General features: G+C 32.2%; 1 long non-coding RNA gene across 1 annotated transcript; it reads right to left on the bottom strand.

Moving 5' to 3' along the window:
* Positions 1 to 1,713: 1,713 nt before the first annotated feature.
* On the bottom strand, positions 1,714 to 79,041 carry LOC149073498 (uncharacterized). The gene is made up of 6 exons (XR_016194517.1): positions 78,981 to 79,041; positions 53,179 to 53,327; positions 31,326 to 31,392; positions 23,287 to 23,361; positions 17,702 to 17,818; positions 1,714 to 1,901 (listed from the first exon to the last, which is right to left on the bottom strand). It is a non-coding gene; the product is annotated as an uncharacterized LOC149073498 (long non-coding RNA).
* Positions 79,042 to 121,896: the final 42,855 nt, after the last annotated feature.

The following is a 121,896-nucleotide window of genomic DNA, read 5'->3' as shown; positions in this document are numbered from 1 at the left end:
TTTATTCGTCATCGAAAACCATTTAAAATATATAGGGCCATTATTCCGAAATGCATACATGAAAGGAAAACATTTTTTGGACAATGGAAAATCTTATTTATTATCGATATAAAACGATACAATAATCTAACTCAGCTGAATTATACTTAAAAAAGGCGCATGTCTAAATTTGAATTCCAAATATATATATTTTTTCAAAGAAAACTTTTATGTTAATTTTAGTATTCTGAATTACAGCAAATGTAAATTACAACCACCAACTATCATGAAACTTCAGAATTGAAAATTCAATATTTATGTCTTAATTTCTGAGAAGACATTGGTAGAATCAAGGCAAAATAAATCATATATTTTAGGAATTCGACGAATTTGTTCAAGGCCGGCATTACACAATGAAATATTTAGAAAAATTATTTTATACAACTTGAGAGAAAAACAATTCACCCAATAAAACCGTATCGGTTACATTCGAGCGAATATAACCAACAAGCTTAGTGGTTGTTTTTTCCATTAAGAACGTTTATCTAACTTTTATAATGTATGCCCTGCCTAATAGAATTTATAGTAGGAGCGCATTGGATATTTATCATAAAAAATGAATTTGCACACAATTTGTGATCATTAATGCAATTTAAATCTTGTTGGTCACATGTTTTAATTAAAAATAAGTACAAAAAGTTATGTAGGCCTGTTGCATTGTGTTTCTTAATTAATTTTACTCACAACGCACCTTATTGGTCATCGAAAAATATTTAAAATATATAGGACTATCATTACTCCAAAATGGAAGAAAAATATTTTTTGACAATAGAAATATTATTTTTCTCAATATGAAAACGAAACAATGTCACACAGCAGAATTGAGAAAAATTTTGAAATTCAAATCCTGCAAATATTTCTTCATACCCAATTTTATGTTTACTTCATTATCATGCCCTTTGGCTTATCATAAAGTTTCAATTATAGTAAATAAAGCAAGCCAGTATCGTAAGATATTAAAAAATTGTAGAATCTAAATATCAATAATTATGTCATAATTTCTGAGGCTGCATCGGTATCATCAAGGCAAAATAAATCCTACGTTTTCTGAATTTTAACGATTTTGTTTTAATAGGATATTCATAGTTGGAACGCATTAGATATTTATCATATAAAATACAGCAAAAGGAAATTTGCGTATATTTTGTCGCCTATATTAATGCAATTAAAAGCAGTATTAGAGCGATGGGTTGAAATGAAAAACAATCGCAAAAAATTATACACGCCTGCTGCATTGCGTTTGCTAATTAATTCTTTAGCATTAATCAATTCTTTGTTACTCACAATGCATTTTATTCAATGCAAACCATTTGAATTATGCAGTGTCACCATTCTAAATTGCCTTACATGCGAGGAAAATATTTTTTTTAAACAACAGAATATGCTATTATTATCAATGTAAAGACGAAACAAAATCTCACAGCTAAATTGTTCAACATTTTGAAATCGAAATCAAACGTAAATATGTCTTCGAACACTAAAGTCTACGTTATCCTTATTATTAATGGACTTCTGTTTATCGTAGATTTCCAATTAAAAGAAATATAATTGTGCATCATTAAGTATTGTCCGAAAGTTTCAGCATTGAAAATATAATTTATTCTAAATTTTTCGGAATATATTGATAGAAATTAAGGCAAAATGAAAGCCAATTGATTGCAATGAAACCTGATGTCTAAGGAATTTTACCCTTTAGCTTTTAATGTAGGAGCGTTATTTATCATAGAAATTACAAAAAATGAAATTTAAAAATGTATGTTCTGCATTAATACAATTTAAAATTGTGTCAGTGATGTTTTTGTACAAAAACGAATGAGAAAAATTGCTAGTTTTTTACCATCTTGAATGATCACCTCTTCATCCTGAAAAATAAAGAAGCAAAAATTATAAGAAACTACGTCCAAAAAAGTTCATAGGCCATTTAATGAGTTTAAGTTGTGAAATTTTCAATGCAAATTGAACTCGACTATCGCAGTGGACAGCCATGGCTGCGAGGAAAATACAGTATTTCTTGCTCAAAGGAATTTTTTATTATAGGCCTATATAAAAACGAAACAATCAAAACAGCTGTCAACTGCACATTTCAAATTCAAATCTACAAACAATGTAGATTCAAATAACCTGGCTTTTTTTCCGGAATTAAATCCCTCAGATTTTACTGTAGGAATGCAGTGGATATTTATAGTAAGAAATTTACAACGAAGAAAATTTCCACTTCGAGATATGGAAATCATTTAATAATGTATTTCCATCATTGATTCAATTTAAAACAGTCTAAGGCCGGGATTACACTATAAAAGTGTTACAAAAATTCTTTCATAAAACTTGAAAAATACAACCACTAAACGTATCGGTTACATTCTAGCGAATGTAAAAGGCTTATTGACTGTTTTGTAAAACATCTTTTATCAATCTTTTATAGTGTAATCCCGGCCTAAGTTATATGCTTGAATTTTTTCACGTACTGATAATCTCGTGATATTTAAGATTTAAATTTCATCTACGATGCAAGGAATAAAAAATCATTATCGCGTATTCGTGTTTTTTACCATCTCCATCCTGAAAAAAGAATAAAAAATTAAGGAATTCCGGAAAAAAAGTGCATCGGCCATTTAATGAAATCAAGTTGAAATTCGAAATAACAAAAAAAGTAAAACGAAGAGAAATAATGACTTTTGTGCATCATCCAAGAATTTTTTTTTTTTTAATGTGATTTCTGAATTACCCTACTTAGAATAAGAAATCATGTGACTCAAACAGACAATCATCAACAACATTCCAGAGTCATTATCGAACGGATTTTAATGACGCTCTAACAAGCGAAACATAAAACAAATCGTTTTAGAGAGAGGAAAAAGACGATGATTGTTACTGGATCTAATTGATCAAAGCTGTCCCTGAAAAGGTTGTTTTCAATGCTTATTGTCTCTGAACTATTTTATATAAAAGATGCATGCTCGAATGTTTTGACATGTCCAAATCGAATCTGCAAAGAGAATTAATTGATTAAATTTCAACAGCGCAAAATCCAATATTTTTTTTTTCAAATATGTTATATTAACTATTATGCATTCTGAAATCGGTAAGAAATACGAAAATTTTATGAATATCTATGTCGTCTATTTAATTAATAAATTAAACTTATTTAAAGTTCTTTACTCAGCTATTCCAGGGACTCGTTTGGTTCACTTGTAGGGCTCATTGGCGTACGCAAGGGGATGGGGGACCCCTCAATCCGAGATTATAGTGTTAGTATTATATATAACTCTTAGTGTTATATATACACACGTAGTTGCAGGAAAAAACGTAACTCCCCCTTGAGAAGGAAAAAAAAAACGTTAATAATTTTCGGTTCAGACTGATTTACTTGGAGCAGCGTTTCCTAACCTATGGTTCACGACGATGGCATAGTTGGTCCGCAGGCTGATTTGATAAAATTATTCACCCGTTGCAATAATAGTAATATCCATATGTGGGTTCAAATACAATTATACCTTCATATTTAGATTCACCACATATCATCGAGGAGAATGCAGGAAAGTGCGATGTTAAATACGGCATATCACTAAATTTTATCAAAAATTGCAATTTAGTGCTTCAAATGGAATTTGTTAATTGCTGCTAAAATTGATGAAGGATGTGGAAATAAAGGACTGCTACAAATCGCAGTTAACAAAAACGAACAGTATTTCACGAAAAAATATTCAAATGATCTGATGATCATTTATTGCATAGAGGTAAACTGGGATCTTAAATATTAATCCGTAAAATACGGGACATCACCAATTATCTATCAAAAGAAATTGAAAAAAATAGGAACAATCAACAATCGTAATTAAAATTGATGAAAAATTGGGGGAAAAAAACGTTAAAACCAGCAAATGTAAGATAAATATTTATAATTTTTCCATAATTATCATAATATTGGCTAATTTATATTATGAAAACGCTATGTGTTTGTGTACGACTTCAGTAATTATTAGAAATTCAAATGAGTATCGCGCGCGTGGAAAAAAACGGGAAAAATGAAAAACTATCGGAACAACAAAATCACAGGTGTCTCCTAATACGGGAAACGAGTGCTCCGTGAAATTGCTTCAGACATTTTACTGGTCCTTGTTTTCAGAAAGGTTGAAACACTGAATTACATGAATACTGTTATGTTGTCAATAGATATGTTGTCAATAAATAGTAAAAAATTAAATAAGAAGGCGTAACTTTTTTTTCTCAAGTTCTCAGTTAAACTATCGTACCACGAAACCCCACAAAAATATTTTTATTTTACTATCACCTTTGTTTATTATCATTATTATGTGGCATTCTTTAACCCTATTGCTCCATTTAAAAATTGATTTTAAAAATATTAATTTCTTTCACCACTTGGAAAAAAAAAATTGGCAGATAAGACACACAGTATAGATCTACAGTATCAATAAATTCCGATGGTTTTCAACCTTTTAAATGGCACTGACGAGATATCTCGCCTACTTTAAAGCCTTCTACACCAGCAGACACGTCCAAGCATTTTGTAAAGCTGATTTATCAATAAAACGTATTTTTTTATTCTTTTTACTTTGCACCGGCTGTATCAGATGAAAAGGCCGTATCAAGATCTTTGCACTAAATCAGATGAAAGCTTACTATATTTAAAAATATGACATTTTGAATGGAGTTCGGTGATTTTTCTGCTGGGCCGGTTATATAAAGGGTTAATATATAATCCGCGGATTATAGTAAAAAATCGGTTTTATATAGAACTGGTTCTGAACCAATTTTGTTTTTTATTCAAGGGAAAAAAAGTTTTAATAAAAACAATTATTTTAATTATAAGAATAAAATTTGAATTTCTAAAGTATAGTGAATTTCATACTGATTAAACCCATTTTTATACATAAAAAACCCCTTTCGTAATTTTTTGTATGACTCCCTAAAACATCTCAAAATCATTCAATTTTAACGGGGGGGGGGGGTACAACAAAAAATTGAATAATCATCTCATGTTTACTCATATCGCGCCACATATTGGCTGTTTTTTAGTTTTTTTTTCCTTCTTAAAAAAATTCCCGTGGTGACCTCGCGATGCTAACCCTGCAAACCGTTTCTTATTTCGGTTATTTTCCGGTTTTTATGAATTTCTAAAGTTTCTACGGACTTTTTTGCTCACCCTATATTATCAGTGTTTTATTTTTTAACCCCATTGCCTGAACTGGCACTTAAAAAGTGTTCAATGACTAGACCATTTACAAATAGATTTTAAAAGTATTTATTCATATTCTAACCTCATAGAAAGAAAAAGTGGCTAATAACTCACGGTACATAATCCACATTAACAAATCCTGATGTTTTTCGCGGATTAAATGAAGGAAATTACGGGGCCTAATGTACAAAACTTGTTCTGGCCTGTTTTTTTTGTTTTCGACTTGAGAAAAATATTTAAAATAAAAAAAATATTTTCATTAAATAAATAAAATTTGAATCCTAATACGGATGTATACTTTATAAATTTCATATTTTTCACGATTATAGTCGTCAATAAAAATTGATACGCAAAAAACGCCTTCGTAATTTTGTGTATGACTCCCATGAAAACAGCTCGAAATCATCAAAAAGGGAGGAAACAACACAAAAAAATTAAATAATCATCCCTTGTTTACTCAAAGTTCATAAAAATACACAGTGGCGTTCCGCCTTTAGATTCATTTACTTGGATTACATGATTGCTGTTTATGTTGTCAATAAAAAAAAAAAAAAAGCAAATTATCTCTCAAGTTCTCAGTAAAATTATCGTACCACGAACCCTCAAGAATATTTTTATTATTATTATTATCAACTTTTTTTTCTTATTATTATATCAGTGTTGTTGTATTCTTTAACCCCATTGCCTGAACGGGCATTTGGAAAGTGCTTAATGACTAGGCCATTTTTCACCTTTCTGGGCGCACACACGCACGTGCATCGAAGAGAAGATTGCTTTGTTTTGGGTGGAACATCCACTAATGCGTATGTCAATTCGAACATCCTCTCTCCCTTACATTACACCACGAGTTCTTGCTCCGCCACATACTACTACACATACACATACTCTTCTCTTTTCTCACACTCTGTCTCTCTCTTTTCTCATTGCCTTCAAGCGAGTAAGTTCCCTTTTGTCCCAACATTTATCACCTTCAATGATCTCGCCATTTATGGGAATTAGCAGGGAATGTCTCGGAAACTGCCAGCAATTACCGCCACGTTTATCTCTCCAACTAACCATTGATCCCCCCTTTTCAACGTATTCCCTAAAATTTTGTGCCTATTCAGTCAAAAATTTAAATAGAGCGGATGCAATGTAATTGAAAATTTTGGGTATATACATACAAGTCTCCTTTCCCCTTAACACCTACGCATCTCGTTATTGTAATAATAATAGTACACTATCTGTGTGACTCGCATGTTCTTTCGATCAGCGTCCCCTATAGTGAATGATTGGGGTTTTTCTTTTTCAAATCACGAATTAATAAATATTTTGATAACACATACTGTACAATGTAATTTTGATAGTATTATCTGATTCTGATACATAATAAAGATAGAAGATAAAGATAAATATTTTATTGCTTGAGAGCATGGATCATAATACAGAGGTTGCAATCTTTTTCTAGTCGCTAGCACTGCCTGAAGAGTACTATTACGGCAAAGTGTGACATACGAACGTATGCCTTGAGTGCGATTTGTATAAGATGTTTAATTGGAACGAGCGTTGAACAAGTGCTCGCGAGAACAAAACCGGACACGAGCATTGAACACTCCAGGTGCTGCAGGGAGCACCGTGGTGCTCGCGAGCAACAGGTTGAAGATGCCAGCTATAATACCCCACCGTCACCGCAGTGGTGGTCGGCTGAAGTTGGTTTCCTGTGGTTCCCAACTTCGCGGCGCAAATGCGAGCCGATCTCCCCCATTAAAAAGCCACAGAGAGCAACAGGCCTACAACGATAAATTATTCAATCATTACACTTCACTCATAGTTAGAAAAACTGGTCGCAGATGGCAGCACTACACATAACAAGCATTACACAGAAACAAACTTCACCTCAGGTTTCACTATACGTACACGCACATTCCCGCATGTACCAATTCGTTAGAGGTTCCGCAGAGGAATATGGACGAGGTGCATGTGTGGTTTAGTAGTAGCTATAATACATCAATAAAAATAATATTAATTCATATTAGTGACAACGCTGATAGTAAATTCAACAAATAAAACAAATATTAAGTATATATATGGTGATTCTATTATTCCCTTTGCCGCATTTTACTGGTGAACTGCTGATCCTAGAGGCATACTTCTAATTAGAAAAAAAATCCAATTAACATGTGAAACTCAGATAAGCCAGTCATGTTGCAAGCGGCTGTATAGTTATTAAAATAAAAAAAAATAACTTTTTATACCGTCCCCGTGTACCCAAAAAACCCCGTTAGAAAGTTGTTTTTCCCTGTTTCTCCTGATTAAAACTAAAAGCATTCCGCGTTTTGAAGTTAAATATTCACTGGGATATTCGAATGCGAAAATCACAGAAAAGTTGGGAAAAAAACAGCGTTAAGAGTGAGTATACGGATATAACTGTTTCCCCCACAATTTTTTCCCGAATTTCTCGATTTTTTGGATATTTCTGGAATTTTCGGGTGTTTTTCGAATGCTCGGATATTTCTCAGTTTTTATACATTTTTCGATTTTTTGGAATCTAAATTTTTCGGGCATTTTTTGAATTTTCCGATATTTCTTGAATTTTCGGATGTTTCTAAAAATTTTTGGACGCATAGTATCTTCAATTTTTTGATGTTTCTAAAGTTTTTGGAGATTTCTTAAATTTTCATCATTTCTTAAATGCTTCATTTTTTTCAATCAATTAAAAAAAATTGGGTGTTTTTCAAGTTTATCCCCCTTGAATTTTTTATCCCTAGAAAAAATTGAATCTGATGCGCATTGGCAACAGAGACTCTCTCAAACAATTTCCCCTTCATTTCTCTAATTTAATTTTTGGATATTACTAAAAATTTTAAGATGGTTCTCAATTTTTTATATATATATATATAGGCCCCTATTTCTTAATTTTTTTTATCATTTCTTAAGTTTTTGATACGCTAATATTGGCTACATATGAGCACTAGGGTGTAGAACCACCATTTGCATGTCCAGAAACATTTCAAAATTTTTTTATAGACTTAGAGCATGAACTTCATCTTATAGACAGTGATACATACCCACCCAAAAACACGAAATCCATTTCAAGATCATGTTAACGTTAGATAGCAGTACGGTATGTGCCTAGTAGTATCCATTCTTATATAAGTAACCATTACATAATATTTTCGTGAATAACAACAATGGACATTTCATTATTCCCGGAGATTAATGTCTATATATCGACAAAACTACCATTTCCTTATACACAAATGAGAGTACCTGAAGCTGTTATTCATCTTACGATGATTGAATAAGACATTTCAAGGTATGCCATATCACGCAAACGGTGTTCAACAATCAATTTTGGCTTGTTTTAAAATTATATAACGCTTAGAAACAGTCTCTCTATCTTGTTTCGCGAACCTCCTATTCTCTCCCTATTACAGGAAATAACATAACTGAAAATGCATTATTTGTCGTTGCGTTTTCAGTTTCAGCTTCCTGGCTTTTGTTCACACGTTTTTGGGTGTTAATGACACTCCCTGCCATGGAATATCCCGTGGAATAGATGACTTCATTATCGGTGACGTTACGCAACACCATAATTTCTATACACACAGACACTAATAATATACTATTCTGTTTTTTTTGAATGAAAATCCTTGGAAATTGATGAGTGACAGGAACTAGGAGAAATAGATTTTATGATCATTTGTTGTTGTCACGTAAAAGATACTAGACGATATATATAAGTTTTGTTTTGGTATTTTATATGAATTCGCTAAATGGCTGACACATGCGTAATTTTATGGATACGAAGTGCAGTAGAATCTTGATTATTCAGGGCGACTAAGAGGTCTCATAAATTTTAACATGTTCAAAGAGCCTCAAAAAATATTCTCTAGTAGAAATAATAAATAAAATTGATTTCATAATCATTGATTTATTTTAAATTTTGTACGCCTCTTTTTGCTTGCATATGTTATGCTAATTTGATGCTTTACGTATCTCCAGTACTTACGCTTTTGCAAATTTTCAAACATAAAGAAAAAGGTTTAAAAAATCAATGGATCAAAAAACTTAAAAAATCACGTTCTAGTAAAAATACCATTAAAAATAAAATCTAAATATCGATTTATCTCAAATTTTTAACAAATGTTTCCGATCGCATATGCTATTCTTGTGCATAAATACATTTTACATATATTTTCAAAATTTATTTAAAAAAATTTTAGACATTACGAAAAAAAGTTAATACCTTACGCGCGTGATAAAATAGTGTGACATCAATGTACAAATATACAAATACAAATACAACGTCACAACAGGCAAAATGCCCAACGAGGTGGCTGATAAAAAGATGCCCATAAAAATATGGATGTCACATATTTCAAAAATACAGCAACCCAATTAAAAATGCAATTAACACAAATTATAAACAATATATATACATGATAAAATATTATACAATGCCCATAAAGAATACTTATGGTTGTCTTATTCTAAGTATGGATAGCTTCTCGATTTACCCCAACATGCTTATCGTATTTCTTTTTAAACGTGTCAATTGTGTTACAATTTACTACCTCCGGGGGTAAGCTATTCCATTTATTAACAACCCTATTAGAGAAAAATTCCCTGCGACACCATAACCTTGCATTGTCCCTCACCAATCGATACTGGTGTCTCCTTGTAAAAGCAGTCGATTGGCGGTGTACTAAAAGTTCATGGTCCATGCTATCCATCCCATTGAAAATTTTGAACACTTCGATCATATCTCCTCGTCACCTGCGTTCATCCAATGTAAACATATTCAAAAAATGATTGGATATAATTATTGTAATAATTAAGATAATGTAATGTAAGATAATGTAATGTAAGATAATGTAATGTAAGATAATGTAATGTAAGATAATGTAATGTAAGATAATGTAATGTAAGATAATGTAATGTAAGATAATGTAATGTAAGATAATGTAATTGGATATAAATTAATTTAAAATGAAGAAAACAGTTTAGTGTTCATAAAATGGGCAAAATAAATGAGATTCATTCATAAATATTCCACAAATTCTTTGATTTTTTTAATACAGTAAAACCGGTCTTCAACGGAATCGCGAAGGGGGGGGGGCGAAATTTTTTCCCATTGAATACAGGTTTCCGATAGAGGTTCGATTGACATAATGTGTGAAATTTCGTTATGATCTCGTATAAAATTGAAATAAAACAAAAAAAAATTAAATGGAAATAAAGTAAATTTAAAAATAATTAATTACTAAGTAATAATTAATTGTTAAATATTTATCACTCCGTATGTGATATATTATTTATTAAAAATACATACACACTGCATCTACTTGAACATTGCACTATATATACAGTCTATCACATACATTAACTATTCGCATCACCAAACAGTGAATAAAAAATTAAAAACTGTTACTGTAAATAATTTTTTTCCTCCAGTGATCAATGAGTTTTCTGTATGCTGCCTGACTTATGAGTAAAAAGTTTTGTTTCAGAAGAGTCATACACAAAATGCCCGATTCATTATTTTGCTATAAGGCAAAAAATTCTGTAGTGCTCTGAAGGTTTTGACAGCATCTGTATCAAACTGCACCCGCTACACTATTTTTTCTTTTGAAAATGATGAATTCATCTCATCTCTTCTTTTTGACTTTCTCTAAAATTTTCAACGAGAGTGTCGATTTGTCGTGTAATGTTTAGTTTGTACGTTATCGTCTACATGTTTATGCTCACTGTGATCATGGAAAGCAGCTTGCTTTATACAGTGCTCCTGCATATATCATTTGGAAATTCAACCTTTGCACTGATTTCTCCCGCAAGAAAAGCTTGTTTATTTTAAAGATTTTGTAACAATATCAAGAAGCCTTATTACATATAGCTTATTAAAATCACAGCATTAAGTACGGAAACGGTTTTTGCTAATGTAAGGGTGGATGATGCAGAACTCACATTGACAAGCAGAGATTGCACAAAACAATTCGGTAGAGCACTTCAACATTTTGCGTAATTCCCTTGGCCTATTGGTTTGGAAAACATTCGTAGTGTTTGTATGAAATTTTCCGTTAAGAGCATACAATTTTCCTTTCCGTTTCCGCGTTAGACAGGTTCCGTTCAATCCAGGTTTTTTAATGAGTATTTCAGCATCGAAATCATGGGACTTTTTTTTCGTTGAAGACAGGGCTCCGCTTAATACATGTTCCGTTATAAAGACAGGTTTTACTGTATTTTTAAAATTTTGAATTTTATATAAGGTTGAGCCAATGAAATCTCAATCAAAAATTAGTTCAAAATTTTGAAATTTGAACTCTAAATGATATTCCCTTATAATGTAATTTCAAAATTTCGCCTCATTGGATGAACTGAACAGATTTCTTCCTTTTGAAATAATTTATATCGATGCTATGCTATTCTGTTATGCGTTCAAGGTACTAATATTAATAGGTTTTTCTTATTCCTTGAAAATTTTCAAAAAAGTAAGTACTGAAGATATGTAAGTAATTGTGGTGGTTTACATTGCATATGCAATCGAAAAAATGTGTAGCGAATTTTAATTAGTTTTTCAGGGTTTTCAACCATTTCAAAAGGTATGAAACCCCTTAACACATAATAAGGTTTCAAAGAGATGAAGACAAACATACAAGGTACGAAATCAGTAGGCGTATAGTTCAAAAATATCTCAAACGAGAGCCTTTGTGAATCTGTTTGAGCATTTGGAGGGGCAGTGAGTGTTTTTTTTTCTCCAAAGTAAAAATACACAAAGTGAGATTTTTGAAAAATAAATTCATTTAAGTATAATAAGTATGCACTATATTTTTCTACTACAGCTGTTGATTTTCTCTAGGTAAGAGTCTTGGCATCTAATAATCCGTTCCCAAGTTTGGCTCATTAACTCGTGGGTTTTAAATAACGCTAATGAGACATAACAATTAGGAACATTAGGAATGGCAACACCTGTATCTCTTATAGCCGAGTTCCTGAAAAGAAGACCTTTACCCCATCTCCCTCTAAACCAGAACGCATGCACGACTACAGACACACACACACACTACCTATCAGTACGTGTGTCCGTACACCCACACCCACATACACATATATACGTACTGTACCTATAACAGTGCAAAGCCGAGTTTGCTGGCTGAGCTTGGCTGAGCTGGCTGCTGCTGCTGCAGTTCTCTTTTCTAGAACCCAAAATCCCCTCCTTCTCCTCACGCTTATTAATGGTTCTTGCGCTGATGGGAAAAAGTGGAAAATAACTGGGCTCTGGCGGATCGATAATCAATTTAAGGCTGTAGAGAAAACTCATCAATTTTAGCGCACAACATGGTCCGACCTTCGTACGAAAATTTTGGTAAACATTAAAATGAATTTGAATAATGAGACCAGGGAAATGGGAAAGCAATGCACTCGGTATTCTTGAAGAAATTTGCGTAAGAAGTCCACCGTGTATTATATATATATATACACACACACACACACACATTTTTTTCTCTCTTTACTTTCTCCGGCTACCTTTATGCTCGTGTGAAAATGCCGTGGATGCAGAAAAATGGTAAAAAAAACAAGAAAAAATGTATAAAAATACATAAATAAAAAAGTTCAGTGGGGAAAAGTTTTGAAACAGTTAAAAAACTGCCGTTCAAAAATATGCGCGGATGAAAGTTATCTGAATATATTAAAGCCACATTTCTTTTAAGGGTATGAGGTGGAAAAATCCGGATAAAAAAAAAAACGTTTTTCTAAGCATTTCCAAGACTATACCACAGCTATTAATATCGGAGTCAAGAACTGGATCATTAACATATATAATATCGTACAGTCTTGCGAAGAAGCTGCTCTTGTAAAGTGTTTGGAATGTGGATAGCCGCAATATGATTGATACGATCTAAAAAAACACTTAAGACTGAAATGTAGTCAGGTGTTTAAACTTGAAATTATCAGTTTCTCTGAAGCGAAAACTTGCAATTTATCCAGAAGAAGCATCAGTAAATATAATATTCGGGCAATGATCTTGTTTTCATGGATATCTTGTACTGAAAAATGAAGCCAAATTCTACGTATTTCGTGATTGCTATCGCAGAAATCTGTGCTCAGATTGAATTTTTTTTACGAATTGCCATATTCGCATTTAGGAAGGTTTTGAAACTTATATTTGGGCCACTTTTTTTCTGGTAATTTTTCTCCATAGATTTATGTTTTTTTGCTCCTCATTGAAGGGCCGGGACACTCATATCCAGCCTCCTCTGTTATAAGGGCCACCCTTATATGAGAGAAAAGATACATTTACTTTAATTTTATACTTGATTTTATACTTGTTTGGTAGAAGCAAAACATAATAACATAAATATGAGGGAGCTCTTGAGATATAGTATAAATTTTTAGAAGTTCAGGATGAAAAATTTGCCTAAAATATCTATTAAACCGGATATGTATTATCTTCAGATAATCTTCTGTGGTTCATCCCTATAAAAACGCATTAAAATTTCTTTCTTTTGCAAAAACGGATGTGAATTGGTGCTGTTAGCACATTTTTTATTGACACAATATATGAACATAGTGACAAATCGGCAATCATATTTTTATGGGCATCTTATTTCAGCCAACTCGTTGGACATTTATTTTGTTGTGGCGTTTGTATTTGTATCTGCATTTTATTAATTCACGTGGATTTCTAAATCAGTTTTAATGGCCGAATAAAGGTAAGATAAATATTTTTCCGGTATTATACTGTGTTATCAATAAACGGATAAAATCTTGCTCAGAAAAGTTGAATAGTTGTTACTTAAATATAAATATATATATTATGATGTCCAGTTATGTCAATTCGGTGTGATTTCAAAAATCTTCAAATACGCAGCAGCTCTCAAAAAATAATATCAACAAGGAATCAACACTTTAAAATTTTGTACTAAAACCGCACTAAAAGATGTACTTTCTTAAATACTAAAACAATTGAGAAAATAAATTGGTGTAATGAGACTTTTTGACTATGTATTTGCCATGTATATTCAAACGTATATAGGACCATAGAGGGTTATAATCATAGGGTTTGAAAAAGATTCACATGAATATTTGTGATCTGTAATAACTCATATATTATTATTTGTTAACAGAGTATATTCACTTGTGTGCCATAGACATGAATTCCATTTCCCTCTATGAAACACTTTATTTATTTTTTTTAACTCTATAAACAAACATATGGCATGAAATGATGAAAATAATTTTCGTCTCTACATTTTATAAGGCTGAAAAATTATTTTTCTATCGTGTACCTCCCCTTAAAGGCCGGTTTTCAGAGATACGAAGAAACCATAGAACTTGTTAAAGAAGTCTTACAGAATTAAAAAAAAGTTAAAATCATAAAATTTGGGTGTCTATCAAATCAAATGGATCATTAATTTTTCGATATGCAATCCAAGCTACATGAAATGAAAGACTTCTAAAGATTTGGACAATATTTTAGAAATTGAGAATAAAGAAATTGTCAAAAAATATCTATATTCAACTATGGATTGAATATCTATAGTTAGGATCATAGAATCGAATGAGTGTGTATAATTTTTAATAACTGTGAAACTCGATGATACGTAGTAACAATTATATTCACACATTAATTACAGCAGGCGAATTGCATTTCATACAAAGACACTTTTTTAGTGATTTTTTTAAATACTGTATAAACTTAAAATATGGCATGAAATGATCGAAAGAATTTTCTTTTGCCCCATTTTATAGGCCAAAGTGGTTCTCAAACTTTTGTCACTCTTGGATCCGTAGCCCTATTCATGGTTCCACTACGGCTCCCCACATTAGTTTAGTAGAGTATTTATTCATAAAATAGCCACTTCAAAGCATAAATAATCACACACGTCAATATTTCCAGCTAGTCAAAACGCCCCTGACAAAATGTTGGCAAAGCTTCTAGGAGCCGCGAAGCACACTTTGTGAAAAACACTGGCCTAAACAATTATTTTTCTATCGTCTACCTCTTCGAAGGGCCTTTTTCATAACCCCTTAGGCCTACCAGTCTCGCCCGAACTGGGTTCAGGCAACTGAAAAGTACAATGTTTGTAATTAGAATTTTTGGGGAGAAATTTGTTTTTTTCTTTTCACCATGAAAAAAGCAAAGGCCAAATTGAATTCGCCCATCCTTTTTATTGATACATCGTATGAAATTAAACAGAAAAAAAAAAAAAAAAAAAAAAAAAAAAAAACCTTCCATATTTGATGAATTTTTCTGAAAAATTTTCCGAACATATTTCGCTGTTAAGGGGTTAAAGAAACGAAGTAACCGGGTAACTTGTTAAAAAGTCTTACTGAATTTGAAAAAAAAAAAATTAAAACCATAAAATTTGGGTGTCTTTGATATTGAAAGAGTCATTAATTTTTAGCCATCCATAAATTTTTAAATAAGTTTATAAGAAACCTGGTTTCTATATAGATAAAAAACGTAAACACATATATATTATACATATATGAATTTTTCGCCCCTCCCTTTCATTTTCTAATACATAAAAAAAAAAAATTTCTGGCGACTCGTGTCATTAATTATGAACAAAAGAAAAATACTACTAAAAAAAATAGTAAAAAAATACCACAGAGAGAGAACGGATAGCGAAAAAAAGGGTCTTTCGTTTCTCGACAAAGGAAACTAGGAAAAAGAGAGAAACCGAAAATGGGTAAGAAAATGGCGCAAGGGAAAAAGGGTTCGTGATAAATGATTTAGGACTCTTAGACAGGAATGAACAGAGAGAGATGACGCAGGTGTAGGGAAAGCATGGTAAAGGGGTAACCCAGTGGAGCCCCCACCGCCCCCCCCTAACTCATACGCTATTGCTTCTTCTACTTCTTCTTGAGGCCACCCCAGCCCCCCCCCCCTAATGAACCATGCACGCAAGCGAACTACTGCTCTTCCAAGACGTAATCAATTACTCCAATGTGCGCTCAACTGCGTGTTTTCATAGACTTGCGTTGACAGAATGCGCGAAGACCCCCAAATCCCACACTTTTAAATTCCATACCTATTTTTTTTTTTTGTTTTGTTTTTGTTTTACTGTATTTTGTTTTATTATTCCCCCCGGCAAAAGATGGAAACTGTCACAAGAGACACAGACCCAATCTCCTAAATGAGTACATGGTCATATATATAAATCATTCTGCGAAAATTCCCATGCTTGTAGGCAAAAACAATTGTCTTTTGCTCGATGCAATTAATGCTTCTGAAATTCAAGTTTAAATTATAATCGACAAAAACCAATTTTTTTGGCCTCGTTGAAAAAACACAAATTTTGGAAATATTAAAAAAATATGTTGCATAATAAGCAATAAAACGTTTCTCAACATCTCTGAACTCAAGGACCATTAAAATGTCTGCAACTATTCTACGGACCCACTAATTTACATTAATCTATCTATCCTAATTTTTTGATTTGAACCCTAGTGAAAAAAATATCAATACTAAGTTAACAATCTAGTTGCATACGGGTAATTTTAATTTATATTGAATTAAATTTGCAAGTGCAGACCATTTGTTTCATCTTCATGTACCAAAGGTACTATTGCAATACAAAACAAAGTTATGAAATACAGCCAAAAAAGCTAAGTGGTTCTAAAATTTTTAGGAATTCTAATTCAAAATGCGAAATAATTAGATAAACATAAATATATTTTTTATTAATAATCATTTTTCGAACATTTACTTTTTCATGAATATAATTCGAAAATTTGTAAACATAAATAATGTTTTTACATGGCTGTAGCAAACCAGGGGTCTGCCAAGACATTTTATAGGGCACTGTTTTTGTCAAAATGATACATAATTTTGTGAAAAGTGAGTGATTTTGCGGGTAGCGAAACAATTTAGTTAATTCTGTACAAATGAAATGAAATTTCAAACTTATATGTTTCGTTTATTTGTGCATTTTTCGAAAAGAATCTGGAAAACGCAGCAGAATTTCTGCTGCACAGACCCCTGAAAATGCAGGTTCACTTCTTCATTTTAAGGGAATGAATATTCTCTTGAATATTCATTCCCTAAGTTGTAGAATTTACCTTATTAATTTATTCGTTGAAGTCAATATTTTATGATTCTAGAATATTGGAATGAGCTATAATATGAGGAATAATATTTTTTAAATAAAATTTCATTATTTTAATAAAATTTCATTATTTTAATAAAATTCTACATGATTTAGTGTTTTTAAGTTCTTGAAATCATATTGATGGCAAAAATATTTTGCTTCATTATTTTAATAAAATTCTACATGATTTAGTGTTTTTAAGTTCTTGAAATCATATTGATGGCAAAAATATTTTGCTTCATTTTTCTATTTAAAATATTGTAAGAAAAAAGCATGGCAATTCACATTGTGACAATTTTGTTTTGGCGCTGCCAATTTGAAATAAACTATGACAATTTGAAAAATATTAAGCATGTGAATAATTTGAAAATACCAAATGCCTGATTACCTGTGAGTGATCATCGGATTATTGATTGGCACGTCTGTATATTAAACATCTGAGTGATATTAAAATGAAAAACGCTTGATTTTCTGAGAGATCTTTATTAACATATCTAATTTTTACCTATAAAAGTAAGCATAAGGTTTGAATTCAAAATATTATAATCATGAATGAAAAAATAATCTAGAATTTAGTAAAATGTTTTTGTCAAAAATGTTGCAATATTTTTAATAATTTTTTGTTAAAAATATTTAGAACGTGAAATTATAATTTAATAAAAATTATGCTCTTATTTTTGATTATTTCGTTGATGCTTCATAAATTTTATTACATTAAAAAAGACATGTTATATATACAGGGTGATTCATAAAAGATGGGGAAAACTTTAAGACGTGGTAGTACACATAAAAGCAAAAATAAATAAAAATTGTTTTTGTGTGTACTACCTCTTAAAGTTTTTCCCATCTTTTCTAAATCACCCTGTAATATATATATAATCATCAACGAAATTAACAAAAATATGATGATTTTTATAAAATTTTAATATCATATTCTACATTTTTTTAGCAAAAAAATTGTAAACATTGCCACATTTTTGACAAAAATATTTTACTAAATTCTGATTCTCTATGTCGATGACAGTGTAACAAATTTTACTTTATTTGAACGAGCTTCAAATATGAGTATACTGAATATTTCCCATAAATATTGGAAATTTCGTCATGGTGAATTATGGTAATTTAAGAAATGTCAAGCTCATTTCTTATGCAACATTTTTATTAGCCATCGGCGATAATTTTTTTGAAACTACAGTCAACGCCGCTAATTAGAATCATAGGTAATGTTATTATTCGGTATTGTTATCACTTTTGCTACGTACGGAACAAACCAATATCATAACATGGAAAGGAATCGTTTATAGCTATCGGGGCTTCGGTTTACGTCATTTTTGTCGAAAGTTCTTTCTTTTTTCATATTTTGAAGCTAAAGTTGAACCAGGCTCATTCCTTCCCCATTAGTTACCATTATCAGTCTGCGAGACTATGTAAGAGGTCAGAAGGCTATTTAATGACCAAAATTTCTATACTCAGTTCACTATATCTTGGGCCGTAATAGCCGCTATGATCCATGTACAAAAGTAACGTTTCTTTTGCAATTTTCTTTCCTATAGTGAATGATGGATAAGGCAAAAAAGTTCCTTTATTCAGTTCATGGTCAGTTTCTTTTGACTGACCACATTAACAATTCCTTGTCCAACAGACTTTCACAAAGGAATCTATAGAACGTACATTATAAAAAGCATCCTAATTCGTAATACATATTAAACAGCTCCATAATAACACTCCTCACATTTTTTTTTACAATGAAAGTTTTTTGTAGCTTAAAAGGGGGAAAAATCCCGTGAAAAAGGCCTGTGAAAAAAATAATGTGAGAAAGAAAAACTGACTTTTCCAGTTTCTATACGTCCCGTACGCTCAAACGGGACATCTGGTCATCGTACTTGGAACCGGGACTCTTTCCGGATATACTTATCAATTAAGTATTGTTATCAGTAGAGCCCAGATAATATGCAAACGCATAAGTGCATATGCAATTGCAAATTTTAGCATTTTTGCAAATTTGTTACTGCATATAAGTGCATAAAATTATCGAAATTTTAGAATAAGTGCATATTTTAAGCATTTTTTTTGTAAATTTCATTATACTAATGTGTTTAAGATTATAATTTCAATCCATTATTATTATCTATTGTTATTATTACCTATATTTATTCTTCAAATTTAATCAAATTTCTTTAATTTTTTCAAGAAAATATTTCACCATTTGGAACTGTTCACTTTAGCCCTTCAAGATCGGGAAATTTTTGAAAACGTGAATGTTTGTTAAGTATTTCACCCGTACGATCGATCGAGCTCGGGCTTAAAGGGTTAGGGCACATTTTACGCATTTTTAAATGCACATATTTTCTCCTTTTTTATACTTGTTTTCTCATTTTTTGAGCATATTTTCAGTTTTACTGCATATTTTTCTTTTCCTCTTAGTTCCGTTTTTGTGCATATTTTGTTTCGTTTTTGTGTATGTGTTTTTCATTTTTCTGAATTTTTTGCAGATTATTAAATTTTTAGGTCAAATTTCTGCATTTTCAAAAATTCACTTTTTTGCCCACATTTTCCCTTTTTAGGGAAGCTTCAGCATTTTGAAGTCTATTTTCTTTTTCATTTAACGTAGCCTACATTTTTCAACATTCCCATGGGACACATTGACGAATTTTTAGAACATATTTTGATTTTATGCATATTTCGGTATTTTTAAAGTCATATTTCAGCATTTTTTAATTTTAAAACTTTTTTTAATTTTTTGGCGCTTTTAAATGCATATTATTTTCCTTTTTGCGTATATTTTTCATTTTCAGTAGCATACTTTAGCATTATTAGATGAATAACAAAAATGTATCAATTTGTCGCACATATTTCTTATTTCGGCATTTTAGTCTCATCATTTTTAAATGAATATTTATCTCAATTTTAGTGCGTGTTCCAGATTTTTGAGTGCATATTTCCGCTTTTCTTAGTGCATATTTCAGGGTTTTTAGTGCATATTGCAGCGCTATTTCGCGCACATAATCCGGGCTCTAGTTATCAGAAACCCCGAGTGCCGATTTCATCACATTAACTGGCGTGGACTGTAGTAACATATTCGATTCTTACCAATGGCATTTAAGCATGATTTTGGAATTTCCAAATAACTAATTATGAATGAAACAAGTATTTAAAAAAAAACTATGAATTAAGTAAAAAAATACTAGACAACAAATGCAACTTTTTTAACTGCCTACAATATAAAATACCAAAAAAAAAAAAGAAAAAAAAAAGAATCGGTACTGCTATGCAGGTATTGATACAAAGTGATAGTTCGCGTGATTCCCGTAGGAAGAGCCATTGACTTGTTAGTTGTTGAACGACGGGCTTTTCTCGTGTCCGGATGGGAACTACAGGACAAATTTTGTCCAAGGAATTAATTTGGAGTCACGAATACACCGGAAGATTCCTATTCCTTTATCTGTATCAAATATTAAAAAAAGTATTATTAATAGATGAAGTATTATACAAGATAGACATCGTCTCTCGAAGAAATCAAATTGATTATTACATAAATCCGTTAGCAAGGACATTACAGTTCACGCAAGCAATAGAAGGTCTTTTGCTTTTACCTAAAATGAGAAAAATAATAAAAAAAATATTTTTCTTAGAAATCAATGTAATCGAAATATTTGAAATTAGGGCTGGCCCGATTAATCGGGTCAGTTAATCGATCAATTGTTAGTCGCAGTGAAAAATTTTAGTTGAGTTAATCAAGTCGATCATAATTCGATTAAAATTTTTATTAAAAGTTTGTGAATTAACTTGATATTTGTTAGAAAAATTTAGAAAAAGCCGATTAGATGTCTTACAAATTCTGTTCCTATACATAATATTTTGGATAATTGACCATATTTAAAAATATTTGAATCAATATTTTAATCAAATTTTTCGACTAGTCGATTCAACGAAAACATGATTTCAATTTCAAATTGAGTTTAATGAGAATATTAGAAGACAAGATCAAAATTTATTGTCTCCACTAAGAGCAGTAGCTTTTTTACATTTTCTTGGAAAAAAAAGCATCAGCTCCTCTTCTCTCATTACCATTTGGCAGGAGTTTCTAGGAAAACAAGCAACATTATGATCGAAATCAGTGAGTTACCTAAAATAACCGATTTAAAGAAAAACACGACAAGATTCATGTGAAGAAATTACATGTTTTGACAAAATTAGTTTTACGATATTAAATTGCTTCAAGCGGGCAGCATTAGTTTATTCCTATATTTGTTTACATCTGCAAAATAGGCGTGAGAGAGAAATTAATAAAATATATATTTATGGTATCTATTAATATGATATGGTCACAAAAAATATTCGATAAAAATTCGATTAAAAAGTTTTTATTAAGCAATTAAAAAATTTAATCGATTCCCAGCCCTATTTGAAATACAATACATTAACCTCTTTTGATAGTTTCGTATATAGTCCCTAAATACTCTAGATTGCAAAAAAGAGAAATATATTCCAATAATTCTTTCAGATCAAAGAAATAAGGGAACAAAAAATCTCACATAAATGGAAATGGGTGAAACGGTTTGTAATAAGAAACCAAAAATCAATTAAGTTTTTTTTTTTTTGGAAATGAAGCAAAAAAGAAAAAAAAAATCAGGAAAATCCGAGAAAAGCAAATTAAGATTTGATTCAGAAAAAAATTATTTTCCGATAATTTAAAAAAAAATTAAACGCAAATTAAAATGTATAAAACCTCGAAATTTTTCGAAATCCTAATTCAAAGTGTAAAATAATGAGTTTAAGAGAAATCAATTTTAGATATGAATAATTTCTTACAATAGCAATTCTCTTAAACATAAATAATAGTTTTATATCCTTACTAAAAAATATGTTCATGAAATAATATTTAAATATACCTTTAATAAAATATGTTTATAAAAAATAACATTTTAATATACTTTTTAATAAAATATGTTTAGAAAATTATATTTTACTACAAAATATATATGTTACGGTAAATATGATAAATGGTTTATTACATATAGTACTCAGTAATTATGCATACTTACCAATCATTATGACAAGTTTGATAAAATTGTCACTTTTACCGGTGAATAAGCAATGGCCTAAGCGTCGTTGATAAATTTGATAAATATTTACCGGCAATTATGCATAATACCCAAGTGTCGTTGGTAAAGTCAATAAAACTTGAAATGTATCGCTTTCATCTGTGATTATTCATAACACCCTAGTCCCGTTAGTGTAATTGGTGAATTTGAAAAGTACGAGAAGTTTTCCAAATGAATCTGGTATGTCTGATAGATATATTATCAGACCCCGATATAATGATAATAAATTTTACGATCGTACCCCGATATAATTATAATAAATTTTACGATCGTACCCCGATATAATTATAATAAATTTTACGATCGTACCCCGATATAATTATAACAAATTTTACGATCGCATCCCAATATAATGATACATGTATGAATTATCATGTATAGTATATCATATATTACGATTTATCATGTTTGCAAACAGCGCTACGCTTGGGTATTATGCATAATCGATGGTAAAAGTGATATTTTTTTTTGTATAAAAAATATTACTTATTAAATTTACGAACGAAACTAGGTTAGCCTACTATGCATAATCGGCAGTAAAAGTGATTAGTTTAGAGAAATTTATCAAATTCATCAAAGACGCTTGGGTACTATGCATAACTACCGGTAAAAGTGATAAAAATTTAGTGAAATTTATCAAACTTACCAAAATGCTCGGCGATTATGCATTCATCACAATTACCGTAACATATACTGTATATCAAGAATAATAATAGTGTTTCCAGTTAGTAAGGGTGAAACAAAATCTTAACTCTGAAAAAAAAAATTATCAATTTTTTTAATGTATATAATTAGGTAATTATTAGCGTTCATGAAGAATATGCCGAAGCGTCGGAAATTCATTAAATGTTGTCAATAAGCCATTTACCTGAAGTATGCTAATGTCCTGGCTTTCTTTTAGGTTCTAGTGGAAGGGAGAAAGCAATGTTGAGAAAAGAGGGTTCTGTAAAAGATAATAATAATATTATTATATTAAAAAAAAAATGTGAATTTTTTTTCACAGTAATTTACGAAACGCGTTTAGGCCATCAATGACTTAATGAAATTTTAATGACTGTTATAAAGAATAATTAGTAACTTAAGGGGTATCCTCTCCTTGTTTTGGTACTTTAATCATATACGAGCATTTTTTTTTTCCTTTTCTAGCGTCGTCTTTACTGTCTGTCACGACAACATTTTTTTACTTTTTCTCACAAATTTTCCTTAAAATTCCTTGGTGTAAGACATTAAAACTCTACGGCAGATGTTTAGGGGATTGAACTTTGTTTCTCCTCTCGCTCTATGGACTTATCTTTTTTTTAGACTTTCTAGATGGATTGCTGATAATTAATTAATTACGGTGTGAAAGAAGCTAACAGTAAAGTATGTGTGTAAAAATTACTTAGTTCTTTGGTAAAAATCTATAGAAGTTTTATTTCTTGTTCAGAGTATCACTTTGTGAAAATCTGTAAATAATGACTTTGAAATATCTAAATTTTGTCAATATTTTGGTTAAGATTCAGAATTTCAGTATTTCTCTGTATATAGGTGTCATGTTGTTTGCTTTTGAAAGTTTAGTGATAAGCACCATAATTCAGAAATTTTTCGGTAGACGCAGATGCATGCATGATTCCTCTGTTTTATCCTTTGAAAAGACAAAGGGAAAAAAATTGAAGACTAAGTTTGTTTAGTCTTTATTTGTTAGAAAATTTAATAACTTAAAATATATATTCAAATTTCTCAACATTTTTCTTGCATGTTCGATAATCTGATAGCTCTACTTTTCAATCGTATTATGCTATTCTTATATTGGCCAGTAATTCAGCACCGCAAATAAAATCACATTCAAAAAATGTTTTGGAAATATTATTTTGTATTTTCTCAAAAAGTTGTACGAGAGAGCTCCGTTCAAATAACTCTCATTTATATGGTTTTCACATTAATACGATGTTCGAGTTCAGTCATTTTCATACATCTACATTTTAATACTAAAATATTTCATTTTGAGGCCTTTATTTCACCTTGATACCTGAACTATATGATTTCTATCAATTGAATCAGAAATTTTGTCTTGTTGGTGGCATAAACACATCACTGAAATCAACTTTCCATGGATATTGTCACCTCAAAAAGCCATTAATTTCAGGATGAAAATGAGTACTGGGTAGACTGATAGCCACTTTAGAGTTTATTGCCTCTTTCTGAAAATTCTGGAAATGTGACGAGTCTTTAACAATAAAATTTTAGTTCTAGAGAATGCGACCACAATAGGCAAAAGTGGAATTTGCGAAAGAATTAACATATCCCGAGATGGTTTTATGAAAGTTCTATAAATAATATCTATTGCTGGAGGAAAACCTTCAAAAAAATTTATGCTTCTTTCAATCATGTTAAAAAATATGTCATTAGAATCTTCGAAATTCAAGCAAAAGTAATGCTATCCTAATTATGATTTTTTTAATTGATAATAATACGATATTTAAAAATTCAATTTCATGATTTTCTTCCAAGTATTTTGTATATTCAGGTTATTAACCCACAAATTGAATGAAACACTGAATTTTGAGTGGTGAGACAAATGTTTACTGTCATATATATGAAAGGCGTTTCGATGAGGCTTCTTGAACGCCTTATGAAATCACTGTTTCAAACATTTTACTCCAAAATCACCCCATGTAAGAATAAAGTATACTGAAAATGGTTGAACAATGCATGATCCTACTTTAGTAAGAAGCCTTTTTTGTATTTTACTAAAGAGAGACGATGGACAGGTGCCAGTCAGAATGAATTCATAGACTAGAAAATGAACACAACAAACGTTTAGCGTATGTCATATTTCATACAGAACAGTCAGTCGGTCACAAAGAACGCATTTAGCTGGATAAATAGCTTGCGAACAGTACTACCATAAAATCTAAAGATACTATTTGACAGTTGAAACGAGTTGAAGAAACAAAGATTTTCTTTGTTCAAGCCTTTCATCAAAACGGCGGAAAAGTCATAAACACCCAAAAATCTATCTGACTTTTTCTTTTACTAGTCCATGACAACGGTAATGGGCAAAGCCTGCGGGGGAAAAGCATCTCTCAAGCAATAAAATTAAAAGGGCTGTTTTGTCAATATGTCTTTCCGTACGTGACAGAGAGTGAGAGAAGGGGTTTGGTAGCAGCAGGATTACTCAGTAAAGTGCCTGTGGGAAGTAAAGGAGTACCAAAAATGATTTTATGATACCACCGAAGGTATGTGCCTAGGAACGGAAGGGCTCTGCGGTCATTAAGCAATGAATCAATATATATGCGTTGGAGGAGTAATGGGCGATATGACGCCTTAGATAAGGATCTTTGACAAAGGAAATCAATAAGGAATGTTTCCGTCAGCTTAGAACTATTCCCAGAACTAAGAAAGTTCTCAAAGCGAAAAAAAAAGTCTAAAATCTTTCGCTTCCTTCCGACCACTGATGGTCATTGATTAGGCCATAATCCACTATATTTTTTTTTTCTGTGTATAAAAGTCAATTTCAGTCTCTGGATAGATATTTAATTAATAAATAAGACTAGTCTCACAACAAGTCAGCGAAGAAACTGGAAATCCAAGTTTTGAAATCTGCTTAATTTGCGGTTGTTTATGAGTTGTTTTGTTTTTAAGACTATTAATCTCGGCAGAGCCACACTTAAACACTTAAGGGTGTGCGACAGGTGCGGTGGCACCGGGCCCAGCGATTTGGGGGGCGGGGGGGGGGCGTAAATAGCAATAGAAATAAAAAAATATACATATATCAAATACATTTTTTTTGTAGTAAACGAGGTTTGAGCTTCAACTGATTTTATTACGAAATTTCATCAATTCTGGAATTATTTCGTTCATCAATTATGGAATTATTTCTTTCATCAATTATGAAATTATTTCTTTCATCAATTATGGAATTATTTCTTTCATCAATTATGAAATTATTTCTTTCATCAATTATGGAATTATTTCTTTCATCAATTATGAAATTATTTCTTTCATCAATTATGGAATTATTTCTTTCATCAATTATGCAATTATTTCTTTCATCAATTATGCAATTATTTCTTTCATCAATTATGCAATTATTTCTTTCATCAATTCTGCAATTATTTCTCTTATTAATTCTGAACATAATTGGTTTTCAGATCATTAGGCCCTAATTTCCATTAATTTTGAAATTATTTCTTTCATCAGTTTGAAATTTTCTTGGGACTCCTTAGCCCCGAAATTATTTCTGCACCGAGTCCAGTATGTGTGTGATAGGAGCAGCCCTTATTAATTTCGATTTGTCTTTAAATCTGGCTGCTTTAACTCTTGAGACGACATGCAATGTGATTTCATGTCGTCTCAAGAGTTTAAATATCTATAGAGATTTTTTTAATCATGTCATGCCTTTGAGAATGTTCCTATCCTAATTATTTCGTATCAAGCAATACATTAATTTTAAGAAACTTTCAACATAGTCAAAAACCTCAAAAACAATGCTCTAGTAAAAATATCATTAAAAACATTATTTATATAACTACTGATTTATTTCAAATTTGAATTCGTTACGCATATTTTAAGTTGTACATATGCTATATCAACACAATGTTCTTCGTATCTCTAATAGGCCTACTTATTTTTTTTGCAAATTTTCAAATATTAAGAAAAAATAAATTAACACACCTTGCGCACATAATAAAATAGCACGTCAAATGTAGTTGACAAAATTCAATTCAACATAAAAAAAAACAGTTGATTTCATGAAACACAGTAGTTTAGTTTGCAAAATGTACAGAATATAGAGCTCAAATTCATTTATAAATATTTTATTTTGAATTTAAAATTCAATTTCAAATATGATTCAATTAAATTTCAATATTTTGAGTTACGATTGTTATTAATGTTATTAATTGTTGTCATGCTATTTTATCGTGCGCGCATGGTGGTAGCAATACTTTTTTTTAATGTTTGAGAAATTACAAAAAAAAGTATTAAAGATATGGAGATATGTAGTTATTAAAATACAGTAGGTCTAAGCAGAGGCAATCAAAAATACGCATAGTGTACTAAATTTGAAATAAGTGAACGGTTAATAATATTTTTAATGAAATTTCCACTGGAGCACGATTTGCTTATAAACTTGGGAAAAATTGGTTTATACCACCCCGGTTCGACTCCCGGAGGAGACAAATCACTTTTCTTTCCAAATATTAGTTTCGGCATAACATCCAGAAAATTCTTTTGGATCATTTTTCTGAAAATTTCTCAGTATATTTCGGGCCAAAAAAACACCATCTCTTAATTCTAAAATTACTTTTTTCAATAATTCTAAAATTATGTCTTTCACTAAGGTGATTTTTTCGCATTTCTGTGTAAATTCTATAATTATGTATAGGCCTACCTTTCGGATGCCGATTTCGGCCTCTTGAAATATGTAGCCTATATAAAATCATAGGCCTCAAAACTGTTTGGCTTCGGGTCCCACTTATTTGTTACGACAGCTCTTTTAATGTATCAAATGCACGGCATTACTGTTCAACTTTACTGTGTAAATACAGCAGTAGGTTACAATCTACAAATTTCCATCGGCTTGAGCTCTTTAACGATAATTTTTCTTTTTTTGGAACATGAAGAAAATATTTTCATATTAAATTTCATAATTAGTTTTTCTATGTGAAGTAGCTATTTTCTAAAAATGGTTCGCGGGAAACAGCAAAAATCCCGGAGGGCCGCATTTGGCCCGTGGGTCATCAGCTGAACACCCCTCGTATAAACCGATATTTTGGTACATGCATTCCGATATTTTGCCTGACTTTTTCTATGAAAATGTTTTAGAATGGATGCTCAGAACTCAGGAATGAAAATAATCTGCATAATTTATATTGAATCTGATTTTAAATATATTCATCTCACATATTTGCGTCTGCAACTTTTTTTTTCGCGAATACATATTAATTCACTATTGATTTACAGAAGTATTTCTTGCCAAGGGTTATTTATAAGCAACCATTGGCAATTTCAAAAAAACTGGTAACGGCGAGAATTGACAATATCCCAAATTTATGATTCGAATTCTCGTATTTTCTCGCTGAAACATGTTGATCCGAAATAACAACCTCATTTATACTGTAAGTATTGTATTTTATGACGTCTAATAATATTCTTTATACTAAAATGTGTTGTAAACGTCAAGCCGGTTATAAGAACGAAATCTGGAGGAAACCTGCATATTTTTTCCATGAAATCTGAACGCATGCATTTTATTAAATTACCTGAATTTCAACGTCGAAGGATGCAGTTTCGAAAAATATCGAAAAATAATTTAGAGGAGTGTGTGATAACATGGGGGTTTTTTTCTCCATTTCTCTATTCACAACAATGACCGGAGATACGGCTGTTGGAAATGTATCGTATTTATGTATTTCTTATATATTTTTTTGTATTTTTTTTTTTCTCTGTCGATTCTTCTTTTTCCACCAAGAAAAGTTGAGGAACTAGTTGTCTACATCTTGTAGTACAGGTTCTCTTCTTTTCTTATTCCTCTCGAAGATGCCCCAGGGGGTCTTACCTGCCCTAACCAATCACTAAGCTCTGAAAATCCGTTGGAAGCCCTTTTCAGGAACCGTTGCAAATCGTTCTACCTGTTTACCTGATTCTAAATTATTATACTGTATATATATGAGACTACAATTTTCGATATGAAACTAACGTGTTTGTTAGACGATCTCGATTGTTTTTGTTGTTTTTATAATTCCAATTTCTTTCTTTTATGTATTTGATGGACCATAATGACGTATAATATTGAGGACGTCGCTCAAAAAAGACTGCGTGTAGTTTGAATTTGGTGAAATAATCAATTTGTTTTTATGCGGTTATTTTAGTTTGAATCAAATCTGAGACTTTTGGACGAATTTTTAACGTCGCAAGGCCTATAACGTCATTTTTATAGGTCTCCTTGCCAGCGTAATTAGTGAATTGGGATTACTCGTTATCAAGTCATCCCACTTATGAAGTCATTTTTATTCGGTTCCTATGGGTAACATTATACACAGTTCTGATTTTTCTCTCTACAGTTTATATGCACAAAAATGAAGGTGAAAATAATGCATCCTATTTCAACATACAAAAATGTAAATTTGAAAATTATATGATATCGTATGCACAAAAAATGTTTAAATTGAAAAATTACAACTGAACTACAGTGAATTCCGCTTATAACGTTCCCACTTAGAACATTTTCCCGCTTAATACGACTTATGTTCGTAACCCTAACATTTGCTTACACTCAGGTTTCCCGTTTAAAGAATTTTTCTGCATACAATGTTTTTTTTTTTTCATGAAAGCTTTTTGAAAAACGTTAAAAGCGGGATCCACTGTATAAAACTGAATATTTCGTGAAATTTACTACATAAAAAATGCTTGATATATCTAAAATTAATTACAAATACACAAAAATACGGTCACTTACACTCTTATTATGATAGAAATTTTATAAATAACTTATCTGTATGAAAATGAGTTTGCATGCATTGATATTTGTGATTTATTTATCTTAGTGATGGAATTCGTATTATAACCAATATTTTACAATTTCCATCAAAAAGCGACACAACCAATAAATTTCAATTCAACGTAACGATAGCATGTACTGGGTTTCAATATAAAACCACTTACGACTATTATAGACATGTAAGAATGTACATGTACGAATCTCATCGATGAAAACCCATTGAATAAATTCCAGCTTAGCCCATGTCAGATTATTTTACGTTGTACCATAATTTAACAACATTGACGACATTCATTTTTCAAGTGAAATTGCATAATATAATGACCATCTCCAGCAATCGGTGTTCCGAATCATTGAATCATTGAAGAACATATATGATCAAATTATCACTAGCATGCTTCCCAGAAATTTGACTGATGGGATCGGCAACAAACCCCTTCAATTACAATGTATTTTTCCATTCTATAGAAAACAATCAGGTATAAATAAATGAATAAATTCACCGAAATTGGATACCGAATAACTACAACAGCACCTGCTGAAGAAGAACAACACAACAATGAAAAAACACCTGCTAGGGCATGCTGATACAAAAAAAAAATCAATTTATATCGACCAAAAAATAATACTTATGTATATTTCGATTAGAAACAAAACCAGCGTAATGGACATGCAATATAATAATAATAAAAACAGAGGGGTATGTCAAACAATTCAGCAGTATATAGGGTCGTGTTTACATACGTATTTTTAGAATCAGTGAGGCCAACGAACGTGTAGCAATCATAGAAAACTCTCGGGTCATATCCACACGTAAAAAAAAAGTATTCGACCTTCATAAAACTTCTTGCCATTTCCTATGACCCCTCAGTTCTTTTTAACGCCAAAGTACGTAGCAGCAAAGCCGCCTGGCTTAATGATATATATAATTGCGGGCCGGCGCTTATATATGCTTCTCTTGTTGTCGAGATGCGTCGACCCTTTCCATGGTCATCATCAGGCGGTTGGGCTCCTCATATAGACATTCCTGCGGAGGGCTGAACAACTACAGAGAACGCGTCATTCATCACTCTACACGTTTATTGAGTGTCATGGAGGCCGCAAAATTTGAATTTCATCAATTCCCGCCTTAGAATTTCATCTTCTCTCTCTCTCTCTCTTTCTTTTATATTATATATATGATATACGATGAGAAAAAAAGTCGAGAAAGTAGGGGGTAAATGAATTGAACATGGGATGGATCTTCCTATTTTATTTTTGTCCTTGGACATGTTGGGCAAAACAATCATTTCCACACCTTCTTGTCCTGAACTTTTGACCTTTAATAAGACATAGTTGTAGGGGTGGGTGGCTACAATATCGTTGTTTCTAGATCTTCCGTGATATGAGATTATATAAGACATTTTTTTAAATAATAAATGTACCTTGATGCTCTCCTAGATACAAATTTTGATTCGTTCTTTGTGAGTAAAATTGTTTGCTGTAATTTACCTGAAAGAAATAAAAGTTTGATTAAGTCATTACAATTTTTTTTATTATGAGGGATCTCGATGCATTCATAGCATGAAAACTGAAATGATATTTAAAATGCATGAATATCTAAACAATGTTTGCGGTACATGAATCATATTAAATTCAGATGTAATTGATTATTCTGAGGGAAGACATGTACACGAAAATATGCACAAATTAAAACGAAAATAACCCGGAAAGAAAATGCAATCAGCTCAATATTATAAAGATCAACGACCAAAAAATAATTCAAAATTTATGAAATAAATTATACCTATATCCAAAAAATCTTTTGTACATATGATGACTTCGTCAGCTTTTTCATGAATGAAACCAGCACTTAATTCAACAAGGAGAAATAACTAACTGAATATGATGAATTCATAATTGTTATACATATATTGATTCAATCACGTCATTGAAACTGCCATAATATTTAACACGTCTAAATAGGCAAATGATTTTTGCCATATACAAATTAAGCATTCATTTTTAAATTTGTATTTAACTGGTTTTTTGAATAGACGAATAGGTAGCCGAAAATATACACAAATTGAAAATGTTTTTATAAAATCCCTTTATGATATTTTTCTTAAAAGTTTCACAGCATAATAAAAATATACAGTGTATTTGCACGAGCAATATATATATATATATATATATATATATATATAAACAGTTGAATTTTATAAAGATCAATATGGATAAAAAATAATCCAAAATTTTTGAAATAGCTTATACAGATATCCGATACGCAAAAGCTGTGATACTTTTAATAATAACCTTATCAGCTTTTTTTATGAATGGAATCAGCAATTAAGTCAAAAAAGAAGAATGATCTATTGATTATAGTAAATTAATATTTATTACGAGGTATCTTGATTCATTTATGACATCCAAACGGACGTGATATGTATGAATATGTAAATAATTTTCCCCGTACACGAATCTTTAAATTCAGATGTAACTGAGTTTCTTAAATAGAGAGTCGTGTACCCGAAATTACACACAAATTCGAATTGCACACAAATTTATTACTAAAAACGCCTCTATGACATTTTTTTAAATAGCAAAACAATAACAGTGCATTTGCATGAGAAAAATTAAGGAAGAAATACAATTAATATTGCATAAGATCGATGACTAAAAAATAATTCTCTATTTTGGAATAATTTATGTTGATATGGAATTATCCAAACTTTGATACATTCAATAATTTCATTAGCTTTCTTACGTATGAAATCAGCTTTTAATTCAACAACGAAAAATAATCAAATGAATATGATGAATAATGATGATATTATTTATTACGAAGTATCTTGATTCATTCATGTCATCCAAATTTAAATTTTATTTAACATGTCTAAATATCCATATTTATAGCCATACATAAATCATGCATTAAATTTTAAAATTTGTATGTAACTGATTTTCTTGAATAGGCAATGTACTCAAATTCAAAAATTATTATTAAAAGCACCATTTTTTGTAGAAAAAAATTCTTAGCATAGCGAAAAAATACAGTGCATTTGCACGAGGAAAATTGTAATCTAGTTGAATATTATAAAGATTGATCACCAAAAAATAATCAAAAATTTTCAAATAAGTTATGCAGATAGGCCTACCCATAATCTTTGATACATGGAATTACAATAGTAACTTCGACAGACCTTTTTATGAATATAATCAGCAGTAAATTCAACAAGGAAAAGTAATCAACTGAATATGATTAAATTATATTTTTACGAGATACCTCATTTGATTGTATGATTCATTCATGTCATCCAAATTGACATATCTGAAGATGTCTAAATATACAAATGATTCTTGCCATATACAAATCATGCATTAAATTTTAAATTTATATTTAAGCGATTTCCTTGAATAGTCAAGTATCCAAAAATATAAACAAAGTCAAAAACTATTATTAAATTTAAATATTTTTTTATTTTTTAAATTTATATCACTGATTTTTTAATAGTACCTGAAAACATGCACAAATTTGAAAATTATCATAAAAAAATTCTTAAAAATTTCATAGCACAGTAAAAAATTGCAGTGTATTTGCACAGCAAAATTAAAAAAAAAAACACACACACAGCCAGTTGAATATTACAAATACCAATGAAAAAAATATTCAAAATTTTGGAAAAAAAATTATTCGGATCACAATAAACATTGTCAGCGCATTCAATGAATAAAATCAGCAATTAATTCAACAAAGAAAATTAAATAACTGAAGATTATGAATTCATATTAATATAAAATCAATTATATTCACCTTTATAATAAACAGAAAAAAACCAAAATTCAACAACCAGATTGAAAAAAGAAAACAAACTTGCATAAAATTATAATTAGTTATAGCTATATATCAGAGATCAAAATATGGAAATCGCGTAGATAATCGATTCGTTTTACCGAAGTGTTAAAAAGAAAAATGTATAAACACTTCTCTTCTAATCAATAGACGAAAGAATATTTAAAAAATAATCTCAAAAATATTCATAAAAACATACAGAGCGTTTTTCATGATATTTCCTTAAAAAGCAACAAAGCAACCTCATTTTATTTTGTTAAAAGAAATTGGGGTAAAAATATTTTATTTTTTTGAGAAAGGAGCGTTAAATATATATGATCTATGTGTGCTGTGACATGAAAACGCACATAATGTTAAAGAGATATGGTTGTTCTTTTGCGGAAGATCCCAAAAAATAGCCACCTGTTAGTAACCCTTATACACAAATTTGAAAATAATCACTAAAATATTTAGAAAATTTCATAGCACAGTAAAAAATTACGTTCTATTTGCACTGCAAAATTAAAAAATACCACAGCCAATTGAATATTACAAAGGTCAATGAAAAAAAAATAAATTTAAAACTATAAAAAAAAAAATTATGCAGATACCCAAAAAGCATCGCCAGCACGTTTAACGAATAAAATCAACAATTAATTCAACAACAAAAACTAATCAACTGAATATTAGGAATTCATATTGATATAAAAACATTTATATTCACCTTTTTAATAAACAGATAAAAAACAAAATCCAATACAACCAGAATGAAAAAAGAAAAAAAACAAACTTGCATAAAATTATGATTAGTTATACCAATCAGCGATCAACAATATGCAAATCGCGTACAAAATCGATTCATTTTACCGGAGTGTTAAAAAGAAAAATGTATAAACACTTCTCTTCTAATCAATAGCTGAAAGAATATTTGGGAAATAATCTTTAAAAAAAAAATTTCATAAAAACACATATAGAACGTTTTTCCATGATATTTCCTTAAAAAGCATCAAACTAACCTCATTTTATTTTGTTGAGAAAAAAATTGGGGTAAAAATATTTTATTTTTATTTATTTATTTTTTTTGAGGAAGAGAGTTCTGAAAGGAGCGTTAAATATGATCTATGCTGTGACATGAAAACGCTCATAATTTTCCAGAGATATGGTTGTTCTTTTGCGGAAGATCCCGAAAAATAGCCACCTGTTTAGTAACCCACGGTATAGGAAGAACGGGAAAAGTACCATGACGAATGAATGGAAGTGGTTTCGATGCAAAGCTTCTTCCATCCACTCTTTAATCATCTACATTCCCCCCTCCCTTAGCAAAAGAAGAAGAAGTAAAAAAATATATATACAGAAAAATACTGGACTTAGAAATATCGTTTTCTCGTTCTTTCCAATTTCTTATGCCTCCTATACTTTTTCCTATTGCTTTTCTTTTGATTCTCTACCACCGCCTTCGAGAATATTTTCGTTCCCGTATTTTTCTTCATCTTATTTCGGAGAATTCGTGTACTCTATGATATATCTAGAAGTAGTTAGTTAACGGATATCATATATATATGCTTCTGTGAATGTAATAAATGCGGTTATTATACATAATACACGGTTATTATATGCATACTTACTAAGCATTTTGTAAGTTCGATGAATTTCCCTAAATTTATCACTTCTACCGGCGATTACGTATAATACCCAAGCGTCGCGGCGTTGGTAAACATGATAAATCGTAATATGTGATATACTATACATGGTAATTCATACACATGCATTGTATCATTATATCGGGGTACGATCATAAAATTTGTTATTTCATTGGGGTCCGACTATACTCACCACACATTGTTTTCTTCATATTTATCAAATTCACCAATTACACACTTTGAAAAACCTTTATCTGTGGTTATGTATAATACCCACAGATAAAGACAATAAATTTCAAGTATTTATCAAATTTATCAGCGACACTTGGTAACTATGCGTAAAAGTTATTTAGTGCGTAAACCTATGCGTAAAAAGTAACCTGTAAAAGTTATGTTTTCAGTATTTATCAAATTTTTAGCCAACAACGCTTGAACATATTTGCAGGTAAAAAGTGATGAATTTATCAACCTTACCAAGACGATTGATAAATATGCATAATAACCAATTTATTACATATATACTATTATACGGATATCTGACTCATTTATACAAGTTTTATCGAATATTTATTAAGGGACCCGAAAATTTTGAAATAAATATCGTAGTTATAATTAGAGCCGGGAATATATGCGGGGCAAAGTATGCACTAAAAAACGCTGAAATATGCACGAAAAATAGAGATAAATCTGCATGTAAAAATGCCGAGATATGCCATGAAATCAAAAATATGTGTGAGAAATGAAAACAAACCTATCTAAGAATACCGCATATAACACACAAAATAAGGAAAAATATACTCTAAAATGAAAAAAACAAAATGCATTTGAAAGAGTCGAAAAAGGGGAAAAAAATCGCAGAAATTGTGAAAATAACTATTTAAAAATCCCGAAATTTGCATCAAATAAAAAATATACCTTAAAATCTCTTCAATCTACTCTAAAGGGCATATATGGGGTGATTATAAAAAAACTATCCCGACATATGGGCCCCTAACTATCATACCATTCACAGAAACTGAATGAAATTTTGGCATAAGGTATTTTGAGGTATGCGTTCAAGAATGATATGGAAAACAACAGTGTCACTCTAACAGTTACGGTTACAGTGAGAAAATTTCGAAAATATCAAATGGCAACACCAAGTTTTTTGTATTGGAATGCGATCTCCATACTGAAAAACACTAAATAGCGTTGGAATGGCACCTGTAGCACGAAAATCCCCGGAGCTAGGCAAGGAAAAAGTAAAAAGGACTTTGCCGTGCACCAGAGCATTAATGTTCGTTTCATTCGTCACACCGTTTCTTCGGCTGAGATCCCAGCCTGATTAGTCCTCCACAAGGTCATGTGGAAAATTTGTGAAACACAATAAAATGCTTTATTTTATGCTGCTTCTCTGTCCTTATTGGTTGTCCTCACTTTTAGCCTATCTACCGCCGGTGATTTTCATGCTACAGTTGCCGTTCGAACGCTATTTAGGGTTTTTCACAATGGAGATCACACTCCAATACAAAAAAACTTGGTGTTGCCATTTGATATTTTCGAAATTTTCTCACTGTAACCGTAACTGTTGGAGTGACACTGTTGTTTTCCATATCATTCTTGAGCGCATACATCAAAATACCTTATGCCAAAATTTCATTCAGTTTCTGTGAATGGTATGATAGTTAGGGGCCCATATGTCGGGATAGTTTTTTTATAATCACCCTGTACATTACACGTATATTGAAAGATATACATGCAATAAAAAAAAATATTATCACAAAATGTATAAAATAAAAATAAAATATATATATATATATATATTATTACAAAATGAGAAAAATGAGAAACTTTGCCTGGCCTTTGTATAAATATATATATATATATATACACATACATTTAAAAATGCGGAAGCTTCTCTAAAATGAAAAACATGCCCAAAAATAAAATATGTATATATGTATTTACAAAAATTAAAAAATAAATAAATATGCATTTAAAAAAGCCTAAAAATATGCATTTTAAACTGCCTAAAATATACATTTAAAAAAGCCTAAAAATATGCATTTTAAACTGCCTAAAATATACATTTAAAAATGCTTAAAATATTAATTTAAATTGGCTAAAAATATGCATTTAAAATGCCTCAAAATATGCATTTAAAATGCCTCAAAATATGCATTTAAAATGCCTCAAAATATGCTTTTAAAATGCCTCAAAATATGCATTTAAAATGCCTCAAAATATGCATTTAACCCTGTTGCACTGCTCGAGTCTATTTGACCCGAAACGAAGTTTGCTTCGTTTACTAGGTAACTGTCTATGGATTTTTATAATTTTTTTCTGACTTTATCAGTTATTACTTCAAGTTTATAAACACAACTTTTTTTTTTAATTTTTGTTTTGTACTTTTATTACGTTCAGGTCAATATGACCAGAAGAAGAATTTTTTTTTTCAAATTCCCTAAAAGTTGTTTTTATACGCTAATCTGAATGTGAATTTTTTTATTGAGACTGGTGCATCTCTGAAATTTCTTTTAACATCATTGAAGCACGGTGTTTCCCGATGTGTTTGCGAAACCCTACGGAGTCCAATGACTTCACTAGTGGTTCAACGAGAAAAAGTAATGAACAGCAGATAACGCTTTAGACCATGTTCTATCTTCACACAGGGATTCCCTTATTTTCCTACACACTTTGGCTCTCCCTGGACCACAAATTTCATTTGAGATATTCCCTCCAAAAGAAAATGTTGAAAAACACTTCCAAGTCTTCTAATAAATGGGTGCGAGAGGAAACAGCAGAGAAAAAGCTTTCGGTTTACTCTGATTTCCTGTGAAAACCTCTCTGTAATCACAGGGAGTTATAGAAAATCGTCCGGGCTAGTTCACGTTGTTTATTGCTATAATGGTGATTCTTGAATTCAATTCAATTGAATGTTAGTGCAGGCCATTTTTTTTCTCTTTTATTTATTTGCGCACGGTTTTCGAACTAACATTCTACAGTCGAGTGCAATTATAACTAGAGCCCGGATTATATGCACTAAAGGAGTGGCAAAATTTGCACTAAAAAGCGCTGAAATATGTACTAAAAATGCTGAAATATGTACTAAAAACGCTGAAATATGTACTAAAAATGCTGAAATATGTACTAAAAATGCTGAAATATGTACTAAAAATGCTGAAATATGTACTAAAAACGCTGGAATGTATTTAAATATGCCGAGATATGCCATGAAATAAGAAAACATATCCATTTAATAATGCTGAAGTATGTCACTAAAAATGAAAAATTTACGTAAAAATGAAAAAAAAAGTGCATTTGAAAGTGCCAAAAAAAGTTGTGAAAATTTGCATTCAAAAGTACCGAGATATGAATTAAACAAAAAATATGCATGAAACAAAAAGTATGCCTTAAAATTCTTCAATATGTCCTAAAGAGTATAAGTATATTGTAAAATAAAAAAAATATTAAAAAAAAAAGTTTTCACTAAAAAGGGAAAATATGAGCAAAAGTAAAAAAAAATATGCACCAAAAAAAAAAAATGCATATATGACGTATGACCTAACCTAAGAGAAAAAAAATTGCAGTGAAAAACTAAAAAATATACTCAAAAAATGAACTCAATGCTGAAATATTTTCTTGGAAAAAATTAAAGAAATTTTATTAAATTCAAAGAATCAAACGATAAAAAAACGATCTTGCAAACTTTAGTAAATTACGATTAATGGAAAACATATTAATGATATGCACTCATTCAAAAATTTCGGTGACTTTATGCATTTATATGCACTTGCTATAAAAAGTGCTAAAATATGCAATTGCACATAATTCGATCTCTATATATATCGATGCCTAAAAAAGCCAGGTACTGAATCAAAGCAAAATCATGGAGTAATTGAATCAAGACTGGCTGCAGCTGTTGAATATTCCTGGGCACCAGAGTACCCGTGAGCACCAGGTTACGGACCATTGATGTAAAACAGTGGTTCGCAACCTTTGCGAGCCTCATTTCATTTACTTTTGTGAGTGGAAGGCCCGGTCAAACCCACGACCAATGGAAAATGAATGAGAAAAATGAAACACTTGATCACTCGTGGCCCGGTATGAATGATGTCAGGGCCCGGTACCGGACCGCGGCCCGCGGTTGAGAAACACTGATGTAAAGTATGAAATATAGTATAATTCTGACACAATTTGGAATACAAAACACTAATTTTTTGTCATTTTTTTGCACTTCTAAATTTTCTTGAATTTTTCTTTTTTTAATTTTGCAAATATATTTTGAATTGAATCGAATCTTTGGTTTAATTGTTTGTTTTTATGATTCATTTTTTGAAATAAACCTGCAATGAAATATGTTTTGTTTTTCTTATGAAGCATAATTATCTGAGTATGGACCCAGAATATTAATTGAAACCAAACTAAGGATTAAGTCGGTGCATATTGATTACTTGGCGCTTTAAAACAAAAATCCCCTTCCCGCTATTTGCCCCGACTACTTTATTAATGGTTTTTGTCACATAGAATTATTTACCTAATTTACATTAAATGTTTTTCCGGTAAACTGAATTCAGGAATTTTTCTACATTTTTTTTCTTAATTCTTTCTGGCCGTTTCCTTATAATATTTGTTGCATGTCTTTCATATCATAATCAAATTTTTAATTTTCGAAGAAACCATTAATATTCCTTATATCGTATCTTTGTTGTTTTATGATATATTTTTATGTCTCTTTGTCATTGAACAAAAACCACTGGGGCCTGGGTTTTTGGCGCAGGAATTCTGCAGGACATTTCATTTCTGTTGTTAAATAATAATTACATAAATATAAACGTATATTATATGAAAAAACAAAGCATTTCTGGTTTCTGCGGAATCTAAAGATTGTTTTTAGTATTGAAACCTCTCTTTTGCGGACAGCGGTGGGACAAAAAAAAATTCGTCCGTAAAAGAGGGGGGGGGGGTGATCGTAAATCAGGGGTTTGAAATACATACTTTTATCATACAAGGGGAAATTATATTATGTAGCTGTAAACGAGGGGTGTCCGTTAAGAGGGATTTTACTGTATATGAAGACTTTTATTTGTTAAACTTAGCTAAATCTGACATTCACAATAGCATTGGGTAGGTGAAAAATCCGTATTTTGAACAATTATAAAAATTACAAAATTTTAATTTAGCCTTGGGGGCAAATCCGGGCAGTTCGCCTATTATGTGACTATAAATCTGTTTTTGTATATAGCCTCTATTCGAATAATAACTTCTATAATCAGCTAGTAAAATGTATATGCATCATCATCGATACTTATCCGTGTTCTCGTCTGACCAAAGACTATCCGAAAAATACACAAACTATTTATAATGTCTGTAGATAGATGTCACTACTACACATACAGAGTGGTTCAAAAGTCTTTAAAAAACTTAGAGTGATCAGGAATTTAGAAATAAGGCGTTTTTCACTCGTACTTATGAACACATGGGTGCAAACGTGACTAAAAATTGCAACAGACTCTTTTTGAATGCGTCAGCTAATTCATACATCAACGTTGAGGCAGAGGCATGTATTGCTGAAAATAGTGAAAATTCTGATTGAACATTTACTCTTTAAGGGCTCGGCAGAGAAATCACTAAACCCCCTTCAAAATGCCATATCTTTTTTAAATGAAGTAGGCTTTCTTTTCCAATTTTTAGCAAGTGAAAACTAAGGGATACAGGGAAAAGTGTTCCATCTTAAGTGTCCATGTCATGGGATATGATCCGAAGCTTTAGTTTGTATCATTGCATTTTTAATTGGGTTGCTGTATTTTAGAAATATATGACAGCCATATTTGTTATGGGCCTCTTTTTCTCAGCCACCTCGTTGGGAATTTTGCCTCTTGTGTGCTCGTATTTGTATTTGAAAAAAAAAATTATAAAATATCTTGGCTTGTCAATGCTTAAATGAGGGGATTTTAAGGAAGCGAATTATCTTGCCAATGCCGCTTAAAAATGTTAATATGGAGAGCAATTGCACTTGATACTTGTAATTGAAACTAAATTGTAGCTGTGTCTAAACACACGTGTTATATTCATCTTAATTTTGTTTCTTCGTGTATCTACGGGTATGAGACCACATATGCACTGCACATGTAACAAAAATTGTGCCTATCTTTAAGATAATATTTAGTTTTTCCCTCGGCCCATCCTGTATAATTTCGTTAGATCAAGGACGGAAAACAATTTTGTGGAAACCATGAAATGAAAAGTAAAATAACCAAACTCTTATAGTAAGGGTCTTCTTCAACGTTTTGCATTCGAGAGCCACACACACATCAATATTTCCGTAAAATTACACGGGTCATATTTAATGAGAGGGGCGAACCACAGGGGTTGGGCAGCCCTCCCTCCCTCCTGTGACTATAACGTGAGTTGTTATGGTAGTTTGAATTAATTTTACAAAAAATTAAAAAAAAAGACATAAATAAATTATGATTATCAATAATGAATCAATAAACATTTATTAATTATTAAGTAATTATTAAATAATTTGACAAGTTTAGAGCTCGCTCACTCTTAGTTTTGTACATTAATACCCAGGATAATCCGTTTGATGTTAAAAAAAACCAACTTTCATCTTTGAAATCGCAAATTCCAACAAATTTATTCCAAGGATTTACCCCTCAGCCACTATTGACAAAAAGTTTTCTGATGAAATTCAGAAAATTTTAATAAATTATTCTCTTATTGATTTAAAGCGGAAACTGGTCAAGATTTGATTTTTCTGTAGATATACCAACTTTTTGCACGATTAGAAATAATATCCAAAATAAATGAGAATTACGATCGTGGCTTTAGATAATGGAATGTTGATTTCATTTTTCACTAATCAGTGTCATGGCAGGCCACGGATGGAAGTCCCCTATCGTATAGTCAGTTTGAAAATTTTCAGTTCGATGCCTGAATTGAGCTGTTCCAAAAAAGCAAGCTATATCCCTTCCTCGATCGAAAACTTTGTAAAATACGCTTGGCTACGAGAAACCACAACCATTATCGAAATCATTGATGTATAAGATCTATGTGAGATTATATAAAAGAAGGTTTTTAATTCACTTCTCCAATCTGGAATATATTCAATACTTCATATGTATGTTTCTAGTAAAACTTCTAGAAATCAAAAATAAATAATAATATATATGGAATTCTTTTTTTTCTTGTGAGTGAGAGAAACCTGTCGCGACGCTGTCTATTGATTTCTAGCTAGATGTCGTCAGATGCATTAGGCCCACACAAGCCCCGTTCTCTTTCTCAACTTTTCTAGAAAAACTCAGTGAACTCTTATTCATTTCTTTTTCTTTCATTTCAGATGCCCTTACCTTATACTTGAGAGAGAGAGAGAGGAGAAAAAATTCCCATCAAAAACAAGCAAATAAATAAATAAAACTTCAGAGATGGCTTTTTGATAAATAACATGAGTAGAAGGCTATATTTGGCATTTGAAAAATAACTACCTTAACGGGTTGTTAAGCATCAGTCATTTCTAGTGGTTAAGTGACACAGAAGTAGGAGATGGAAGATGGACGATACTTCACTTTTACCTACATCGAACTTTTTTTTTTATCCTCATCTTATTCGTCAAAGCTATACGAATGGATCGAATGCCAGTCTTTGCCTTGTTCGATAGTGTAGACGTTATTTTTGAAATCGTTTCGGATATTCTTTAGAGAACAATATTTTAAAAAGCACAAATTTTATGTCGAATGCCAACTGGCAATTCCCCAAAAAATGCTCCCTCTCTTACATACGCACGAGTTTTTTAATGGCTAGATGACGTAGATACTTTTCCGCTACATACGGTGTAATCAGTAGTGGACCATTATTTAGTTTCGGTATTTAGTTCGATATACTGAATGTTCTTGATATAACTTTTCCAAAACTCTCTCAATACACGAACGTACGCGAACCATTCCAAATTTTTTTAGCAGAAAAATCATCTAAATAGTTGCACCATAACCTGACAGAATTCCTGAACTCATGAACTGATCCAAAATTTTATTTATACTAGTGAACGCTAGTTTAGCACTGGAAAATTCATTTTGTCATAGAAGTCTCTTCTTCATTCAAGACAAGCGCGTAACTAAGCAGGGGCAACCGGGGCACTGCCCCGGGCCCTGAGCCAAATGGGGGCCCACAAAAAAGTGCACTTATTTTGCTTAATAATGACCATTTCAAGGGGTCCCAAGAGCCCTGATTTAAGAAAAACAAAAAGTCTAGTCGCTTTTAGTAAGAGATTGCTTATTTTTTATAGGCCCCAATTTCGTCCAACGCTGGTTGGTTTAACAGAATGCATAACAATCCAAGTTTCATTAACTGTGATAGTATTCCAAACTGATTTTCAATTTTATCTGTGCCATTTATGGCACCAGTCCGTCCTATGTCAGCGAGCATGTTTCTGTGCCTCTAATCAGCAAATGCGCACCTAATGACATGCAACTTTTATTGATCCAGAATAGAAATTCGATATGGCAGTGTTTCTCATCCTTTCGGAACCAAAGAACCAGTAAAATATCTGAAACAACTTGACGTATCACCAACTTGCTATATGCGTGCTTTATTTGAACCTGGGTGAATACAATACCCACGGCATACAATTTTAAAAACTTTCATCAATTAGAATTCGATTTTCAAGTCTCCTAAGGACCATCTATCCCATCTTCCCGGACAATACGTGGTCTGCGTACCCATAGGTTGAGTAGCACTGCGATAAGCCAGAATATAGTAGTTTGCATTGCTACTTGTTCAATGCCCAGACCCTGTGAAATCTCCATGGTGGATTTTGTTTGATGGAAATTTTATTGTTTTTTTATACATGGAATTTTATTATATGGAAAATCTTGCACAATTTCTGGAACAAGACGTTTAGTGGGTCTTCCCGCATCTTTCTGTCTCCCTACTGAAGTTCGTGCAACAGTTTGCAACTGTGACTTTGAAATATACAATGTCGTTTAAGCTTCCACCAAATTCTCATAACTATCCATGCAAGCCCGCTTGAAATCATTGAAAATCGTGACCCTGTGAGTTATAGTAAACAACTAGCTCAAGGTCATTATCAGACGCGTCCGGTGAGTAATTAATAGCGGGGCCAGAGACGTTTTAACAATTTCGGGGACCATTTGCCCGGATTACATATATTCTGTGAGGGAGGGGAATCGGCGTCCAAAAATTCATACATTATTACAGAATTTACAGAAATTCTGAAATATATCCATATAAAGAAATATAGACGTACAGTAATTAAGACGTACCAATTAACACAAAATTATTGAAAATTTCGAATTGATGAGAACTTTAGAACTGACAAAAGTTTTTAGTTGATGAAAAAAAATAATTCCGAAACTAAACTCATCAAAAAATTAGGGCTTACTGAAAGAAATTATTTGAAGACAAATAACTGATGAATTAAAAATAAGAAAAATGATTGAAAGAAATAATTCCAGAACTGTCGAAAATTCAGAATTGATGAAACTTATGAAACTTCTAGAAATGACAAAAAATAAAGAATTCATGGAAGAGATTATTCTAGAAATGATAAAAATCCAGAATTAATTTTTAAAAAATAATTCCAGAATTAATGACAAAAATTATTTCAGGATTCATAAAAATTTAGAATTTTTGAAGAAATAATTCCAGAATTTGTGAAGAAATAATTACAGAATTTGTGAAGAAATAATTACAGAATTTGTGAAGAAATAATTCCAGAATTTGTGAAGAAATAATTCCAGAATTTGTGAAGAAATAATTCCAGAATTTGTGAAGAAATAATTCCAGAATTTGTGAAGAAATAATTCCAGAATTTGTGAAGAAATAATTCCAGAATTTGTGAAGAAATAATTCCAGAATTTGTGAAGAAATAATTCCAGAATTTGTGAAGAAATAATTCCAGAATTTGTGAAGAAATAATTCCAGAATTTGTGAAGAAAATAATTCATAAGAAAACAATAATTTCGTATCAAGGAAACAAATATTTCCTGGATTTTATGCCGAGCTGAACACAGAAAGAAAAGCCATCTGGTCCCCACCGGGACTCGAACCGAGGCCCTCTGGGCTAGCACGCTACTATCTACACCACTGGAGGAACGAACCTGCCTCTCTTATTTCACGCACTGTGGCGAGAGGCGCTGAAGTAGAGAATAGCCTCTCGTGTTCCAGTACCGGCGGATACCAGATGACTATGTTTTCCGAGTTCATTTCGGCATAAAATCCAGAAAATATCTGTTTCCTTGATGCATTGGGCTGAGAAAAAGACGTCTATCTTTTTCTATAATTCCATAGAGTTGAAGCTCAGACACCTTGTCTACTACAAATAATGTTTTTATGTGTGTGATACGCTATATATATTTTTTCCACATCTATTACCACAAGTGTGTTGCCCCTCAAACCACGGGGCCCATTGCGACCGCACCTATTGCACATCCCTAAAGGCAGCACTGAATTGCGGCTTCACCTCGCCTCACTTAAAATCCTAATAAACATAAAAAATGTTAAGGTTTCTAGATCTTCACAAATTGGTTCTTTATGCATAATGTCCATAACAATTTCATGAGTTTGGTTGCTAAAAATTTCGTACTGACCACACGCATACTCTTTGTCTTTTTTTAATAAAATAATATATTTTTTCTAACTTTCATTTTTGTTTGTACCGTTACATCTAATTTCTAATTTATCACATTGGACAGAGCTGCACAAATCACAGGCACCAGGTCATCATGGCAAAAAGAAAACAAGCATTAGTGCCTAAATTTTTTTAACTTGGTTGCTAAATTGGAGTCGAAGGCAGTGCTGGACAAATCACAAAATAATTGTAGGTGACAAAAAATTTTTACCAGAAGAAAAATGCCCAAAATAATGCTCCTTTCACCTTTTTCCGGGCATAGCGACCCTATTTCATGTTGGCAGATAAGCTGATATGAATTTCTAACATTTCGTGCTGCTCCCGGCGACCTAGCTCCTGCGATTTGCTCAGCGTTGATCTAAGGGTCATACAAAATTTTTACTTCATCAGGCTATTTTTTGAACATGGGGGAAAAAAGTACAAGAAAACATTATTCAGGACCATTTTTTCTTGAGCAAAATACCATGCTTGGATCCTAAGAAATTGGGCTGGCGCCTTAATATTTTTCGATTTGTCAAGCCATGGCATTAGATATAGAGAATAAGCTCTTGGATAGCTGCTATGTCTGCAGAATGGTCATCTTTATCAAGCAGGATAAAATCCGGTCGCAAGTTAATTTACTTCGACGGATAAACCACGCAAGGCGTTTTGTTCTCCAGTGGAAACGATTCATCGCTGAGCACTAATTCACGAGGAATCCAAGCCGGAATTGCATGAGAGAGACACACACGCACACACTTGGAGAGAAAGAGAGATAGAGGAGGTTAAGAACCGCGGATTCCATCAAATGTATTTAGCAATTCACTTTAGTCCTTTCGGCCAACTACCCCTTTTCCCACCATAGCTCTTTCGCCCTTGATAACCTCCGTCTTAAGTAACTACTAAGATGCTACTAATAAGGCACTGCGGAATTCGTTTAACTCCCTGGAGGGAGGCAGGATAGCGCCAATTACGAGAAGTGCAATTACAATTTCATTCAGTCCAATTCGTTTGTCTTGATTAGAGGTAGAGCTTGGAAGCAGAGGTAGAAGGGAGAAAGGTGTTTAAACGTTGAGAAAAGACGAGATTTTTCTGCCTGTTTATTCTATTTTACTTTAGTTTTTTCTGTTTTTACCTGTACTGCTTTTTTTATTGTTTCTTCCGGAAAACAACAAAATAAACGAATTTGAAATTTCTTACAGAGGTTTGATTTATTTGGGACAAGAAAGAAAAGATAATTTAACTGATAGTTTCAAGGGACTATTCACTGATACTGAAGTAAAGAAATTGAAAATGATGGTGACAAAGCAAATGAGGTATCAATAAGTATTAGGATACGATGTACTATTCTTTTAAATCTTTGAAGATTCCGATTTTAAATTATCTGGTTTTTTTTTCGCTTGTCTTTTTATCTCTTTTTTCAAGTCTAATCAACTGGTAGAAGCTGATTAAACGTGGACTTCTAGAAAGAATCAAGTGGAAATTCTAAAATGAAAGCGTTAAGATGATTCAGTCATCAATTTGTATATAGCGCTAAATTTTATAGGCTTAATTCACTCTATAATGATCTACGATAAAGTAGGCCTATATAAAATATTTATGATTAGATTTATTTTTGATTTTTAACAAATGTAGGCTTTTATGATTTTTAATTTCTTTTGTAAAATATCATTTTAAATTGGGTAGCGGAAAGAACAGTTTAGGTAAAAAATTTTTAACTTATGGGTCGCGAGGGGCTTTCGAAATTCGTCGTTTGAATACACTTACAGTCAGAGATATTCGTGTAACAGGACACGACCCAAACTGGATTTGTAGGAGCTTCCTAAATGAGTCGTACAAATCCACTCACAGTCCCGTTATAAATGCACATATTGCGTCATTGTTTTCACTAATTTCGAAAGACAAACATAATCACGAAGTTTGTTAATTTTGCATCGCGACTGAAAAAAGTTAAGATCACCTGGTTTAGATGAAACAATATTACTGGATTAAAATAAAGTATATAAATGGGTTTCCTCAAAGATATATTTAAGTCAGAAATACTATAGGCTGCACAGGAATTTATCTATTTTTGGCAATATAAAAAAATAACAGCCTATTGAAATACACGTCTTGCTCAATATTTCGTTGTGGCCAAAATGCTTGGGAATAGTTCAAATTTTTTTTAAGAATAGGATTACGAAACAACCTTTGCGAAATTTTCATTGTATGAAAACGAATTCGGCGGAATATTAAAAACATTTCCGTGTAGATAAAATATGTGCATTATATATATATCACGAATATTTTACCTGTAGGTAGAACGTAATATGAATCATAGTTACAATATTACTTTCCATCAATACAAAGAGTTGAAAAACACGATACGGGTATGTATTGTGATTTTTCGTGAATTGGCTAACCTAAGTGAGTATTAAGTTACGGAAGAAAATGATATCTTTCACAAAAATTCCACCTTTTTTATGAGAGTATTTTAATGATACTTCTCGCGGTGACACTGAATACCTATTCAGATAATGCACTAGCAATGGAACGGTTCTGTACGTGTATGCACGATAAAAAATTGAACAAAAATAAAATAAACATCACACGCACACATATTCAAGAATAATGCAACTATATTTTGATAGGTTAGTGAGAAGAAGGAGTGGATGTTATGGTGGTTGAATAGGCGGTAAAAGAAATATGTGCTCTCTCGCTATTTTCGCGACCTAAAGCTTTATTCGGATTTCCATCTTTTCTCCTACATCCACTCTTCTTGCAGACGCGAAAATTCTGCTTGCAAAGGGGTTTGAAGAATCCTCCGTAGATTGCCTGTCACACTCTCAAATATTGAATAACATCCATGAAATGGATGACGAAACTCCTTCAACACCTAGCCAAAAACATACACGATGCGATAGGGGAAATTCCTCGAATTCCTACGAATTTTCGAGGTCCCTTCCCGGGATATACTTCAAGTTTTATTTCCAAAAGTTGAAATCTGCATTGGATCCCACTTACAACGTTTTTAAAAACCCGTCATGCAGAAACTTTATAAGCGGGAAAACGTTTTATACGGGAGATCTTAATGAAAACTAGTTATAGTTGGTACCACGAAAAAGCGGGGAAACGTTTTAAGTGGGAACGTTATAAGAGGGATCGACTTTATATTAATAATATAATTAGTATTTCTCTTATATATAACATTAATTTGAAAAAAAGTACGTAAAATTCGTATTAAGGGGTCTCCTACCTTTTCGCATGGAAAAAAATAAGATGAAAGACGAGAAATATCTAGCAGAGAAATATCATTAAAATATTATTTAACCGTTGATTTATTCAAAATTTGGCATACATATTCTCAGTTATATGTGCTATGCTATATCGATACACTGTTGTACATATCTACAAAGCGTATTTTCTGGAACTTTTCAAACATTAAGAGAAAAAATGCATTATCAACACCTTGCGCGCATGATCAAGTAGCAGCATTACATCAATGTAATCGACTAAAACTTCATTCATAATAAAGGGAAACTGTTGATTTCATAAAATGGAGCATAACATTAGAGTCGTATTCATAAATACTTTATTTATAGAAAAATAATTTAAAAATTTTTTAATTTTTAAAAATTTGAGTTATAATTTAATTTGAAATAAGATCATTTATTTCACATTTTTTACATATATATTTGATTGTTTGATTGTACATGCCATCTTTGCCAATAAAATGTTTTATATATATCTCTAATACTTAAAATAGTATGCCATCAATGTAACTGAACAAAAATTAATTCATAATAAAGGAAACTGTTCAGTTCATAAAGTGACGAAAAAGACTTGAGATCCATTCTCTTAAATACTTTAGGGGTATAACAAAATACCTGACTTTTTTTTAGTTTTAAAGTTTAAAATTTCAGATTGGATTTTAAATAGGACTAAGCCAATGAAATCATTTTATTAACCCAACAGGTTTTTTTTTAATTTCGAATTGACTTTTATTCAATTTCATTGATGTCATGTTATTTTATCATGCTGTAAAAAATTCAAATTTTTGAAAATTCGCAAAATATTAAGTAGCACTGGAGATACTGTATATATATAAAACTTTATACTGACATAGCATAGTAACTACAATCAAATATATTAGTAAAAAAATTGATATAAATCAATGGTTAAATAATATTTTTATTGATATTTTTATGCAGAACGTTATACAGAATATTTAGAGAACGTTTTTTACTGTGTTGAAAGGTAGGAGACCTCTTGAACGTAGATTTATATCCACTAAATTAAAATTAAATTCGGAAAAATCTAAGTCAATTCCGAGAGCATTTCCTTCGAATAACCGACTCGATTTTTCACCTCATTCATTAATTGACTATCTTACAAAATCAATTTGATGTAAAAGAGAAAACATATAAAATATTTTTGGAATTTCTTATACAATGGATCCCGCTTATAACGTTTTTAAAAAATCTCAAAGAAAATACGGTAATTGATAAAGTTGAGAACGCGAAAATTAGTCGTATTAAGTGGGAAAACATTCCAAGTGGGAATGTTATAAGCGGGAAAACATTCTAAGTGGGAACGTTATAAGCGGGAAAATATTCTAAGTGGGAACGTTATAAGCGGGAAAACATTCTAAGTGGGAACGTTATAAGCGGGATCGACTGTATATGTTGTGATAAATATATTTCAAATCTTACTATTCTCATTAGTAGCTAACTAAATTTAAATTTGTTGGAATCTTTAAAAATGAAAAATAATCAAAGTATTAAAAAATCTGAAAATTAGCCGCAAAAATTTATCCCTGCAACAGGCGTGTGTTTAGACATAAATTTGATTAGTATATCGCCCCGTTTCCTTGAGCGAGGAAAACACTCTTGCATTGAAGAGAAGTGCACGGGGAAAGAAAATAATAAAAATAAATAAATAAATAAAATTTATACGTAGGGTGTGAAGAAAAAAAAATTTTATCCAATTTTTTTTAATATTTTTTTTTGAAGTGTGTATGTGAGAGAGAAGCACACGTAAAATTATTAAAGAAAGAGAAATAAGATCAGGTTCGATGCATCACCGTTGACAGTCGGGAGCACGCTTTTATTTTGATCGTGGTTATCCACACAAGAGAATTTATATCGAAAGATAGGCGAGAGAAAATCTTAAAAAGAAGGGATTTATGCATGTATATCTTCTATGCCTTTCTTTCCACCTCATACTGAACCGAAAAAAATAAATAAATAAAATAAAAACATAGACGCAAAAAGATATAGGAGTCCTCCGTTTTACGTGAGAGAACCCTTGGGAATACACTAGTACTTCGCGAAAAGAAAAACCTGCAGAAATATCTTAGAAATCTTGTTTCTTTTTCTTTAAAAAAAAATGTGTTGGCAACGTTCATGGATAAGAAAGATGGAATTTCATCTGTTTACCTTATTTTTTATTTTTATGCGTAGGTATCTGTAATTTTTATACATTTACCGATAAAAAAAAATCCACTTTAATCCACTCTATAGGCCTATAGGATTCCATTTGCATGTTTTCACAACGCATAAAATAAACGATTATGTTGAAAAATTTATGTAATACGCAAATTTAATTTTTTTTTTTTTAATTTTTCATCTTATTTTATTTTTCAGTTTGGAAGTTGGGATTATTTGCCATGCATTTATCCGATCGGAATTCTTTAGCTTATATTTTTCATTATTTATTGGATTATTCATATGCATCGAGCTCTTTTGATCTTAAAATTTGTGAAATAAAATTTAAAAAAATAATCTAAATATCGGGGGTATATTTTTTTTTCATCGATGTGAAAGATATCTACCCGTTTTATGTCATACAAAAGATATATAAAGAATGTGATGAAATTCTACTACGAGAAATGTTTTATAACATAGATATTTTCCAAAATGTGATTTTTTACAACTTGAGGGGTCCCCTACCTTTTAAAAACATGGTAAAACACTATGCTCTAGTTTGAATATTATAAAAAATATTTTTTACTCATTAATTTATTTCAAATTTAACACACGTATTTTTGATTGTATACGTTATTCTATGGCACTATAAAGTTTTACACATCTTGAATACCTACTTGATATTTTGCAAATTTTCCAAGAAAAATGCTTTAACAACTTGCGCTCATGATGAAATGGTATGGCATCAGTGTAATTGAATAAAAATATACTAAATTAAAAAAAAAAAAATCTGTTCAGGTCATAAAATAATAAAAAAAAATTGAGATTTCAATGAAGGAGTCTTATTTAAAATCAGGTTTTAAAATTTTAAAAACTTAAAAAATTAATATTTTTTGTATAATCCAAGAATTTATGGATGATATCAAGTCAGTCATTTTCGTCAATTTATTAACTGAACAGTTTCCTTTATTTTGAATCAATATTTTTTAAATTACACTGATGACATGCTATTTTATCATGCAGAAAGTTGTTAATAATGCAATTTCTTACATATCTCCAATACTAAATATTTTACAAATTAAAAGAAAAGAGCAATATTAACACTATGATAAAATAGCATAACATCAATATAATTGAATAAAAATATTGATTCAAAATAAACGAAACACTATTCAGTTCATAAAATGACGAAAACAATTTTAGATCCATTCATAAAAAATACAGTATTTATAATTTTTTTTAGTTTTAAAATTTAATTTTAAATGAGATTGAGTGAAAGAAATTTTGATGTTTTTCATCATTTTATGAACTGAACAGTTTTCTTTTGCTCGAATCAATTTTTATTGAATTACAATGATGTCATGCTGTTTTGTTGAGCGCACAAGATGTTAATAATGCATTTTTTTGAAAATTTGCAAAAAAATTAAGTATTGAAGATGTATATGTAAAACTTTATACTGGCATAGGGGATAGCATATACAATGAAAAAAATATGCACCGAATTTCAAATAAATTAATGGTTCAATAATATTGTGTGATATTTCTACTAGAGCACAGTTTTCACCATGTTAAAAGGTATGGAGACCCTTTAATTTAAAGGTGAGGTAAATCATATTTACCTCAAATTTTAATTTATAGCTTGTGCTAATTTTTGTCATTATTCATAAGGACGCTGATATATTTTCGCATTACTATATTTATAGGATTAATAAATATAAAATCACAAAATTTATTTAGGATTGAATATAAAATTGGCAAAATTTTAAAAAAATTCTATAAAATGTAATTATTTCATTCCTAAGTAACCATTACCTTATCCTTTAGTGAAAGTCTTCTTTGATTGGTCGACCTGGCGCAGGTACTATATCATCTAACCAATCGCGTTGCTGTAGAATGATCCTATCAGGGATTATTTACACAACCCATGCTGTATCCAATAGATAACGTACGAGTATCGTTTTCTATAAATTTAGAAATTAAAAAAAAATTACTTTCTCAAAACAGCATATAAGAACTAAATTTGCGTGATTTACTAACAAAAATACGAGATGATCTATTCTTACAATTTCCGTTATTATACACGATTATTATTATCTTTTTATTTTTGCTCTGGGCCATGATAATGAAATTCTTGTGGTATGAGTGCTAATTAGAGAATTTAATATCTTTTTTACGACTATTACCAAATACATATATAGTTCCCTTCCCTAGCTTCGTTAAGCATATCTGTAGCGTTGATGATATTTATGCTAATGTAATGATGATATAAGTGTTTCGAATATACAACGCTGTGGAGCTTCTTCTTTCATTTACAGTCAGTATTCGTGTTAAAACTTAGATTTGATTTGATTTTTTTTACTATATATACCTACTGCTAGATGAGGATGTGAATCACATGCGTAATGTTTGTGGGGCGGGTCGGTTTAACAGTAATTTTGGATAATAATAGTGAGACACATACTCACACAAACACGTGATTTTCTGTTTCTGTTTGTGTCATCGCTGTCTATCATTATGCTTATACATACATAATCGCAAATGTATAAATCTTATACAAATGAGAAAAGAAAGACTTTGTATAATTATTCACATATATGGGATGTTGACAACAAATTCAAATGAAAGACTATGTTTTCCATCATTATGTTATCGATTCTTTTGTAATAATAATTGATTTTATGTCGGAATTGGTTTTTTTTGTGTGTAAATTAACATCAAGGTGACACAAAAGTAATATTTGTCATCATTGAGGAAATAAATCAGCAGCTCTCAATTCGAAAGGATGACGTCACTCTCAGCTATCCATACAAATTGAATTTCACTTTACCGGGGTTTCACTCGGAAAGTGAAAGGACGTGGGTTCGATTCCCCGCAAAGGCAGCTGAATTTTCTCTTTCCAAAAATTCATCTTCGTAACAGCCAGTTCTTTCCTGACACAGGGGTACAGCAGAAACGGCGACATGACCACAGAAAAAATTGCTACCGCAGGGAGTCCCCCTCGAGGGGTTAGCGCACCAACCTCTCGATGAGTATAAAAAAACAACCTGCGTTCGAAATCAGCAATAAATTGTAGGTCCCGGTCTAATTAGCCCTCGTGTGCAGAAAATGACCGTGGTGCTACAAAAATGATCAAATGATTCACAGACAATTGTTAAAAACCTTTGAACTCTCAATTTGTTATTACTTGGTATAAGCATATGTCCATGAATATTTAGAGAACCGTTTATGCTAAGTATGAAATAACCACTAGTGTGGCAGTTATGACATAAGCTTCAACTTAGAGCGGGCTAATATGAATTCTTGAATGAATTCGGGTGTCAATCAGTGTACCAAAATTTGGCCAGCATTGAGTACTTTCGGGTGTTTTAGTGAGTAATATCATGTCTATGCATGCATAATCACAAATGTATAAATATTATAATAAATGAGAAATAAGTACTTTGTCTCTTTATTCATATGGGATTTTGTCAACAAATTCAAATGAAAGACCTTGCTTTTCTTCCATTATTTCATCGATTATCTTTCGATAATAATTGACTTCATGTTGAAAACAACTTGTTTTTTGTGTCAATCGACATCAAAGGCAAACTAAAGTGGCATTTTCCATCAATGAGGAAATTATACAGCATTTCACTGTTTATTATACCATAATATACGCGTAATATACATTAATATTTAGAGCACAGTTTATACTAAACATCAAATAGCCACTCATGTGGCAATTATAACATAGGCTTCAACTTAGATCAAACTAATATGAATTCTTGAATGAGATCGTTTAATTCGGATGTCGATTGATATCTGAATAGCATTATGCACCAGCTTGAATATTTTTTATTCCATTTTTAGCTGTGAATTTTTTAATAAATATCGAATTGGACAGTAACAAATTCTTTGTAGGATAAGCAAAATGAGAATTTTAAAGTTCCGTATACTAAGTTTTTGTAGGAATTTAATGTAGGCCTACCGATATTGTGTCATCGGTGTCTATCATCATGTCTATGATCACAAATGTATAAATTTTATACAAATGAGAAAATAAATACTCTAACTCTTTATATTTGTGATTTTTTTCAACAAATTAAAAATAAAGGGCCATACTTTTGTTCTATTATTTCATCGATTCTTTTCTAATAGTAATTGATTTTTTGTAGGAAAAAAACTTGATGTCTGTGAAAATTAATTATGTAATGCTTTTCAGTCTTGAGGAAATAATGCAGCATCTCTATTTATTATCCCTTCGTATACGTATATATACATGGATATATACAGCACCGTTTTTACTAAATATCGAAAAGACACTCATGTGGTAATTATGACATAGGCAGTAATATAGATCAGACAAATGTGTATTTTTGAACGGAATTGCTTTAATCCGGGTAAACGATCAGTACCTTGATATTGGACTGTCTCTGAGCACTTTCGGTTGTTTCAATGAGCACCAGCTTGAAGATGTTTGATTTAGACTACCGCACTATGATTGAATATTACCATTTAACGATTCAATTATGAATATGAATAACAAATATCTAATTGTGTGCGTGTGGGAAGGGCAGAAATTTCGTAAAAATGACTTTAAAGTTTACATCCGTTAAGTTTTTTAGGAATTCAATTAACATAAATTTTAAGTTTACAAACTTCAACATTCAAATATATAGTGGTATATAAATAATTTTCACTGTACAGATGGAAGCATAACCGAATTCAACGGATTACCCATTCTAAATTATGTACATATTTCTTTTAATTAAATGCTTTGTTTCTTGTGCATAAATTCCTCTTATTTCTCTTTTATATTTCTTTTTCTTTTTTTAATTCCCATGCTATTCTGGCATTACAAATTTTATATAGTCTATCACCAGAAGCTATGAAGTTGCTAGAATGATTGAAGACTACAGAGCAAAAGTGTAGCAAAACGACTAATGAGCAGCTTCTGTTTTGAATATCTGATAAGCTACTTGCTCTAACTCAATCAATTTCGTGTAGCTACAATCACAACCGAGGCGGAGACTACATGCGCATCGATTAATGAAAATTCAGCTGGGTGAACAGCTGTTTGGTGAAATGATGCATCGGCAAAAGAGGTTAATCTCAACATTGTAATATAACGAAACTTGAGAATGCTGACTGTGTATGCCAGACAGAATATAAATGGAATTCAACACGGTGCCGCGATTGATATTAGACAACAAAACTATTTTTTTGTATACGTAAGTGTGATTTGTTCAGTGCACCAAAAGTCAGATGAATCCTCTAAAATCTTTCTTACTGTCTCACCCCCCCCCCTCCCAGTGCTCACCAAAATAACTTTCACAATGCAAATGAACCAAGAGTTAATTAACATCTAATATGTATGTACCAGTAAATTAAGCAGTTAGCGAACGAGTAGGTAAGATGCTCGTCTACTACCACCAAGGTTGCCGTCTGGCCCCAGGTTCAATCCGGGGGAAATACAGATAACAAGGTATTTTCCCTAACGAGTTTGCGGCGACCACCGAGAGATGGCGCCTTCATTTCCAACACAACTCTATAACGGCAGTAAATTGCAGTGTAGCGATGTGACCGAAGTTAGTGTGTGATGAAGTAGTAAATGAAGTAAGTGTTGAGGTCATGATCCATCCACTGATGTTGCAGAAGTGTGGCAACGCATAGGGTAGGCTACAATATAAATCCTACTTTACAAAGTTCAACGCTCAAACACATTATGTAAAAATAATTATCTCTATATTAGACGGAAAAATAACCGAATTCCACGGATTATCACTTCTATACTCTGTACATATTTCCGTTAATTAAATGTTTCATGCGTGAATTCCTCTCATTTCCTTCATATATTTATACATATTTTTTGATTTCCTTACAATTCCGGAGTGGAAAATTCTGGTCTATCACTAAGAGCCATGAAGTTGCTAGAATGATTGAAGACGACAAAGCAAAAGTGTATCAAAACGACTAATGAGCAGCCTCTGTTTTGAATATTTAATAAGCTAACATGCTCCAACTCAATCAATTTCTTGTAGGTACAATCACAACTGAGGCGGAGACTACATGCGCATCAATTAATGAAAATTCTACTGGTTTGGTGAAATGATGCATCGACAAAAGAGGTTAATTTTGCAACATTGTAACACAACGAAACTTGAGGTTGCCGACTGTATACCGGGCAGAATATAAATGGAATTCAACACGTTGCCGCGATTGATATTAGAAATCAAATTTTTTTTTTTTTTTTGTACCTATAAGTGTGATTGAATCGGGTTCAGTGCACCAAGTCAGATGGATCCTCCAATCTTTCTTACTCTCTCACCCCACCAACACGCACCAAAATAACTTTCACAATGCAAATGAGCCAAGAGTTAATTAACATCTAATATGTAAGTACCAGTAATGAAGTAAGTTGAGGTCAAGATCCATCCACACACACACGAGTTGGATGATGTTGCAGAAGTGGTGGCAGCGCATGGGGTGTTTATACACCCTGGAGATAAGAAAACTAAAACCAACGCGCTTAATGAGAAATATAGAGGTCATTAATAAATCCCAACATGTCACTTTGAAAAATCGTTTCGAACGGTTGACAAATGAACTGAAATTGTAAATGAGCATCTATTACTTATAGTTCTTGCAGCAAGGAAGAAGATCGTAAAAAGATAGATAGGATACACGTAGTATAGTAGTTTGGTAGATACCTCTCTCCCTCTTGTACTATAGTAGATAGATCTTCTTCATAATGGTTCTCTTCTGTCGATGGATAACATTCGTAAAGTGAGGTGGGGAAAAAGAAGAAACCTTTTATGAAACTCCTTATGAGTTTCAAATATATATATATAAAAATGTACGCGGAAAAAAAAAATATAAGAAGGGGAATACTAAGAGAAAAGTAGAAAAAAATTGACGGAAGTCTATGGTTGTGGACCGGAGTGAGAGTGAGTGAGAGAGAGAGAGAGTGCAAGTAGACTCAGAGCTTAGGCTAGCCTAGCCAACCATTCAGCTATCCTATCATGAAGCAGATGCTTTTTTCTTTTACTTTGATGATAGATTATGTTCGATCTAGACGGTGGAATTTTCGAAACATGAGGGAGAAGCCCAAGAAAATTAGGGTCTAAGAGACACCTAATTGGCGCGCGGTGCTGTGGAGGTTCCCACGTGCGTGTTTGTACTATATGGTTAGCCTCCTCGTTTGCTGTTCCACCTATTACCATGCATGTATACTCTACGTTTTTTTTTTTTTTTTTTTTTTTTTTATCTGAATAAGTGTACCTCAAATAGAAGCTGTGAATATGGATAAATGTAAAAAATGCCTAACTGGAAATTTTTATAATTTTTTTTTAAATATTGTGATTCTCTGTCCACACACACACACACGCATTTCGAATCAAGCTGATCCTAACGCGATAGGTGCACTTATGGTTTTGCCAAATGTAAGGCGTGCGCTACATGAATTTTGCCGCCCTTTTTTCCTATTTTAGTTTAATTTTCCTAACTAATCTTTCCTCGAATTCGCCACCCTGTACTATAACCCGATTGGCTGACCTCACCCCCCGCAAGTACACCTATGTGTTTGAGTCGCTCTTTTGATCACTCCCATGCTCACACACTCTTTAAGTCACACTTTTGGTCACTCAAGTGCTTGCACACCGTTTTAGCCACTCACATGTTTGCACACTGTTTAGGTCACTCACATGCTTGCAGACTGTTTAGGCACTCACATGCTTGCACACTGTTTAGGTCACTCACATGCTTGCACACTGTTTTGACCATTCACTGACATGGTGCCTTGCTTTATGGGTCACTCTTTTGATCATTTGCATGTTTACACATACTCTAGGTCAGTGGTTCTAGACCTTTAGAAGCCCACGGCCCGGTTGATTTATTTTTTACGAGCGGAAGAGGCCCGGTCATGCACAAAACAGATGGGAAATAAATGGGTAAAAATGAAACCAATCACGGCCCGGTTTGACTGTTCTGACCCTGATGTCAGGGTCCGGTACCGGGCCGTTGCTCGGCGGTTGAGAAACACTGCTCTTGGTCACTCCTTTGGTCACTAACTAACCTAGTCCCTTGCTGTCTAGGCAGAAGGGGATTAATTGAGATTTATACAAATTTTGTTGACCTTCTCCCATTCCACAAACTTTCTTGGCAACTAATTCCCCAAATTCCGCCCCTCTGAATTTTCCGCCCTGGGCTATTGCTCGCTAAGCCTCCCTGTAAATACGCCACTGCGTAACGCTGTATAATGTCTGAAACTGTCAGAGGTATGACAATTTTTATCAGAGGGTAGGGCTAGTGTATAAAATTCCAAAGCATTTTATATCTCGTTCAATTTCATGTATCACACACAAGGGAAATACAAAAATGTAAAACATATAATTGAAAGTATCGGGTACTCTCTATACAAATATAAAAATAAATCTAATCTTTTTTCTAAATGTAAAAAAAAAAAAAAATGTCAAAAAAAAAAAAAAATACGAATTTCGGAATGATAGAGATCCACCATAGATATTTAAAAAGGAAAGGAATTCCATCTTAGGAATAAGCAGGTATGTGAAATTCATGGTTGGTGGCATATCACGGGCCTCCTCTTTCTACCTTACTGAATTAATCTTTTTTTTTTTTTTTTTTTGGGAAATTCTCAAAAAAAAAAAATTAAACAAAAAAAAATTCCTTAAAATGAAGTAAAATGAGAACAAAAAAAAAGGAAAAAATAAGAAAGTCGGGGGAAATGGAAGCAATTGGAAATGGAAATTTGATGAATGTTCTTCCAGCGTAATCGGAATCCTGTTCGTTGGAATTGGTGGATATCCTCAAAAAAATAAAATAAAATAAAAATGTTCCTGATTCTCTTTTTTTGTCATTTGTTTTTCTTTTTACATAAATTTTCTTTTTGCTATGAAAAAAAAAAAAAAATTGGAGGTATCTTTGGAGAATACATTCGTTTTTAGAATTTTATTTTATTTTTTCTTATTCCTAGAAATTCGAGAGGAGTAGTAATTTTTCATCCAGTTGTTCCTTTCCCGAAGAACTAGGAATTTGATGGTGTTGAGCAAATTTTGATGACATCAGAATGAGGAAGCTATCAGATCAGGCAAAAAGATGGTTGCTAGAGAGCATTTTCTTTTGTATTTCCTTTATTTTTTGTGCTTTACGTGCGTGCATTAGTATGAGGAGGTGTACATTTTTTGATGCAATTGTGCGCATTGGAATTTGGGTCCTCCAGCAATCTGTGAGAATTAACGATGAGATTTCATCTAAGAAAACATGCTAAGATTCCGTAATATTGAATGATTTGTGATTTTTGGCCGCGGTAAGACTTGGGAATTTTGCAGCCCTTATTCATATGCTGAAACACCGGTAGGGCTGCATTCTATTTAAATTTCAGATTTTAATTTTTAGCACTAGAAAATTTACTACGAAATCGATATAGCCTTTAGACCGCTAACTTAGGTGTGTTAATAAGACGCATATTTATATACAGGGTGATTCCATGATTCCCCTTGTCGGATTTCACTGGCGAATCGTTGATCCTAGAGGCATACTTCCAATTAGAAAAAGTATCTAAACAATGTGTAGAACTCAGATACGTCACTCATGTTGCAAAGAGGTGTATAGTTATTAGAATATAAAAAAAGGAACCTGGTGATAACGAGATAAGCCTACTGTATGTGGAGTTACAGGCAGGGATTTTCAGCCTAGGTAAGGGACCCCAGATGATCACTCTGCCCAGGGGATGAATGACGCTTATAAGACGGCCGTTCCTCATTAGTCTGTAATAGTGTTATGCTTTTTTGGGTGCTGATATCTCCCCAAAAATACTGAATATAAAAATCACGGCTCGCATGAGGGCTGTAAAAATGTCTGGGTCCAAATCGGAAATCGTTAAGACTCTCCTAAAATTAGTGTCGCAACAAATGATTGTAAAGTGGATTTATACTACCCATTTTAGGGCAGCCCTGAGACCCTCTGGCATAAGAATAGGGAACGTTACTAGAAAAAAATTATCCACTAAACCGGTTTATCCTCTTATCTCAATTCAGAAAGATCATGCCGAATTTACGATAATGTCCTTTTTCGCGGATAAATAGAGTATGATGGGATGGGAAACCGTAGTATTTTCAATATAGCGGAATATACCCTCTATACAGGAACAGTTCCAGTATTTGTCGATAGATGGCGCTTCTACACCTTTAATATTTGTATATTTAGACATTACAGTACTCTCGCTAATTCGGCACATATCAGATCAAAGTATGCCGGATTATCGAAATCAGCGGATTACTGGAAGTCGATTGAAAAAATTTTCATTAGATAATATAAACTGCGCACAGACTTACAAAGGACATGCTTTCTTCTATACTCGAAGAAAACCAGCCTAAAAAACACCGGATTATCGAGAGTCTACTGTAATTTCTTAGGTAATTTTATAGTTCTTTTTCTTCACGGTTGTAAGCAGAGGCAATAAAACATTTGATAGTGAATAGTTTGTGCCATTTTTATTCTGTAGATATAAGATCCACAAGCATACGGAAACCATTAAAAAAATTCACGATGTAAGCATACTTACCTATAATAGCCTATCCAAGGATGCTCAACCTTTAAGAGAGTGTGGGGTCATTTCATTGATTTTAAAAGGTGACACGAGACCACTTATTTACGTGATCTGGAAAAAATGCCGCATGTTACTTGAGTGATCCGTAAATGTGCTGCAGGTCACTTAAGTGGCCTGGAAATGCGCTGCGGGGTGCTTAAGTGTCCTGGAAATGTGCCGCGGGTTGCTTAAGTCCTCAGAATCTCTGCTGAAGTGTGCTGTAGTGATTTGTAAATATGTTCATGCGGTCACTTAAGTCATCTTAAAATTTGCCGCGGAGCAATAATGCTCTGGAACTGTGTCGTAAGTCAGTCAGGCCATCTATAAATATGCCGCGAGTCACTCAAGTGATCTGGCAATGAGCCGCAGAACACTTAGGTTAGGTGTGACTGCACCGTGGATCAATTAAGTGGTCTGGAAATGTGTCGGCAACCGCTTAAATGATTTATAAACGTGCCACGTGCCACTTAAGTGATCCGGGAATACGCTACATGGAACTGCACTGTGTGTCACTTCAGTGATCTGGAAAGTACTGCTTTTTTCATTTTTACAAACTTTGGTTTCAAGCCGCCGGCAATATCAGACAACTAACTCCAAGGGCATCATTTTGACTTGAGTATGTATTGCCTATACCAGCGTTTCTCAACCTTTCTGAACCCAAGGACGAGTAAATGTATGAAACAATGCGACAGATCTGCTGTGTCCCATATTACGGGACATTTCTGCGTTTTTGTTCGTTCCGAATTTTTTTATACATTTATCCAGTTTTTCAATGATGCTTTTTTTGAACTTGAAATTTTTACTAAAATCATGAATAAAAACAATGTTTTCATACTTATTACGATAATTATAGCTATATTCATCTCACATATTTGTCAGGTTCACCGTCCCTTCTTGAATTTCTCAGCGATTTTAACTACAATTATGAATTTTGAACAATTATGACAACGTTTTTGATGGCAATTGGCCCATATTTTACCTAAATACTCCATTTTACCTCTTAATACTACATGTTTTACTAATTTAAGTATGTTTTATTCAGTTTCTTTATTTTTCTCAATGAAATGTCATCCTATCGTTTGAATGTTTTTTTCCTCAAATATATTTTTGTTTACTGCAATTTATAGCATCCCTTTATTTCCCACCTTCACTCATTTTGGTAGTAGTTAGCCGTAATGTGAATTTTTTGGGTAAAATTAGTAATATATCCCGTATTTTGGATCGCAATATTTTTCGCAATGAGGTATAGTGAACGTCAGTATGAATATACAATTTTTATTTGAACCCATATGGATATGATAAATATCAATTAAAACAATTGAATAATTTTTCATTCAGTTAGAATCGCATTACAAATCTGCCTGTGGACCACCTGTGACATCGGTCCACGGACCATGAATTGAGAAACTTGAAAAGCCCTATCATAAATAATCCGGTTTCAAATCCCCGCGCATTGCGAATAATAATCTATTTTCCTAACTCCTTGTGTTTTCTTTGAAGATGATGATGGCGATGGTGATGATGACCGTGGTGGCCGTAATTCCATCTCGGCACGATTTCCATGAGGTAAAACCGTCTTATCTTACTGAAGAAATCAAACCACGGGTTGAAAAAAAAAATGTATGTGGTAAAAGCCGGAAAAAAAATATCATCACACCTATTATTTCCATTCCAAATCACAGACAGAAACGAGAATTTCAGCTATATCATTCGGTATAGTAATGATCCTGCTTGGGTGGTCTTCTACGAAATCACGATTTATAGAATAATTTTTTTTCTCCTCTACATTTTTCCACAGAAAATGAATAAATATGGTATTGAGTGTGACATGCACGTGGTGGTCACACTGTAACGTAAATCAGAATGGTCTCTTGTGGCAATTTCATCCACCATTTCAGAAGTAATGTCTTCATACACATCAAAATTACTTTTCTTAGGCCGGCATATAAAAGTTTTAGAAAAGTTATTTTATAAAACTTGGAACATGCAACCAATAAGATCATCGGTTGCATTTTCTAGAATGTAACCTTATTGGTGGCATTTTTCGAGGTTTTATAAAAGGACTTTTATCAAATTTTTACGGTGTAATCCCGGCCTAAAGGGTACAACCACACTGGGCCGTAAAAGGGGTTAACCCTCTATGATTCACCCCTATAGAAATGTATTAAAAATATTCTTTTTTGTAAAGGATGTAAGTTTGTGCTGCTGGCATATTTTTAATTGAAACTATACATCAACACAGCAATTTAAGTTGTATGAAATGATTAATATACTGTTTGTCTTTATTTTACTGTTATCTATAAGCAGATAGAATCTTATTCAGTAAAGTTGTGAGTTGTTTCCTTGAATTTTATTTCCGATTTCTTAAATTTGGTGCGTTTCTATGAATCTCTAAACAGTAAAATTTCAGCATCTATTAAAAAATGACACCGACATAAAATCAACTCTTTCTAGATGAAAAAGTATTGTGCTCTCATACAGCCGTATTTTTACTAAAATGACACACAATAAAGATGCACTTTTTTAAAATATCAAAGAAATTAGTATAATGCGTTTTTACCATGTATATTCAAATACACACAAGACCATAGAGGGTTGAAATAAATGAGCTACATATTTTGAGTTTAGAAGCTCAACCTTTACACGGTATGCAGATGTCACTAAACCCCTTGTAAAACGTGCACATATTTTTTTATGAAGTAGGTCTTTTTTCAACACGTGCAAAGTAAGTGAAAAAGGAAAGTAATTTTCACTGAGAAATCAGCTTTACAAAATACTCGGGCTTGCACTGCTAAAATAAAAGGCTCTTAAGAATGCGAGACCACGTCAGTGTCAGTGAGAGTGTAAAGGAAGTTGATAAGTCGTCTTAAAACTCTTCATAATAATCATATCGTAAATGCCTTCAACACACATGCATATATACAGGGCCATCATCAGGGCTATATACAGGTCCATCATCAGGGCTATATACAGGTCCACTCATCATGGGTCCTCTGGCAAAAAATATTCAGGGCCTAAATTGCCCAGAATTACCAATGCCAATTTACATACTTAGAAATATCATATTACGAGATCTCATAATCATGAGGTTCTATACACGTGAGACACTAGCCCAGGGCAGTAACTGTACTTTTGCCGCAAGGGGCAAACATGATTTGATGACCTCCAGGGGCAGTTGACCTCCCTGCCCCCCCCCCTCTAGTTCTGATCCTGCACTGGCCATCATATTTTTTTGTTCCCTAGCAGTAGTTTTACCGCCTCCAGCACTCCCAACATTCATTTTCTAGTAAATTTATAGGGCATGATATGAAAGAAACCATAAGGCTGATTGGATTACCTATCATTAGTGGTCTGCAATAATTTAAAGCATAGGCCTACTATAAAATTTATAGGCTTATAAAAGATGCAGTGGTAAAACCGCATGTTATTATTCAAGTGAATTTCTCGACATAAAAATTCAAATAATGACAATGACGATACCAGAAAAATAAATTGGCCCGGGGGCCCATGACGATCTTAAGACGGCCCTGCTCCCGATACAACGATACCCTCTACCACGATAAATCCCTCTATAACGATATTTTCTTATACTTCACTCAAAATCGTTTTGAATTTAATTTTAACTTCGTCATTTGTCTTTAGTCTTCCAAGATCGTCTAATAATATCGGTGTTTTGCACTACGGTGTTGATAAAGCTGTTGGTATTGGCACATCTGAATGTATTTCATTATTCAACTAATCGCACGCAAAGCCGAGATTGTAGTGTTATTTTTCAGGAAAAAACGTAAACCCCCCCCCCCCTGAGAAAATTCTGTGTACTCCTATGTAATCAATTATTATAGTGTTTCGCGAAGAATAAATACTTTAAAGCGCGTTTTCTGATGGCACTGACAACGCAGATTTAGAAAATATGCCAAAAAAGCATAAATTTTGTGGCACGTGATGATAATGATGCCTCTCGATATTACGATTATCTCTCTACAACGATATTTTTCCTTGGCCCGCGGAATATCATTATATCGGAGTTTCACTGAACTGGTAGTCAAGCTAACAAATGATATGCATAGCGAATTTAATCACGATAAATTTCACTCATATATATCCATTTCAATTGATTTAATGGACAATTTTTAGATGAATCAGAATCAACATACATCCGAGAGCCAAACTAATCTTATAAATAAGTTCAAAAAACGAGGCAAATATGTTGATGTTAGCTTTATGGGTACTCTTAAAGCCCTATACAATAAATTTCAATTTTAACAATAAAAAGGACAACAGTAAAATTTCCGAATAAATGTAGAGAATATGTGTTCAACAAAGGGTTTAAGTGGTTTTTATTCAGATTTACTGATATATAAGAATAACGAAAACTACCAAAACTAAATTGGGAATAATTCTGAGAGAAAAATCATTGAAATATCGAATCTCTTGAGCTTAAGTAAAAATCGAGATATATGATATCACATAAATTATAATAGCTGGGAGTTTTTATTACTGTAAAAACAGGTAATTTTTTTCCGACTTTTTTTTTTATTTGGAGCTATAATTCAAGATCCCCCCCCCCCCTGATTATAAGGGTTTTAAATTTCTGATATTTGTATGGAGAAATGTTTGAGGTTTCCCCATAAATTCGTAAATAGTATGGAAATTCATATAAATTAAAGGAATTGGTGTATGTGAAAATTTTTTTGCAAAAACGTTATACTTCAGGGGGGTTTCGGTACATGAAAAAAGGTAGTTCAAATTTCTATCAATAGAGGGCGCTGCACAAAAATAGATAACTGGAAATGGAAATCAGTCCCATATAATCATCGGTGAAAGATTAACAGGTCATTTATGAATATTTTCCTGTTACTGATGCTTACGTAAGGTTTACATTGTGATATTGGCATTGAATGATAAAACACTAGTGGTGAAGTTGTTTTATCTCATCCACGAATCGCCAGCTGAATCTTTATGAACATTTCGGACACAGAAGTCATTGAAGAAAGATTCATGTTCAACCATCTATGATTTGCTTTCGTTCAGCGTCCTCTATCGAGAAAAATTTGAAATAAATTTTTTCCTGCACCAAAAAAAAAATCCACTTTCGTGAGCCACCTCATTGGGCATTTTGCCTGTTGTGGCTTTGTATTTGTATTTGTGAGAATAACTTTTTCGCAAACCACATTCAAATTCAACCACCTCGTTGTGTAATTTGTCTCTTATGACCTTGTATTTGGATTTAAATACACTAATTCCTTCAGTTTTCATTAATTCGTTAATTTTCAAACTATTTATGAACTATGGGACAACCTGTATTTGTGGAAATTTCTTTAGACTTATAGATATTCACGTGAAAAGATTATTCAAGAAAGAACACATAAATTTTCCAGATCTTTTTCACCAGTTTCGTTAAAGAGAATAGTAATCCAGATCCTTACCCGGGAAAAATCTAAGCATACGTTAACGTCTCGAACAATTCAAGACTACATCTATCTAAAAGGCGAACAGCTTCCCGAAAACTTCTCACCAAAACTTAAATCTAGCTAAATAATTTTTAAAACGCCTAATTGTCACTTATTTCACGGGAACTATTTCTTTGCCTGAGAGTGTAAATATTTCAGAAATGGACAAAGACAGGGTTGTAAGAGACAAGTTGAGGAGGACAAAAATCTTCTCTCGTAAGCCAGACGTTTCAATTTGCGCCACTTTTTCAGAAGAGGATGGCATACTTTTCACTACAGAGTCAAGGGAAATATTTAAAATTCAGAGTCTCTCTCTCACTTCTCACTCTCATTTTCTCATCTAATCCCTGAACAGACTAACATCTATCCAAAATTAAAAAGCTTAGGTTTTGTTCATTTCTCATGATATTTTAAAATCCGTACAAATTTATGGAACAACCAATGTTAATTATTTAAGAATTCAAGGATTTGATATTTTTAGTGAGGAAATGTTTTTTCTCGTAGTGATGGAATTTTTTTTTTTAAACTCCTCTTACAAGGAAATTGTCCCAAAGTGTCGTCCTCAAATATTATGAAAAAATTTAAATACATTCATCTCACCCAGACACGCATAAAAAACAAAAAAAAATTAGCAGTGGAGTGTAATTATTAAAGTCACAAAAATATTAAAAATGACAGCATATGGATACTCATCGCCTCTCGCGCTTCTTGATGATATCTATGAAAATTTCCCTTTACCCTCTCGCACATGCCTCACTTCTTTTTTCACTTTATTTCTCTGTGTTGCTCCTGATCATGTGTTGTTTGAAAGACGTTACTGTTAATTCATTCTTGGCTTCTATTGGCGTTGAAAATATTAAATTTTACAATTTTTTTTGAGTGCCCCATAATAATTCCGCCGGATTTTTTTACATTTCTGTGCATATTTGAATTAGTGGAATCAGTAGCAATTTTTTCGAAACTTTTTGAAGACGTCACCTTGGGGCCCTTTCCTTGTTAGATATTAGTGAGAAAGGACATATTTATTAAAAAAACAACACGAAAATTTTCCAGATCTTTTTCTCCAGTTCCGCCAGAGAGAATAGTAATCCAGATCTTTACCCGGGAAAAATCCAAGCATATGTTAACGTCTCGAACAATTCAAGACCACATCCATCTGAAAGGCGAACAACTTCTCGAAAACTTCTCACCCAAAACTTAATCTAGCTAAATAATTTTTAAAACTCCTAATTATCTCTTATTTCGCGAGAACTATTTCTTTGCATGAGAGTGTAAATATTTCAGAAAAGGACAAAGAGGGGGGGGTTGTAAGGGACATGTTGGGAGGGGGGGGGGACAAAAATCTTCTCTCGTTAGCCAGACGTCGCAATTTGCACCACTTTTCCAGGAGGATGGCATACTTTTCGCTAAATTCACAAGGGATATTTAAATCCTTCACTTCTCACTCTCACTTTCTCATCTAATCCCTGCGAGCAGACCCGGATCTCTCCAAAACTGGAAATCTTAGGTTTTGTTGTTACTTTTGTTCTTTGGCAAATAACTCCCTAGAGTTTCTCGTGACTCGCTGCCTTGAACTAGTAATTAGAAGAGATCTTGCTGGCCAGTCGCTTCTCATTTTTGTATCCGACACTAACAGAAAAGGCTACCAGTAAGTGTTGGAGATTTTTATCATTTAAATAAACGTGGTCTGAAGAATGATTTTTTTCTCTCCTCTCTCTCTCTCGTCTTATCTTTCCTGCACATTTTTTTCTAATATCTTGCCTCGTTATATATCATCTGCTTTATTCCAGCTATATCATTGCGATTTATTTATTTTTTTAAACTCAGTCTCCAGTTCTAATAATATTCTTTCAATTTTATACAATAGTTTATATGAATTCGTGTGTGTTCGTTAAAAACGGGCTATGATAGAGAGACCAATTATAATTAGATAAATAATACGATCATCAGCCAACTGTTGAAGAGAGCGCGTCAGCCGGGCTCTGTCCAATATTTGCCTTATCGAAATAATTTTAAGTAATAATATATTTATTCACATAAATTTAAAATTTTAAAAATTAAACCCCAATCAGTTGTTAATGTTATATACCTTTACAAAAAAATCTGACCAATTTGCCTAGCATCATTTCTACTTAATTTGCAATTATTTCAGTCAAGGCAAGCATATTTTTGTATATTACTTCGTATTTTAATTTCATAAATTTAAAAATTCTCAAAATGAAACCCAACCAGCTATTTCTGGTATATTATCCCCATGTAAAAAAATATCATTATTCTATAAAGAATTATCTTGATTATTTGAATTATTTCAAGTCAAGCGTATTTGTATGTAAAAAAATTAGTATTTTAATTACATAAATTTAAATAATAGAAGTTGAATCTAATCCATTATTTTTGTTATTACAAACATTTACAAAAAACAAAAATCTGCCCGATCTGTCCAGCATTATCTCTGCCTAATACGCAATTATTTCACGTCAAACATATTTTTAAGTAAAATTTTACATTTTAGTTTTATAAATTTAAATATTCCAAATTAAACTCAACCAGCTATTTCTGGTTTTTTTTGCATTCATATAAAAAAAGCCTGATCACTCTGTATAGTATTAACTACCTTATTCTAAATTATTTTAGGTCAGTCACATTATTTGTATGTAATATCTCGTATTTTAATTACATATATTTGAATTCTGAAAATCAAACCCAAAAAACCAGTCATTTTTATTATTATTTATCTTTACAGACACCTGACCGATTAGTCTAGCTTTATCTCTGCCTAATTTGCAATTATTTCAAGTCAAGCATTTCTTTGTGATATTTCGTATTTCAATTACATAAAATTAAATATTCAAGTTATACCCAACCTGTTATTTCTGGTACTAGCCACATTTATAAAAAAAAAATATTATCACCCTGTCCAACACAGTATCTGCATTATTTTCAGTTATTTCAATATACTTATTTTAAATATACAAATTCAAATAATTAAAATCAAGATATTTACGTATTTAAAAAAAGGGTTTAAGGATTAAGGGGGGAAGAGATGTATTGGTAATATATTTTTTTTACAATCCTTCACAACTAGCTCTAGCTATATTATATTTTAAAGTTATATCATACACGAGAAATAATTATCTCAACGAATATTCCTAATTTATTATCAAGTTACTTTTTTACACAGAAAATCCTTTATCTTATTATCTTTTATAAGGCGTTATTGATAAATAGAATATACTGAAAGAAAAAATCGTGTCTTCGATTCTCATTCATTTATTTCGAACGTTTTTTTTTTATGAACCCAAGTCAAATACATTAATTAATTTTTGAAACTTAATTAAAATATTGATTCTTTCCTTAATCATTTGCTAATATTTCAACCCTTCAAAGACTCATTATAGAAAATACGGATTAAATATACAAAAAAAAAAAATTTGCTGTCACACAAGCCCAGCTTGGGAATTTTTTTAAATAACAAATATTTCTAGTTCTCTTTTGCACTTGAATCTCCCTTCCTTGCGGAGTTTTTACTCCCTCTTTCTCTCAGATGGGTCATCATAATTAGCATAAAATACTAATCAATATTTTCAAAACGTTACTAATAGCTGATGCCTTAAAAATTCAGGAAACTTTTAATTACTTTTAAGGAAGCAAATTCATTTTTTTCCCATTCAACTTATTTTATATTAACTCTTTTTTTTTTAATGAAAAAAAAATATTTCTACGGAGACGATGAGAATAATAATAATAAAAAAACATGAAACTTGAGCATCATTTTTAATAAAATTTATAATTAATTATATCTATAATTTTTATGAACTGTAGAAATTTAACGGAGAGAATATTTAATGATATTTTTCTTAGTTGAGATACCTGTGTACCCAATTTTTCGTTTAATATTTATTTTAAAAAATAATAATTTATTAGGAATATTATTTAAAAAAGTTATGGCTAGATTTTTTTTAAATCTTAATTTATAGACAACAAATTAAATTTGACACGCGTCTTTAAAACTATGTATATAGTTTATAACCAGGGGTCTTCAACGCGTGGCCTGAGGGCTACACGTGGCCTTTGAAGCTTTTTGCAGTGACCCGCTGACAGAATCTATAGAAGTATTTATATAGAATCTATATAGTTACAGAATCAAATGTGCTGAAAAAATACCACAAGAGAAAAAATTGCTCTGGAAATGTTGAGAAAAGTGATTTCTCAAATTTACTTTTAGAAAACATTTCGGAACTAATGCGAGAAATAATTTCAGAATTTATGAGAAATAATTTGAGAATTTATGAGATATAATTTCCCTAATTATATAAAAATAATTTAACAATTACTGAGATAAATAATCTCATACGGAATTTTTTTTTTTTGCAATTCTTCAAAATTGATAACTACAAATATTTCCTGAATTAATGAAGAAATATTTTCGCAAAAATATTTTCAGAATTAGTGAAAGAAATATTGCCAGAATTATTGAAAAACACATTTCCAGGATTAATTAAAAAAAATTTCAAAATTAATAAAAAACACTTTCAAAATTAATAAAAAAAATTGAAAATATTTCCAAAATAAATAAAAAACATTTCCAGAATGGTTGAAATTTTTTTCCCGAATGTATGAAAGTCCATATTTGATGAAAATATAATCTAAGAATAAATAAAATATTCCCAAATAATATAGGGCCCCTTGTTTGACTCGGAGCACTGGGTCTCGTTGGGCCAATCTCGTTTAAGTAAACAAAAATTTGTCTCGAAAGAGTTTTAATAGTATTTTTAGGGAAAAATAAAATGCCAAATTTGCTTAAAACTCAGAAAATTTAAAAGAAATCAGTAACGAAAAAGAAGTTAAAAAAAAAATCTGAATCTCTCGAACAATAAAGCGTTGGTTCTGTATCTAAGATATTATTCATTCCCGAGCTTTGAAGAGAAATGCAACGAATGAAATGCAAAGTAATCATCATTACGTTTAATTAGAAGAAAGTGTGGACGTGTCACTGTTTCGCTACTCCCAGGGCTTCCAAGGGGTCCCCGTGTTAAGTCGGAGTGGAACAATCTCAATTTTCTGATGGATGATGCCGCTTTTAAATGGAAGGCAGGAAGGATAACCAAGAGAGAAAAGGATGAAGAGGAGGATAGTTGGAGGGAATAGCATTGGAAAAGATGCGCAAGATGTGGATGGTGGATCCAGAGGAGCAGCGACAAGACAAACAAACGTCCAAGAGGAGAGAAGCGCAAGAGAAATTGTGTCGCGTTCAAATTTGACCTCTGGGAAAAGCCATACGTCAACCCTCGAACTTGATTGTGAAATTTGTCGCTGCACTGCCTTGTTAATGTATTTCTTATTGATCTTCTATTGAGTTGTAGGTGGATTAGAACGAGTTTAGTGTGAATTCCTGTCAAAGCTGTCAAAACGATGTGCCAAAATGACAAATCTATCAACATTTATTGTTTTTCTCTGTTTTCTTTTTTTATTTTGAAGAAAGTAAGGAATTGAAATACCCAGCCTTTAAAAAATACCAATAAATTTCTAAAAAGAATTCAGTGGAATTAGTTTACCCTTTTTGAAAGCCTTAATGGGTTGATTTTTGCATTGAATGATATATACGAATTTAATTTGAAGAGGTTTCTTTTATTATTCTATATTTTTGGTTAAATTAAATACGTATTTGTAAGGGGTCTCCTTTCATGGTGAAAACTATGCTCTAGTAGAAATATCATTAAAAATATTATTCAACCATTGATTCATTTCAAATTTGGTACACATATATTTATCTGTATATTTTATCCTATGTCAGTATACAGTTTTACACATCTCTAATACTTATTATTTTGCATATTTTCAAAATAATGCATTATTGACAAAACCTTTGGCGTATTACAAAAAATGGCACATCAATGTAACTGAATAGAAATTGATTCAAAATAAAAAAAATAAAAATAACTGTCCAGTTCATAACATGATGGAAAGGTTTGAGATTTCATTGACTAAAAAATTAAATTTAAAATTCAAATTTAAATTTCATTTTTTTTTAGCTAAAAAAATTTTTTTCATTACCCAAGTAGGCCAATTTATGGATGGACCTCAAATCTTTTCATCATTGAATTTGAAAATTGATATCTCTAATATCAAGTTTAAAGGTCAAACACAATTTCAGCAAACGAAAAGCAGTCTTTTTGCATTTATTAGCAAAAAGCGTTGGAGAAAAGCCGAGTTTGGACGTTGTATCAGGTTGAATGACCTTTGTTAGGTGTAATATTGGATTAAAAATGACATTGGATTAACAGGACAATTTATCGGATTCACTTACAGTATCCCACTTATCGTTAGAACGGAACGGTTGCAATAACGCATGGTCGTTATAAGGAGCATTTTGTCTACGATAAATATTTATATATATCACACCAAACTTGTGAAACTTCATAAATTCATCAAAATTCTGTCGATATAATTAAAATATAATATTCAAATCATAAATATCATTTTCAGAAAATCAAAATTCATTATACTAAGTATTTGATTGCTAAAAACAATTATTATTTTCTTTAAAAAAAAAATTGAAAACAAAAAAAAATCAATCAAAATGGTCATGCATTTAATCAATGATGAATTCAATACCTAGTAGTATAAGAATTAATTGAAAACAAAAAATAAGATGCAGGAATTTAATTTCTCGATTGAGAATGCGGGATTGATATTCCCGGGAAAAAACAACACACAAATACGAATCCCGATATTAAATTCATGGTAATCAAAGCAACAGTCAACTAATCAAATATATATATCCTTGGCGCTTTCTCTCCAATTAAATTAAGTTGCTCATAAAACAACGGAATTCATTAGGAGAGTACGGATAGAATGCGAAAAGTCATTTATTTCGATAGTAAAAAGGGGAAAAGCTTTTGTTGCTTTAGAAATAATGATAATAAGGGGGAAAAAAAAATAAAGTAAATGCAAATTTACAAAGTTCGTAATTTTTTTTTTTCTTTAAGTCCAATACCCGTTTTTTGGAAATGAATTCTTCTCGGCGAAACAAATTGATTGAAGCAAAATAATGACTGGAATTTTTTGGGTGAATTTTTTCTCGACGGTAACAAAGAATTCCGGTGCAAAAAAAAAAAAACCATAAAAACTTTCCTTTTCTGAATAGTTTAATACATTATATAAAAAAAAAATTTATAATAAAGAAAAAGAGCAATAAATAAAAGTTATGGAAAATCAATAAGCTTCATTAATAATAATCCGTTTAACTGACGTGTTTCTTGATTTATTGCGCATAAAGAGAATGCATCTGATAGAAGAAAAAAAAATATTATAATTATAGATAGCTATAATTTATTTAGTATTTTAGTTTGTTTAGCTTTACGTTATTTACATTTTTTAAACTTATTTATACATGTTCGTATATTTATATAGATTCTATGATGGATGTGTTTTGATTATCCTGTTTCAAGGAAGAATCCTTATCGATGTTTAGTAGAGATTGAAATTTTCTTGCGTGTTTATACAGTCGAACTTGGTTAATTCGAAGCTCAAGGGGATAGCAAAAAAAGTTAGAATTATCCAAATTTCGAATTGTCTGACTAATCTATACTGGATCCGTAAAATGACTACAATTTGCAACTTAATCACCAATATTCAAATAGAATTAATAAATGATTTAATTGCTACATTGTTCCACCGTTCTCGAATCGTCATTACTGTAGAATTTCTTGACCATGCTCAAAACTTGATTTATGGAAATAGTTACTGATCATGAGTAACGGAACTGTTTCCCTTATTTTGCTAATCATTTGTAACACCATAGAACAGAGGTCTTCAACCTTTTTCTAGTCGCGAGCACTGCCAGTACCCATAATCAAAATATGAGCACTCCTACGGCAAGTTTGACACGAATGCATGAAATCAGGATGATTTCAGTTCTTAAATGCAATTAGTACAAGGTGGTTTAATTGGAACGTTGATCAAGTGCTCGCGAGCACGAAATCGGACACGAGCATCGAGCACTCTGTGTGTTTCAGGGAGCACCGTAGTGCTCGCGAGCAACGGGTTGAAGATGGCTGCCATAGAAAAACTGTTTTTTCTATGGTGATAAAAATTTGGTGGTGGTTTGGTTTAATCAATTGGTTTTCAATTATGGTTTGAAAAAATTTCCTATAAAAACAATTCTTAAAGAAGAAATATGTTTCCAGAGGTTGATCAATACAATTCATATCAAGTGGTCAGGGCCGGAACTAGGGGGGGGGGGAAGGGCGCAACTGGCCCTGGACGCAAAATTTAGAGGGTGGGAATTTTAGGTAGAAACAAAGAACACCGGTATAAAATTATCGAATTTTAAAGTTGTGGGGGCGGCAAAAATCCTAGTTACGGCTCTGCAAGTTGTGCACAATTCCGATGCATCCCGGCTGAACAATGTTAAAATAGGCATTAAATTATCAAAAAAAAAACTAAACATTTACGAACTGACATTTTAAATTCTTTCAATATGGACAGTCGTTTCTGATTGATCACTGGTCATCCAAATAATTTTGGTGGATTAATTCAGAACGGATAATCATTTTAGAAATTTAGATCATCTGGTTTTATTGGTTCCCGATCATTAAAACCGGTAATTTCCTTCGAACTGAGTGCCTAAACCAACAAATCCAACTCGAAAACATATTAAAATTATACATTTTGACATACAAAGGGTGATGCTTTCTAAGGAAGAGAAGTGTCCGTTTCTTATTTCTAGTTGTCATAAAACATGGGGTTATCTTCAGGACTGTCCCGACAATTCCTTACAGTGGACAGAATATTAGCATGGTTACTCGAGCCAGAAATTAAGGTAGAGAAAAACAGCACCACTGTGCGCTTAAATTAGAAACGTCAAAGTTTATTAACTTTATTTTTTAAAGATTTACTGTTTAACAAATTGGTCAGCAGACCTGGATAATGAAGATTGAACAAATTTGTCAAGAGAAGTAGTCAACGAGAGTGCAGTCAACTCCTGACTGCTCGTGGACCCTTCTGTCTACATTTGCTCATACTAAAAGCATTTTTTCCCCATCCAAAAAACTTAACGTGAATTAAACAAGAGATTTGAACATTAAATTAGATAGAGAATCAAGGAGAGTCCGTAAAAGTTCGTATTATCCAATATTCTAATTAACCAAGTTCCACTGTATTAGGAGTATAAGACTTGATACGAAAATTCACAAAGCTAGGTCACATTATGTGAGGGATGTACTCGTATCTAAGCGAGCATCTCCCTGGAACCGTCAATTAATTACCGCGATGATAATTATCTATATTGTAGCTGTACGGGAACATGTTCATTTGTAAACGTCGTATAGATATATTAATGTCCTGAATATGCATGTATAACTCGAACGAATCTTCATCGAGAGAGATACATTCGGCTATATGTATTGTTGTATTGTGTGAATGTGTGTTCGGCCCTTACGAATTCCGATGCATATGCATGTTAGGAAATAATTTAAATTTATCTAACAGCCGAAAACAGACTGATAAGCTTGAGCATATCGATCCATGTGGCTATCACTGTGATAATTATTATAAGGCATTACAGAAATGCATAGGCCTATATATTTCATGTTTATTTTGAATGCAGTTCCAAAATAATGAGAATTATTTCAGTCAGATAAAGAATTTCAAGAGAATTTTTCCAATTGAGTTTAAGTTAGTCATAATGAAATTTTTACTAGATTTTTATTCTTATTTTTTTCCTACATTGAAGATAATTTCTATATAAAATCAAATTTTTACTACATTTTTTCTTAATACTTCAATTAATTCATTCTACGCGAAAAATAACTTTTATACAACGAATTTTTTGACAGTTAATTGATTACTGATTGGCAACTACTTAATCGAGAGTTAACTGAATTTAATTTAATTTTAACTCAGTAAAAATATATTTCATTACACTGTAGAATATAAGTTCAATAATGATATTGAGCACTATGATTTTACGTAGGTATTTACGTTCAACCCGTTGAAGACGACTTTGATTTTGAGAAAGAAAAAAAACCACTGAGTGGTACAACTCTTACCCTTTGTTGGCAAAGAAAAAAAATTAAAATTTTGATGGGAAAATTTTCCTACCAACCGGCGTCAATGGGTTAATAGGAACGAATTAGAATTTTACCCTCAATTAAAATGTTCAATCAAACCGATTATGATCAATTTTGAGTATTAAAATGCGAAATGATATGCTATTTATGATAGTTTGACATTGGAATTTTATCGCTGTGATGTCAATTGTCAAGTCCCATTGAATGAAAATTCCTTCATAGAGTTCTCAACAGGTCTATTTTAAATTAGTTAATACGGATAATCTGAGGTATTTTAGTTTGAGAAATTCAGTGTTCAGAAATTCATACCAGTTTTTACCGGCAAAAACCCAACCCTGGTTCTTTTATGTTATGTGTATATGATGATTATTAAATTAACTAGATGCATTTTTAAAATAGTGAGTAAAGTCACTGTAGTACATAGCTGGAGTCTATTTAAAATAATTTAGACAATCATTTTGTGATGAAGGATGACCATATTTGACCCTAATGAATGGAGTAGGTCCTCTAGAATGAGGTATATAAGGTGCATGTCATACGTCTTTTTTCATAAATACTCAGTCAAAATTTTTAAATTTGAAGAGGAAATTCCTAAACTTGACGCTTTAAAATGAAGCGGATTTTTTTGATAAAATGTCGTAGTATAAGAAATCCCCAGTTACAGCTGAATCGATTTTCCTCAATAGATACAAATGAGGGTATTTATATAAAATAAAAGAGAGAGAGAGAGAGAGAGAGAGAGAGATAATGAAGTGATATTGAAATATCTTTTATTCCCATGTGTTAGAGCTCAATAATAATACTGTATTAGTTACCTTTGATAGGAGCAAAACTGAATTTAGAATTTAGATTTAATTAAAATGTTCTATAAAGACTATGACGTCTTGAGTATTAAAATACAAATGATATGTGATATTTATGGTGTAGTATGAAATGTATCTGATATTGTTTAGAAATTCTATCACTGTGACGCCATTTGTCATGTCTTATTGAATGGGAATTCCTACATAGAGATCAACAGGTGTGTGTGTGTATTTTATATTAATTAAATTAGTTAATACGGATAAACTAGGAAATTAGGGAGATTCAATAATACGCACACTTCAGAAGAGTAAATAAAGTCGCAGTGATAGCTATAATTTGTTCAAAATAATTTTGACATTTATCATTTTGAGATGAAGAATGACCATATTTGACCCTAACGAATGGAGTCAGTCCTCTATAATGAGGCATTTAAGGTGCATATCTTACGTCTTTTACCATAAATATTCAATCCAAAATTTCCCTAATTCCTATTTTACTAAACCCTTGAACCCTAAAAGTGAAGTGAAAGTTTCTGATGAAATGGTCGTTGTCTGTCTGAAAGATCCCTAGTTACAGCTGAATAAATTTTTCTAATAAATACAAATGAAGCTATTCATATAAAATGAAAGATAATGAAGTAAAGGGGTGAAAGGAATGAAACAATGAATAAATAAAAATCAAATAAATAAATCGCAAACTCACTTCGAACGCATAGATCTCTCTCTCAGGAAAAGGTACGTGACTCACAGTTTGAGTCACACTCTCTAAACCTTATATCTAAATAAGGAAACTGACCAGCGCTGACCACTGGGTTTCCTGCAGCGTGGATTCTTTTGTGGACGATACCTCGTCCCTTCTCACCTAAGCTTCTACCTTTGTTCGAGTGGCCATAAAACTGTCCTCTCCCGACAGATATATTTCATTCGGGAAAAAAAGGGGAAAAGCTGGTCAATTTAGTCTGTCCGATGGACTCTATCTAGTGTTCCTATCGCCTTGAGCAAACACACATTCCTCTCTCTCTATTTTCCGTAGCTCTCTTTTCACTCTTGTTATTCCCTGGCCCTTTTTTCTCGTCTTATCTCGGCTTCCATTGGGGGACCAGATGAGCACCGCGAAAAGGTGTTGAGCTCACTTAATTAAAAAAAAGAGATAGAAAAATGCTAATAAATTGATATGGGATAAGATAGGACATATCTCAAACAATATAATTGAAAATTCACAGTTCTTTAATATGCTTTTTAAATGCAATCTTTATATGATGATTTTCTTTTGGAGCTGATAATTTTTTTCATAGTTAATGATACGTACTGAAAGCCGGAAAAACCATTTAAAAAAATCTATATCGAATTGTACTGCTTACAGGGCATTATTGAAGACGTGCAAAGCCTCAAAAATTGCCCATAAAATAAATGTATTGAAGTAATATTACTTTTCAAATACATAACTACCTTCTTTGTGATTCAAACTACAGTAAAAGAAAAATTCTGATCGCAAACTTCAAGTTAAAAAAAAGGAAATGAAAACAAACCATATTTTAACAAATTATTGAAGTATCAGCCACACATGCTCTGCAACAAACAAAGAGTTGTTGTCGTTAATTGGTACGTGCATCTAGCAGCCAATTCAAAATATAAAATGAGAGGAATATGACCTCATCTTACGTGTGCAAAGGCGATTGAATTTTTTTTTTCCAAACTGGCTGCAATAATGAAGGTTTAAAGAACCCTTTGCACACATAGAAAGCTATGCATTTAAGGGTTAAACACTGTTTACCGAAATAACATTGATTAATACTTTAGCATGAAATAATATTGACGGATAAATTACTTATATTGAATTTGTAGGAGTGGGAATATTTGATTACTCAATCAAACAGGGAACTTATTTTACAACAAGCTGATATTGTCAAGAACGGGGTAAACGATAAACTTAAAAGCCGAATGTGAACACCAATGACATTTTGAAACAATTCTGTGTCTAAACATATAGGCCTACTGTATTGGTATATAGTTATTCTAAAACTTTCCACATTCACGGCAATCTTGTGAACGAGATTCGAATTAGATTCAAATACAGTCAAAGCTCGTTAATGAGTCACTCTTGGGAGAGAAAAAATATGACTTAGTAAGCGGAGTGACTCGTTAAACGGAGTAAGCCATAGCTGTGCCAATTCCCGCCTGAGGACAACTGGGACTTCCAAAAAGTGACCCGTTAAGCGGAGTGACGTATTAACCGGATGTCGCACTAACGAGGTTTGACTGTATCTCGAGGAATTTCAACTCAGGGCCGCAGACAGTTGATGTTCAAGGGCCCCCTACTATGCTGGTGAAGTATTTACCAACTATAGTTTCATTCTTTCAAAAATCATAGCACTAGACCACATTAGCATGAGGCCCCCTGGGTCAGGCTCTGCTTTATTGGCCGGCACAATCAAGTGTCTTGAATGGTTTGGAGCAGTGTTACTCAACCTTTCTAAATCGAAGGACCAATAAAATGTCTGAAACAATCCGACGGACCACTTGCGTCCCGTATTACGGGACATTTCTGTATTTTTAGTGGTTCTAAATTTCTTTTTATACATTTTCCCGTTTTTTTTCAATGATGTTTGTTTAAATATATAATGTTTACTAGTCATTAATAAACAGCGTTTTTATAACTTATGATAATGTTGGGCATAAATACAAATATTCATCTCACATTGTCAAGTTATACTGGTTTTCCTCAATTTTTCAGCAATTTTAACTACAATTGAGGATTTCTGACTTACGGCAATATTTCTAAAGACAATTGGTGACGTCCCGTATTTTACAGTAATCGGGTCATTTGAATGCGTTTTTCGTCAAATTTTTGTTTACTGCGATTTGTAGCACACAACCTTTTATTTCCCCACCCTTAACCCCTTTCTCGCAGTAATTAGCAAATTCGTCATAAATTGCGTTTTCGGGCTGCAAATTAGTGATATTCCGTATACGATTTTTATTTGTGAATCCATATGGATATTACTATATCAATTACAACAATTGAATAATTTTCCATCCAGTTAGAATTGAATTATCAAGTCTGCCTGCGGACCACCTACACCATCGTCGCGGACCATAGGTTGAGGAACCACTTGGTTTATGAATCTCATATAAATTAATTTTCCAAAAGAACTCGTGACACACATACAGAATCTTGGGGTGCTACGACACATTTTTCGAGAATCACTGTATTAATTCACAGTGATCTATATACCAGAATTCTACAATAAAATTAACTGGTGATCTTGATGACCCTTCTAACAACCAAAGATCGACCCGATGTATAGTCAGAACATTGTCACCAAAAATCTACTGAAAAATTACTTCTAAGTACCACAACTGCAAATCTTTACAATTTGTTCTTCCATAAATATATAGTGTGAGGATTTTCGAAGAAAAATTGTCAGAAAAATGTTTCTGTGATCAACAGTTGCTCTAAAAACACTAAAAAAAACCACATCAGAACATTAAAATCTATAACATCAGTTCTCAACGGAAATTCAAATCTTAAAATAACATAAAATAATTTTGTTTGCAAATTTTATTCCACTATTTTTATTAATTTAAGGAATGTCTGTAGAATATGTAGGTTTCATTTATAGCGGGGGAAAAGACGTGAAAAAAATCGATGGGATTATTGAAACGCGAAAATCCAAGCAGTTCATTTTGTGTAACACCCCTTGTCCATTAAGGCTTTTCTTTCCTAACTTCTGTTGTTATCTAAATTACAGCTTTCCTCAGAGCTTCTTTTGTCCAAACCTCAGTGTATTGAGCCATTTTGGGGCTCGTCTTTCAAATACCCCAAAAACCTTTTTATATTTAACCTTTTCAGTGCTTGTGCTCGTCCCTCGTTTATCTCGGGAGTTTAACCCCGTTTGACTTTTCCAACTCCTTTTTCTTCTATTTTTCTTATTTATTTTTTCCACCTTGAAAGTTATTTATTTATTTATTCTCTATATATACACAGTATGTGCCACACACCAACTCCTTTTTTTTCCCTTACTCCGTTTTTTCCCGCTATTTTCCGAAGGTGCCAAGACGACATCGAATAACTCGCAAGGTCCCATTGAAAACTGAAAATCGCAGTTGAAATGCGAAAAAACTTTAAAAAGAAAAGAATAAAAAGATGAATTGCATAGCCTTGTATTTGGAAGCACGTTTCAAGAACTTGAGTGGTTTCTAGTGTTACAGAAGAGGCGGATACCCGACAGGGTTAGACCGAAAAAGCAAGATTCCTTACAGATCTTTCACCATGGAACGATTTTTCTTTTATATTTCGTTCTTAAAAAGGCAAGTTTTTTTTTCCTTCTTATTTTATGCAAAATTTTATATTGGTTTAAACCTTATTTATTTAAAATTTTTTAACAGGAAAGAAATTATTTATGACCGGTAAAAATCGATCAAAATCGGAAATAAAACTTTTATTTCCGAAGAAAGATGAGAAAATGTTCTTACAGGATTCTTAATTATTGCCGATTTTTTGCAAGAATTTTTTTTACCAATTTCATAATTGTTTTCAATAATTTTTTTTGGCCACTTTCGTAAGTATTTTCAATTTTTTTTGTCATTTTCGTAATTATTTTTAATATTTTTTGCCACTTTCATAATTATTCTCAATAATTTTAATATTTTAATAAAGGTTCAAGAATTTTAAATTTCAATTCAATGGTTATTTTACTTGGTTCTTTAACAGAAATGATTTTCTTTTAAGTTTAGTTCAAAAAGGGGAAGTTTTTTCCTTATTTTATGTAAAATTATTTATTACCTTAAACTGTATTCATTTTAAATTTTTTCGCAGGAAAAAGAAATATTTATATTCAGTTAAAATCGGTCGAAATCGGAAATAAAAGTTTGAAGAGAAGAAAAGATGAAAAATATCTTTTTACAACTTTTTTTAGTGAGGGTTTTTGGATTCTGAATTATTGTAGATTTTCTAAGTATTGCATTTTTCCAAAGAATTTCATTTTGCCGCATTTATAATTATTTTCAATAATTACAATATTTTAATAAAGGTTGAATGATTTTTAAATATTATAGATCCTTCAAAAACTGTTGTGTTCTAATATTTTAACAAAAATTTTTACATTTCCTTTAAAGAAGGCACAAGTTTTTTTTTAATTTCTGTAAAATTTTATATTGGTTTAAACTTTATTTATTTAAAAACATTTTACAGAAAGATTGGTTATGTTATGGCCAGTAAAAATCAATCAAAATCGGAAATAAAATTTCTAAGGGAAAAGATGGTATAGATTACTTTTTGCATATTTTTAGAGAGGGTTCGGGATTCTTAAATTGTAGATTTTTCTGAATAAAAAAGTGTTTTCGTGGCATTTTAACAATAAATGATTTTTATTTTAAACTTTGTTCGAAAAAGGTGTTTTTTTTTGTTATTTGATGTACAATTTTATATTGGTTTATATGAAATAACTTTTTTTGCAGGAAAAAATTATTTATGGCTGGTTGTAATCAATCGATCAAAATCGAAAATAAAAGTTTTAAGGGAAAAATATGAAAAATTAGTGCACTGTATTTTTTATATTTTTTTAGAGAGGGTTCGGAGATTTTTAATTATTACCTATTTTTTATGAATTTTCTTGTCAGATTTTTATAGTTATTTTCAATAATTTTAATATTTTAATAAAGACTTTTCGGTGTTTCTTAAATATTACATAGATTTTTCTGTTTTTTTTAAGGTTTTCTTTAATATTTTAACAATAAACACGATTTTTGTTTCATATCTCATTCTTAAAAAAGGTAAGTTTTTAAAATTTATTGATTTTTAATTTTTTTACAGGGAAAAATATTTATGGCCGGTGAAAATTGATCAAAATCGGAAATGAATGTTTTAAAGAGTGTTTCCAATTTTGATGTTTTAATTATGCTTTAATGATGATTTTAAAAGTTGTTTTTAAATTTTTAGAGCGTTCGCGAATTCTTAATTATTGCAGATTTTTTTGCCATATTTATAATTACTTTTAATAATTTTAATGTTTCAATATAGGTTCAGGGGCTGTTAAAGAATGCAAGATTATTTTGTTGATGATAATTTAATGAACAAACCTATTGTCCTTTTATTTTTCGTTTTTCTTATTTCATGTAATTTTTTATGGTTTAAAATGTATTTATTTCTAAATTTTTTTTACAGGAAAAATTTACTTAGGGTGAGTTTATTACAAATCGGAAATGAAATCTTTAAGGAACACAGATGAGAAATTATATTTATAATTTTTTAGAGAGGGTTCGGGGATTCTTAATTATTGCAGATCTTTTGTAAAAATTGTGTGTGTTTTTGCCACATTTATAATTATTTTCAATAATTTTAATATTTTAATAAAAATTCAAGGGATCTTTAGATATTGAAGATTTGCCTTCGAAGGATTTTTTCCCTGGTACTTTAGCAAAAAAAGATTTTAATTTTATATTTCGTTCAAAAGCGCCAAGTTTTTTCCTTTATTTTATGTAAAAAATTTTAATTGTTTTTAAACTGTATTTATTTTAAATTTTTTCACTGCAAAGAATATTTATAGCCAGTTGAAATCGATCAAAATCGAAAATAAAAGTTTAAAGAGGAAAAGATGAAAAATCATTTAAAAAGTATTTTTTTACAGAGGGTTTTTATATTCTAAATTATTGTGGATTCTATGTACTGTATTTTTTTCAAAGAATTCATTTTTGCCGCATTTATAATTATTTTCAATAACTCCAATATTTTAATAAAGAGGTTCAGGGGTTCCCAAATATTATAGATTATTCTTCAAAAACTGGTTTTTTTTATGATATTTTGACAAAAAACAAATCTTTCTTTTACATTTCCTTTAAAGAAGGCAAGTTCTTTTTTTTTCTCTTCTCTTTTTTCGATTTAAAATTTATTAATTTTATATTTTTTTACAGCAAGAAAATTATTTATGTTATGGCCAGGAGGAAATGAAAGTTTTAAAAGAAGAACATGAAAAAAGTACTGTATTTTTGGTATTTGCAAGTTTTTAGAGAGGAGATTTATTATTATTGCAAGAATTTTTTTGTCAAATTTATAATTATTTTCAATAATTTTAATATTTTAATGAAGGTTTTTCGGGGGAGGGGGGTCTTAAATATTATAGATGTTTTTGTGAAAAGGTTTTTTTTTTGATATTCTAACAAAAAACGATTTTTCTTCTACATTTCGTTTTTTTTCATTTCTGTAAAATTTTAACGGTTTAAAATTCATTTTTGAAATTTTTGACGGGGAAAAAGTTTTCTATAGCGAGAAAAAAATCTATCAAATCGGAGGTAACAATTCCAAGCGGGAAAGTTTTATTTTCGAAATTAATTTTTTATACAATTCAGGGATTCTCAATTATTGTAGATATTTGTTTAAAAATATTTTTTTTCGTTTCATTAAAAATGGAAGGGTTTTTTTTTTCTAATTTCCAGAATTATATATTCATTTTACTGATGGTAAATTAACACAGAATCGATCAAAATCGTAAAGCAAATATAAACCGGAAGAATAGAGAGATTTCAGTTTAATGATTATTTTCAAGACTTTTAATGAATGTTCAGGGCATCCTAAAAAGTTTGTTTTTTTTTCTGTTAATTTAACAAAAAAAATATTCTTTCACATTTCTTTCAAATTTTTTTTTCATAACTCGTTCAAAGAATGTTTTATTTCATTATTTTTTTTATAAATTTCAAGTTGGTATAAAAATTATTTATTTTACATTTTTTGATAGAAAAAAAAACATTTATAGACAGTGAAAAATCTATATTTTAATAGAACTCAGAAATAAAATTTCTTAGGGCTTTTCAATTTTTTAAATTATTATTTTTATTTTATAGAGTTCGGGGGATTTTTAATTATTGATATTTTTCAATAATATTTTTTTTTTCCACATTGAAACGGAAAAAGTGGAGAAATCACTTTTTCCGTTTCTTCAATCTTTCTTCACTTCTTTCTTTCCGCACACACGTGTCCTAAAATATTGTTCAGTTTTTCTTTCGGTATCTTGACACAACGAACGTTTTTTTTTTTACATTTCAACGTTGATTTCTTTGAATCATTTTATATAAAAAAATTTCTGGTTTAATATGCATTTATTATAAAATTTCAGCAGAAAATGCATTTATTTTACTCAATTAAAAAGTTGATCAAAATCGGAAATTTTAAAGAAGCAAAATTTAGGAATTTCATTTCATAATTATTTTATGTAATTGTTTTCAACGTTCAGGATTTCTTAATCATTGTAGATGTATCCGCAGCAATAATTTTGGCATTATAAAAGAAGGAAGTATTTTTATTTTTTATGGTTCTGAATAAACCAGTTGTCTTTGTATTTTATGTGAACTCATATTGTTTGAAATTTATATATCATAAAGTATTTCCTCAGGAAACTTAATTATTTTCTTGATAGTAAGTGAAATGATGCACCAAAACCAAAAGTAAAAGTTGAAAAAAAATGTTTTATAAAATTTTTAGGGTTCAGAGGCAGTTTCAACAAAATTCTTTTGGCATTTTTCCATGGGCCATTGTGATATTGGAGATATTAACATGCCTTCACCTTTCTCGAATGGTATTGAGTAGGTGTTACTTCCAACTTACGTGGGTAGGCCTACGTCTGATTTCTTGCCAGAATTTCACTGGATACCATACATGACTTTTTTTTTGTTTCTCGAATCGTGCTTCATAACCCTTACGTAGGTATATTGTATGCGATGTATAAAATATGATATATTGCGTAAGGTTAGAGAAAACAATCGTGTCTTACATTCATGGAGATCCCCTCCTTCTCTGCAGCTAAATTGTATTCGCGATCCGTGAGATCAGATGAAATGATATCAAAATTATAGAACTCTTCAAATTATAGGTGTCATTCACACGCACAACTCTTACGTTTTCATAAAATCATGACCAGTGAAATCGTTTTTAGATCTTATTCTGTTTAAAGTCTTACAACTCAGTAACGATTTATAAATTGTACCATGAAAATTCACTCTTCGGACAGAATGCATTCCGTTGAATCTATCGCATGTTGTCTTTCATTTATGTCAAAATTTATTATTCACTACCAAACCATATTTGGCACATCCTGTGTTTAAAAATTAGAGCTATTGAATGGAATTGTCTTTGTAAATGAAATTAATTGATAGATGCATAGATTAATTTCAGTTATTGTTTTTTGTTTTAAGGCATTCGGAATTTATGTATGATTTTAAAAGTGATCGACATGAACTCTCTTGTCTAATTCATAGTTCATCTACAGCTTCCCAAATTAGCTTGGTAGATATTTCCGCATATAAAAAACCACTTCAAAGCATAAATAGACTCATGAATCGATATCACCAACTCGCTGATAGACCCCTGACAAAGGTAGGCGACACTCCTAGGAGCCACGGCACACACTTTGAGAAACACTGCTATACAGGCATTCATTCGTCATGAAAAACACCCTTTCTTCATAATTTTATATGTAAATAGATGGAGAAGTATCGGTGTTGAATAATAGATCAGGCGAATTTTTTGTAGTAAATCCATCCAATTTTCTAAACCCATGCAGGTGCACAAACACATCAATAATTTTTTCAAAAAAATTGATTGTAAAAGAAGCCGGTCATTTAATAATATATTAAAGAAATATACACATTGTGTGAATAGACAAATATTTAAACGTCGGTTCTCTCTCTTTGTGCTTTATTACAAAAAGGGCGAAATTCCAAAGACTCTATATAATCCTGTTGTGAAGGAGGGGTGGCAGGGATGGCTGGTGGTTACTCACGGTGGAATGGTGAATGGATGGTGGAGATGGTGATGGTGCGACTTCTCTCTAAACGAGATCACGATTTGATGACTTTTGGGCCAAGGTCGCTGCCGGAGATGTGAAGAAAATTACAGGACGCTTGTGGAAGCTCCTGGATCACGCTGTAGGGTTCCAGTCATAAAGCGTTTAGTTTCCCGTTTCACAGGAAAACTTTTGCCTTACTCAACTGGATGAAGAGTGAAGGGTGTGCCTCCACCCGCACCATCACTCAACTTATTCATCTCACAAACTGGGACAAACATTCAAATTTACATTAGAGGTCAAAACATTTCCATATAAAATACCTCTCATTTTAGTTAATTAAATTCGCATTTGTTTTTATTTTCCCATACATAGAAAAGATATGAAATATTATAATATTTTTGTATGTTAAATTATTCGATTGAATATCGATTTGGAAATATGGTTGTATATTTTTGATTTTCAAAATCGATAACTTTTATTTAAAAGATTGAAATGAGAATAATTCTGAATAAATTTGATCGGAAATTTTGTTTCTAAGTTTTTGACAAAATTTCATAATTTTTTCTTGTGTAATATTGCCATTTTAGTTAATTGATTCTTATTTGTTTAATTTCCACCATATATTGATAAGATTTGAAATATATTAATGGCTTTTGTTGTTATTGAATATTAGTTATAATTAATTAACATATGTGTGTAATTTTTATAATTTTTAATAAAAAACATTAATGAAAAAATGAGAAAAATTGAAAAGTCGTATCGTTTTAAATAATTTTGATCGAAATTGTTGTTGTTGGTAAAACGGTTTACCAATATTTTTGAAGCTCTTTTTCCCCAACTTTCCTCCCTTTATTATCTATACAAATGCAAATACAAATACAACGCCACAACAGGCAAATTGCCCAACGAGGTGGCTGCCTTAAGAACATCATAATATCTCAGTGAATATTGCACTTAGAAACGTGGTATTTTTTTAGTTGGCATCGAGAGGGACAGGGCGACAACTCTCTGATTGGGTTTTGGGAAGCACGGGGTCTGTATAAAAAGTAAATTTTTATATTTTAATAACTATACAGCCCCTTCCAACATGAATGACATATCCGAGTACTACGCGTTATTTGAAAACTTTTTCTAATTAGAAGTATGCCACTAGGATCAACGGTTTGCCAGTACAATGCAATACCCCTTGTTTGTTATGCACCCTGTATATACGTATATATGTTACTGTGAAAGCCCAAAGTTGGCCACTTCGCGAAATGACCAGCCCAGTTGGCCAGGCCAATGTCCGAAATTTGGGCGTTCGCCGACTTTGGATGGCCCCTATATATCGATCCCTATGATTCGGGTTCACCACCGCGTTGGCGCATTTTTTGTGATAATTATAATTATCACGTTATATTGTATCACATTACATAATTATATTATTAAACCATAATTATTATGGTTAGCTATGGAAATCCTAACGATCAAAGGAATCTGAATATCGCTGTCTTAGTGATCCATATATAGGGATGCACTGCATAGGGATCAACATATACGGGCCGGCCGGCAATAACACGGCGAAAGCCCGAATTTCGTACATGGCCGGATCAACTGGGCTGGCCAGTTCGCGATGTGGCCAACTTCGGGCTTCGGCAGTAACATATATACCAGATCTGGACAAATCTCGGGCACCAGTAGGTCACCACGATGACTAAAAAATTGACATTGTCCCTTAAAATTTTCTTTGTATAATTCCTAAATTACAGGCTGAGAGCAGCACAAGATGTTTGGAATTGATAGCAGCGTATCTGCCAACATAAAAGAGGGTCGTCAATGTATTTAAAATCGAATATTATATAATATATATTGAAAGGAAGAGTTTAAAATTTTTTAGTTTCTTAATTTTTTAAAATAAATCAATGTATTTAAATTTATTAGGTAAATCAATGTATTTTATATGAAAAATAATGAATTGGAAGAAAAATGGTTTTGAATAAATTTTTGATCAAAATATTTCCCAGATTTTTTTTTTACTGAAATTAAATTATAAAAATATTTACAAATTACGAAAATATTTACAAGTTTAAAACAACATCGTGATTGATATTTAGTCTCCCTTTGGTTTTCAAGAATGTTGACTTTTCAAATTGAATGCGAGAACTTTTCTTACAATATAAATATAATATGCATTTTTCTCATGAGAATGCTGCCTTGACAGGTAAGCTTAAGAAAATAATAATATAATTGAGAAAGTTCCCGATATATATCCCAAGAGGTTCCAGTCGCACAATTTGTATTTCAAGACCTTCTGGTCAACTGTGTTTTTCTTAGCGAGTTTGGCGAAAAAGAGATTTTTGAAGCAAAGTGTCCAGAGTGACCATTAACGTCGAATCAAGGCCCTCTCGCTTCACTGCTTGAGTAATGCTGTTGGGAAACATAGCGGACAGATATGCAACATACTGCTGAGGTAAGAGGGGAGAAAGACTTTGATGTCGGGGTTGGCTGAAAGAGAGGGCGAGAGAGAATGGCTGACTCTAGTTCGAGTCCAGCTAAACCTCTAGAGGGACGAGGGCCAGCGCTTGATAAATAGTCAGATGTCCGTTGTACTCGGCTGCACAAGAAAAATGTGTCCGCTACTTCCAGGTTCATTTTTCATACACCTCTTTTCTTTGTGATGAATTAGACGAGGTGGACGTCTATGTTGCCTCAAAATACGTTTGTTGTTCGACCTAGCGGCCATGATAGAATCTGTCAAGTTTTTAGATGCAAAAGCTCCCTGACATTTTTCCTTCAACATTGAATAAGAACACAACACTCACCATCTCTCTCTTTCCAGCTGTTTTACTAATAAAGCTAACGACAGTGCACGCCGCTTAATGTGATCACATCGGGATTCAGGATTTCTGATAATAATTACAGATTGACAACTATTACGTCCCGACGCGCGTATGGAAATCTGAGAACTCCATCTTTCCTTCCTACATAACAGGCTTTAAAATGCTAAATCACGATTTTTTTTTAATTGTTCTAGAAAAGGGGGTTCTTCTACCTTTCAGGCATTGCGGACCAAAAATTTTTTTCATGAAGCCCGAGGGCCAAAAAAGTCATACTGCAGTATCTAGATTCACACAGTGGCGTTTTTAACGGGTTTGAATGGACTCCGAATCAAACAAGCGGGCCCTAGATTATTGGAAAATTTGATTGGTATATTATTCTGAGATATTTTTCATTAAATGAGCTTTAATTAATCCTTCAATTATTCTTTTCATTAATTCTGAGACTAAATTTTAATTAATTCTGACCTTATTTTTTTGTAATTTCTGAAATTATTTTTTCATCAAATTTGAATTTTAATTCCGAACTTATTTATTCATCAAATAATTGATCATTAGATCATTTCTGTCGCACCACGGTCATTTTCTGCACAAGAGGGCTAATTAGACCGGGGCCTACAATTTATTGACGATTCCGAACGGCAGGCTTGTTTTTTATACTCATCGAGAGGTCAGCGCGCTAACCCCTCGATGGGGGACTCCCTGCGAAAGCAATTTTTTCTGCGGCCATTTCGCCTTTTCTGTTGTACCCCTGTGTCAGGAACATCAAATATTAATTTCCATTAATTCTGAAATACTTATTCATCAAGTATTAATTTTCATTATTTCCGAATTTTTTTTATTAAATATGAATTTTGATTAATTCTAAAATAGTTTTTTCATCAATATAAATAAAACTCTTTATTACTTCTGAAATTATTTTTTCACCAAATATGAATTTTTATCATTTCTGAAATCATTTATTAAAGATTAATTTTTATTAATTCTGAAATATTTTTTTCTTCATTTAATACGAATTTTTACTAATTCTAGAATTTACTAATAAATTTTAGAGCTACTTTTGCATAAAATATTTATCTCCATCAATTCCGAAATTATCTATTTCAATATCTCTACTCAATTCTCTCATAAAAATTCTAAAATTATTTCTCATAAAAATTCTAAAATTATTTCTCATAAAAATTCTAAAATTATTTCTCATAAAAATTCTAAAATTATTTCTCATAAAAATTCTAAAATTATTTCTCATAAAAATTCTAAAATTATTTTTCATTAATTCTGAATTTTTTTTTCATTAATTCTGAATTTTTTTTTCATTAATTCTGAATTTTTTTTTCATTTATTCTGAATTTTTTTTTCATTTATTCTGAAAAAGAATTTATCTTATAAGTTCTTAAATAAAGTCTCTCATTAGTTCTAAAACGTGTTTTAAAAGTAACTTTGAAATTACTTCTTTCATTTAATCTGGACATTATATTTCTTCATTTCAGCGTGTCTACGAATTCCGTATTGCAATTATTTTCGTCGGTGGTCCACTGCAAAAAGCTTCGAAGGCCACACGAGGCCAGCGTTGAGGATCCCTGTTCTAAAATATGATTTTTTTTTGCCCGTTTAAGTTGAAAATTCTTTTTTCTATTCAGATATTGTGAGAAGTTAGAATGGAACTGTCTAATTTGTATTACGAATTACGATACTTTTTTTATAATGCACGATACATTTTAGATTCCCTTGTGAAAGTCTTCCGGCTGTGAATGTGGTCAGTTGAAATCAAAACTGAAGAGAAACAGGGACTTTTCTTCTTTACTTTACACATGTTTTCACCATAGGAAAGAAATTGCAAAAGAAATGCTAAACACGTGGATAATAGCAGCTATTGTGACCCAATTAGGACATTATGAACCTGAGAAAGGAAATTGTTGTCGATAAGGAAGCCTTCTGACCTCTTACATAGTCTTGGAGATTGATAACGATAACTTATAGTGAAAAAACCAGTATGGTTAAACCTTATCTTCCAAATATGCAAAAAAAAGAGAGAAAAACTCGACCAAAAGAAAATTATCACATAAACCTGAAGTCCTGATAACTACAAACCAGTGCTTCTCAAAGTGTGCATAGGAGCTCCTAGGGTGTCACGACGAGCTGGAGATATTGATTTATGTGTCTATTTACTCTTTGAAGTGGTTGTTTTGTAAGTGAAAATATACATATCTACTGGAGGGGGGAGACTATTCTGGGGTGCCACAGATGACTAAAGTTTGTGAACCACAGCTATACACTTAAACAGCTAAATTTTTTTTCCATATTAATGACACTGGTCTGCTCCGTTCATTTCAAAAGTGATAACAATACTCGAATGACAACGTTATCCGTGATTCTAATAAGCACCGTCTGCTGTAACGCTATATAAATAATTAGGAAAAAATCCTTTTGTATGTTACCCTTAAAACCCGTAAATGACCATACGATATCCGCTGAGCAAATAATACCTAGTATCACGCCTGAGCAGGCACTCATGATACCGGTTCATTTTCTATAAAGGTCCAACCGGAACAAAAGCTATTTCGTTCCAGTAGGTTGCTGGCTAATGAAAATCGAGTCAATGATACTAATTGTACAAATGTCATAAATAAGTATTGCATATTTGAAAAAAAAAAAGACTAACAAAATGCAATTCCCTTTGTAATACAAATCTTTATCACCAAGTACATTTTTGCCATGTATTTTATTGAATTTTCCATTATAAAACTAGCCTACAATAAATTCGTAACCGAATATCCAATAATTAGTTTAGTTTCTGTGACTGTAATGTTAAATTGTTTATTCAAAGACGATGAATTGTTGGGTAAAGGATCTATCGATTCCTCTACTTGGAGATATTGTTACAATATTATTATGCCCATGAAAATAAACAGTTGTCATAACAATATTGACTCTAGAAACTCCAAATACAATACAGTAGCTTAGACGATACTATTGAAAGATAAAATGATCCACAAAGAGAAACATATTTTAATGGTAATTCGGTTATTGATTTCCCATCACGAAAGGTTTGAAGAGGGTTTTTAGTGGTTTTTTTTTTCCGATTTTCTCCACAAAAAATAGATTCTCTGAATTCTTTCCGTAAATTGGATATTTATTGGTTTTTCCGGATAATTCTTGACAATAGTAAAATGATTGCAATGAGAGCATAATTATCATAATAAAAACGATAGTATTGTTATGAATCGCTTCGTAAGTTAAATTCCTCAATTTAATTGAGAATTAAACTCCTCACGTTTTTCAAAAACCTCAATGTTGAGGGGGACTTTCCGAGAATGCTCACGAGATGGCGCTGTCATGCCGATGTACCGTGGCACAGGTATAGTGTACTTCAAGGGTGCTTAATCGTCAGGAGAGTACGGGTGACTTCAATGGTTTGAAAACGTGTCAAGGGTTATTTAAGTGATCGGTAATATGCGAGTTATTTGAGTGATCTAGGAATTTAAGTCGTGTAAAACTGCACCACGGGCCGCTGAAGTGCTCTAAAACTGTGTCAAGGGTCACTCAAGTGATCTTGAAATATGCTGAGGGCCAATTGTGAGTCATGTGGAAATGTGGCATTTGTCGATTGAGTGATCTCTAACTGTGCCGCGGGTAACTTAAGTGCCGTGGAATGCAACCAGGGTCACTTGAATGTTCTGCAACTTCATCGCGGATCACTCGAGTGATATGGAAATGTGCCGTGGGTCACTCAAATGATCAGGAAATGTGCTGCTTAGTTCATTTTCTCAAGATTATTTTCATGTCACGGGACACATCCAATAACTCCAAGGGCCACATTTGGCCCACGGGCCATGGGTTGAGCATGCATGCTGTAATTTAATACGAATTCACGTGTGCATTTCACATGAGGTTTCATACTCACGAAATTCGACATGCGCTATCTTAAGGTTTTGGTGAAACTGATGAAAATCGGGTTCCCTATGATAAATTCCAGAATTGTACTGAAAATGAAGTGAGGGGCATACTGCTACACAACACCACTACCCGAGCTTCGAGCAACTAAGTCACACTTGTATATTTTAAAACAGTGGTTCTCAATGGAGAGCCGTATGATCACATAGCAGACCTGCGGGAATCCATGGGTGAAAATCGTGTAAAGAGGGAGCCATGACAGGTGATTAAGGGCCCCACAGAACACTGAAAAAATGAATGGTGAAATGTAATGTGGGGGGGGGGGGAGGAAGTGTGACTTATTTTAGAATCCTGTAGAACAGGAGTTCTTAACTTAAGATGTTCTTAAACTTGGATCTTCTGAGCTCACACTCCTATCATAAATGCACATATTGCACCACTGGTTTTAAATATTTTCGAAAACCAAACAACTCCATAAGTCGCAAAGTTGGTACTGACTTTGCGACTAAAAAGGATTAAGAAACCCTGCATTAGGGCTACCCGTAGAACCCCCCAAGAGCAGGGCCTATCCATACGTCCGGAAAAATCCATGTTTTTCTTAAAACACTATAACATGTATACATTTCGTACGCTATAAATTCACTTAGACATCAATTTAATACCTAGAATTTGTCTTGTTTGTTCCTAGATTGAGGGGCCTGTTAAGGGAACCAAAAGAAGCAAATGTTGTTGAAGGATTACCATGTGTGAAGAACGGCAACATCAAAAACCACGCGATAGTTGGATTTGTTACTGTATTTTTACATCAAATAAATATGTGTTTTAAAACTCCAAAAAATGTAAATTTTCAAATCTTATGGTATATTTATTCATTATATTTTCGATAAAACATAGGATTACAAAACATTCCGAGTTACGTCATAGCAAAGAACAGCACCAAGGTTCATCTCAGCTCTCCCACAAGAGCTAGGCTGACGGGTAGGTCTACCTAGCCCGTAGATCTACAAATCCATTGTATCCATAACATATGGTATAATACAAATTCACCTGGAAATCAGTTTAATCAATAGAAATAGTCTTGTTCCTAGATAGAAGCCTTTGTAAAGACAAAGGACCACAAGAGAAGAAAATTTCGTTCACGGGTGCCCACGGGCGAAAAAAGGTCAAGATCAAAACCACCCGATAGCCGATCAAAATTGGATCATTTACATCAAATAAATACATGCATATTTTAAAACTTAAAAAAATATATACTTTAAAACTCTAAAAAATGTAAATTTTCGAATCTTATGGCATTATTATTTATTCATGATTTTTCCGATAAAACATGGACTTATCCGAGTTACGTCATAGCAAAGAACCGCACCAAGGTTCATTTTTGCAGCTGATTTTCATTATTTTTCCCATACAGCATAGAATATCGGTACATTCTATGCGAATGACCAACGTATTCAAAATGCATTTAGAATCTAATAAAACATTTTTTGTGTGTCGTATGCGAAGTTGGGGTGAGGAATGACATTAATGCAAAGGATGGGTAGGGATATTTTCCGTATGACCGTCAGGAGTTGGAGGGGCTATGGCTCAGGTCCGAATCACAATCCTCATGAGTATCCTCGACCCCTCCTCCGGTCTGGACTTTGATGAATGCTCAGATAGACGAGTCTCAGTTCTTTGTGTTCGAGATGAGCTGCTCTCTATCTATCTATCCTCCGTCTGTCTGTCTGTCCCTCGCTCTCTTTTTCTGTAGCTCTGGTGGCTCCCCAATTTCGTAGGTTGGTAGGTTGGATGGAAAATGTAGAAGCATCGACAAGAGAAAAGAAAAAGTCCTGTGCCTTTTCTGTGTGTGTGTGTGCCTGTTCCTGTGCCTTTGCCCGGTGCTTGTCTCTTCCTTTTAGATGATGGATGCGTAATCGATAGCTGAGTTTGCCACAACGGGCGGACAGATATCGACGTTCCGTTCCCAATGCCATCCTTTTCTCCTGAGGAACTGCTAATAGCAGTCCGATCTTTTTACAATCAAAAAGTTGGTCGTCGTCGTCGTCTTCTTTTTTTAATCAATATTTTTTTTTTCTCATCTAGCCAATTGTCTCGGGATTTGTTGGATAGCAACCAACAGCTCCCATTTACAACAAACATTAAAGAAAAATAGAATAAAATACAATTTTCTGTATCTCCAAATTTATTTCAGTGTCATCTTATGCGCTATAGAATGGTTGTCTGATTTACAGCGTTGGTATGGTATAAATATAACCAAGGGTACCTATAACTTCTAAAAATTAGTCATGAGAAATGCTTGTTGAATGGTGATAATTTATCTGAAATTTTAATTTCATTGCCGTATTTTGAATTGAGGAAATCTCAAAATCCACAAATCCGTGTTCAGAAATTATTAAAATATTTAATATTAAAATTCATTATATCATTATTCAAATTGGAACATTGTCTTTTCGTTGATTCTATAGATGATTGGGACCGTTTTAAGATTTTATTATACGTATATTATTTGACACGTGATCATTTATAATTACCCTAAAATGAAGTTTTTTGCCATATTACAAAAGCAACATCACTATGGAAATGGTGCAGCATGAGACAATTTTTAAACATGTCTAGCTATGGACATTTGTTTCATAGCAATCTACAAAAGCTTTCTCGCTGTTTGCCGTCATCTTACTGACAACCGCAAGAGCGGAAGTCAAATAAAACTTGGAGATATACTCACCTAGTTGGTATGGAACATCAAACTAAATCATCATATATATCTAATATTGCAGCCATAAAATAACACGAAACTGCTTCAATCATTTTTAGGCATCCTGTACGGTCATGACACGTTTGATTATTTCACACTACTACTACTAATCAGAATAGACAACCAATGCTGCATAAATAAAACCCATTCTCTTTAGGACAGATTTTTATTGCAAACAGAACTATTTCAAGTTGTCGCTGGTTCTCAGATTCATCTCATTTTGCTGAACCACGATCACCAAATTTGTTTTAACTGGACGAGACGCAAAATTTTAGAGGCAATTCACCCATAAGTTAGAATATATGAAGAAAACATGCTCGAACCGAGATTCAAATCTAGATTATTACTTGTTAATTAGAGCAAGGATCTGATAAACAGCGAAATTTGAGTTTTCCTAAAGCCAGAAATTCTTTGAGATACAATCTCGAAAATGACATTATGAACACACCAGTATGAACCGAGACGAGTCTAACAAAAAAACCCCAATAGAATATGCGAAACTAATAACAAACTTGATCTGATTTCAACATAGGAAAGAAGAGAATTCACTAAGGGCTCTCATAACCTTGCGGCCTCGAATACGTCTTTTGCCCAGTGTTGCCTCAAAGCCAAAGTTGGTACCCAGTAACAAATAGACTATTCAGTAACAATTTAATCCGCGGAATATACACAAGACAATGCGGTAAACTATGACCTTGGAGAATTTCAATATAATTTCAACTTTAGACTCATCAGTATAAAGACACACTTCTTTTCCTGACTTTGTTAAACGAATAAAAATTGATAAATTTTCAATAAGAAGATTTAATGTGCATTGCATGTAGCTTTAACTCCTCTGCTGGCATAGCAGAAATTGCTAAACCTCCTTTATAAAATGCCGTATCTTTTTTATAAAGTAGGATTTTTTCCGATTTTAAGGGGGGATAGAAGAATGTGCTTCGTTGAGAAATCAGCTTTACAAAATATTTGGACGTGTCATTACTGAAGTAAAAAACTTTAAAGAAGGCGAGATATCTCGTCAGTGCCGGCGAGAGAGAGAGTCAAAATTGATTTATTAATTTCTTATGACCTGAGTAACCGTTTCCATAGAATCGGTAAACCATCCGAACATGATCACACCAGACATAAAATAAACAACAGACACAAAACACAAAATTTCCTTAACTGATCTAATAAGAAATACGAGCCTTTCAACGAAAGTCTAGATCAGTTAGTAATAATATTTTGAAAGAGAGCGAGGACTTGGAAACTGAAAACAGCAATTTTTAAAGTGAATTACCACCTCATTAACTAATTGAGTCAAATTAAAGCATTATTCCCGTCCAAACCGTAAACCGAAGCTCTCTTTTAAGTGGAATTAAGATCTAAGTTAGCCCGTTCGTTCGGGGTCTTTTACTCTAGCGATTCCACCTCCTCTCTTTGCGAGCCTTACGGTGCTCGCAACCAGGTTCAACTCCCAACAGGGTCGTCCATTACGAGTGAAACTCCTTTGACGAAAGCCAGATGCCCCGCTCCACCCCCCACTTTTCCACTTTTCCTAGCCGCTCCGCTTTCTCCTCCGCATCCTCCTCCGCATTCCGTTCTCCGAGCCGGAATTGGAAGCCGGGTTGTGGAGCAGGGGGAAGGGGGGGTTTGTATTCGTTTTCTAAAAGCTCCGCACCTTAAACCGATTAAGTTTTATATGGCTGCCTTATATACGATAAAGTACAAAAAATAAATAAATAAATAAATAAAATGTATATAAAAATGATGAAGAGAATGGAAGCTTTTCAGAAACGTAGAAAATTTTCTATTCCCAGTACAGCATTTAATCATAATCACATTGACTGTGCTGGACTGCGTTTTAAAACTGTAATAAAAACGAGAGGTTTTTGTGTATTTGTTTTATTTTATTTTTTAAATTTTATTTTGTGGGGGAAAGTTGAGAAATCCAAGGAAATACCATATTTTTCTGTTCGCAGTACGCTATAAAAAATGAGTGTAATTCCCGAAATGAAATTTTTCATGTGGATAAAATTTATTATGTTTATTGTTATTATTTTTTGGTGTAAATTTTTTGTTATGTATGGCTGCTGTTTTTAGTCAACGAAATTTGTGGGAAAATAATTAAATTACAATTTTTGTGCCTCATTTTCGTGACTATAGTGATATTCAATTAAGTATCTTATGGGAGGTGTCTTTAACTTGTTTGGGCACCTAATGGTTTTTTGATTATTAAATTCCCTAATTTAATATAATTTCGTTCAAAAATTCTCACCCTGCTGGTCTTTATTTAAAGCTCTCATTGGCATTGACGAGATGTCTCGCCTTCTTAAAAGCTGTTTGTTTCAGCAATGACAAGCGCAGATATTTTGTATTCCCTTTACTATTAGAAACTGGAAATCGGAAGAATGCCTACTTTTCATGAAGATATAGCATTTTACAATTGTTCAGTCATTTCTGCTATGCCGTTTAAAGCGTTAAGCAAAGTTAAACCGATTCAGTTTTGGTTGCTTTATTTCAAATAAATGAATGAAATGTGAACAAAAATAATGAAGAGAATGGAAGATTTTCATAAACGTAGAAAGGTTTCTATTCCCTGTACAGCATTTAATCATAATCACATTGACTGTACTGAACTGCGTTTTGAAATTGTAATGAAAACGATGCTTTGATTTTATTTTATTTTTTAAATTTTATATTGTGGGGGGGGGGGATTGTTGTGCAATCTAAGGAGAAACCGTGTTTCTTCTGTTCGCAGATTTAACCCTTCTTCTAGAGTTTTGTCCACACTTTGTAATCATATATTCTGAAAAAATAAATAAATGCGTTACTATGGTCAAATGACAAAAATATTTTTTCAGTCTTTAAATTTTTGTGAAATTCCTCACATTCCTACGGGAAATTAAGCCCGTAAAGTTCCCAGAATAAAATATATTAGAAAAATAAAATTTTGAAAAAAATTAACAAATCTAGAAACAACCAAATTTCAGTTAACATCGTGTTTGCGACCACGCTTAACATCAGGGATTCGAAGTGAATTTATTTCTGTGATTTAAGTAAAATTGAAAACTATTGAGAAATTTACAAATTTTTATTTTACGCGAATACGAAAAAAAAAAAAAAACTACAAATTGTTATTAAATATTAAATAAAAACTCTATTAAGAATTATTCCGCACACAATAATTGAAATTTTATTAATTTATTTTCTTTCATAAAAGAAGTTGCTGAATTTTATCGTATTCGGTTTGAATTTTTTGAATATTTTTCTTACAAAAATATTGCTTCATTCCTTGCCGTTTTAGCATTATTATAGCACAGTCATTTCAACAATGTATGTTGCATGATATTATCATATTTTACATTCATTCCTCGCTTCTTTAGAACAAAAAAAAAAAAGCCACACTAAAAATAGAGGATTCTAAAAGAAAAAAAATTGTTCGGATATTATTTTATTATTTTTATTCCATTTTTTTTTTTTTTTGCATTAATATTCAACGCAATGCGTGGAATATTTCTTTCTTCTTCTTTTGCTTCTGCCCTTGTTCTAGAGTTTTGTCCACACTTTGTAATCACATATTCTGAATAAATAAATAAATGAATTTTTATTATTTCAGCTGTTCAGAATGGTTCTGTAAGTAGTGTGCACGAATTTGGATCTTTTTCTTTATAACTTATATTCTTTAAAAACGGCATCAAGGCATCTCTCTGAAGGGTAAGTTAAACCACGATATTTTTTTTTCTTTCCCATGAACACTAGGCTAATAATGTCTGCATTGAAGTTGAACCACGACTTGTGACTTCGGAATAAGCGTCACGTTTGACAAGAAGCGTATCACTTCTACCTCCAGCAGGGAATATGAATTGTAAGATGATTTTCTATTCAAGAGGAGAAAAACTTTTTCAAGTCAACCAACCAACCAACCACCTGGGATCTTTTCTACCTTTCCGGTTTTTCAGACGTGTCATTCAAAATCAACGCTAACACCTGTCTGGGCCCTTTTTTAGGTTCACGTTTGTTACGCCAAGTAGGCGGTAAAGGGCTGGAATGACCTACAAGAGATCTTAGATTTTTTTTTTTTTCTTTTTCGAACAAAGACTGCCTGATTTTCAATGAAGAAATTTCAAGAAAGAGAGTGTGGGGGGGGGGACGAAAAAATTATGCCCTTTTTGTTGTGTGTGTGTTATTTTACTTGAATTTGGTTGGTAGAGGAAAGGGTTACATGATATTCTGCTGTTTTTTGATTGATGACTCTTGGTTGTTGGATTTTTGGGGAAGACTAGATCATCCTGGATTTTTTTTTTTTTTTTTATGCTGTTGAATATATTTTCAGATTGTTTTCTAAGATAAGATGTAGAAAATTTATGGTGTAATGCTCTCTTGGGGATAGATGCCCCGTGGTTCAAGAATGGATGATGAACCTTTTGGATAGGTCTCATTTTTTATGTTTTTCTGCATTTTGTATAATTATAGTAGACATCTTGCCCGACTATTGGATTGATTCATACTAGAAAACTAGATAGTAATAATTATATATACGAGTTTTACTATGTATAAAGTGAATGTCATTGCTTAAATAATATTATACCACATTTTTACTTGAATTATAACGTGTGTGTGTGTGTGAATATGGAGAGATTCCTTAGCTCACATTCCGATATAGAAGTATTTCAGATTGATCGAAAAAACGAATTAGTTCGTCAATGTTTGATAATAATTAATGCTTTTTAATAATTTTTTTTCTAGACACTAATTGGAAAATCACATCCACTATTTTCACTTGAATCACTTGCAAGTAAGGATTCCTAAATGTTCACATTTTTCTGACCAAATTCAAATTTTTAAATTGATTTAAAAAATAAATCGAAACTAAGAATCGATTTTTCGATATTTATTAATAATTAATTCTTTTAGTAATTACATAATAACTAAATTGGATAATATATGTTACATTTTTAATTGATTTACTAGTGAGTGTGGCTTCCTAATTGTTAATTTCTAACTGATCACATTCCGATGAAAGAATTTTAAGTACATTATATTTTTAATTAGAAATATAGAATCAATTTTTAGATGTTTATCAGTAATTAATATTCTTTTATTAATTATGAAAAAACAAATTGGATAATATCGGTTACACACTAGGCCTACTATACGCCTACTACATTTTTGCCTGAATTAATAGTGACTACAGCTAAAAATTTTATTTCACTGATCGTAGCCCGATATAAAGGAATTTTAAACTTATTTTATTAAAAAAAATTGAAATAAATAATGAATTTTGCTATATATATATAGTTAATGATTGGTATTTCTTAATAATTTACAATTTAGGAGTTACGCATTATTATACCATGTTTTTATTTGAATTACCGGTGAGTGTTATGAATTCTTAACTGCTTATTTTTCACTGATTACATCCCAATAAAGGCCTCTTAAATCATCATACAATATTTAAAAAGTTCAAAATAAAGATTCAATTTTTTGACTTATTATAATCAAAAATATTTGAATTATTTATTTCGTTTAATGCAAAAAGTATATTACTGACAATCATAATAGTCCAAATTTACAAAATCAAAAATTTATATATATTTATAATACAGTAGACTCTACTTTATAATATATTGCATTTTGTATTTGTTTCATAATTTAATGTTTTTTATTAGACTGTAGACTGCTTGTAGTAGCTATTTTCATTGGAAGTGAATAATTTTCATGTTATAAACAGAAGTATATATATGAAAATATGTTGAGTGTGAATCTGTCGTAAATCAACATTGGATATGATTTCGTCGGTACGATCATGTTTCCATGGCACACTAAAATATTACATGGCAATAGAAAGGAATAGAGAAAAACGGGGGGAAATCTGTACCTGGATACGTATGTAATACTGTTATTTAGAGGGAGCTTTTGAAGACGGTAAAAAGGTTGGAGGGGGGATATTAGGGAGAAAATCAAACATTCGATACGCTTCAACAATGATATCTGAAACGTAATCTAACAATGGAACTTATCACATTCGGTTCGAGAGTCACGAAAGCTTTTTTTTCTTTCTCTCGTTTCTTTCTCCCATTTTTGTACTTTTTTCATCTCTTTTCTTCGGATTTTCGGCAGCACATGATGACACTCAATTTAGGTGGCATCAGATGTTTTTTTAGTTCCCTTGGAACATGATGGTATTCATAAACAAACAAAAATAGCACTAATAAAATGTATAATTTACACTATGAATTTAAAATTTTTTGTTTTAGGCCTGTTGGTCAGACAGGAGAAATATATTCCACGGGTATTTTTACAGATATTTATATAGAATTTATCTTGTAGTTTTTGGAACATATACATGAAATAATTGTGTAATTAAAGTTCCATTTTTAAAATGGTCTAAAAATGAAGAGCCATTGGTCAGAATGTTTGATTTGGAAATGTTTCTCAAATTCTCATGAAGGAATGCAATTTGTTTAGACACAACAAAAGTTTAAAAAATTGGACAATTGCTGCTTTTTTTACAGTTGGAAGCAATAAATTTACGAATGCCTTTATATATGTGGAATATGGTGACCTACGTATTTTGATACAAGCTTTGAAATTTCTTAATGGCATTTACACAAACAGAATTGGATGTCTCTGTTAATATGCAAAATCGCAGAATCTGGACAAATCAAAGTCTACGTAAAATACATCAGTTGCCTTTACATTCCCTAAAAGTCACAATAGATAATGATAATAGAGTGTGTGACAATAGATAATTCACAGAATGATTTGCAGCACAACTGAAGAGGTTGACTCAGAGTTGCTTTGGAAATAACAGAATAATCGATGCCTGTATGTGTGTACGTATTAATGTTATTTCTAGCGTTGTGGACACCTAAAGTCTGTTTTGTTTAATAGACACGTCACAAATTTAGCTTAACTGGAAGCAAACACATAACAAATCATATCAAAAACATTTTTAGAGAAACGCTATCCATAGCTAAACGTGCTATTTTGATATGTCAATTTGTATTAGAATGAGTAGGAAATCATATCGGGCATTCATTGTATTACATGCAAATATTTCCGATTTTGCTTTCCACCGTGATAAATTTATCCCTCCAGCGGTAAATTTTTGGACTATTTTTTCTTTATATCAAAGCAAATAGCTTTGCTTAAGGAGCATTCACGTAAAATTTTAAACCATCCTGATCAGCAAAACCTTCCATAACGGACACTTTTTTGAACTATAACGATGGGTCTCAATGTATTTCACTACCCATTAGCGGACAAAATTTTTGGTCCCATAGGTGTCCGTTATCGAGAGGTTCTACTGTAGAATGTGACTTTGAAAGTGCTTCTGAAACATTTTCCGTTTTGAAAAAAAACAAACCCTTAACGCCAATAGGACAACCACTTTGTTATGTTCCCTTTTGAATGAAAATACCGAAGTAAATGAACGAAGTGGATATGTTCCCTTTTGGAGGGAACAACTAAGTTTATAGATTGCAATTTCTACCAAAAATATTCCCGTTCGAATAAACCAAGTTGCATAATCCGATAGAACTCATCCCACAGATTCAGAAACCGTTGAAAAGTGCATTTCGGGGAAAAAAAAGGGGAAATGTTCCGTTTTGAAAATAAGCTCCTCATATATTCGAACTCCGAAAAACTTTGACCCTTGTTGTAGAGCCGCTAATGATACCTGCTTTGCCCAGGGCCCCCTATCAAGTCAATATCGGTCCCTGTATATATCGGTAGAAATATTTGATTCTAATATTAGTAAAAAAAGAACATAGAAAACGAAGGAAGTTGAGGAGAAAATGAAGTTGACCTTCAACGCTACCGGATATAACAACTCCATTTATAAAAATACCGTCCCCTTTCCTTAGATATATATAATATCTTATTTCATTGCTTTCATTTTTTTTTTCTGTCGTAAATCCGACTTTTACGGGAAATTTTTTTCTTTCCGGGTCCCGTTATGGGAAGTTATAAATGCCTTAAACGTCTATTAAAGACCACATTTTTTTGAGACTTCTATCGATTCATTTTTATAGGTGTTGAAAAGCGTTGAATCGTTATGTAACAATACATATAATACTTATAAGTATGTATGAGAGAAAAAAGTAAGAGAGAAATATGACATATATCGAACATTTCCGGCAACAACACTAGTGTGAGAGTAAAGGAAATAACATATTTTTTTGAATAGTGGAATCGTGTGGGAATTCATTGGTATGATTACGAGGTCCTCAGAGGATTAGTAATAATTATTAAATTTGATATTTAATTTTATTGGGTATAATTATCATATTATGTATTTATTACTTCGTGTGTGATAAACAAACGAATGGATTACTGTAAATTGTCAACAGTTGACGAAATTTCTCGTTGTTTCGGACATGCAAAATCAACAATAAGAAATGGTTTTAGCGCGCTTGAGAATTTCTGGTGTGCCACTGATCAAATAAAACTGTAAAAAAATTGTTTTCCTAATTTTCATAGTGGTATTATATCACTGTGGACAACTGCACCTGTTGCACCAAAATTATTGTAATTTTAACATATCTTAACGGTTTTCCTTCTCTAGAACTAATCTAATTGATGAAAGGTTGGTTCATCACTCTACACCATGCATTGTAATATAAAATACATAATTTCTCTCTCTTTGTCTCGAAAAATTCACATAAAAGTGGGCTGTAAAGTCATATTTAAACTTTTCACAATTTCAATCCAAATTATTTCAGATAATCTGATCAATTGCGTATTTATTTATTGTGGACAGTAAACCTTTACATTAATTAATATTTAACTACATGATGATTAGTTAAGTGTCTTATTTAATACTAAGTACTTAGCCATAGCCCCGCTTGCTCTATTTTCACTCAAATTTCTACTTTGATTCAAAATACATACCGATACCGATAACCACTCTGCAACATCTTGCAAAGCACGGGAGAACCACAGACGACTTCTTGAAGACCACTGAATAGACCGTAGCTAGCCATTCCTGCGCGCTATGCCCTGTGCAAGAATTTAAATTTAGGCCCTTCTGGCCCATTTAGGCCTATTCTGGGCTCCCCTTCCAAGTGGGCCCTGCGCGGGTGCACCTGTTGCACCTGCTTAGTTACGGTCCTGCTGCCATGCATAGTACATCGACATAACAGCTGAATACACGGGTACTAATAGTCAAGACGTAGAAAGTACCGAAAATACTGAACTAAAATATTTTGAAAAATTATTAAAATTTCTTGAAATCATTCCATTGAAAAATCCTCAATGTTCAACCCTTTAATCGGCAAAGCAGAAATTACTAAACATCCTGTAGAATGCCATATCTTTTTTTTTAGTGAAGTAGACTTTCCTCCAATTTTTAGCAGTTGTAAAGTAGGGGGTGTAAGGAAGAGTGTTCCATTGAAAAAAAAAAAACTTTGGAAAATCAAACTTTATCAAATCACGATATAATTAACGTAATAAAATTTGTCAAAGCTAAAATTAAAGGATTCCAAGAGGACGAGATATCTCGTCAATGTCGTGGAGACGGTTAAATATCAAGGTCTAATTTTTATTCGAACACATGAAGATATTACCAATACCAATTACAACAATTTTTTCATTTAATTGCAATCAAATTATCAAGTCTGCCTGAGGAACACCTCTAGTCCGTGGACCATACATTGAGAGAGAGAGAAACACTGCTGTATATCATTCACCCGATGGCATTTATCAATGAAATCTCTCCGTATCGATCAAATACGTGAAATAAGTAGCAGCGTTGTGAAAAAAAAAATAATAATAAAAAACACTAAAATGTTTCTCCTCTTCTATTAAAAGAGAGAGAGAGAGAGAGAGAGAGAGATCGCTCTAAGATCTAGTTATCTCATAAATTTCATCCAGTCTTTGGTGCATTTCTCAAGGTGGCGCTCAATTCTCCTCCTTTTCTTTTCCTTACGTTCCTCTCTCTCTCTCTTTCTAAGGCCTATACTTAAAAGATGTTTTATGGGCTGTTTGGCGTAAGGTGAGGTCACTTACGGGATCTTAAATGCTTAGTATCTGAAAGCTCTAGACAGTTGACACGAGCCGAAGATATATATATTCACTTTATATATATATGAAGATAGTTCCGAGACCTATCGCATTGATTTACTCGACAATATATTTACACACACATGAAGATAGTTACGGCTTCACCTGAAGGCAAACAAAATTCTTTTCTCACCTGTAGGATCGACATTAACAACACCTCCTAAAAGGCCCTTCTTCTTCTTAAACGTGGTTTTCTTAAAGATTTACGAGGAAGGTGTTTGTACTCCATAAAAATCCCACGGAACACCCCAGCATGTGAAAGTTGCAACTCTTAAGAAGTTTTATGAGCTACCCACGTCATAACTACGTACTCACGCTTAAAATGACTGTAACTCCAAGACCACAGTATAAATTAAAGCGCGTGAAATTGCTCTTTGATTGCTATTTCAACGGCCGCTTAAAAAAAGGAATCAATTTACGGCATTTTATTGCTGTTACGTTAGAAGACTAATAATAAGAAGCTAAAAAAAGGAAACAAATAACGTTTAGTGAATAAATTGGTTTAAAATTATCGTTTTTTTTCGGCAAAATTGGGTAAACAAGGATTTTACCTAATAATTTTTAGAATTTATTTTAATTTTTAGGAATTGGAATTATATGATAACACTGCTCAACACTGATTTTGTTCTCAAAGATATTTCAGTAATTTTAGGATAATTTTAGGGTGCTGATTTTGATTCTGGTACTGTTTTTGTCAGATTTTGGCTCTGGATTTCGAGATAGAGTGAAAATTAAATTTCAATGGTAATACGTAAGCAGCATACAAATCACATTGTTGCGAATATGCATTATATCAAAAACTAGAGCCAATTCAGCAAAACCAATGCCAGTTTTGAAAGCAGCAGCCCCCAGTATACTCTAAAACCATTAAAATATCCTCAAGAACATGATATTTTTTTTGTTGAGCAGTGTAATTTGAGTGAAATATGGGCGACGCGCGTTATAACGACTATGCGTTATTGCGACAGTTCCATTGTAGCGACCCGTACGATAAGCCTTAAATTTTTTCCTATATTCATCCTGTGTTACTTTTAATCTAATATAAAGACCTACGAAGACCATTCAATATAATACAACGTCCGTACTTAGCTCTACCTTTGTTTTTTTTTCGACGAAGTGAACAAAAAGTCATGTTTTTCGTTTGTGAAAATGGTCTTTTACCTTGATCTTTGATATTTGAGAATCCGATATATAGGTAGGAGCATGTAATAATTTTATGACAATTTTATTATCATTTTCTAACGTGATGCATGATACTACAACTACTTCCCATTATGACAAAATAAAATTATTTTTTATTTCGTCCAAAAATTAATTCGCTTAGGAAGATATATTTTTTGAACACTAGATATATAACGACTTCCCAATATAAGACGGTTTTCTGTGGAATGAGAGCAATTGTTATAGTTATTGTTGACTGTATTATTTAAATTTAATAATAGATACTGTGTGCGTGAATTTGTTCGTGAAAAATGCTTTACATAAAATTAAATTCACTAAATATTTTTTTTTTTGAAATTCTTAATTTTGCATTTAAAAATTCTTAGAGTTTACGATTGAAATATCCCATCGTATAAATGAGTAGATAAAATAATAATTCATAGGAAACTAAATGGAACATTTAAGGTGATAGGGTACTTTATATTTAATATTTCGTATGAATAATCATTCAAATTTAACAACGGTTATTTCACATTTTTTTTAGCAAAAAAGGGATTTTCAAAATTAAATTCACGAATCATATTCTAATTCACGAAAAATTTATTTAAAAAAATTATAATTTTCCAAGGCAAGAATTTGATTATTGTTTAGGCTTCAGGTATGTGTAGCCAATGAAATAATACTGCAATTTAAAGGAAATGTCGAACGTATATACTGTATATAAAATACTTAAACTCACCAAAACAAACAATTTATAAATAACGTAGTTCACAAGTGTGTTGTAATGCACAAAAAAAATATTTATTAAACGTCAATATCTGTTATAGGCATCTTTTCTCAGCCACCTCGTTTGACATTTTGCCTTTTTTGGCCTTGTATTTGTATTTATAGGAAAAATCCCATGATAAAAATTCTTGGGAATTCCATATTATTCAGCGTATACGTGATTAATTTAACAAAACTGATAATATAATAATAATTCATAATATAAAATATTTTAAGCATAAAGACCTTTGATATCAAATATTTCATTTTAATTGTTATTAAAATTAATCTACATACACAAAACAACAAGAAATTCCGATGCTAAGAAATATTTCTGAAAAAATTATTTTTCACTGAATCTTACTAAAAAAAAAAAATTATATAAATTTTTCGAAACAGCAAAAATTTCAACAGCTTCTTAGACCTTGATAGCGTGTTTAATAAGATAAGAAAAAATATATAAGATAGGAGAAAATGGACTTTTTTTTCTGTTGATCATAGCAATCTGCTTTCCCAAGATTTCTCGAAAAATGCTTCTCTTTATTTTCTCCCAACTTCTTCTAAGAAATAAATAAAAAATAAAAAAATGGAGTAAAAATCTGGGAAAAAATATATATATGTACCAGGAGAGAGAGAGAGAGTGGAGAGAGAGAAAGATTCTGCTAATGTTATTTTAATGGCTTTTGTTGGAGCTGCACGCATTTTGCCCAGGTGGGTGGGAAACGCTACTGTGTTGCACTTGGGGCCGAGTGGGGTAGTTGAGAGGCCACTTGAACCTTGAATAAGCAGGTTTACGGCTCGGGCCCGCTTACACCAGCCAATCGAAGTTCAAGGATACATCCTGCCTTTACTTTATAACAATAATGCAAAAAAAAACAACCTCTTCTCTCCATCTACACATGCTCACAACCTTTTTAAGTTCGTTTTCAGAAAGGTGGAGTTGCCATCACTTTTTCTGCCACAACCCTTTTTCTTCAAGACAACTGCACTTCCGAGAATGGTTGTCGGTCAATAAATACCATCATCATTTCCTTAAAATGCCATATTATCCATTAACTTATTTTTTTTAAGGCCGGGATTACACTGTAAAAGTTTGATGAAAGATCTTTTACAAAACTTGGAAAAACAACCAATTAGCCTATTGGTTACATCTGCTCAAATGTAAACGATACGCTTAGTGGTTAAATTTCTGAAGTTTTATAAAAGAGCTTTTATAAAACTTTCATAGCGTAATCCCGACATATTTCTTTGGTGTGCATAAATTTTTGAAAATATCAAATATTCTGAGAGTAATTAGAATTTTGGATTTCATCGAAGATTGAGAAGATAGTTGAAAGAGAGAGAGGCCACTTGAGCCTCTTGAATAAGCAGGTTTATGGCACGGGCTTTAAGCTTTCGTCCTTGTCAGAAAACTTTCCTGGCACAGGGGTGCAACAGAAACGGTGACATGACCGCAGGAAAAAATTGCTACCGCAGGGAGCCCCCCCCCCTCGAGGGGTTAGCACACCAACCTCTCGATGAGTATAGAAAATAAGCCTGCCGTTCGGAATCGACAAAAAATTGAAGGTCCCGGTCTAATTAGTCTTCGTGTGAAAAAAATGACCGCGGTGAGACAAAAATGATCAAATGATCAAATTAAGCTGGGATTACGCTATAAAAGTTTTGTAAAAGTGTTTTTATAAAACTTGAAAAATACAACCAATAAGCTCATCGATTACATTCAAGCAAGTGCAGCTGATCAGTTTATTGGTTGTATTTTTCAAGTTTTATAAAATCACTTTTACAAACCTTTTATAGTGTAATCATCCCGAACTTATCAAAAGTTAAGAATAGACCCTGCCTTTACTTTATAAGGCCAGGATTACACTATAAATGTCCGATAAAAGATCGTTTACAAAACAACCAATAACCCCGTTGGTTGTAATTGAACTTTTGTAAAACTTTTATAGTGTACTCGTTGCCTAACAATAATGTAAAAAAAACTTTCCTCCGTCTACACATACACAACACTTTTTTTTAGTTCACTTTCAAATGTAGGTGGAAGAATTGCCATCGCTTTTTCTGCCACAACCTCTTTTCTTGAAGAGGTTGTGTCACTACTACGCTGACGAGAATGTCGGTCAATAATACAGTATGCGCAGCTTAATGTGAATACATCGGGATTCGGGTTTCTGACAGCAGTAACTAATTGATAACTACAGTAAAAGTAAAATAATTGGCAATTTTGATCACATTAGGCAACTTTTTTGGCGACGATTGGTGCGATATTCCGTATTTTAAAGTAGGAGTATTTACCATCCTAATATCCAATATTTTTTCGATAAAAAGTAGTCTAATTTGTTGACTTGGATGGCAAATTCATCCACTGTCAAGGATGTCTCTGCTCTGGACTCGTTTTTATGAAACCCATTTTTGCATTTTTCTTGCACGTACGCAGTTTTTGGTTTAAAATATCCTCACAGTTATAATTGAGGATTCCAGTAAAAGCCGGTAAAAACATCAAGGACACGACCTTGAACGCGTGAAAGTCTTTTTTCGTGGTTTCAATATCTTCTCTCAGTTTCAGACCCATTTTTTTTATCACCTACTGGATGCAGGTTTGCAATTAGATACTTTGCCAACCGGGCAAGCACGGATTTTGCCGCCCCCTCTGGTCCAGCGCTCCGGGCACCAAACCCTCCTGCTCTCCCCTAGTTGCGGCCCTGACTGGATGATCCGTGAAATCCCAATCGTCAAGCTCAAAAGCCGGAATAAATTCTACGGTGGGTGTTCTACGACGCTGATTGCTATCTACGTTGTGCAATATTTTACGTATTTCTGCGTTGAAGTGCTCTGGTGCTCAGTGTTATCTTAAAGGATGGGGCAACGTGACCCGGACCCAGAGGAGTGAGTCAAATAAATCAAATTATTGAAGACATTAATATTGATTGTTCCGTAATTGTGTGAGAGCACGTAATTCGGCAATTTTAAAACAATTTTTTTCCATGATTCTGAAATTATTTTTTCATCAATTCTAAAATTATTTCTTACATTAATTCTGAAATTATTTCTTTCATAATTCTGAAATTATTTCTTTCATAATTCTGAAATTATTTCTTTCATAATTCTGAAATTATTTCTTTCATAATTCTGAAATTATTTCATTCATTAACTCTGACACAATTTCTTCCATTAATTCTGACGCAATTTTGTTCACTAATTCTAAAGTTTTCATTCGTAAATTTCAAATTTTATTTCATTCTAAAATTAATCATTTCATTAATTAATTCTGAAGCTATTTCCCCTCATAATTCTAAAATTAATTCTTTTATACAATTCTAAAATTAATTCTTTTATACAATTCTAAAATTATTTCTTTCATGAATTCTGAGCTCTCCACAAATTTTTGTCCAACATGAGCATTTTATAATTTTGGTAGAGTAATTTTTTTGTCATTTCTGTACATTCTGTAACTTTTTTTATGCCGATCGGTTACAGTCCCAAAATATATAAAACCGGGACTGAATGGACTAAAAATATTCCAAAAAGGCTACTGAACTCATGAAGACGGCATTTGGCTCGACTTGAACTTTATACAACTATAAATTTCTGAAATAATTCTAGGGGCACTCGCCTCCCTATACAACAAAATATCGTGGATGTTCGAGTACATACTGTTCCGAAGCCAATGGTTTCTACTTCTGTTCGCAAAATACATATTGGTTACGGTAATTTGTAGCAGCCCTTTGTTTCACACGATTTGGCAATTTAGCAGTAATTAGCAAATTTGTCGTTAATTGAATTTTTTGTCTACAATCAGTGATATCCCGTATATAGGATCGCAATTTCCTGCAACTTTCTCGATGAGGTATGGCGAACTCACAAGTATGTCTGCGGACCATAGGTTGAGAAACTCTGATCTAGAAAACGTGATAATTCAATACATATCGATGTATTATTACATGAGAAAAAAAAATCGATGTATCTCTCTAGTATCGTGTCTAGTCCAGTGGTTCTCAACTGGAACTTCGAGGCGCAAATGCGAGCCGATCTCCCCGTTAAAAAGTCTCGCCACAGAGAGCAGCAGTCCTACAAACAGTACAAATATTCAGTCACTACACATCACTCACTTCACTTCTGAGATATAGATGGCAGCACTGAAAAATCATACACAACACTAGATACGCACCCAGACTGTTAGGCACACGCACTTACACTTCCGGCACAACTCACTAGGTAGTAAATTGCCTATGGCAATAGACCTGAGTTGTGCTCGGTTTGAAGAAAAAAAAAAGAAGAAGAAGGTTCTCAACTGGTGCTCCATGGAGCTCCAGTTCTTGGGGTTCCGTTGGTACTTTTCAGGGGCTTCGCGGCCGCTCGAGGAAAATAAAATAAATCAGTGAATTTGATTTTAATAAAAAGGCCTACGGGGTTCCACCATAGAAATATTTTTATATACCAAAAAGGGCTCCATGAGTCAATCAAGATTGAGAACCACTTCTTTTTTGATTACTTACATGCTTACACAGTTTCTTGGTCACTCCTTTGCTCGCTCGCTGACCCAGTCCTCCGTTCTTTTGGTCACTCCTATTCACGTACATAGATCGCTCTTTTGGTTAGTTACATGCTTGAACACTTACTTGGTCAGTCACATGTTGCAAACTTTCTTAGTCACTCTTTCGACTGGTCACCGAGTTCTTCGCTCTTTCGGTCACTCCCCTGCTCACCCACTCTTTAGGTTAGTCATAAGCTTTCACACTTTCTTGGTCACTCTTTTGGTTACACACCGAACTGATCCCTCGCTCTCTGGGTCACTCTTTCAATCATCCATATGCTTGCACAATGTTTTCGTCACTCACGTGTTTGCACAAACTCTCTAATTCTCAACCCATTCTCCGTGTGCTTTTCCACAGGGGCTCCGCGGTAGCTGCTCCCCGACAATAAATAAATGGATAAAATAGCAATGGATAAATAAATTAAAAAAAAAAGTGAGGCCTATATACGGGGCTTCGCTATAGAAATTATACAGGAAAAAGGGCGCCTTGAGTTAAAATATGTTGAGAACCGCTAGTCTAATCCATCACAGTTTCATCGCTAGACGCATCAACCATTTCACACTTGGACACGGTTCATCGCAAATCTAACAGGATGTCATTACAAATGAATACAATAAAACCGAATGTTTCTATGTAATTCACTCACTTAGAATCACTAGCCTGTAACATGAATCATATAGGAAGTTGCATAACTTCTTTTCTTATATAACAGTAGCTTCTTTATGTCTTGAGACACCTTAATGAAGGAATGTGTGAACTATCTCCCGTATTCTTCTAATGGATATCTTATGAATTTGCAAGGCAAAAAAGAATTTCACGGAAGTTTTCTTTCCCAGAAAAAAAACCTTTCTAAAGCTGAGCTAGATCATCAGTTGTGTACCACAGATCACAGAACAAAAAGACTAGGAATCTCCGAATCCGTAACATTTTTGAGCTTGGATTATTTTCTATATTTGGATAATGGTCACTCGTTCTTTTTCTCACTATAGTAGGCTACAGAACAGACACGTGTGGAGTTCTCGATAAATTTTTAACATCCGTTCAACCATTAAATAAATTCCATTTTGTACCGTAGGAAGCTGGAATCTTCGGTGTTATATTCGGTAAACTAAAAATAAAATCGATTCGTTTACTTTCAATTTGTTTTTACTCGTTTTCGTTTTTTTCTTTATTGGTTTTTAAGCTTTAGGTGAAGCTTTTTATTTTTGGAATTTGGCGTCATCAGCGAAAAAATTACTTTTTAGTTCTAAAAAAAAAGGAGAAAAAAAAATCGATTTAAATGGAATACCTCGGCTTTAATGTGTTGAAAAATAAACTCTGTCGTGCCTATCTGAAAAGTTTCTTCAGCGAAATTTGCTGACGCTGATGTTTGAATTGATGTTGTGTTTGAAAATTTCAGACAAACAATTGAGATTAAATGAACGGTAAAGAATAATTAAAATAAATTACATTCCGTTTCTTCAATGATTATGTATTAAAATTAAAATTCGTTAGTATCAAGTGCTAGATATGCATTGGCATACTGTGAGAAATTTCACGTATCCTTCAATCGCCGGACGGTTTTAACTAAAATCAGCGGTAATCCTATAACCTGTGTTAAATATCCGTACTATTCTTTATAATCGGCATTTTTGTAGTGTAGACAAGTTCTAATTCGCGACCAAATTGCACAATTTTTGTATTTATAATTTCGTGTTACTTAAATAACCTATTTGAGAAGTTTACAGAAAATTCAATGTTTTTATTCTTAATTGATGTAATTTTTCAGTTGATAAACTTTGCAATTACCACTGATTTATCAACTTTATTCGATTAAAATAATTAGTAATTATCATTACGGAAAACTTCTTTCACCATGTTAGAAAAAAAATTAGAAAAACTTCTTTTATATGAAATTATGTCTGTTTATGGTTGGGATAAAAAAATTCCAGACGAAAATCAAAATAAAATTTCTGAAAATTTGATGTTTGAAAAATCCTAAATCTATGTGAACAAACTATTGTGACATTTATTAGCGTTAATTTTTCAAAAAAATGATTGTTCTTACAAAAATGCGTATGAAAATTAATTGCATTTTCTTTTTTAAATCAAAACGTTGCGCAAACATAAAGTCAGTAAAAAATGGGTTTCGTGTCATAGGTGTCCAAGACTACCTATTTCACTTGGACAGATGTAAAAACATCTGTAAATTATTAGATAGTATAAAATGTATAAAAATTGACTACGTATTCAATTTTTTTTTTTAAATTCTATCAAATATTTTTCACTTTTGATTCTTAAAATTCTATTAATTTATTGATATTTCGTATCAAAAAATGTGAGTCTTGTGCTCTTTAACACATACATGCATACACATACTGTAGAGGACCGCAAAATACCAGAGTTCTGTCCTACTTTCTAACATACACACACATACATAGTTTTTAGTGTAACTGTAACCTGTGTCTAAACAAGTTAATTTTAAAATCATTATTACAAAGTATGCTTAAGAATTCTTAATTAAATTAAAAAATTAAATTTCCCCAATTATTGAAAGAAACTAACTAACTAAAAGTTGTCGATTGGTCATTTTATTATTCTTTAATTGTCCTATATTGTGAAAGAAAAAATACCGGAATATTTACCTAAAAACTATAAAAAAACCAAATTTGATATCATCAATACCAGCAAAAATTCTGAATAAAGATATATAGGCTTACTTTATATCTATACTGATTTCAATACCCAATTTCACCGGGGGAAAAAAAATCCGTAAAAAACATATCGGTCGTTTTTCCAGTGAAAACAGCAATTCCAACAGATCGATCAATCAAAATACTTGATTGGTGACGTTTAAGCAAAATTTTCAAAGATGAGAATATTGTATTTCTTCAAAGATGAATCACATTTGTGAGAGGAAATTTATCATAAGTTTGTTTTAATATCTTATTAATCATCATCTATATCTGTAAAGTTAGCCAAAGAGAGCCAAAAGAATAATACAAAATAAAAAAAAAGACATGCAAATTTAACAAATGATATCCTAGCAATAAATTATCCCACGTGGTGACGTTCTCGCTCCCACGGTCTTCTATCTCAAGTTACTAGAGATTCATCCTATATAGACTACTATAATTTCACATTTTTTCCCCTTTTTTATGCCGAAAAAATATTTTTTTTTTTTTAATAAAGTGACTTCTCAACTGAGAAATGATGTTTCATTGTGCATGGTGAGTCTCTGAGCCGCACCTTGATAATCTCTGAAAGACGAACTCGAGACGTTTTTCCTTAGTAAGTCTATAAAGTTGAATTGGAAGAGGCTGGACGAGATAGTAAAGATCCTATAGGAGGTAAGGAGTGTCCTATATATCTTTTTTTTTTCTTGAGTCTTGTCTTTCCCCCTAAAGTGTCGTAAACAGGCGGAAAAATAGAAGCCGGACCGTGCGAGCGCCATATGTCACGAGTTGCACATACACTAACATGGGTGACGAATATACGCACGCCTTGAGGGTACCTTGTGAAAAACAGGTGCTAGGAAAGGGGAAAAAAAAATAGGCCCTTGTAAACAGGGCCGAGAGGTGCAGGATGTCCTTATTTTTCTATAATACGAAAAATAAGATTAGGGGTTAAAAGCGGACGAGACATATGCGGACATGTCGGAAATCGGGACATATGCGGACATTTTATGTTTACCAATAATCAAACGTTACTGGCGAGTAATTCTGGCGATTTTTAAGGTACGTTCTCTGGTCGCGATCGGGTCAAAATCGGACATTTTATGTTAACCGATAATTTAACACTTATTGGCGAATGATTCTGGCGATTTTTCGAGCTACATTTTCTAAATGTGTTGAATGGGGGGGGGGGGGGGGGGTAATAAGTTCCTGGAAAGTTTGAAGAAGAATCAATATATGTTGGCTGCCGACCCCATGGGAGATTGTACTATGAAGAAGAATGAATTGACTGAGAGCTGGGAGGATTAGAGTCTTAGAGTCAGTTGTCACCTTGTTTTCTTCTGAGAAACGTCGTTTTCTAACATTGCCGTCCGTACCTCCAAATAAGAATCTTATCCAGCCCATGGATAAAAAAGTAATTTTAAAACTTTGAGAAGGTTTAAATCAAAGGACTTTTAAGAAGGTGTTTTGCAATAATCTCTGCCTCAGAATTAACAATCGCTGACTTCTGCAAACATAATTTAATACACTAATACACTACATTCCTCATAATTTTTATTCATGAAGCTTTGCAAAAAGTGACTTACACAGGGACGCCGTTGTCAGACACGGGGCCATCTCAAAAATTTCGAGGCATCAAAAATGTTTAGGACACCCTTATCCCCGATTTTATATATTTTGTTGGGGGGTGGAGGGGGAGATCATCAGCTATTATTTCAGAATATGCAGGAATGCTGAGAATTATCCTAACAAAAAATTTTAAATACGCAATAAAATGTAAATAAAAAAAATTAATGATAATTCAGTACTTAAAGGTAGTTTCAAAGTAATGAGAGGAAACAATATTCCAGAAACTGATGAAAATTTCAGAATTTCAGAATTAAAAATAACTAAAAATGGATCCAACACCAATGAAAATTCAGAATTATAAGTAATTAGAGAAATTTAGACAATTAGAAAATGAACGGAAGAAAAAATTCTAGAATTGATGAAAATTCGGAATTAATGCCAGAAATAATTTAAGAATTGATGGAAGCCTCCAATAAGTTACCGTGAGTGCGGGGCCCGGTGCAACCGCACCTGCCGCACACCTCTAAGGGCGGCTCTAGACTTACAGAACCATGAATTCCGTTTGGGACGCATTATAGCTAGATTGCTTTTCAGGCAGAAATTTTGAGTGCTTTGACACGTAGACTGCTCAACACTAATTTTATTGCCAAAATTTTTTTAGTGATTTCAGGGTAATTTTGAGTGCTGATTCTGTGTGTGAATCTGGCATTATTTTTTTTCAAACGCTCTATATTTTAACATAAAGTGAAAACTAAATTTCAGTAGTACTACATAAGCAGCACACAAATCGCATTTAAATCTGCGAGCAGAGTTTACATCACTAGAAAGCTTGAATCAATGGAATAAATCAATTTAATTATGAAAAGTAAACAATTTAATCATGAAAATCAATACATAAATCGTAATATAAGTCAATACTGATGATACTTAGGGCCGGACTTGGGTAAGTGTGAAGGTTGGCCGCAACCGGGGCGTTAAATGTTAGGGGCCGCAAAAACGTGATGAAAGAAAATACTTTGATTGCATTTTAATTTAAAAACTTCGTTTTCAACAAAGCGAATGCATTTAAACCTCACTACAACGATACTCAATATAACGATAAATTACTCTATAACGATATTTTTTCAAGCCTTGTTTGAAAATGCCTATACTCTAATGTTAAACTGTTACCTCTCGACATAACGATATATAATCCCTACATAATCTACAACGACATTTTTTCTTGGTCTGCAGAGTCGTTGTATCGAGGTGTCGTTGTATCGAGGTTTCGCTGTAGCTTAAAATTTTGTCTAAAACCTTTAAAATTCAGACATCGAACCCTATTCCTCTTGCCTAGGGTTTTCACAGAACCCCTTCCTCCAAGTCAAGTAAAGGATGGAGGTGGATCTAGAGTGCTCCGGACGATGGATTGCTAAATTCTTCTTTTAAAATTTAAAAAATTTCACAAGGCATACATAATGCATACTTGCCCGGCTGAAAGAGTATGAAGTTGAGGTCCTGGATAGGTAATCGATTCAATGGGCCCGACAGCTCTCCAACCTTTAAATGTCTGGAAGCAGCGGGCAATATCGTTCAAATTTATTTTCGAATGATTTTTTTATATGACCATGAAATAGTAGTTTGATGTTCATTCTGCCTATGTAAACCTGGCGTGCTCCAGGGTGTTAATAGTTACTCAGGGATTAGGAAACTCCGTTTTCGAGGGCCACAAAATGCTTAAGCCCGTCCTTGATAATAAAATAATGCGTATTTGTAAATCAATAAATGCACATCTTTAAAAACACTCCACTCAATTATCAGATTTCAATATGCAGGCAATGCACGTCACACGAAATTTGTGGTACATTTATGTTCAGAATAAAAGTAAAACAATATATGTATGTATAATATACATTATATATATCGTGTATACATTTATATATCGTGTATACATTTATATATCGTATAATATATGGAATGAAAACAAGGGAATATATTTAGGATATCAGAATAGATCAATGCAGTAATGATATGCTCTATAATGTTGCATTTTGTCCACTAAAATGAACACAAAATGATATTAAATTAATTCAAGGAGAAGCACTTGCATGATTTTCTGTTATGGGTTTTAAATGTCTTTCATAGGAGGCTTCGGTAGAGTAATCAGCCATCATACTCGAGGCTCGAGCTTGCCTTGATACTTCTGTTCCATTACTTTCATATCTTAATGAAACCGCCTCTCGTCATTAAAATGACTCAGATTGTCTGTGAAATTGGACGAAGTAACTAAGAAGAAAATGCGCCTTTGTGCTCATATTAACAGTCTATTTTTCAAACGTTTGAAAATTTTTAAATTCAAATTACAAATTAATCGTATTTTACTGCAATTCTTCATCGTTCTCTGCTTTGTCAAAAAATTTTCAACAACCGATACGAAACATGATCAAACTGAAGATCGACCGGATTGGACGGATATTGATTAATATCCGTCAAAAATGCTGAAAATTTTGAATCTTTAAGAAATTTATGAATTTGAGAACCATCAAAAATCTCTGCTCACAGCTTTTCATTGTTCAGTCCACGAAATGTTTTACAAATTAATTGGAAGCACTCGCCACTTTATTTATTCAGCAGCTTTATCGAATTGCTTCACTAAGCAGAGTTTTATGAAGTGTTAGGAGATGCATTTTTTTGTCTATGAACCGCTGGCTCTCTAAAAATATTTTCTTTGTTGTCCCAGTAAGAGGTTCATCAGCTCAAGATCATGACAAATAACGAATGTCTGATGTGATATACGTAAATTTTGCGCATAAAATTTCGAAATTTCGCAAAAATAAAATTTTCTAAATCGGAGATTTTGCATTTATTCGCAAAAATGAACAAAACTAACGATACATTTTTCCTTCAGGTTTCATTTTGAAACGAAGTAATAAAGTACTTAATTAAAAGCTAATATTTCAGTAGTCTCTCCATATCTCCTTCAATAGTACTTCCCTCTGCGAGTAGTAACGGCGTTGTAGGTACATAATACAGTCGACCCTCGGTTTACGAAATTAATTCGTTCCTGAGGTAGGTTGGCAAACCGAAACACATTTGCCCATAGGAATTAATGTAAAAATAGATTCATTCGTTTCTAAGACCCCGAAGATTCCTACAGTGTCAATTTTTACACTTTTTCACGCTCAAGTGAATAACTCGAAACCTATTGAAATAATCATACTGACACTAAAACAACTTTTTTCCAGAGAAAATCCAGACTTTTCGAGAAAACGGGCATATATGCTATACATGGGCAGAGCTGTACCCATGTCTTGTCTGATTAATTTCACCTATTAATCTCAGTGTCAAAGCTCTCGAAATTTCTGCCTGCAAAGCAATCTGGCTACAATGCGTTCCAAACCGAATTCATGGTTTTATAAGTCACTTGCTGCCAAACTTCATCAATAAGTTCTATGAGCAATGTGGGACATTAAAATGATGTTTCTAGAAATAGATAGTAGTAATTATATATGTGTCAGAGGTTATTGCAAAACGTGCTTCAAAAATTTCTTTGATGAAACCGTCCCAAAATTGTAAATGACATGCTGATCTATGAGCTGGATAAAAGGAGTCGAATTCGGAGGAATTGAAAAAATTTGAAAAAATCGAAATGCGGCCGTAGACAC

This window comes from Pholcus phalangioides, unplaced genomic scaffold (assembly GCF_987345545.1).
Source record: "Pholcus phalangioides strain wild (caught in Gottingen) unplaced genomic scaffold, Ppha-v1.0 ptg000017l_1, whole genome shotgun sequence".
Classification (NCBI taxonomy): domain Eukaryota; kingdom Metazoa; phylum Arthropoda; class Arachnida; order Araneae; family Pholcidae; genus Pholcus; species Pholcus phalangioides.
Note: the sequence above shows the minus strand (reverse complement) of the source record. Positions and strands in the feature narration are given on the sequence as shown.